General features: G+C 40.2%; 18 protein-coding genes across 26 annotated transcripts in view; 9 read left to right on the top strand and 9 right to left on the bottom strand.

Moving 5' to 3' along the window:
* Positions 1 to 1,522: 1,522 nt before the first annotated feature.
* RB195_017910 (uncharacterized protein) lies at positions 1,523 to 2,901 on the top strand (the record flags this gene model as incomplete). Its single annotated transcript, XM_013448389.2, has 2 exons — positions 1,523 to 1,605; positions 2,748 to 2,901. 2 exons carry the CDS (start codon positions 1,523 to 1,525, stop codon positions 2,899 to 2,901), a joined length of 237 nt encoding a protein of 78 aa, XP_013303843.1.
* A 1,020-nt stretch (positions 2,902 to 3,921) lies between these two features.
* Positions 3,922 to 4,164, bottom strand: RB195_017909 (uncharacterized protein; the record flags this gene model as incomplete). The annotated part of the gene is made up of 1 exon (XM_064185104.1): positions 3,922 to 4,164. One exon carries the CDS (start codon positions 4,162 to 4,164, stop codon positions 3,922 to 3,924), a length of 243 nt encoding a protein of 80 aa, XP_064040985.1.
* A 2,735-nt stretch (positions 4,165 to 6,899) lies between these two features.
* Positions 6,900 to 10,005, bottom strand: RB195_017908 (uncharacterized protein; the record flags this gene model as incomplete). Its single annotated transcript, XM_064185103.1, has 3 exons — positions 6,900 to 7,026; positions 7,645 to 7,830; positions 9,974 to 10,005. The coding sequence occupies 3 exons, from the start codon at positions 10,003 to 10,005 to the stop codon at positions 6,900 to 6,902; spliced, it is 345 nt and encodes a 114-aa protein (XP_064040984.1).
* A 1,372-nt stretch (positions 10,006 to 11,377) lies between these two features.
* On the bottom strand, positions 11,378 to 13,378 carry RB195_017907 (uncharacterized protein; the record flags this gene model as incomplete). 2 transcript variants are annotated; one of them, XM_013445092.2, is made up of 5 exons in its annotated part: positions 11,378 to 11,413; positions 11,516 to 11,701; positions 11,768 to 11,884; positions 12,751 to 12,801; positions 13,322 to 13,378. In XM_013445092.2, the coding sequence occupies 5 exons, from the start codon at positions 13,376 to 13,378 to the stop codon at positions 11,378 to 11,380; spliced, it is 447 nt and encodes a 148-aa protein (XP_013300546.2). The 2 variants fall into 2 exon arrangements, with proteins under 2 accessions (XP_013300546.2, XP_064040983.1); XM_064185102.1 differs by lacking the exons at positions 11,378 to 11,413; positions 11,516 to 11,701; positions 11,768 to 11,884 and adding an exon at positions 12,290 to 12,385.
* A 1,232-nt stretch (positions 13,379 to 14,610) lies between these two features.
* RB195_017906 (uncharacterized protein) lies at positions 14,611 to 22,791 on the bottom strand (the record flags this gene model as incomplete). The annotated part of the gene is made up of 19 exons (XM_064185101.1): positions 14,611 to 14,727; positions 14,790 to 14,988; positions 15,222 to 15,307; positions 15,380 to 15,499; positions 15,564 to 15,725; positions 15,827 to 15,946; positions 16,041 to 16,198; positions 16,259 to 16,379; positions 16,437 to 16,561; positions 16,620 to 16,773; positions 16,841 to 16,949; positions 19,140 to 19,285; positions 19,580 to 19,724; positions 19,815 to 20,003; positions 20,116 to 20,261; positions 20,726 to 20,803; positions 22,212 to 22,319; positions 22,477 to 22,596; positions 22,696 to 22,791. The coding sequence occupies 19 exons, from the start codon at positions 22,789 to 22,791 to the stop codon at positions 14,611 to 14,613; spliced, it is 2,499 nt and encodes an 832-aa protein (XP_064040982.1).
* Positions 22,792 to 23,674: 883 nt separating this feature from the next.
* Positions 23,675 to 30,515, top strand: RB195_017905 (uncharacterized protein; the record flags this gene model as incomplete). Of its 2 annotated transcripts, XM_064185100.1 has the most annotated exons (13): positions 23,675 to 23,806; positions 23,879 to 23,893; positions 23,949 to 24,085; positions 24,201 to 24,320; positions 25,583 to 25,678; positions 25,749 to 25,853; positions 25,914 to 26,006; positions 26,065 to 26,172; positions 26,298 to 26,464; positions 27,012 to 27,145; positions 27,217 to 27,309; positions 27,426 to 27,521; positions 30,441 to 30,515. In XM_064185100.1, 13 exons carry the CDS (start codon positions 23,675 to 23,677, stop codon positions 30,513 to 30,515), a joined length of 1,371 nt encoding a protein of 456 aa, XP_064040980.1. The 2 variants fall into 2 exon arrangements, with proteins under 2 accessions (XP_064040980.1, XP_064040981.1); XM_064185099.1 differs by lacking the exons at positions 23,879 to 23,893; positions 30,441 to 30,515 and having other exon boundaries at positions 27,426 to 27,545.
* A 5,271-nt stretch (positions 30,516 to 35,786) lies between these two features.
* On the top strand, positions 35,787 to 42,294 carry RB195_017904 (uncharacterized protein; the record flags this gene model as incomplete). The annotated part of the gene is made up of 11 exons (XM_013445095.2): positions 35,787 to 35,880; positions 36,032 to 36,185; positions 36,285 to 36,378; positions 36,429 to 36,535; positions 36,630 to 36,788; positions 36,889 to 37,026; positions 37,356 to 37,507; positions 37,615 to 37,767; positions 39,687 to 39,790; positions 39,843 to 39,932; positions 42,217 to 42,294. The coding sequence occupies 11 exons, from the start codon at positions 35,787 to 35,789 to the stop codon at positions 42,292 to 42,294; spliced, it is 1,323 nt and encodes a 440-aa protein (XP_013300549.1).
* Positions 42,295 to 44,735: 2,441 nt separating this feature from the next.
* RB195_017903 (uncharacterized protein) lies at positions 44,736 to 46,817 on the bottom strand (the record flags this gene model as incomplete). 2 transcript variants are annotated; one of them, XM_064185098.1, is made up of 6 exons in its annotated part: positions 44,736 to 44,822; positions 44,882 to 44,953; positions 45,990 to 46,055; positions 46,199 to 46,293; positions 46,362 to 46,403; positions 46,769 to 46,817. In XM_064185098.1, 6 exons carry the CDS (start codon positions 46,815 to 46,817, stop codon positions 44,736 to 44,738), a joined length of 411 nt encoding a protein of 136 aa, XP_064040979.1. The 2 variants fall into 2 exon arrangements, with proteins under 2 accessions (XP_064040979.1, XP_013300550.2); XM_013445096.2 differs by lacking the exon at positions 46,769 to 46,817 and having other exon boundaries at positions 46,362 to 46,455.
* A 2,936-nt stretch (positions 46,818 to 49,753) lies between these two features.
* RB195_017902 (uncharacterized protein) lies at positions 49,754 to 65,623 on the bottom strand (the record flags this gene model as incomplete). Of its 5 annotated transcripts, XM_064185097.1 has the most annotated exons (19): positions 49,754 to 49,834; positions 49,926 to 50,030; positions 51,117 to 51,281; positions 51,343 to 51,519; positions 51,576 to 51,680; positions 51,760 to 51,856; positions 52,949 to 53,100; positions 53,215 to 53,270; positions 53,611 to 53,645; positions 56,064 to 56,199; positions 59,670 to 59,916; positions 59,969 to 60,116; positions 60,185 to 60,247; positions 60,532 to 60,627; positions 60,993 to 61,082; positions 61,183 to 61,265; positions 61,542 to 61,748; positions 64,775 to 64,908; positions 65,440 to 65,623. In XM_064185097.1, the coding sequence occupies 19 exons, from the start codon at positions 65,621 to 65,623 to the stop codon at positions 49,754 to 49,756; spliced, it is 2,361 nt and encodes a 786-aa protein (XP_064040974.1). The 5 variants fall into 5 exon arrangements, with proteins under 5 accessions (XP_064040974.1, XP_064040978.1, XP_064040977.1 ...); XM_064185096.1 differs by lacking the exons at positions 53,611 to 53,645; positions 56,064 to 56,199; positions 59,670 to 59,916; ... (6 more) ...; positions 64,775 to 64,908; positions 65,440 to 65,623 and having other exon boundaries at positions 53,215 to 53,259; XM_064185093.1 differs by lacking the exons at positions 49,754 to 49,834; positions 49,926 to 50,030; positions 51,117 to 51,281; ... (9 more) ...; positions 60,185 to 60,247; positions 60,532 to 60,627 and having other exon boundaries at positions 60,974 to 61,082.
* A 1,436-nt stretch (positions 65,624 to 67,059) lies between these two features.
* Positions 67,060 to 67,290, top strand: RB195_017901 (uncharacterized protein; the record flags this gene model as incomplete). Its single annotated transcript, XM_064185092.1, has 1 exon — positions 67,060 to 67,290. The coding sequence occupies one exon, from the start codon at positions 67,060 to 67,062 to the stop codon at positions 67,288 to 67,290; it is 231 nt and encodes a 76-aa protein (XP_064040973.1).
* A 738-nt stretch (positions 67,291 to 68,028) lies between these two features.
* Positions 68,029 to 74,233, top strand: RB195_017900 (uncharacterized protein; the record flags this gene model as incomplete). Its single annotated transcript, XM_064185091.1, has 18 exons — positions 68,029 to 68,114; positions 68,320 to 68,395; positions 69,353 to 69,437; positions 69,515 to 69,546; positions 69,650 to 69,742; positions 69,981 to 70,134; positions 70,389 to 70,576; positions 70,636 to 70,803; positions 70,887 to 70,979; positions 71,575 to 71,698; positions 71,976 to 72,061; positions 72,117 to 72,384; positions 72,436 to 72,497; positions 72,672 to 72,993; positions 73,074 to 73,347; positions 73,417 to 73,541; positions 73,607 to 73,761; positions 74,186 to 74,233. The coding sequence occupies 18 exons, from the start codon at positions 68,029 to 68,031 to the stop codon at positions 74,231 to 74,233; spliced, it is 2,439 nt and encodes an 812-aa protein (XP_064040972.1).
* A 3,439-nt stretch (positions 74,234 to 77,672) lies between these two features.
* Positions 77,673 to 84,085, bottom strand: RB195_017899 (uncharacterized protein; the record flags this gene model as incomplete). The annotated part of the gene is made up of 3 exons (XM_013445100.1): positions 77,673 to 77,819; positions 83,637 to 83,776; positions 84,073 to 84,085. 3 exons carry the CDS (start codon positions 84,083 to 84,085, stop codon positions 77,673 to 77,675), a joined length of 300 nt encoding a protein of 99 aa, XP_013300554.1.
* A 706-nt stretch (positions 84,086 to 84,791) lies between these two features.
* On the top strand, positions 84,792 to 89,374 carry RB195_017898 (uncharacterized protein; the record flags this gene model as incomplete). The annotated part of the gene is made up of 18 exons (XM_013445101.2): positions 84,792 to 84,849; positions 84,922 to 84,977; positions 85,034 to 85,191; positions 85,408 to 85,477; positions 85,641 to 85,730; positions 86,217 to 86,292; positions 86,383 to 86,483; positions 86,566 to 86,674; positions 86,768 to 86,838; positions 86,915 to 86,976; positions 87,042 to 87,096; positions 87,151 to 87,291; positions 87,360 to 87,464; positions 87,525 to 87,719; positions 87,786 to 87,903; positions 88,812 to 88,967; positions 89,118 to 89,186; positions 89,289 to 89,374. 18 exons carry the CDS (start codon positions 84,792 to 84,794, stop codon positions 89,372 to 89,374), a joined length of 1,776 nt encoding a protein of 591 aa, XP_013300555.2.
* A 276-nt stretch (positions 89,375 to 89,650) lies between these two features.
* On the top strand, positions 89,651 to 90,537 carry RB195_017897 (uncharacterized protein; the record flags this gene model as incomplete). The annotated part of the gene is made up of 4 exons (XM_064185090.1): positions 89,651 to 89,761; positions 89,821 to 89,931; positions 89,999 to 90,166; positions 90,364 to 90,537. 4 exons carry the CDS (start codon positions 89,651 to 89,653, stop codon positions 90,535 to 90,537), a joined length of 564 nt encoding a protein of 187 aa, XP_064040971.1.
* A 409-nt stretch (positions 90,538 to 90,946) lies between these two features.
* On the bottom strand, positions 90,947 to 95,440 carry RB195_017896 (uncharacterized protein; the record flags this gene model as incomplete). Its single annotated transcript, XM_064185089.1, has 6 exons — positions 90,947 to 91,013; positions 91,497 to 91,654; positions 91,731 to 91,851; positions 92,246 to 92,345; positions 92,765 to 92,867; positions 95,366 to 95,440. 6 exons carry the CDS (start codon positions 95,438 to 95,440, stop codon positions 90,947 to 90,949), a joined length of 624 nt encoding a protein of 207 aa, XP_064040970.1.
* Positions 95,441 to 97,880: 2,440 nt separating this feature from the next.
* Positions 97,881 to 101,936, top strand: RB195_017895 (uncharacterized protein; the record flags this gene model as incomplete). Its single annotated transcript, XM_013445103.2, has 14 exons — positions 97,881 to 98,024; positions 98,371 to 98,529; positions 98,626 to 98,735; positions 98,855 to 98,909; positions 99,014 to 99,121; positions 99,445 to 99,510; positions 99,805 to 99,882; positions 99,958 to 100,061; positions 100,116 to 100,265; positions 100,516 to 100,621; positions 100,678 to 100,739; positions 100,858 to 100,981; positions 101,094 to 101,210; positions 101,829 to 101,936. The coding sequence occupies 14 exons, from the start codon at positions 97,881 to 97,883 to the stop codon at positions 101,934 to 101,936; spliced, it is 1,491 nt and encodes a 496-aa protein (XP_013300557.2).
* Positions 101,937 to 102,036: 100 nt separating this feature from the next.
* Positions 102,037 to 111,251, bottom strand: RB195_017894 (uncharacterized protein; the record flags this gene model as incomplete). The annotated part of the gene is made up of 20 exons (XM_064185088.1): positions 102,037 to 102,129; positions 102,202 to 102,367; positions 102,422 to 102,558; positions 102,618 to 102,825; positions 103,445 to 103,594; positions 103,701 to 103,797; positions 103,880 to 103,967; positions 104,265 to 104,343; positions 104,457 to 104,563; positions 106,036 to 106,098; positions 106,160 to 106,347; positions 106,549 to 106,734; positions 106,921 to 107,068; positions 107,350 to 107,438; positions 107,506 to 107,599; positions 108,720 to 108,819; positions 109,520 to 109,629; positions 110,468 to 110,670; positions 111,029 to 111,137; positions 111,201 to 111,251. 20 exons carry the CDS (start codon positions 111,249 to 111,251, stop codon positions 102,037 to 102,039), a joined length of 2,466 nt encoding a protein of 821 aa, XP_064040969.1.
* Positions 111,252 to 117,144: 5,893 nt separating this feature from the next.
* RB195_017893 (uncharacterized protein) overlaps positions 117,145 to 122,919 on the top strand; it is a gene marked incomplete at both ends in the record, with an annotated part of 10,052 nt that continues 4,277 nt past the window's right edge. The window contains 3 exons of one of the 2 annotated variants that reach the window (XM_064185087.1): positions 117,145 to 117,164; positions 118,041 to 118,047; positions 122,125 to 122,266. In XM_064185087.1, the coding sequence (XP_064040968.1) occupies positions 117,145 to 117,164; positions 118,041 to 118,047; positions 122,125 to 122,266 (169 nt within the window). Of the gene's footprint in view, positions 117,165 to 118,040; positions 118,048 to 119,789; positions 119,925 to 122,124; positions 122,267 to 122,919 lie in introns of those variants that run through there. The other variant, XM_013445105.2, reaches the window with a different exon arrangement.

The following is a 122,919-nucleotide window of genomic DNA, read 5'->3' as shown; positions in this document are numbered from 1 at the left end:
TTGCTTGGAAATTTCTTAGACATGAATATTTCTCTTTTCTTTGCAGCTCTGCACACAAACCACACATCTGCATGAAATCCAATTCTTTCACTGCTAATGGGGTCAGAATGGATATTTTCTTTTTGTCTATAATTTTCTTTAGTCACGATTTTTCAGTAATCCTTTTCTTTTTTGGTTTAGATATTCTTAACGACATCTCTGAACTGAAACCAAATGCGCGAGCCAAAAAGTATAACAGGAAAATAATTCCAAAAGTGTAGAGTCCTATTATGGTTGATTTCGCTATCAGTGTTGGAAAAAAGTGACTTAAATTGATGCTGCTTTGTGAACTCCTCAGCTGACTAATGCTCATGAATTCCAGGTGCATTTTTCCTATATTTCTGATCTCATAAAATTTTACGAGTGAATCTCATTCATGTGAACGCTGGAGGAGATTTATGTCATTTCATCACTCATTTCAGTCATTTCATAGCCGTCACCAATTTCCTTCGTACAATTCGTTTTTTTCCTCATATCTACACAGAAGTTTTGTTTTTCTGTTGTAAACAAATAATTTACAAATGAATTCCGAATACTGAGACGTCTAAATTGTATAGACGAAGAGCTGCGAAAAGCTTCTTCTTGCACTATAACACTAACATTTCTGGGCATCTGTCTTCATTTAAACAATACTGGTATCTTCACTTTATTTTAGCTCGCTTTTTCTCATCGTGTGACTTCCTTCTTGAATCTAACCGAAAGTTTTTTTGCTCTTTCTCACTTACTTACTTACTTACTTGCATTCAGTCTTGCCGAGAAGTTCCTATCACCCCATGAAAGATCAAATTTTTAGGTAGATCCGCAGAAATTTCAACTGAAGTAATAATCAATATACTTAAAAATGGATAAAAAGGAAAAAACCAGTGTAAATAATAAAAAAAAATGAAAAATAAGCATAAGCAAAAGAGAATAAAAGGTTAGAATATCACCCAAGTATAGTAAACAAAAAATAAAAGATGAAATATAATCATAAGCAAAAGAAAATAAAGGATTCAAATATCTCCTAACCATAACATATAAGCTGAAGATAATGGAAATTGCGTTGATCGCCACAGCATCTACCCTTATTTTCATCTATTTGTTTATTTTGCTTGAACTTTTGAACTTTGAACTTATTAAATTTAGTGAACTTTTTCTGCTAGGTTATATCCCACTACCCTCTCAATCTCGCACAAGGATAAGAAAATGTCGAGGGTTTTCTCCTGTTTGTTGTTTCTTAACGAAAATCTCAGCATCTCCAGACGACTTCAAACAATTGTGCGTCAGTCATTGTTTCACATTACATTCACGTTTCTCAAAAGACGTCATCACTTCGATTTTGTTCCGCAAAAAATCCTCATGTCTTTGCATTACAGCGACGTGTTTTGAGTAGAGCTCTCCGTTGTTGGACGTCGTTCGTCTCTCTGTCGTACACGAAAATCGATGGGACCTTAAGTGATGGAATGAAGCGTTGAGTGACTATTAATTCCTGGAATTTCAGAACATGAGTGGCGTCAGGACCGCAACTCCGAGTCGCCGTTGTCGACGCGAGGAGGTCGAAGTGGAGGAGCCGCTTTATGCGATGGGGTGAGCTTTCGTATTTTCCTTCCATTTTTATTCTGTGACACTTCTGCAATTCTACTGTTACTTCTATTATTGTTATTATCACATCTTATATTCTATTTTATTTTTTTTACTTTGTTTTGTTCTGAATTTTGACAGTTTCTCGACTTGGAAACGACACTGAAGGGAATTTTTAAGCGAGCATGAACCGTTTATACTTTTTTGAAGTATGTACTTAAAAACCATCCATAAATAGACAAAATGTATGGCTCATCTTCGCAATGACTTGTTACTTAATCCCAGTAATTTATAACCGTCTTCCACTATTTCACTATTTCACCCATCTTTTTTTATTTTATTCAATTTTAAACCATCTTTTAATCCTACCATCCTTTTTTCATCCAATACATTTTCGCAGCGACTTTTCCTGGGGAAAGATCACATTCACAAGTTTTTTGGTTTCTCCAGCATTCGTGGTGACGCTCTCACGCTCGCATGCAATCACAAAGAGCGAACCAACCTCGCCACTTTTCCAGAAAGCGGTGCCAATTTTGACCATTTTTTTTGGCTCGTTATGTCTATAAGTTCACACTTGAATAGCCTATGTCGTTGAAATTCTGGATAGTCTTACTAGATTATGATTATGATTCCATGCAGTTCCTAGCTAAAGGTGGATCATCGTTCTGATGTGTTTCGAGCAATTTCTATCAATTTTCTCCTTCACTATTCTTCTTTTGTCTTTTTAGTTTGTTTTTCTTTAATCTTTCACTTTTTCCTCAGCTATTTTCACTTGAATCAGCAAATTTCAGGGAATTTCCATAGAGATTCGTAGAAACATAGCAGGTAATTCCAGTAGTTGCACTGTTCAAATCGGTGGATTTCTCAAAACAATCAAAAACTACGCAAAAATATCAAAAGCATCATTTCAAAGCATCTGCTTGACGAAGAATTTGGCTCGGGAGCCTTATCGGCAGCGGTTCTGAGAAAAAAGGAAAACAAGAAATACTCAGAATCATAATCTAATTTCGCAGAGCGTTGCGAAATTCTAAACAGGACCTCACACTTTTTCTCAATTTTTTTTGGCACAACCTTTTTTCTCTGGAACTTGATTGAAGCTAATCTTTACAGGGTTTTCGTCCGTTCGCTTATTTATCTATCCCATTTAGGAGAACACAGGCGTACCTACTTTCGCTAGTAGCGCCCAGACGTGAGATCATTCTCATCAAACCATATAACCAAATGGTTGAAGAAAAACTTCTTGCGGATATTCGAAGATCCTCGAAACGAGAGCAAAAAATTGGACCACACCAAAAAATATAATTCTACTGGAGGGAAGCAACGTATCCTCCAAGATGGAGGAGCAAAACGTCCGCACTTAGCCTTCCAGAAACACTTCCAACACTTTTTGAAAACTGTCGTTTGACATCTCGCAGTGTTTATTTCCTGTTTTTTTTTTCGTATATATTTCGATTGTTTCTCCACTGATTTGCCGTAAAATCAATCGATCAGTTATAAACAGAGGCAACGCAATCTCTTCCGCGATCTCGCCATTGTTTTCAACATACGTGTTCTTTTTTTCCTTATTCTCGAACAGTGCTTAATTATTTGTTGTATTAACAACCAGAACATCCGAAAAATGATGTGAACTAGACTATTGTTGCTTCTTCTCTTATATTGTTTCCTGACGAATAAAACAACCGTAGATTTCCGGAATAAGAAACCTTGTGACTTTCAATCGCGAGGTAAACGCTGCACTTTGCACTTTAAAATGCTCGTTGCATGCGACAAGACATCTTCAGATCATCGGATTACTTCCAATAAACAAATTGGTTCTGCTGGTTCCCTTTTCTGCCTCATACTGTTCGACAGTGGGAAAATGCAGTTGATCAATCGAATATCGACAATTTGGTCTAATGGGCAAGCTCGCTATCGAGGGTAGCTTTTAAACGCAGCTTATAGATAAAGGATAAAGTTTTTGGCGTTAATGAATCCGCTTGGGATGCGCCCCCACGTTCACTTCAATTAAAAATCGTTTGAGGTTCACGAACGTGTAACTGGCCTATACAATGACTTGCGGGGGGCTAGCCGATGTGTCAAGTCAGTGTTTTTATCCACCCAAGGTTTGATATTAATTTACTGATCCCAAAGGTACAATGACTATTGGTTGGCATTGGAACGAACTCAAAACTCCGATCGATCGCGCATCCGCAGCGGAACCTCTTACCGACTGCACTACACCCGCTCAAAGTCAGTTTATCACGAAGATGTTAGCGATGTTAAGATCTGTCTACGTATAGATTATGGTAGAGGCGTAGTTTACAACAACGAACGTAAATGCATTCAATTCTTCTTAGAAATACAGAAAAAAGGTCGTCTGACGTCCGCAATCGAACTAATGTGTCTCATATAAGCAGCAGAAGCCACCCCACCCGTACAATCGTAGAGGCACTGCTGATTCTCCTCCTCATCCAACATTGTCCCTGCCCGCAACAAACTGCCGAGAGCTGGGTAGACGAGGTAAGACAGGGCCACCACGCACGTCTTCACATCACCGGGGATGATCAGAAGTGGTAATAACGCCATACTGGTAAATCATTACTCCTATCCATGGGTGGGGAAATCCTTCGTCAAATCCGTGCTTCGTTCCATTTGGGCTTGTTACGATAGAAGTTATTGGTGGAATCCTTACAGAAATCCAGACTCTCCACCCCACTGGAAGCACACCGTAGAGTACGTCATAAAAAGTCAATGAAAATAGAGATAGAAGTTACGATACTATTCTTCGAATCCGAGATCATTGCGCGCAGAACGCTAGAGGCATCTTGGATGACTGCCAAAAGTCTTAAAATAAACAAAAAGAACGAGTCCATCGCAGTCACAAACGAACTGGCCCCATATCAGTCTCTGTGAGGGTTTTGATCTACGGGGTAGGGTCATCAGGTCCCTATCAGAACACTCGTGATTCATAGTTGTGCTACGTAGCGTTCTGTTACGTTACCAGGTTCAGTAAATGAGATAAACGCTAGCGATGTATTGTGCCTTGAGTTTACATATGGTTTGAATGCATTCTGCAGGGTGATGAGAGGATAAATTGTCGATGGCTTCCGGCCAATTGTTAATGAAGAAAGTAGTGCCATTCTCGACTACGGCTCAAGGTAATCAATGAGGAAAACCTTATGTTTCCGCTGTTAACCCGTAAAGTCTTCTTAGTTTCTATTTCTCGCCTCAGCCGAGAATAGGTTAGATAGTCATTCAGGTGTTGAGCACCCATCGTATCCTTGACTCGGCAAGGAAACTAAATTTCGTTCTGTGCTACTGGGTTGTAAAATGAGTCGCAGACTCTTTCAAATTTGAACTTAAAAGTGCGCATGGATGAAAAAATGACGCAGTGGTAAAATGTTATGTACCATTGCATGGAGAATTTCACCCTCTTCGAGGCACTTGCGTTTCGCTCCTTTAACTCCACCGATTCTTGTTTTTTCGGGTCATCGAAGTGGAATGTTAAGTGAATAACATGGAGCCTTTCCTGCACTCCTCCTTTGTTCATTTAATCAGAATGACAAACGTATGTATGTGCATGGAGAATATAGAATGAAGTAAAAAAAAGCATGAGAGAAGATCAAGAACATGAACTGAAAAAAGGAAGGAAAAGCATGGCGAAAAACAATTTGCGCTATCGAAAAACCTAATGAGCGGTGGATGGAAGTCGTTGGAAACGATAGGAGGGATTACAACGCAGGACACACCATTGAATAGTTCGCACTTGTTCTTTTCTTTAAAAAAAATTGTGAGAGAACCTCTTCCTCAACCCGCGAGAATTGGTCAGAGGATGGATGTGTGGTCATTGGTTTAGATTAAAGTTCCTATTCTTAAAACAACAAAGCTTTTTTTGAAAAACAAAGAACGGGAATACCTCCAAGCTCCAGCTCTTTCTCCATACACGGCACCTAACTCAGCTTTAGTGGTCCTGATTAAATAAAAAATCAATGAATGGTGTTCAAAATGTAGAAACTTTCAATCATCTGAAAAAAAACGAGTAGGCAATTTTTCCTAAACAAAAACGACTTCTGGAGCGAGAAATCCTCTCTCAAGCGGTATACAAAATTTTGCAAATACTTTTTATTTCTAGCGGTCAGGAATTATTTCTCAGTTCGATAGGAAAGGTGTATCAATCAAATCTCCCGAAATTTATTACTTGAAATTCTCTCCTTCCTTTTGAAAATTTGAGGACCTTCATTGCTGAAAAATGGTTCATTTTTAGCTATTAAAGAAAGAGTCTGCTTGATGACGCACACGTATGTACGCGCGGTCACCGTCGAAGATAATAGGTGAGATACGAGTGGGGCAGCGGAAAGAGTGTGTCAGGCAAGGAAAGTGGTCATGCGTTGCGGCAGCTTCCGCGCTCGTCCGGTTGAACCCCTTAGGTAGCGACTATGCTCAAACTTGTCGTCGAACGGAGAGCGCAGCGTTAGGTCCTCGACGTAGGCGGGCACAGGTACGCGCTTTCGCCAGTCGATGAGACGACAATCGATAAAGCGATGGCGACGATAAGCTCTCATTCTTCCTTTTTTCGCGCTTTCTCGGTCTTTTTTGTGTGATTGCGAATGAATAAGATTAGTTCATAGTAGAGTCCTACTTTTTTCATCGATATGATCGATTCCCGTCCCATAGATCGATGAAAGTGGCTGTCCCTTCCGGCATAAACGTATGTAGCACGCGTGAAGCCGACAATATGCGTTCAGCGCTGACCATACGGATAATGGTTGAAAAAAATGTAGAAAGGTGCCGTATTAATTAGTAATCTCATTCCGTTTCTAAACGTTTTTTTAGGGAAATTTTATCCCCATCTTATTCATATGTTCGCTTGATGTGATATAATTTGCAAAGAGAATGGAACGAGTATTTTCTGAATATATAGTCAGCATTACTGTCACAGATACGTCATAACTAAACATCGCAGTTAATCATTTGCGATGTTGCTTCCGCGACCAACACAGAAGTATGGCAAAACAGGTTTCTGAACGGGTGGATCCCTCGACTCTTCGGCACGCTGTGACCGTTTAACCGATAGTGAAATCTTCCGATTAACTTGCACGACAAAGGAATCCAACCCCGTCAGAACTCTTTTTCATAGACATTATTCGACACCTCCTAGATTTCTTACTCTTATAAAAAAAAGCAAATATACAATCACTTATTAATATTCATTCATCGACGTCAAACGATTGATCCTGAATCTCCTCCTCTTTCGAGGAGTATACAATGTACATATTAACGACGTTACATACAGACAGATTCCTACAAAACATCAACTTTTCCTAAGCGCTAGCTTCTTTTGCCACAAATTTTTCCTTCAGTTGTCGTACTCCTGGAAGCTTGCTCACACAGGATTTGTCAGAGAGTATGCAACATTTCTGTGGTCGAAGGCAGCACGCTTCCTTTTTCCTGAAGTGTAGATACTCAATGGACAGAGATAGACACACCTTTTTGGCCAACATATTTTTCATTGCTCAAAGTAAGAAAGGACTTCAAAAGGAAAAAAGACATTTCCTCTACATTAAAAGTGCTTAGAAATAGAACTGAAAAGTACAAGTTCAATGAGTAGATTTCCTCTCCGTGAACCTCTGAATGTAAGACTGAAATTCTCGATAATTTGAAGCGCGACATGTTCATTGATGCGACAGTTCCGGCTTCACGAGGTCATGATCCGAGAAATCTGAGCGAAACCTGTCCTCAATTCATCATTCACCTAGCTTGCCGCAAAGAAAACCGTAAGGAAAGAGTTTTCGGTTGATTAATCAGCTAAATACTGAAATCGTCGTGTATTTTATGTCATCGACTGAAAGATGGTGAAATTATAAGAACTTTAGTAGTAACCATTCTGGTATTCTGGTTCTATCGGTTCATCTTGAAACCATAGAAACTTCCCGAGAACTCAGAATTTCGCATAAAGTATAGTTGCATGATATAGTAGAAGTGAATCAATAAAAATAAATAAATAATGAGAATTGGGATGATTGGAGATTGTATATTTTTTAAATTCATATTTCTTCAAGAACATACTTATCTAGAAGGGTATGTACTGTATTTTTGGCGACGTCCGCAATCCTCGAAGAACTCGACTTTGGTTTCTCGTCCGGAATTACAGAGGAGACCAGTGAAACCTCGTCGTCCTTCTTTTGGTTTTCGCTCTCTTTCTCCTTGTGGTGCGTCCATTCCTGCTTGATGCCTTCAGGTAGCAGTTTCATTCTAAATTTCGACTCAGATTATCTGATTAAGGTCACAATAGCATTGGGGAGGTGGTGAGGACAGAAAAAGGATAGATCTGACTGGAAGAACACGACTTGCATTTACGGTGAACGCAACTCGGGCCATTTATATGTGGGACAACGGGCGGAACCAGATCTGAGGCCGATGACTCATCCGTACACATAACAGATGTTTGTGATGCATAATTTCATTACATCTGTCAACTGAACCAGATCTCTATGTTTTATGTTTTTGCCGAAACAAGCACAGGAACGGAACGCGAACCTTCGCTGATATCATCTGAAATGCTAGTTCCAACCGCTTTTCATGTTTCATGATGGCATGGAACAAGGCTAGATTAGAAAAAATGTAGCATTTCTAACAAGAACAGCTTTCATTTTCCACCTTCCTAAAGTTGTTTTAAATAGTAATTTTCCAAAAAGCACGAAATGGGAACCAGAGAGGTTCGAAATCGACACAGCTTGCTAACTTTGTTCTCGCTCATTCTTCTTTCTTTATAAAACAGCGTTTCTTTTGAAACTTTCGAAAAGTAAAATCATACATTAGGCCGGTGTTAAAGGCATCACCCCACGAATCTGAGGAGGTACGGATTTCAGGTGGAGTATTCGTATACGGGATCGTAGATTAAGGAGAGGGAAGTGACTCCGTCCACTTCTTCCTAATTGCCGTAAAAAAAGCCCGGAAGACACGGCCTCGGGCGTTCCGGCTCGCTACTTCCTACAAGGAGTTCGATTGGAGCGTGCCAGCCTTGTGCACGCGCCGCATCTTCCGGTCCGTTTTTTACGGCAATTAGGAAGAAATGACGGAATCACCCCCCTCTCCATAATCTACTATCCGTATACGAATACACCATCTGAAATCCAAATCACCTCAGATTCGTGGAGTGATGCCTTTAAATGTATTCAACCCGGCAAGCACGACGCGTCTACCGCAATGCATGCTGGATAACCAAAGGTGGTAGGTTGCTTCAACGAAACTTTCAGTGACGACTACACATACAGCGATGTTATCACGCGGAGGTCCACTAATATCACGGCTACGCGGGTACCTAGGTAAGCACAACGATTTGGACTGTGTTGGTTTCGATTTTGGATGTGGCATCTTCTTAGGGAATGATGACTTCTTCTGGATGAGGCATTTGAGAGGACATATCACAAATGATCAGACTTTCCAGGCTCTGACGAAGGCGACGACGCCGAAACGTTAGCCCTAATAAGGTTTGTCTTGGCTCTTGCTACAATTTGACTGTCGACATATAGCGAATTGTTGCAAAACAAAATCCCTGGAAGTGATAGTTTTGGACTTCGCAACCGTTATTCAAGAGTATCGTTTTCCTTCTACGATAATGCTCTTGATGAGGCTTCGCTTGGTTGCAGCAGTGACCTATCAAAAATTAAAATAGTTTGGGATGAAAATCACCAATGCGGATTAAAATAGATGACGCCGAACCTGCTTTTCAGGGACTGTCACTTAACCAATGTACCAGGTCAAATGTGATCTCGTTGCTCAAATGAATGATTCTGCGATTAAAAATAGAGAACCCCCAGGAACCCTTCGAAGTCTCTAAACAGAAATATGGAGAAAGACGTAGCTCAAGAGTATTAGAGTGATCACACCCAATTCCAATTAATAATCCAGAAAATGGTGTATGGAGCAGACTTGTGTGATCGTCTTCTCAACAATGCAACCTATTATGGGCGACCGAACGAGGGCGATCCACCGTTGTACGAGTGGAGAAGTTTCATATGTTTACATTTATTTATACTTGACTATTTAACTTATATTTATTATTATTATCACTTATTTGAGTCATACTTGCTCGACTGCGGACGTTAGAGGACGAGAGAGTTGCCCGCATTTTCTCGCGTAATAAGTTGCATCGTTGGGGAGACGGGTTTACAAAGGCTGTTTCACACTCCTTTTCTGGATTACTAGGAGAAATTAACTGTGATCACGGTAACACCCGTAAACCGCTACTCCTACTTATGCGTGCGAAGTTGCCGCTTCAACTTAGCGGCACGTTGCCTTGACTTCCCCAACGATGCAAATCTTTACATTTATAAAACTTGCGAAATAAAACCGCATAAAAAGGACCGCTAAAGAAACAATGCATTTCACTCACACGAGCAACGAACTCTTCTTCACAGGTCTCATTTCAGTTCAACAGCTGTAAAGTTGCCTGGATTGATAAACTGACGGATCTGGTTCTGGATTTGTAGATGTTTAGTGTTTTTTTTTTGTTACACGGAAAGAACGTTCCGGACCATACCCGCAAGTATGGAGGACATCAAGAATTTTCCCGAACGTTACATTTAAAGGCATTACCCCATGAATCTGGGGTGGTATGGATTTCCGATGACCAATGACTTATACGGGGTCGTAGATTGCAGAAACGAGTGGGATAACTCTCAGCACTAGCACAAGGATCTCCAATAGAACTTCGAGCGTCCCGGGACGCTGTTTTACGAGTTCCATTGAAGCGCAACACCTTCTGCACGCGCCGGATCCTCCTGGCCGTTTTTTTTACGGCGATTGGGAAGGAGTGAGTGTTATCCCACTCGTTTCTGCAATCTACGACCCCGTTAGCCATCGGAAATCCATATAAACCCAGATTCTTAGGGCGATGCCTTTGAACCGCAGTCACCATGCAAATGTACGCAAATCAAAGCAATGCAAACCATGTACGTTGCGTCAACTGGGTAAAATGTAGATAAAGTAAATGCAGCAATCGAAGCCCTAAGGCCTAAACATTAGTCTTAGAGGATCCATGACATGTAAACTAAAGTTAACAAGAGAGAAAGTTATGTTAGAGCGTCGAGAAAAACGGGCGCAACTGACTGTCCCCCCTCCCTACTACATTTTACCAGCGTCAACTAAATGTTTTACTCTCAACCTGTAACATTTTTGCTTCTGTGCTCCTAAATCCTACGTACCAACTTGAACTAGGATCTAGAAGCGAGATGAAATTGAAATCACTAGAAACCAACAGAAAAGAACTATGATACGTTCATTATCTTTCTCCCATGGTTTTTCATAGCACCCATTTGATCCGTCTGTTATCTCAGTCATAACAAATATTTGGAAGCGCAGCGGAGTTCTTTGCTTTCTTGAACACTGCTTCATCATCACTAATTCTGGAATTTCAGGGGACAAAATCCTCTCCCTTAATCCCAATTCATTTCTTTTGCGTTTTCCTACAACTTTCTACTCTAATTAGGACAAGCTCTTCTGATACTCGTTTTACCTCTTGCCATTTTAGCATGAATTGAAGAGTTCTAAGCCATTACTCAAATTGGGTGACCCAAATCTTTTTTATTTACAGGTACGGTCAATATTTCAGGTCAATATGTTCCACTTTTCCGTAGAACAATAACAGCAATAGAGATTACGCTTTTTTCTATACAATTTCCGCATTCCTTCTGCACATTTCTTTGTGCAGAAGGAATGCGGAACCTCAACATGTACCGTTCTACAAAGAGATCATAACTACAAGGCAAAAAGAAGTGAACGAATTGGCATCCTAATGCTAGCAAATGTCCTTCCATGCTCCGACTGGACGTCCCTGAAAATAAAGGAACTCCATCAACATTTCCATTTAAAAAAAAAACAATCAACGAATAAACAACGTAATTCTAAATCACAGAAAGCAGGACAGGGAACTAACATCACCATTCACAATGTTTCGCATGATGCACTGAATGTTCTCTGATAAATTCTCCAAGTCATCAACATTCTCCGCAAACGTATCGATGTCCGCGGAAAACGAGGCGATCAAATCGCAAAAGGAAGGCTCTTCTGGATCTCCTGTTTCTTCCTTCACTTCTTTGTCATCTTCCTCTTCGAGTTCTTCCTAAATATTTGAAGATTACACTTCTTTGCATGAAGAAAAACTATGTAAATTAAGAATTCGCGCTACCTGCTTCCATTCCAAATGGTCAGAGCAGCGGACATCTGTCATGTTTGATGAACTGTTTTCTGTATTATGGCTCTGCACCATGTCATCTGCTCCATCGCAAAGCATGTTGCAGGTAGGCTTAAGAGTGTCACTTCCAACACACTGATATAAAGATGTCAAACAGCATTTGATTCCTCGGACAATCAAGCAACGATTAATATAAGAGAGAATCTCTTTAGAATGCGCCCGATTCAAACAGGGGGAAGAGGCAATTTGAGCAACTTGAAGGGTTTTTATAAAGTGATATGCTCAGACAATTAAACTGACGCAGTAAGAACAGCAATTTTTAGTAGCTATTGCAAACAAGGAACCTTTACACAGAACTCAATCACAAACCTGACAGACATAAATATCAAAGAAGGAATATAACTGCTCATCGAAGACCCAAAACAGTAACGGAAGAGTAGTTATCTGTCTTCATACATTTACAACAATTTGTTCTAATTTTTCCAACTTGAATTAATTTTTATTTTCATTTATTGTTTATTCGGAGGGCTTCCTTTCTTCATCATGTCTACTCCATTTTTTGTCTTGAGCTTTTCGTTTGGTCCACGAAAGGTCCGCTATTTCGACTGTGAACTACAATAACGGAAACTATATCAAATAGGTATAACGTGAACAAGGAGCAATCATAACATAAAAAAAGGACAGTTGGTCACCTCGAGGAATAAAAACTGACAAAGGGTAATGAAATGCTAAGGCGCGGTTTCATGCGAAGACACAACCGTGTGGCAATATTTAGAGCAAATATAATCCTTTACAAACAAGGAAAAGAAGAGCTTCATAGAGTTTATCGGAGCCATCGCGACACGACACGTTCGATGACAACTGCGCTCCGTATTCTTCCAATGCCCAATAAGAATTTTGGAAACGAGAATATGAAGAGAAAGCACTTAATGATTTAATAGCGGCGATTAAAATGCATATCTTGATTAAATGCACACCTTCAACTCCTCTTGGCAGTCATAGTCACTAGTCGGAGAATCCAGGGGCATCTGGAGAATAAACTCATAATTTTTCCAATAAGGATTCCAATTTTTTAAATTAAATTAATTAATGACCGTATGAAACTCGTATTTTACTAAGATGCTAGTACGCCAGATGTTGCATAGCCGTCTTCGTATCTACATGTTTAGGGGGGCTGTTTTTCTTCTTTTTATGTATCGCACTATGCTCGACCCACAATTTCCGAATGTCTCAGGAAAATGTTAAGGGTCTCTTAACAAAAATACTCCAAAGCCGAATAATTTAGCTGTTGCTGTTGAAGTTAACAGGTGAATACCTCCTCTTCTCACTACTAGATGCATGCAGATGCAGCACGGGCCCACATCGTGTGGCCGCCTACGTTAAATTCATTTCTAGACATCTTCTTCCAGGGAAGAAGCCTTTCCTAAGACAACATACGCTTCGGAACTATTTTTAAAGACAGCATACCATGAATCTGAGGTGGTGCGGATTTCAGGAGTATACGTATACGGGGTCGTAGATTATGGAGACGGGAGTAGTTCCACTCACCTCTCCCTGCATCACTGCAAACAGCCGCCCCCAGAATGCTGTTTCGTACGACGCCATCTACTGCAACGCTCCACCCTTTGCGCCGCCTCCGCCCTGCGATTCGTCGAACATCAATTCGGAGTGCACCGATAGGCAGTAAGGGACGCTACGCGTGCAAGGGTGACGCGCTGCAATAGAAGGCATCGTACAAAACAGCATTCAGGGCGCGGCTTTGTAATTCAGGGAGAGATGAGCGGAACCACCCCGGTCTCCATAATCTACGACCCTGTATACGGATACTCCGCCTGAAATCCGTACCACCGCAGATTCGTGGTATGCTGCCTCTAACCGGTTCGAATTCCATGTGTCATCCCGTTAGCATCCCCGAATGCTCTAACCAAACATCAGGTGTCGCAAATTCTAAGTACGATTGCATACGGAACGAAACTTGTGCGGACATTACACATACTACATCTTCGAAGGTGCACCTAGTAGTCATTTTTCATGCGAAAACCCCTCCAAATGTCCTATCATTAGTGCGAATAATACCGTTGTTATAGGAATATCTATAGATCATCTGTTAACGCAGTCGATTTATGATTGATGAAAATAGAATGCACGTGTCTGTAGAAAAACGTAGGGATCCCCAAGTTGGTGACAGAAATAATGTTGGTCTTGAACCAGGATTCCAAACACTACAGCTCAAGGCAAAAATAACTTTATTAAACGGCTAAAGCTGATACATTTTTATCAACAAGAAACAGGCTTGTTCACTTTTATATTTAGTTGCGGCAGCCACTTCACGAGCGTCTTCACATCACTAACTCCTTTGAAAATGTACTAGAACGATAAATGCTGAGTATTTCATCACGTGAAATATTTACCAAATTCCTATCGACTAGAGCTCTTAAATGGTCTTCAACCTCAAGAGGGTTCCATAATCAAGGATTTATTGACTACGCCAATATTTTTGGAAACAACCTTGTAATGTTCATTCGTTGTCACTTTCTCGGCCCCAAACGTGGATCATTCAACCATTTTGTGCGAAATGTAGGCGATAAATGTTGTTAAATGTTAAATGAATAACTGTTAAAAAAAAACGAGAACGAAGCTCACGAGAATCTGGTCCCGATACCTTATTTTAGAACCTAAAATATGTTAAAAGAAAATCTTGTGTGTAAAACGTACGATGCATGAATAAACAACAAGCAGTAAAGACACGATATCCTACACATACACCTAACGAACGAATACGATTCAATTTAGGTTACTATTTATTTTTCTTCAATTATCTGCTGCAATGGTACTGCCTAATCTTCCGCCACTAATAGCGTGTCATTTTTAAGTTTCCGCTTTTTCTTAATTAATTTGAGTAGTTTTCGAGCACGAACGTTGTACTGGTATGGCATACGAGTCCATTGAATCTCCTGAAAGAAACGTCATGAAAAGGTTTCTTTCGTGACAGTAATGACTGAACAAACACAGTTACCTCTTTATGTATGTCACTGTTCTCCATTCCATTTGGCAGATCTCTTAGAGACTCAAGGCGTACTAGAACCTGTTTACCGTAACTCCAACATTGCCTCGCTTTTTCTCCGGTGAGGGCCAGAATCCTCCGAACCCCTCTTGCAGACGATCGATCGCTAATTACAGCGAAGTCAATAAGTGAGGATGTGTTGAGAACATGGCTGAAAAGAAAAAACAGAAAATGAATTGCAAGTCCAAAATATTCTTAGAAAAACCAGGAGAAAATGTGCTTGAATATCGACAACGATATCACAATGGTGCAAATGTCGAGCTTATGAACTAGTTCAAATAGCTCGAAATTTATTTTAAAAGTTAATGTATTTCGGTATTTTGAAAGATACCGAACGAATGATATCCAAAACAGAAAATTCGGAAGAGAAAGCTGCTTACTCACGTTCCAGAGCAACACTCCACAGCAACTGCATCATCTAAACTATCACCAACACATACAACCCGAACTACCTCTGGATACTCCTTTCCCTAGAATGACAGTTTATCGGATACTACTGTAAGAACACATGAAATATTTTTAAAAAAATACTTTGCCAATACCTGCTTGAATTCAGACTGTAGCTGAGGAATCTCAAGCGCTCTTTTAAGAGGTAGTTCCTCCATGACCACATGTTTTTCTTGCGATATCACAGAATGTATGAGAGAATCAACATTTTCCACCTGAACTGTTTTTTTAAGCACCTAACATTTGGTAGATAAGTCTATCGACGGATGCAGATCTCACTATGTCATCTTCGCCAGCACAGTCGTCAGTAGCATAATCAAATCTTAGCGAATCCTCCTCAATTGAAGATCCGCGTTGTCCTCTTCCTGCCCCCAAACGTTTTAGAGCCCAGTTGACCAAATGAGTCGCCGTATGTGCGCGCATTAAAGCTAGACGACGATCCTAAGTAGAGCGCAGAAATATTACTTAGAACAACGAGCTGCCTAATCAGTCTCCATCAAGCGAGCCCGATGCAATGAAAAATACGACGTTATAGGACAAACCACGTGAATCCTCTGCCTGACTCGTGAACCTTCAGCCAGGTTGTTGTTGCCAATGACTTCGCCATGTAAAACACTCAAATCACCAATCTTTTCAACAGCTGATACTTCAAACACGGGAACCTGTAAAACCTTTTTATTATTGTTATAATCTGATAGCATTCATCAACTGAAAAAAAAAATTCGTAGCAAAATAAAGACCGAATGTGGGAATTACCTCGTTTACTTCCAAAACACCTTTGTCACACTTCTGTCCGCCTTCCTCAGCAAAGAATTGACATTCTTCAAGAACTAAGGAACCAGAAGAACTTATCGAATTAACACGTTCGCTATCACCAAAAACTGCTAGTATTTTTGTATTGATGGTGGGGAAAACTGGAACTCAACATTAGACAACTCGCTTGAAAGCATTGTTTTTGAACTGAAAACTCTCACTATACGATCCATTTTTGTCAAGCTGGTAGCTGTATTTAGCTTTATCTGAGTGATCCTTTAAACCAGTAGTATCTAGAGAAGAAGACGATAATGAAAACTCGCTCTTGCTCTTTGACAGGATCTAAACCCTTTCTGGTAATGAATATAGACTCGATTAGCTGTGTGAGTAAACACAAACCTTGGCTTCCTCTTTGAGTTCCAAAAACTTCTCTTTGTCAACTGTTAAACCATGCTTCTTGCTTAGATCTTCAGTTATTTCAACAGGAATACCATGTGTATCGTGGAGGATAAATGCATTTTCGCCTTGTAATTAACGCTTAGTGACTTAAAAAACAATCGAAGGGGATTATATGCGACTTACCTGGAAAAACTGTAGCTCCTTCAGGCATCTTCAACCGCATTTGCTGAAATAGGGTTTGTCCCATGTCAACAACTTTCCAGTAATGATTTTCTTCGTCTGCTACGCATTTCTGTATTCGTTCTGCTGCGGTATCGAGATCTGGATACGCTTGTCTCTAGATAATTTCATCGTGGTAATAGTTTTTATCAGTCTGTACTTGTGCATATAAGCAAATGACTTACAAGTGTTTCTATAACAACAGGAACCAACTCAGAGCAGGCGAAACGTTCAATTCCTAAGTGCGCCGATGCATGCCAAAATGATCTTCGTAACATCTTCCGTATAATAAACCTGGAGATTCAAGATTATTCTAGGTATATCTATGCTCTACATTATCCTAGGATTTTAAAGCTGTTTTCATAGTTTATCGCGTTACCTTACGATGAAAGATAAGGGGGTGCAACAGTTTTCCGCGGCAAACGGTGGGCGAAGGGTGCTGCCAACTTCTTATTCCGTGCCGGCATCAGATGCTAGTCACTACTTGCTGTCGCCCAGTAAATATACGCACTTAATTGCCACACTCTGCGCAATTTCTTCTGCTAAGCAGCGTCGGCAGAGAAACTGTAGAGATGGTTCAATGTTTAACTCAAACTGTGGATGAAACATACGAATAGTGAGCTTAACGTCAAAATGACTGCATTAGTTCTAAATTCGAATCAGAGTATATGGACAAATAGAAGGAATATTTGTTCCCACTCAGGTAGAAAGATAGCTTATCCCAAATAGAAATGTATTGAAAAAATCATGATAACTAAGAAACTAATGTCGGTGGTGGTGACCAAGTTGTATCGATACTAAACCATTTAAAAAAGTAAGCAATCATACACGTGAACTTGATTGTGTAGAAGCAGCACAGTGCTAGATTTTTGACAGAACTTAAACAAAATTTAGGGAGAATCCGACATTCAGAGAGACGGAGAGAGAGAGGGAGAGAGCAACAAAAACGGCAGGTAAAACGAGCTTCTGAGAAGAGGAAGAAACAGAAACGTCAATTATAAAATCTACAGAAATTATCCTTCTGCAAATCCAAGACTCTGAAGAGAAACGACACGGATTTGAGAGTCTTTGTATGCATGTATGGAAATGATAATATTATATATTATTATATAAAAATATTGTATATTATTATACAAAAGTAAAGGATAAAGTTCCTGTCGTAAATCAATCCGCTTGGGAAGCGCCCCCCACGTTCACTTTAATTCAAAATCGTTTGAGATTTACGAACGTGTAACTGGCCTATACAATGGCTTGCGGTGGCTAGCCGATGGGTCAAATCAGTGTTTTTGTTCTCCCAGACAAAACTGGTACCAATTTATCGACCCCGAAGAGATGAAAGGCTTGGTGAGCACTAGGGCGGATCCGAACCTCCGATCGATCGTGCAGAAAGCGGAAACTACACCCGCCGTATTATTATTATATATTATTTACTTAGATACTTAGATGGCCCGTCTTCACTCGACGTGCGCCCCCCACCCCCCCCCCCCCCCCCCCCCCCCCCCCCCCTCCTTCATCAACAAATTTTTCTTATTTTTTATTAACGATGACTAAGAACCTCCATCCCCCCCACCCCCCCCCCCCCCCTCCCCCCCCCCCACCCAACACACACCCCCCCCCCCCCCCTCCCCCCCCCCCCTCGTGTTTTTTTTCTTTTCTTTTAATTTTTTTTTTTTTTTTTTTTTTTTTTTTTTTTTTTTTTTATATTTTTTTTACATCCTCTAGTCGGAGCTACGAAGACCGGCAAGGTGTTGTGTGCGCCGGTTAACTTCGGAGACATCTCTCAGGGCTCTGTGGGTAGTAGTAGCTTCGGCGTGGCCGCGGTGTCTGCCCGTCTCCGCTGCGTAACAGAGCGCTGGAGGACTGTCGGTCGACAGATGAGCGAAGATCATGGTCCGTGTTGGTCCGTGCTTCCGACGGCTGCGAATGCTGCCCATGTGTTTTCTTCGTTTCCTTGTGTTTTTGTTCATACGTGGTTCGTTGCGTTTCTGGCCTGTTGTTCCTCCGTGGTTTGATGTGTTTGTTTTTTGTTTTCCTGCTTGTTTGTGTGTTGGTCTGTCTTGTGCGTTTCTCCCTTTTGTTTTTGTGGCCGGTTTGTTTTGCCCTTTTGGGTTGGGGGCGGTGCTGTCTGGTGGGTGTTTTGCCTCGTGTGTGTTTGGCTTGTTAGGGGTTGCCGTTTGTCCCTCGCTTTGCTTGCTTTGGGTGTTGTTTTAGCGTCGTGCGCCTTTTGGGTCTGTGTTTTTGTTTGGCGCTTGTGCCCGCCGTCTCTTTAATGGGGGCTGGGTTGCTTTTGTCCAGTGGGCGCCGTGGTGTTGGTGTTGTACGTGCCTCCTTTTCCGGGTTGTGTGGATTGCCTTGCTTTTTGTGTGTACTTTTATTCCTGTTTTGCTGTTTGCCTGTGTGGCTTTATTTGTTATTGTCGTGCGTTTTCCTGCTCTGTTTTTGTTTATTATATATTACTATCAAATAAATGGAAAGAAACTCAACCCTGCATCCAATGCGCTCGGCTCAACACCGTCCGCAAGTGCAACAACAACAGCCCGCATGTGATCCGCAAGGATACGATACGATGCATCACGACCATCTACGTCTTCTTTACCAACACGTCCTTGATATGGTCCCAGTTTAGAAATCTTAAAATAAGCGAATATTGGCAAGATCGGATAAAATTCATTGAAATATGGCAAATAGCAAAAGAAGAAGTTCCGTCTTTTCTCATTTTCGTAATTTCCTCCTCGAATTCACCAATAATTATGTTTTTCCTGTGCATATGGTAAAGACAGCAGTACAGTAGGAACCTTACTGTATTCTAAAATACACTAACTACCATCATGCAGAGATGTGGAGGAAAATGAAACGCAGTTTTTTTCCTGTAATAGAAAAAAAAAACAAGAATCAGGAGCGAATCGAAAAGTGTGTGGACGAACCATCGATATATGTTTCATAATGGGTGTAAATGCGTCTATATCGAAATTTGATGGAACACCTTGCACAACTGCTGCTAAACGCTCAAGACCCATTCCAGTGTCTATATGGTGGCTCGGCAGAGAGTGCAAATCGCCATTTGGTGTTCTGAAAGTCCGTTGCTCACAAAGTTCAAGCGGCTGGAATGGGGAAAACACCAAAGCTATGAGATAGTGACCGTTAGCTTTGAAAAATCACCTCACTAAGGAAATAAATACAATATTCCAAAGCTCCACAACGGAATCGTCAATATTCACTAAATGTGCGGCATCTTTGCGGCCATTTATGCGATCAAAATGGATCTCCGTAGATGGCCCACAAGGGCCAGTAGAACCCATCTCCCAGAAGTTTTCATTGACAAAGGGACGGATGTGAGACTGAGGAACCCTGGAGCAAGTGGTTACGAATAAGCATAAAACGAATCAGAATTTAAAAATGTATGAACCAGTATCACAATTCCGAAAATTAACAATCGTTAAAAGCTAGATGATAAACACACCCAATTTTCAGCCATATATGTTTGCAGTTTTCATCCGCAGGTATGCCCAACTTCGTCGATCCTCCAAAATAAGAAACGTAGATACGATCTGGTTCAATTGAAAGTACTTCGGTGAGAAAGAACCACGCCAGCTTGCAGGCGTCTTCCTACACATATCGTAAATATTCATAATCGAATAACAAACAAATAATAATCGTATAACTCGAACCTAACTTATTCATATTTTCTTAATTGTTAGCCTCTATATTTGCTTTTATCATATTACTTATAACATGCGCCTATTGTGTTGAACCAGGTGAGTGCAATGTGTCCGCCGTAAAGGGCACGCTTTCTCTGATTCACACAGAGTTCCTCTTCTCTGAACTGCGAAATCAAAGGTTCATCGCACACATTTGGATAAACTAGTAGAATATGTTATTAACAGAACAGCATTCGAACTAACTGGTCGAGAAGTTAAATATTTTAAAATGTATATCTGCGGGAACATTCGAAAAGTCGGGCATTGGGAGACTGTATTCAGAAAAAGAAACCGTTTAAGCTTAATATAAGACATACTATATGAGAAGAAGTGAACAGTAATACCGAGTCACAAAATGAAAATGGATAATACCTCCGTATACGAACTATTGAAAGACCAATTTCCAAGCATTTCGAAAAACGTTTGGTGGTGTAGATCTCTACCAACATCCTGAAAAAGGCAGAATCGCTCACTGCAATTGCCTCTGTCGTACATAAGCCGCCTTTCGAGTACTAGTCACATTCACCTTACCGTTGATAAAGCCATTTGTTTTTTTCTATGTATAAAAAGATAAAGGATAAAGTCAATCGTATCAGGTTTTGGAACGCGTGTTGGCTTATACATATCTAGTCAATGTTTTTGTCCTCCCAGACAAGTCCGGTTATATATATATATATATATATATATATATATATATATATATAACCGAACTTGTCCGGGTGTATGTGTATATATACTATATACATATGTATATATATATATACATATATACATATATATATATATATATATATATATATATATATATATATATATATATATATATATATGTATATATATATAGGTCAAAACAACACTAAGCATGTGCGCTTACGTAAAATGCTGCACTCGCAACAGCGCGGTGGAGAAAGCGATTGGAATCGAGATGGATCTATCGCAAACTGCAACGAAGAATGGTGCTAGCAAGGGTCCTCCTTCGACCGCAACCGCTACGCTTTACTGCACCGGTTCGAGCGTAGCCGCTTTCGCAACTGCACCGTGCTTCAAGTTGTTTTGACCCGACTATACATCCACAACACATCATATGAATAGTGAATGGGTAGAAACTAGATGTCACCATTTCCAAAAAGGCCTTCCCAGTAAGATTGATCAAACATATCTTCACATCCCAATCTCTAAATAGGAATCAGAAGACGGCATCTCACGTGTTTTTGCACTGCTTACTTCACTTATTTCCAAATGTTTATCAATACAGAAAAATACACTAGCCTGACTTAGTATGCTTCAAGTGTTTTAGGCAGGCTGCTGGGAGGCACTCAATGCTGCTCTAATTGAACCATACCTTTGAGGTGAAAAAACGTGCATAGACCACAAATACGGTTCTTAATTGACAAGATGATAGCCCTTCAATCGACTGCTCATCACTGGAAGCAAATAGTCAATTCAGTTGGGGCCCTAAAACAAAAGTATTAATTTTAGAAGATCTATGACATGTAGGCTAAAGCTACTAAGAGTTAAAAAATTAGTAGTTTCAACTCTATCTTCATTCTTTTTTCTTAGTAGCTTTAGCTTACATGCCTTGGGTACACGAAAACTAACGCTTAGGTTTTAGGGCATTGACTGACTCTACTATTCTTTCCCGAAATGACTTCTCGATTGATGAACTGTCGCCTTCTCAATTTTTTCTTTTGAATGGAAAAACCACTTGTCCTTTAAGAATGGTTTTTGAATAACTGTCCCTCTCACCTACCTCTGCAAACACAAAGACCTATTTGGAGGCAAACGCCAGGCGAAAGAGGATCAGTACCAGTGATCTCGATAGAAAAGTTTAAAGATTTTTTTTTTAAAAAGCCAAGACCTCCAAGTCATTATGCTTCCCGCCTGCTCGAATGCATTTCTGATAGCTGACAGCACGTCGCAAAGATGCCCATCTGTTGTCCGTCCCTCCCAGTAGTAATGATTTAAACTAAAACAGTAGTTTAACAGAACCTATGCGAAAACGCAAAGGAACAAACGAGTTGTACGCTTTTAGGTACAAACAATGAAGTTTTCATAAATGTCGCTAACTTGAAAAGCATCAAACATGAAATTCTGAAACAACGTTATAGTGAACTTCCCTACACCTGATTCATGCCAGCATTCGTAAATAACAAGGATCGATCCTCAAAAGGAGGTATAACGGAAGATGACGGTACGTGGATATGATCATTGTTTTCAAAGAAATTAATGAAGTTTCTCCGCACCTAGAACAACAAAACCCACACAAATCTTCACAATGCAAGAAATTGGTTTTAAAAAACTATTCGGCTGGAAATCAGGAACCATAAATAAATGTAACCCACGTCATTTGTTGACATAAAGCTTCGGACCGGTCTAAGCCGATATGCAATCTGTTTCTTCAACCGTTCTATATTATAGCTTTGCCTAGGGGCAAACATCTGAAGAAAAACAATTGTGGAGAACACTGAAGTTTGTAATTGAAACACACATTATTCGAACAAATTTTTACTCGAAATGCTCGAAAACTTGTAACATTGGAATACTATAATATTTGTCAAGTGTGATGTATTCCTTCGTTCAAGCGCACGAATATCCACACATTGATAAAACAACAAAACACAAATGCCCAAAAGAGCAAAGTATCCCAAAATTGCCTATGCCTTCGTTTGCAATAATACTTTAAAATAATTCACATCAGTGGGGTTTTGACTAAGTAATTCTTGATTGCTGAAGCTTAAAGGCATCACCCCACGAATCTGGGGTGCTACGGGTCTCAGGTGGGTTATGCCTACACGTGGATTGTGGGGACGAGGGTGATTCCGTTCATCTCTTCCTAATCGCCGTAAAAAAAAATAACGGCCTGGAAGATGCGGCGCGTGCACAAGGCTGGCGCGCTCAAATAGAGCTCATCGTAGACAAAAACGCCCCGGAACGCTCGAAGCCTCATCTTCCGGGCCGTTTTTCTTACAGCAATCAGGAAGAAATGGGCGGAATCACCTTCCTCGCCATAATCTTTGACCCCGTATAGGCATAACACCCTCCTGAAACCCGTACCACCCCAGATTCGTGGGGTGATGCCTCTAAGAAACCAAAGGGAATTTGAAATGCAGTAGTCCTGGTAGAAATACGAGTATTTAACTGTTCCACTGGCATTTTTTTCCTGAACATGGTGCATGGTGAAAAAACAAAGGCGCCGTGGTAAAGTGCTGCCAAATAATACAAGAGTCAGGATAGATCAAGAAAAGTGGAGACTTCTGAAAGAGATCAAACTACAAGACCCCCAACTCCTCCACACCAAAACCCTCCCAAAAACAATGAAAGATGGGAACAACGACAAAACAGAAGAAAAGAAAAGAAAAGGTAGAGATCCAAAAGACACTGGTTGAGACGGAGAATAGCAATTTCCTACGTCTACCGTTTGTGATGTCTGTGGTTACACCACATCGCGGGAAGGTTCAGTTTTCAATTGCTTGACGCGTCCTTCAATTATTGATCGTGCCGCGGAGATCTTCAAATCCTCTCAAGTTCACTTTTTCAAAGGTTCTGCGTTCTAAGTAAGATATTCTCATTTGTTAATTGCTATCTAGTGTTTCAGAAAGACCTGTTCAGTCCTTTTGTGCACGTCATGGTGCACATTAAGCCGGTGCCGGAGCGGTCATTTTCCAATCAGAAAAATGGACGAATAACGATGCGAGAAACAACAACTCAGTATGTTCGAGAAGTGCGTTACGAGTGGGTTTTCTTGTCTTTGATTGTATTTTATGAATGAGTTGTTTTCTCTTAGATATAACCTATATACTCTTAGATATTACTCCTAATTTATTGTTATTATTATGCCAAATTTCAGAAATAATAATCCTATGAGGCAGCGACAATATCTTGTAGAAGAGCCTCCAACGAACGCGTATAACAACAATTATACGTCTGAGTATAGTTCAGTTCCATTGACTGACCTCAGAGATGCCTAGCAAGTTTCATTTCTTTTTTTTTCTCACCCATTTTCTTTTTTGTTATTTACACCCACTCTCCTTGAAGTATCCAAACCCGCTACTCATGATACTTGCTGGTGCGGCGCGATCATGTTCCAGAATAACTTCTTTAACTTTTCTACAATTCAATCACTGTAAGCTTATAATGAATTCTTTTTATATCTAACACCTCAAAACATTTGAGTTAAAAACTGCAGTTTGTGCTACTTAGATGTTCTTGCTTCTTGTCATGTTTGTTGTTTCTTCTTTTGATAATAATATTAATGTGTGCCATCACTCGCATCGATGAAATAATTGCCTCCGACCTCTAAAAAATGACAACAATCCACAGAAATAGACCCTCCTTGAGCGATAATTCTACTTTCTACCTAATTATGATGCATTAGCAGCTACAAATTGCGTTGGTACCGAGCTCTCGTAAAAGGAGTTACACAACATATACATATACAGTAATAATAGTATGGAATAATGTTAAAATAACGAATATTTAACATTCGTTTTGTTTGTGTACTCCAATTTTCGTCATTGCCAGGTTCCTATTTGGATTATTCCGCTTGGTATTGTGACGTCATAGCAGATCATTGTAGTAGGACACCAGCTCCGTACTTTTCTAACATGGCCTTTTTCTGCTTCGTATATTACCTCTGAGTATTTAGATTTCCTTTTATTCTTTTTTTTTCTTTTTGCTTTGACATTTGACATTAAGGTGGTGCAACATACTGCACAAAATGCAAAAGAAAAGCTGGGGAAAAGCATCATTTCAAATTTTTGAACTCCACTTAGATCCTATATTTTCTCAGAAAATTTGGATGAGTCGTATTTTAAATATTTTGATGCTGCTAGATGCTAGATATAGAAGTATGCAACTCCTTGATTTTGTCTCTTTTTGAAATATCTGATCTAGCATCAATAACGGTCATAGTTCACATCCTTCTACAAGAAGATGGTATTATTTGACTCATGTTCGTACTCTGTGAAGATGAGCAGTTGCGATTTTAGGGTGACGAAAGGTATTCTTACAGAATATACCTTGTTAAATGTTCATATAAACTCTAGGTTTTAGAAGGAAATCTTTGTTGTTAGTAATTGAGATTTGGCGATTCCAGATAACAATGCACTAAAAAATCGGACCCAACATCTAGCTCAAAGATATCCGTGTTGATAACATGTACTCCACATTCTTGCTAATAACGTTTTGTTAAGTAAACTTGCTCTTTAGTCATCCCGTTTGTTTTTTTAGTACGCGTTATAATGAAAGTCAGTTGAATTCGTCTATTGCGGAAAACGAGTATATGCCTACGAACGAGTATATGACCGATGAACGAGATGAACGAAGGTATGTGAATGCTTTGATTTATTATTGATCTAACGTCGATTTATCAAAAGTGCGAATGACAGTTCTTTAGGAGCCAGTATTATTCTCCGAATCCTGATTATTCACGACCGTATGAAAGCCTTAGCGAAAATATGGTTAGCAGTCGTTATCAGAGGGGACACAGTCGTAAACAAAGGCGAGTGATTTTGATATCCTCTTTGGCTTAAGCAACCTTATATTTGAAATTCGCCTACAGGAGTCCAGAAAGACGTGTCCATGAACGGAGGCCGATGCAGAGAATCCAACCCAATGAATATATGACAGAATCACGGACTAGCCGTCTTGAAACGTATATAAATTCTTTTGGAACTCTTATATGCTTATCTGCTGTAACATTATGTTTTTAGTCCGCGTGATTCTTCACACCCAAGCGATCTGATGTTATCAGGATTCCGTCACAGAAGCAGCGCTGAACTCCAGTCCGAATTACCAAGACGTGAATTATCAGAACTTAAGTAAGAAACATTCCTGATACGCGCAAATATTTTCTAGTTTGTCGCATTTTGCTTTTTTTATGTCACATTTGTCCTGTTTTTCTTTATGTTATCGTTTATAATATCATAGGAAATCGTGATTGTAGAAACAGAAGTCGAGTGGATCATTATATGAACCGTGGTGCTCAAAAATCACCTATAGGAAATCGTCATAGTCGTCACGCTTCGGAGAGAGATGAAAATACTAGACACCGTTTAGAGCGTAACACAGTGGACGAAAGCTATGCGATTAGTAACTCTATGAGAAGATCAGGTACGTGCATTAACTCTTTACTACGTAAGTACTCTATTTTGGCTCCCCTAGTAGACGTGTGGGTGAAAGCAACGTATGGCTAATTTTTGAAATCAGCGACAAGTTGTACATTGAAGAAGTGTCGATCTTACTTGGGAAGGTCGAAGGAGTATTATTTTGTTAATATCTCTCTGTTTACCAAAATCCACCCGATGAGATAATAAACTAAACAATTGTATGTTTCTCACCTTTATGCAAAAAGTTCTTTTCTAGTCAATTTTGTTTGAAAGAAAGAGTACTTTCTTTTCTTTGAAAAAGTGTCGCAATCTTTGGCAAAATTATCGCAGTTCGTTCGATTTTGGGATTAGTGATACCTTTTTAATACTTAGAATGAGATGTGAATAGTTTTTTTAAAATAACTTTAGCGTTGACGATACGTGGCAGCGCTCCAGTTTTTTTTTTGTCGTAGCTCGTTTTTTTGGAGGGGGGGGGGGGGTTGAAAGATGATGATCCAGGGCCGGTTGTGGACACTTTCGATGCACTTATTGTCGCTTATTTTTGTTTCTAGGTGGCATACCAAGGTATCGTAACGAATCCAAAGTGTCACAAAACGGTCAGACGAAAAGACGCTATCGACCTGGCGCCCGTGCTCTGTTGAACATTCGAAAACTTCAAAAAAGCACCTGCCATTTAATCCCTAAGGTGACTCTAGATCTTTTTCTTTCATGGAAATTGTTTCTTTCATAGTGACCTTTTACATTCGATTCTTTTAGAGCTCATTTCAACGGGTTGTTCGAGAAGTCGCAGCGGATTTGTATGGACCAACTTATCGTTTCACTGTAGGAGCTTTGTCTGCATTGCAGGAGGTAACTTCAAGCGTCCGTTGTTTTCTCTGTTTCTTCCTCTTTTTTGTTGTTGTAAGGATATCACCTGGAATATCGTTCTTTCAGCTCGATATTCACAGTCACAGGTCTCATTTCAGATAAGTGAAGCATTCTTAGTTCGCCTGTTCGATGACGCCAACACATGTGCTGTTCATAGGAAGCGCGTTACACTTTTGCCTAGTGACATGCAGTTAGTAAGAAGGTTGCAACGTTGGTAAACAGAGTACATTTCTCTCATAGTACGATTCCCATACTCATAAAATAAGGACCCATTTGTAATTCTGCCTAGATTTGTTTTCAGTGCTTATCGCGAAGAAATTTAAGCCGTATTTTATTATCTTGCTTTCAGAAATTTTCATTTCAGTGAAGTTCAGCTAAGCCTATTTACATATTCGATTTGATCCAAGCTTTTGACTCATCACTTGACTAATTTTCCGAATGCTAACAATTAACTTTCCGAATACTAATTTTGTACCGTGTAAATTATTTAAAATCCCTATTCGTTCTGAATAATGTACATTGAATTGATAAATTTGTTCTAATCACATTTTATATAAGCCAATTATGTTGGTGATATTCTGTAAATGAAACTTAATTAAGCATAAATCATTTGACAACCATGAAGCATTATGGATAAGCAAGTCCCAGCTTGTAAACACAATGTGTTTCATGAAAATTGCATTTTAGCATTACCGTGCTACAGTTTCGGTAAAGTCACTAGAGACGAAAAAACGAAATGTGTCACTCTGTTTTTGCAGAAATCAATTTGTCGCTTGGAAGTATGTTTTCTAGTGTGAAAAGGCTCTTGGTTTTAGACAATCGCTTTGCTCTTAAGGTGAATACTTCCTGAGGAAGTTAGGCAATCATCACCCTTAGCGTTGTCGATTAGCCACTCCTAGGGAGAATTCAGCCTTCAACAAATCTTTCTTAGAAGATAGAAATCTCTGTGATTCGGCATATTCTATGAATCCTTAAGGCAGGAACAACATCTCTTTATAATCGAGTGTTTGATACTCAAAGGTTCTTCTCAAATCTATCTATTCTCAAATCTCAAATCATCAATCTCTATTTGTATTTATCTATCCAATGCAGAGTGCCTATTCAACTTCAAATGTCTGACTGCAAATCGTCCTCGTTTTTATACTGATCTGTCAAATAGAATTCAAAATGAAACAGTTTTCAAAAAGAAGGTTTCGAGATGCAAAACTTAGTCTGAGTCAGTAGAACTGCCAGTTACTGCAATAGCAATATACGAATTAAGGAATGTATGGAAGTGGGTCCGACAGTAATTTGAAAGTTATATATACAAATTGGTGGTCTTAGTCTGTAACATATATGTCTGTACCGGCGCATCTTCCATTGGTTATATGACCATCACTCTGGCTTTTCCTGACGTTATGTGTTCTTTAGAACTCGGGGTTCCGTTAATAACCACACTAATCCCTTGCAAGAATGCACAAACACTGACTGTCTGTGTATACTGAGGTCAGAGAGTGGTATCGAGAGGGGATCCCCTCTAGCACCACTAACCGCTACACCAGATGAAACTAAAGATGGTGCCGTTACGATCCAACCGCTACCTCCACCGCGCCGAACTTCAGTTCCTTTTGACTCGAGTATGGCTCCGATCAGGTAGCGAAGTCTATCGTGTCACCGCGTCACTTCGAGCAACCGCAATAACACCACCACATTCATTTTGATCATACTTATTACACTGTATTGTTAGAGTGGTTGCAAAGTTCTTCAAATGGTCTTAGAAGCATTTGTTTGATCCAAAGGGATTTTTGTGCAAAAAGGCGAAATTGCCTCTATTGTGTGAGCCCTTCCCTGTTTCATGTTCACTGTCTACTGATTGGAAAATGCAGCAACTAGGCAGTGCAGAAACGTACATGTGTTCTTGTTGTAAGATTCAGGTTCATTAAAATGAACAACGAAATAGGGGTAAAATGTAGTTGGGGGTGGAGAGAACACGCAGTGGTGCCCTTATTTCTTAAGTAAATAACCAAATCAGTCAGGGTCCTAAGGTCTTAGCATTAGTTTCAGGGGATCTACGACATGTAACCTAAAGTTACTAGGAGAAAAAAGGAAGAAAGAGCGTCCAGAAATAAAGATGCACTGAGTGCTCTCCCTCCACTCCTACCCCCTCCCTCCCCTCAACTACCTCCGAAACTGTAGATATACAGTATTGTCAAAACGAGATCAAACACGGTGTAGTTGCATAAGCGGCGGCGCGGTGGTGGAGAAAGCAGCTGGAATCGAAGTGGGACCATCGGGAACTGCGGTGACGAATAGTGCTAGCGAGGGTCCTGCCTTGATTCTAATCGCTACGCTCCACCGCACCTCTTTAAGTGCAGCTGCTTACGTAAGTCGCCGTCCTTCTCGTTGTTTTGACTACATACATGTATATCCATACATGAGTGTTGATATCGAATCGGAGACTTTGATCCGACGGATTTTCAGCATACATTCGCTGATATATGTGGTATTCAGTCAAAAAAAAAAGAAGGGAACAAAAAGAGCCCTTCCTTGATTGAAAACCTGCAACTTGATTTCGTTACCATTGAGAGTCGAATTTAATCACTTCATCACGAAGCTGCCTCTGCGGCCTCAACGCATCTTTGCTGAAGAGCTGCATCATAGTTTTTTTTTTTTTCTGTAGCATACAAGTTTGACTAGAGAACTCACTACGAGTTCAATCTATGGCTCTAAAACCCTGCAATCCTGTGAAGGTCTCATTCGAGGCCCACATTCACTTGCATTCAATCGGGAGAGAACTCTTGTTCACAAGCCTCAGTTAATTTAAGCACAAAATTGAAGACATGTTTCCTTCTGCTTGAAACGAACATTGCTAGATCAGTGGCGCAATTGAGATCCAGCAAGAGATCACTCCATGTTGCTGAGACGATGCTAAACTTTTCCTTGCATGATGTAAACGTTTGAAAAGTTGTTACGAGTGGCCTCACCACAGGTCCCTTCTCTCCAGCTTCCACCTGAACGGTGAATTACTTCAGGGTAGGTTGCGAACTGCGTTCATTTCGTCAATACGACGAACGAACGCTCCTTGAATCCCGTGAAATGTGCTGAGAAGACTGCGTTGAGAATGAGAATTTTAGCAGCTTAAGGAGGCAGAAAGGCTAGCAGCATGGGCTCTGAATGCAGCTGTCATGCTTCGAACACTCGCTGTATAGCAAACATGTGTTCGGTCGTAGGTCGGACAGGACCGGCTTGTTTGCTGCTGATGGTTTTACCTCGTTGTTTGATGGGACCTCAAGAGACAATCCGCTTCAAAACCCGGGTTATTAACGCAACAATGAGATTTTTCGGTTGTTCTTGGGTTCCGTGACAGACAGGTTTTTGTGGAGATGAATACCATTTCCGCCCAGTCAGATATTCTTTCTCTGTTCCATATTGTAAGAACAGTCTTCCTCATACCTTCGAGGCACCCGAAGAATGAGAATTCAGCATTCCCAAGTTAACACCGACATCTCCACCAGATTTTTCATTTCTTAATTTCCGTCCACAAACGGAACCGAGGACTCGATGAGTGGTTGAATGCATAAGTAGGTCATTGCTCCATTTTCAGTTGAGAACCGATTAGCAACTCTTGATCTTGCCATTACACTGTCGTCATAAGGCAATCTTGTCCGACGCCTACCCATATTGAAATCGCCACCAGCGCGCTTAAAGGCAGCATACCACGAATCTGAGGCGGTGTGGATTTCAGGTGGAGTATTTTTACACGGGATAGTAGACTACGGAGAGGGGTGTGATTCCGTCCATTTCTTCCTAATTGCCATAAAAAAACGGCCCGGAAGATGCGCGAATTCACAATGCTGGCGCGCTCCAATCGAACTCCTTGTGGAAAATAGTGCGCTGGAACGCTTCAAGCAGTATCTTCCGGGCCGTTTTCTACAGCAGCTAGGAAGAAAAGGACGGAATCACCCTTATCTCAATAATCTACGATCCCGTGTACGAATACTCCACCGGAAATCCGTACTACTCCAGATTCGTGGGATGATGCTTTTAAGTTATACGGAATTGCAAACAGATCTTGTCTTTTCAGAAGCAGATGCGTATTTATTCTTCAACACCGGAACATACAGCATTTCTTTGTGGCCTCCCGTATAAAACTGGTGAAGGATACAACACCGTAGAGGTTTTTCTTGACCCGCACTCCAGTACTAATTGACAGCCATATGCGTAATTTTTTCTCTTCGTTTCCCAAAGTCCAGATCTGCCATGTCGACCTCCGGTTGAAAGGGAGCTCTTCGACTTTTTTCTGGAACCGGCAGCATACGACGAAGTCGAATCGGTGTTGGTATCTCTCCACTAACAGATAGCTTCAAAGGTGTAGTTTGCGATCACGCTGAAATCCATCTAACTATCCAGGAAAAAAAACAGGAACGATTTTTCGAACAGAGCCCCCCAACGAGGCACTTAACAACGCGGAAAGTCCACGAGAGCAGCTACTTCCGCTACGACAGGCAAATGCGCATATGTATTAGTTTTTTACTTCTAGAAAAAAGGGCGCCACTGAGTTCCCCTACCCCCACCCCCACAACTACATTTTACCCGGACTACAACCATAACTCTATCCTTTTCTGGAAAGATCCCAACACCCTCAGTTTCTCCTACGGAGGAAGGAGTCGAAGATGGCATCTAACGCAAATCCTGATTTCCAAACATTCAGCAATGTGCTGTTCTTTGTCAGCACATAGTCCAACTAATGCCTGAGGAGTTCTTATCATCTGCTTGCGTTGTTTCTTGGGAGTTGACGCTTACTCTGTAAGCTAACAGCGTCGATAATTTCTCTTAAACGTGAAAGGATTATGTGGATTTCCTGATCACAAAGGAACCAGACGAATATCATTGTCCAACAATCTGCGTGGGATTAAGGAGCACCTCGGAAGATTAGCGGATGAAATTTTATGTTCTTCTGCAGGAGTGTTTTGTTACCCACATTCGCAAACTCGTATTTTTGTACCTATTTAAAGAAGAGAACTGCAATAGCTCACTTTTGTTGCATTGTCAACCAAGTTTGCTAGTTTGCCTTTCATCTGTCGTTCTGATTATACATATTTTTAGAATTATAGTAGGGTCAAAACGACATGAAGCACGGTGCAATTGCGTACGCGATTTCTCTCGAGGCGGTACGGTGGAGCATAGCGATTAGGAACGCACCGGAACCCTTGCTGGCACCACCCATCGCTGCAGTTTGCGATGGTCCACCCTCGCTTCCAACTGCTGCCTCCACAGTGGCGTTTCAAGTGCGTACGCAAAGTTCACCATGCTTCATGTCGTTTTGACCCGAGTATAAGTTTCAAAGAGGAACTGTAAAGGATAAGGATGGTTACATTCGAGGGTGCTATGAAATTTTTGAGTTCTTAATTACAGTGACTGCTCGGAGGCTAGAAGTTCTAAACATTTCTCTGAACAGATCAAACCAGTAATTCAACGAAATATTTATCTTTAAAAGCAGCACATCACAAAATTGACATAGTACGGAAACCCTAAGGAACCGACAGAGTTCAGGTCGTAGATTACGGAACCCAGCATGACTCCGCCCAACTACCCCTAGTCGTCATAGAAAACCGCGCTGGAACGGCTTTCTGCCTACGGGATATGTTAGAGCACCTCCCCTTGAACATACTCCGGTAGCAGCCTATTTGTTGGTCTTACTTAAATTGACTCGCGGACTCGGCGCGTACGCATGGGTGGTGCTTTCCAACCTAACCTTGTAACCTCGTAGGAAAGAACGCCGCCTTCCAGGCCATTTTTTACGACGATCGGTTGGAATTGAGCGGAGGAGCGCTGGGTTCCGCAGTCTACGATCCGAACTCTACGTGTTCCCTTGGGTTTCCGTACTACGTCAATTTCATCATACGACGACTGAGCCGAGTTACCACACCTACGAAGACATCTGTTTACGAGACTAAGCGCTTTAGGATGATGGGGATTGATGTTACAAACGGAGATACACCTGTAATCGAAGGAGGAATCCTACAAAAAAGTTGAAATTTTGCGTCGAAGTTGCGTCAGAAACTATGAATGAATCAGGAATGATCATCGATCAATTATCCATGGAAACGATATCGACCGATTACCGATTTCTCGTTACGCAACAATCTCCTGTTCGCCGGCAAGTTCGCGGTCGCGTCGGCTTTCACAGACAGGCGGGGCCGTGACGCGATCAATGTTTGGACCGGTCTGCTCCTGAAATGATGTCCACTGCATTCGGATGCCATTCAGACAGGCGACCAGTTTCTTGTTCCGTCTGGTCTCACAATACCTGGACGTGCGCAACGACCGCGTAAAACCCACGATAAGTAGTACGCACGAGCTCCTTTCGTTGAAATGCGTTCTGGATTGCGTTATTGCGAAAAATTCATGGTTTCTCAAGTTCTCATTTGTTATCCAAGCCAAAATTACGAGTCCTTACTCCTTTTTGTCCAATATGCATACAACGCGAATCGATAAATTGCTCGACATTATGGAAATGAGTCATACCTCATAATTTCGTGCCCTGCCATCATTTACTGCCCTATTATGAATAACGTTGTTATTTTGTTCCCTTTCTAATTACTCCCCGTTTGATTTGTCTATTTCGTGTTGCTGTGATATTGAGAAGTCAGGTCTTATTAGTTCATGAAGAAACAATCATTATTACATAGAACAGGTAAAGTATTGTTCTACTAAAGTAACTCTTTGTTCAGCAACCTAAGATTCTGCCTAGATTTTTCTTCGGGTTTCAATTTTTCTTTACTCGCTCGAAATTGCTTCAGTTTTATAATGGAGCGATTCACTTGTTGATTTGTTGCAGATTTCGCTTCGATACTCTTCCTTTTTACCTTTTTCTTTTAAAGTCTTCTGAGGTACTGTGTATTCTGATGTGACTGCTGAAGAAAACCACTCGTGTTTCTCGTGTTTTTGCTCAGTTTTTCTTCTCCTTTTGTCGATGCAGCTTTATTAGAAACAGTTTTGAAAAGTGATCAAAATCCAACACGCAAGCGGAGCTACATTATTGTAATAAGGTCAAGACGACGTAGAGCTGAGCTCATTTGCTTAACGGCATCACCCCACAAATCTGAGGTGGTGTAGATTTCAGGTGGAGTATTCGTATACGGGATGGGAGACTACGGAGAGGGAGGTGATTCCGTCCATTTCTTGCTAATTGCCGTAAAAAACGGCCCGGAAGATGCGGCGCCGCACAAGACTGGCGCGCTCCAATCGAACCTCTTGTACAAAATGGTGCGCCAAAAACGAATGAAGCCGTATCTTCCGGGCCGTTCTTTTACGGCAATTAGGAAGAAATGGACGGATTCACTTCCCTCTCCGTAGTCTCCCATCCTGTATACGAATACTCCACCTGAAATCTGCACCACCTCAGATTCGCGGGGTGATGCCTTTAAGCGAGTGTGCTCGAAGCGGCGTGGTAGCGGTTAGGACCGAGAATGAATCTTATCAACACTCACCGCTGCAGTTTTGGTCGATCCCAGCTCGATCCCAACGGCTAGCTCCAACGCGCTGCTTCGAGTATTGTCGTTTACGCAGATGCACCGAGCTTCATGTCGTTTTGACCCGACCCTATGTTATTCTGAGCAACCCTAACCCGTATTGCTAGGGAGTAGTTGGAACGTCATCCTTGAGATGTGGAGGAGATAAGAATGAAAAAGACATCAGCCAGACTGGAGACAGCATAATTAAGCAAAGAAAGGGTCAGTCTTGTACTGCTGCTGTTTGGAGCAACATATTTCCAAAAGTGCGGAATGTGGCGGAGTGAGAGCAACATGTCTGCTGCAACGTTTTTTTCTCTGCCTTCCCTCAACCGAAGTTGCACCGCGCGTAGACGGATGAACACATTTGACACGGACCGAATGTGTACACAACATGCACTTCATATGCTATCCAGGCAACGGAAATTATTTGCTCAAGAAATAACATCAATTTGTAGTATTGAAGATTCATTTTGTTGACTTGCTGCAAGTAACCTTCCCCTGGAACTCTTCTACTCACCTTTTTTCGTGTATATTATTGGAAAAAATATTACTAAAAATGAACATGTGAGTGTTCTTTAACCGGGTGATATTAAAGTTTTTCCTGTTTTGTTTATATGTTTCATCTACCTTCAGCTATAACAACAGTTTAAACTGGCCTTTGTGGTGTTTCAGGCTTTGAGATTGTAAAAATCAAGATGATGATCTTGTTCTCTAATACTTTGGGACCTCACATTTTGATCGGAATGAAGAGGGCGATGTTTGCTCAAAGATCTTGTTGAGATTGATGTCTATGGGTTTTCTCATACTTCATTTTATGTTTTCATATCTGTTTCCCCTCAGTTTCCATTTTTCCTATTTCCCACGAATGTTGAACTGCACACATATCATCAGTGTCGATGGGTACTTTTGCTATGCTGTAAGTAGTTGTTATCGCAAAATTGATAGTCTGCAGGCGTTCGTTGCATGTCGACGCTCGATAGCCAAGCGAGCGGCGCATTCACTGAGCCAGAGGATGGCTTTGCTGACGATGATCTTCTCTCCCCAGACGACATCAGCGGTGCGTTGAATGTTAGTCTGAAGGGAAATGTTAGCGATAATTCGTTCACTTGGTTTCGTTTAACCCAATTTCGTCTTTATTTTTAGTTTTTGATCTGTGTTCTTCTTAATTAAATCTATTATATTTCTCTCTACTTTTACTTCCTTTTTAGTTGATCTAACGGGGATTCCACCATCACGTTCGTTTTTGGAAAGGTCGGACTACGAGTCAGAACTTGGCGTAGTCGACCCATTCGAAGAGGATTTCACTAGCATTGCAACCCATGAAATCGTCGAAGTTATCGCCGATGGCGATCGCGTTGGGAGGTGATTTTTATCTCCCCCTGTTTTGTTGCTTACATTTCTTCCCGTTTTGAAGCGACTTATGCCTCACTAATTCGTAGAAGCAATATTTCTTCTTTTCAGGCCGATAATTGTTATTTATGCATACCGCCTTCCACCGAGCAAATCCATAGATCATGCGCAGCTGCTTCGATATTTGCAATCGGTGCTTGATAAGGTTGTAATTTACATTCCGTTTTCAACTCTCTCCTCCATGGAATTTTTTAGGTGGTCGATTTAGATTACACGATCGTTTACTTTCACTATGGCCTTAGAAGTCACAATAAACCACCTATCAAATGGTTATTTCAAGCTTATAAAGTACTGGACCGAAGGTACTTGCCATTTAATGCTCTCAGTCTCTCGTCTTGTTTCTCTTTTTTGCTAAGGCTCGAAACAATTAGTGTAACTTGGATATCTCTTTTTCAGGTACAAAAAGAATCTAAAGGCTTTATACGTTGTTCACCCCACACGGTTTATTCGCATCATTTGGGGATTATTCAAGCCTTTCATTTCTTCTAAGTTCGAAGACAAGTTCCACTATGTGAACTGTATCAAAGATTTGGAGGACGCTCTTTCTGTATCCCGGTTAGAATTTTCTGTGATTTCCATTTTTTTTCCTCTTTTGTACTGTTCATGGTGTCTCCTAAGGAGGATTGCATTTAATCAGAACTGGTTAGTGGTTCAGACTGAATTTGCCTCATCCGATTCGTACTCATGACGAGCAGGTGTGTGTCGCTGTTGGAGCATCCGCAGGTGATTACCGATCTCAAACTCCGCCTACACCTCCGAGACCAACTCAACAGTTCGACGTTAGCCTAGATTTGTGGGTTCCACTTCCTAAGGTGCTCTTTTTCGTTTATTCTTGTTTGGAGTGTCTGATTCCAACATCTTTGAAAAATATTGCAAGAAATCAGTTGTTTCTTTTCTTCTTCACGCTAACTGCAATAAAGTATTTGCCGGCAACAGAAGATCATAACGGAAGAAATCGCGTACTGGCAAGTCTTTTATTCGCGTTCGCTCACATCCTTAGCACATTCTCTCAAAAGTTCATGAAATGGGTTTGAGTTTAGGAACTACTCTAGCAGTTCTGCCTCATTTCTCTTGACTATATCTAACTCAACTTCTTCGTTTATTTCTACACACTTGTTCCAGTATTCTTGCGCATAATCCCGATCACGATGTACCACCTATTGTGACAGAATTGATTGACTTCCTCACCAAGTACGCATTGGACGTGGAGGGTATCTTCAGAAAAAGTGCCAACGTTGGTAGCATCCGCAGATTGCAACAACGTATAAATAAAGGTGGTTGCGCTGTCTACGTTCAGCTTACTTAGTTTTTTCGTACAACATGACTTTATTTCCTTCGCCTTTCTTCTCTTTGTTTCATTATGGTCAAGAAAAACATTTAGGAGAGCGTGTCGACTTCGAAAATGACCCTGAATACCACGACAATCTGTCCATCGCGTGTATTCACGCTTCGGTGTTACTAAAGACGTTTCTGCGTTCATTAGGAGAGCCAGTTACGACGAACGCCCTCTACCCTCGTCTCGCTACACTGGCTGGTAAGAAAATTTTCATTTAGTAGTTGTGTGGGTGAGCGTTATGGAGAGCTGTAGTTATGTGACAGCTGGAACCAACATGACCAGATTTGTATAATGGAAGTGTAGCTCAAATCGCAGGAGCCATGAAATGGACTTCTTTGCAATAACTGAGCAATTTTGACTTGCCTTTTTGTTGGTCAGAAATCTGAATCATTTTATCTTTGGAAAAAGCTATATTGTTTGCGTGTTCTGCATACTATTATTGGCAAGCAATGTTAGGCTGCAAACTGTAAGTGGCATACACTCTTATGAATATACTACTGAAATAGGTACAAGTAAAGGCGATGAGTTGTGTATTTTAGAGTCACTTTTATGTTGTATGAATTTCCACGTATGTATTCTTTCTGATCGTCGTTTTCACAGACCTAAGAAACTTGAGACTTTTTATTTATGTTCTAAACCGGCAAATGTTATGACGATCTTAGCAGTCTTCAACTTCATTTCAACCTCACTATCTTGAAGTGATCGGAACGGGATTAAACAACATTAACAAAACTACTGTCAGGCTTCATTGTGGAAGACTACGGGTGATTGTGAGAGAATGTGAAGATTATTCGTTGATCTACTACCTATGTATATGACCTACATCACTCGCCTAACCATATGACATTGTTGTCTGTTAGAAATTACTCTTTGATTACTATCCTTTGATTATTATCTTTGGTTAATTGTTGTCTTCTAAACCAGAATCCAAAATGGCTAGAGCCTGCTTTGAAACAGCTGCATTTTGCATTTTGGTGCTGTCATTTCGAATGCATAGCATGATCCTTCAGTTAAACTTAAAAAAACATTATTGTGCAGCAGCCGCGTTTTTCTCGGAGATGAAAGCTGGACATGGGGGAGTTTCTTTTCTCAAGCAAAATGTTTCTGAATTCTTTGTTTATGCTTGTTCCTGGCGAAACTCAGAAATCATTGTTGTTTGCAATCTGAGGTGCAATCTGAAGTGCAGTCTGTTGCGGCTCCACGCGTTTATCACCATTTTGATAGCCGTTTTGAACGTTATTCGAATTATGGCGCGTTTCAGTGACATAGGATGTTTGGAAGGAACTATTCTTGTAACGATCATTGCAATATTACGTGGTCTCCACAGTCCCATGGGATTGAACCCGGCTTGCTAAGATAGGGTTCATCATTTACTTGGAGTTTCACACTCATCGATTTTGAAGTGTGTTGATGTACTATTTAGCCTTCATTAATAGATCGACAGTGCATTTGCGGCGTGCGGACTGGTACTTGCTGTTGCAAAAACTGGTATTGTTCTTTGACGCCTCTTTTATTTGGAAATAGTAAATGTAGGCCATAGAGTGGTCGTAGTGATCATTAGATAATGTTCACTAGTGAAATTAAACGTGTGTATCCTGTTCCTTAAGGATGTCATGAGTCAGTCCTGGCTCAGCAGAAACAGGGAGTCCATCCCCTGAATCCACCTGCGTCTCTGGGCAAGCACAAGGTCGCTGTTGGTCCGCGATTAGCCCCCTATCCGCCACCCGGGGACGCGCCACGTAGCCTCGCGACTAACCGGCTGTGATCCCTCTAGTGAGGGAGATCCGTGGGCGATTTAGCACAAAGAAAAAGAATCAAGCCGCTTAGTGCTCTGATGAAGACGTTCTAGGTGCGACGTTGTTATGAAATTGATCAGTTGGTGATCTGATAAGCCTTAGCAACACAAGAGATCTCTCATTATCTTAAAATAGACATTTAAGTAGTGTAGTCTTATCTGTATAGCCAGTTTGGAAATTTTTCAAATATGACCGAGGCTCGTTCGATAATCTTTTCATTCCTTGTGAACATGTTTAATCATGAAGGCCTTACCGAAGTGGCAGTAAATTAAATCATTTAGCGCAGATCCTCACAAATTTGTCAATATTGCCATGTTTTAGAAGTACCCAAAACAGAGAAAACGCCGGCTGTCAAGGAATTCGTCGCACTACTTCCTCAACCCAATTATTTGCTGCTTAAGACAGTCGTGAAGTTTTTGACATTGGTAAGTTGCTCATTCACATTTCAAAAAAATTTAAAATATCAAATCAATATAGGTTGCTGCGAACCATAAAGTCAATTTGATGACTGCGAATAATCTCAGTGTTGTGTTCGGACCAAATCTCACGTGGCCCACTGATCAACAGGTAATGTTTTATTGATCTTTCAACGTTATTTTCCCTATAAGACCAAAATGTGCATATGTGTGCAGTCTCAGCCTCCACCTATCCACGTGGCCCACTGATCCCTATCCATCTATGTTCTTAGGAGTTTGAAATGAATTATAGGATATGAGATATGTTCAAAAACAAGAAGGAAACACAATTCTAGCTCTATTTTTCCACCTCAAACCCAGTTGTTCGACTAAGTACCTTGAAACTAATTCCGAAGCTACCACAGCTAAGCTAAATGATTTGGGACACTGTTTCGGTTGTGGAAATTTCGTAAAGTGTGTTTGTGTGTATGCACTTGCGACAGCGTCTAGGCGACATCAATTGTTGTTATTTGTACCTCACTTGGAGCTAACTTGTGCATCTAAACATTCCTGGTCATCGATCAATTTAAAATTTCTAAAACCTTCCAAGTTAGAAGATAATTTGGTCGAAATTGACAGTTTTGAAGAGTGTTCCAGTTCACATAGATACACACCAGGTAGATTCAGCGCAGTCTGCCAAGTACAGAGTTCCACTAGCGCCGATAAAACGAGCGCGGGCGTTTTGCAGTTTAGATGGGAACCGGCGAGCATTGCAACCTTCACTAACATCGTCAGTTGTTAGAAACGTCGCTCTTTTCTTAACATCCTTTCCTATCGTTCACCGTTACTGTATTCATAGGGATCTGTAAGTCCTTTTTACAAAACACTGTTCTCGGGTGAGAAAAAAAAAACTTTTCTTCACTTTACATTAATTGATTGACTGGTGTGTGATCTGTCTTTGCGACAAAAAAATAGTCAAGAACTGCTCCTTTCCCATACACATCACTAAGCGTCAGCCTTACCGTCTCGAAAATGTAATTAAGTGAAAAAAATACCGTCGAAAATGTTCCGTTTTGTGCACTTGACATTTCGTATTGATGATCTGAATAATCAGTAATAATAAGTAGTAATGAATCAGAATCAGTAAAATTAAGAAAAAAAAACTGATATGTTATTGTCCTCTGAAGCGAGAAATTCTGTATCAAACGACAGATAATTTGACACAGTTTTTCTTGTGCATCTTAACTTTGGAAAAAGTGTTTCACATTGATTGATTTATCCCTTAAATGGAACTGTTTTTCTCCTTATAAAAGAAATTTGCAAAACGTTCCGTGGCAAGAGGAGAATTATTTGGGGTAACAGAAGGAGCAAGTGTCCAAACAAACCGTTTTAGTTGCTTTCTCATTCCAAATACGGTTAAATTAGTGAGAGCGCGTTAAATTCACGTAGGAATCACTAACTTGATATTCCTTGAGTACAATCCGAAGGAAGAACTGTTGCTGACTGGCGATGAAAATGCAGCTCATACAAAGTTGGTGCACATATGATCGCTCAAATCCGGAATTAACAAAATCTGCTCAAAAATATCTGGTCTTCTTTTCATCTTTAGTAATCATGCGCTTTTCGCCATTGCTTCGACTTTGTGACCCTTATAGGGTTGCTATGATATATTATACTATATGCCGTGATATGCTCTACCGCAGTCAGTTAAATCGCTTCTGTAACGACATTATAGTGATACCAAAGCTGTATTTGGTCGAAGAGCAAAGTTTGTGGTCGAAATCGATTCCTGGTTTTGATCATTTTCCAAAGAGTTCAGTATAGGAACTCCATACTCTAATGAACTTGCCAAAAAAAATCAGAGCAATAAAATGAATTGATAACCTCGGTTCATCAAAGATGAGACTGCGTTTTGTGATTACACTGTGGTTCGTTTGAACTCAGAAGTCCGTAAATTTAGAACAGTTTGATGCAACGGTAGCACCTATGTAAAATCGGAGCAAAAAGCCAAGGGTTGCGATTGGAATCGAGGTGGAACCATTGCGAACTACATCAATGAATGGTGGTAGCAAATGTCCTCAATTGATTCCAACAGCTACGCTCCACCACACAGCTCCGAGCGCTACCGCTTGCGCAACTGCACCGTGCTGCACGTAGTTTTGCTCTACTCTAGTGTAACTGTTTTACTTCTGCCCTGCTAAAGCAATGTAATAATTTTTCTTAAAGGATCATCTGACAAAAGTCTCAGTCCTTGAAAATCAAGATTCAGGTGTCGGGAAATTTGTTGTGAGATTTTGTGCTAGCATTTCAGTGACTTTGCATTTGAAAGAGAAGCAAAAGTAGCTTTTATTTATACCTGAATCAATTGATGGTCGTTTGGTATCCTTCACTTCCAGATTCTCCATATTCATTTTCAGTAATTTTTCATGTTTTCCTTCTTACTGTTGTGTTTTCAGGTGCCCATAACTCAGCTGAATAACTTGAATAACTTCTGCTACCGGCTTATAGTGGACTACGAAAAAATTTTCAAATAAAACTCTTTGTGCCTAACTAAAAAGCTTGTACTCAGCTTTCTAATACCCCTTTCATGTTCAAATGGTGAACTTCTTCGCTTATATTTTTACACCATCGCATTCGTTACTTACACAATTGCATTTGAATGCCTTAGTGGAGTTAGCGGCGTGACAGATGTCTTTGCTTTGTCCTTTTTACTGTTTTCACCTACTTCGGTGTATTTGGACTCGCCTTAGCGCGGTGGGTTTTCTTCTCGTTATGACGGTTGTGATAATTGTGTTCGTTGATAATTCGTGCGAAAGTCTGTTTATCTTTGTCGTTTCAACGAATATGCAATGAAAGAGTAACCTATATTCAAAATGAGTTCCTCAGATCCGAAACTAATTGAGTTTGTGATATAGGATACGATAAGTTTGCCTTTTTTGTGATAGGATGAAAACAACTCTGAAACAAGTCACGAATAGTACTTGGAGTCTGCCACCTAATTGTCGGTTGTGCAGTTGGTGTTTGATTGGCAGGAAAATCTGCTCAAAATATTATTTTGAGCATGCGTACCGGCAACATCTAACAGGAGAATCCATGGATAGGAACCCATGTGTGCATCTAGATGTAGTCGAAATTGGCATATGATCACACTAACAGCACTACCGCAATTGGACTATGTGTAGAAGCTGTATGTCTAGTTTCATTGTCATCTCTGTCTGTAATAACGCCTATGGATCTGTACTTAGATTAGATTAGATTGATCTATGACAGTTATTTCAGAGGTAAATACAAATGCAGATTGCATAACTCGTTTTGCTTCCAATTTCTTTCACCACTGATTCGATATATTACTGATCAGTTCAACTTATCTTCGTTCCATAATTCGTTCCGTTTATGAATTCTCGCCGAATGAGTGCAGAATCCATGCTTAGCTTGACAGAGATTACCTTGAAACTTAAAGGTCTCCAAATAAGTACAAAATGCATCACTACCAGTAGCATCTACCACCTTATTATTACTTCGTTGCAGCTCATCGCAAATCCGTCCAAGTTCTTTTAATCCTCCCGGTCGCAGCATCTTAAACGCACGTTAGGGAGATTTCCGACGTTGATATCTCCTCACCAGTAAATAGGGAACCGAAGCCCTCTAGTTCAAAAGTATCAGCCCGAGATCATGCAGCTCCTCTCACGAGGTATCCAAACATTAGGAGCGCCCTTGAGCATTTGTCCACACGTCTTCTGAAAAAAGTCCGGGAATGAATTCAGTGCCTTAAAAAAACAAAAAAAGAACAGATTATTTATCTGAATGAAGAATCTAAGTGGGTTGCCAATAGGTTGGCAAAAGGTTCCATTGGCATACTTTTCTTCTTTTCATGATAACGCGCAAGTCATTTTGTTGTATTTCTGCGGTAGCGATTGCAGCCACAGTCGATAAGAGGTTTGGCTGTGGCTGATCGTTTATTTGAAACTGCTCCAGTCAGCCTTTCATACATGCGAGGTCGATAAATTATTACAAGACTTGTCTGTGAAGATAAAAACAATGAATTTACACATAGGCTAGTTGTAGACCAACAGTCTTGTTCACAAAACTCAAACGATTCTAAATTGAAGTCGAGTCGAATGCGAATTGCATACCCATAACGCCGTGCACTTCATCTTCTTTTGTTATTTTTTTTTTTTGGGAGAGAGATAAAGAAAGAGGTGCATAGTTCGAATGTTCTTTTGTCTTGAAACCTCGGCATATTCTGTCTGTGTTTTGTTGTAGTGTGCCTGCGAGGTTTTTAGATGGAACCTTTATTTGTGCCTGAAGTTTCGGCTTTTTCGCCTTCTTCAGAGGCCTAAATAGAGGATGACTGGAGCAATGCTAGCAATAAGGTAGATTACTTGTGTTAGATAGACTCAGCCTCGTAAATTTCCTCTTACGCTGCCTTCAGACACAGAAATATATCGCGAAATTGACGCTATTTGAGATCTCTTTATGGATAGCGGCAGGGATGTAGTTCACGAGTCCGAGTTTGATCACTAGCGTAATTACTCCCAATGATCCATGATTGTGCAGGTGAGGGAATTTCTGCTACTTATTTGAGTTGTATCAGACAACAACGGAATTGCCCACGTTCTGTCTCGTAACAAGTTGGAGCGTAAGAGACACGGGTACATCCAAGGCTGTTTCTCACTTTTTTCTGAACAACTACGACAACACAACTAAACCCATATATCCACGGAAGATTCCACCAACATCGTCAATTTCGTGATACGTTGAGTGTACTATGTTCTCCATAGGAACAAACAGACTAACAATAAATGAATGAAATGAAGCAGAGACAGAGGGTGCAAAGTATGGACTTTGTTCTTCCTAGAGCTTCACAGTTGTTGCAGTATATCAACGAAATAAAAATTTATCGCGCAACATTATTACAACCGGTAAAGGTGAGCACGCTAAAGATACACTACAATGCCACAGTTGAACACAGATCTCAATGTTTGCCTTTGACGATTAGAGGGCCAACATTGTCGCCGGTCTCATTGTTGTGTCTCGTATGTGCCCCGTCACAGTATGGGAACTAAATGAGACATTCATCAAACACGTGCAGCAATAGTTTTAAAATGGACCAAATATCACCTTCTCGCTCTTCCAGCAACGACAGAAGGCCTTCTTCTCGCCGATGTCCTCCATATCTACAGTATCGACAACCTGAATGAACCGACAATCAGGATATCATCAACACCAATTTAACAATACATAAGAAACTCGCAGAATTCAGAATTCGCGTGTGACTTATTATTCGTTACAATGGAAGAAACAAAAACGCACGGTGAAATTGTGAGAACTTAAAATTGTCTCACGATTTTCGTCCACCTTTGTAAAGTTTTATACTCATAAGAGAACAAAAGTGTAATCATAACGTAAGAGATAACGGTCCTTTCAAAGAGGTTCTGAATGTCAGTTCAAGAAAGCACATTCATAGTAACATGAACGGGTACTACGCATACCAATGCACAACTTCCAGCACCTGCCTATTAACAATATCCGTATAAATGCAAGAAAGTAGTACGACACAATCAGAAATACAGCCGACATTTTCGGAATTTCACATGATTTTGGTCGTGAAAGAGCCTGCAGAGGGAACTAGACTAAGCCGACTAGTTCACAGCAAGTTTGCACAAGTTCAATGCATTGTTTAAGAGCAACTGAAGATATGAACTCGTGGTAAGCGAAAAACTAAATCGCACAGCAATCACAGATAATCGGCCTTAGGCATTGTTTTCCCTGTTGGGCACCGGAAATCCCGGCTCCTTGGAAACCCAGCGGTCGATACGAATATAATCAATAGGGCGATGGCGCCGATGCTGTCAAGGATCGAATCTGCCGCTACTACCACCACAATACTCCCAACCACCTACAATTACACGGAAAATCATGAAAAATTTTAAAAAAAGCTTCCAGCTGCCTATCGGCGCCAACATATTATCGATTGTCGCTCTTCTGTGCGAGGGTAAAGAAATGTACAAGCCAGACAATCAATAGATGGCTACAAACGATACTTGAGCATTTGTACATGTACACGAAAGGGGTCGAGTAGTTATTACATCTTTCCAATTTTCTCCAATTTTCTGTCTGTAGATGATTTTCTTATTGAATATCAAGTCAATACAACCCCCTAACGGCTCTAGCACCGACAAAGACTGCATTTTCACAGAACACATACACATTAACTGTTATAACTGACCTTATCATTAGCCAACTGAACCTTACTGTTGACACGAGCCTTACGCAACGCAAGTTTGTACCCGATCTGAAATGATCAACATCAGCAACCTGTTCGCTCAATTGCTGCATTGGCCGCAGCGTAAATAAAAGATAGCTTAGTACCCGTATCACTTATTGCATACTCGAACCTTGATACTGGAGCGTTTCTATGAAACACAAATTACTCACAAAATAACCAAGAGCAACACCTCCTAGAACAAATCCAGCTGTATACAAAATACATTTTCCAGTGTGGCAGCTTGGCGCTTGTTGTGCAGTGCAAGCTGTAATAAATGAGTGAATGAGTGGGATAGATCCAAAATAAGAATGTAAATAGAAGTACAAAACATACCCATGTCTGGAGACGAATCCGAAGAAGAGAAGAATGTGGCCTGTGAATGAGGGGGATTAGCGGTGGTTTGAGATAGGAAAGAAAAACCACCCATAGTCATTTTACAGTCACGTAAAGCATTCAATGAACCCAGCAATCAATGCGAAACGAGTAAGTGGCTATAGGTATGTCAGTCGTCGTGTTCTTTTTGTGTGAGAATAGTTTTACACACAACGATGCGCAAAGAACAGCGCTGAGTACCGCGTAAAAACGTGCTAGAGCCACCCATCAAATGCGATAACAAAGTTTCACTGGTTAACGAACAGATTCTAGGTATTCTCTGCAAGATCGATAAAATTATCTAGATCGAATATTTGACTCGGTCTATCTAATAAGATATGGAAGGAAAGCGAGAAAAAAAAACTTATCAATAGCACAAATTGTCCACTGTAGCAAAACGGTAAAAGTGGCGATCATTGCGAAGACAGCAGTGAAGATAGAGACTAACTCCCACCGCAATAGTTGGAATGAAGAACAAAACTGAGGTAACAACCAACTTCTCCAAGACAGTAGATGATAAATCATGTTTTAATGTGATTTCGCCTTTTGATAAATCTGTAGCAGCCACTAAAGCCCGTTAATATGACATTATGCCGTATCAATACTGCAATCTATCCAAGAGAAACGGAAATCTTTCGTTGAATGAATGACGAATCTGCGAAAAGTGCTTTTCGTTGGGTTCTGATAATCACTGATATCTTCTTAGTGCGTCTCTCCATCTCGAAACACACAAGGATGTAAAATTATGATGACCGAATGTTCTCTTTTGCGGCGAGTTCTCTTTCACTAAAAACCTTTCACTTATCGATTTAAAGTCGAACAACGACGAAGTATACGATGTTGAGGTTTTCCCAAAAAAGTTTGAGGTGTAGATGGCGAGTGTGAGCGCATCGTCAATTTCGAGATTTACTCGAATCAAAAAGAACTGAAGATCGTTGCAACTGCGCGAGTGGCTGCGTAGTGTAGCGAGGGGGGAGCGGGGAGAGGGGGAGAGGGTGGAATATCGAGGTGGACTCTCACTAGTTCCACTCATTTTTGCAGTCCAATTGAAGTTAGCGATGGTCCCATCTTTAACTGCTCGCTTCGCGCACTTTACGCAACCGTGTCGGTGCACTTTACGCAACCGCAATGGGCCCATGTCATTCTGAACCGACTATATGCTGCCTTTAGAGAGTGATTATAAGAATTGTTTCCAATCACTGCCACAAGCGTGAGGGCTTTCCGTCATCACATTGGGATGAGCTATTAGTTCCACTATGCAGCACTTACAAAAGATCGAATGATTACTAGTGTAACAGCAGATCTGCTAAACCCTCATCTCAAACCTAGAAGCTCTCTGAAAATAAGCCTAGAATGCTGACAAATCTTTCCCCTGGATTTCTGAACGACAAAAGTACATTTGTGATGAAAAATGCTAGCCATCGGGCTCAAGAGGGAACCACAACGAATAGATTAATAAAAGTAGTAGAGGGATTATTCAAGCATATTAAGTTGCGAGGGTGCGAAGAACTAAATAGCATTTCAAAATACACTCATTATTTGAAGTATTTCACAAGTAGTGAGAGATCCACAGACCCCAAAAGTCACTTTTCGATGCGCGAAATTAGTGGCACTTACTTATCAATCTATGCAAAGCGAATACCATTCGATATTCATTTATTTGAAGGGAAAAGTGCGCCGAACAATGAGTTTTCGTAGAAATACACCGTTCATGAATTGTCGATTAAAAAACTCAGACTCAAAAACTCATTAAGAGAACAATCTTTTAAACTCGATATCGCAATCGTTATACATATTATATCCATATTCTCCTTTGGAGTGAATGCACTGCGAATAGGTTCAACGACACTTTTTCTACCGTTGCTTAATTTCACTTATTCTCGTAGCATCTTCGAAAGACAAGAGTGAATTTAAAATGTGATAATAGTCTCATACATCCGCAATGGATCTAACTATTCCAAACGTCAATGGTATGTTTGCTTTGAAAGCACCACCCCACAAATCTGAGGTGATACGGATTTCAGGTATAGTATTCTTATACGGGATAGTAGATTATGAAGAGGGGGTGATTCTGTCCATTTCTTCCTAATTGCCGTAAAAAACGGTCCGGAAGATGCGGCGCGTGCACAAGGCTGGCGCGCTCCAATCGAAGTCCTTGCAGGAAATAGCGCAGCGGAACGCTCGAAACCGTATCTCCTGGGTTGTTTTTACGCCAATTAGGAAGAATGGGACGGAATCACCCTTCCCTCCATAATCTACGATCCCGTATACGAATACTCCACCTGAAATCCGTACCACCTCAGATTCGGGTGTGATGCCTTTAAGCGAGAGGCAGACAACGAGACTTCACTTGGCTATATCCAGGAAAACAAACACGTGAACACCCCTATAAATGACATTGTGTGTGCTGTTGCACGGGTCGTGCACAAGTATACAGTTGCATGGAAGGAAAATGAGAAAATTGAATAAATGAAGGTATGAGCATATTTACTTTATTGCGCTGCTCGCGCGCAAACTGGAATGGCAGGGGAATCTTACTCAGGCCGCGTATTTCAGCAATGGAGCTGGTAATTTCACGTCAACCTCGTAAGAACGGCACGTTCGCAACCCGCGGCCGCTGTTATTTTTGAAGTAACATATGTGCAGACAGGACTTAAGCAACATGCTAACTTTGTACTGAAACTACCAACCATTTTTGAAACAAAGTTCAACAAGAAATTATCAAACAATCTCCGAAAGTGCAACGAGAACATCCATGACCAAGCTTAGGTGTCATATACCACTTAATTTACTTAATTGAAAGAAAAGCGCCATATAATGCTTTCTTCGTGGTAGAAAACTACTCAGAAAATCAAAGAAATATAGTGATGTCGTCAAGTGCAAGTCGAACGAAACCACCAGATGCAACATTTGATATAAAGCTGATCGTACAGCTAAATAGCACAAAAATAAAGAAGCAAATAAGTCTTCATCAGAGCAGAATCTTCCTGTGGAACGACACCTCTGGCGGTCTACCTTTCTCAACATTCTTAGAATAATACAATAATAACTACGAAATCTTCCTACTCAATATGCCCGTTATTACTATATATAGACTTATATATGTCAAACACCACTAGAAGTGAAACTAGGCACAGTCTATATCAGCAGCAAGAGTACCATGGTTTAATTTATACACACAACGAAACAGTGAACTCTTGGGAGATGGTTAAGGGTAGGTCGAGAATCATGGTCGGTTAATAGAAACACCGAGAGGTACAATATCACTTAAGGTATGTATATACGAATATCAATACTCAAATGGAAACAAAAACAATTTGACGAGAGAACACAGCATAAAAGCGTTGATGTGATTATACCGATGCCGTCGAATAAAACCCTAGAACATACTTGAAAAGTTCGTATACGGACCACGATAAGGCAGTAGCAGGAACCTAGGTAAGCAAACATTTAGAAAGCAACTGCATGAACATTCCACTTTCCTGATCACGTCAAGAACAACTGACAAATGAAATATTTCTCTACCTGGAAGATCACTCGTGCCTGCATGCCGCATGTGAAACCACCAAAACCTCTCTGTTGGTAAATTATTCGTACCGCATCCATGATACCCCGATAGCCACCAGTAGACTGCAAATAGTGTGTTCAGATACTCCTCGATTTCTTCTTGAAAAGGCACTACATCTTTTAAAACATGATTTAAGATTGAATTGAAAAGAAAGAGAGCAGAAAATACAGGATATGGGTAACGAGAACCTTATTTAGACGAATGCTCTGTAAAACAAATACTTTTCGTATTTAAGTGCCTCCGACCTTATAGATTTTCTTTTACAGAAGAGATCAGAGAGGAATAACATTCTAATACTCTGAATGTCGAGAGTAAAGTGCTCAGATTTCAGATTTTGACGAACACTCTTCAACATTCAACTTCCGATAGCGCTCAAGATATACGATCTTTCTTTAAAGGCAGCGTTCGCAGAAATTTTGGAGGTTGTGATCTTTTTCTAGGGACCAATAGATAGCGAAAAGGACGTCGATTCACGAATGGGACGGTGAAAATGTGCGGTTTTCCTAACTAAAAAAAAGTGCGCGTAAGCCATTTTGGCTAATACGTTTTCGGGGATTGACCATTTTTCGTTTCTGAATGTGCCAGAGTGAAGAATCACGCATTTTTACAGCAAAATCAGTGAACTACGTACCGACCTCTTTCTACTGCTAGATAGCTCACAGCCTCGATAATATCGGCGAACTCTTCCTTCAAGCATCATATGAACATGATTCAATGAGCTATAGTCTTTATTATGTTGGTTTTTGCAAGAGGAATGAGGAAAAATGCAACGGAAGAGTAACATTTTTAAAGAAAATTATTTAATCTGGGAAATAGGAAGCAGTGGTGAAACAGATATCTATGTCTTCTGCTTCTAAGTGTCAAATCCCAATGAGTAGAGGGAATTACATGGTGCAAAAGAGAGAAAGCGGTAAGTAGATTAGAAGCGAAAAGTGAATGTGGAACGAATAAAATTTAAAAAATCTCTTTCTGCTCCTATATCTGCTTTCAATTCTATTTTGCCCTGAGTCCGAACAATGTTTTCAAATAGTATGTAGAATGCAAAGTTGAGATAGCAATAATAAGGGGCTGTCATAGTCACTGAGAAAAAAAAACCACACAAAAATCTCAAAAAAATCAACCATTATAGATTGCATGGATAAAGATACCTTAAATAGGATGCTGCCTTTCTGACAAACATCAGGAGTTTGTTGTGTATTCAGTACAGTTTTTACGCAGTCCAGTGGTGTAGTGACGGCAGCCGCAAGTCCGCCTGCCATTCCTCCTGCTATCAAATGTGACTGGGGATCGTATTTGTGTCCAGGATTAAGGACCTATATCGAAAGTGTATGCAGGAGCACTTGGTGAGCAACTACTAATAAGATAATGTCATACATGTTGCCAAAACTCGTAGGTCATAAAATGGATCGACTGGAACGGGATACCCATAGCGATCTGCGTGGTGTAAGACCGATAAAATGCTGCCATTCCTTCACGTTGATATATACATCGCACACATTCCAGTGATGAACCATAAGGTGAAAACTGCATTTGCATGCGTTGTTTGACCACCTAAAAAAAGCAAAAATTTATTGAAGCAACACTTTGGAAAAGATGGAAAAAAGTACCTCTGCTGGGTTCATCACCGCGTCGTGAACAAGTGTCGCCAGGACTCCAGAAGCGCCGTAAGCTGCCGTATTCGCGTGACCAGCAGTATTCCCAGTAAGAAATCCCTAATATGTTATAATTTAAACATTAATAAATAGTAAAACGTTATTATCTTAAGATGTGGTGAAGGGAGTTATAATAAACCTTGCTCTTTTCGTACACAGTGAAATATAAGGCGTGCGCAGGCATGGAACCGGCGGCGACTGCATTCACACCACGCAATGGTCGCAGCCAGCCTTCTCTAGAAGTGTTATGGATAAAAAGAGATTTTTATTCTCACCAAAACCCAGAAGAGTTTTGAAATATGAATGTAGTTACAACTGATCCAATGCCTAATATTCAAAACTATTCCTTAAAAACAAGTAACTTTATCAACATTTGTATTGTTTATTGAAGTGGCTCATCTCGCCGGTGGTAAACGTAATCCCACCATTTCACGTCTTCTGCACATCCCCTTAAGGCCGAACACAACGAGGTCTAGGCTTATTTTAAAAACAGTGTCGTTCTCACCGTGGAGAATGTGATAGCTCCATTTGAGATTGGTCACGCATAAGTTATCAGCTACAGAAGCAACACTGTCGGATGCACCGTCGAGGATGTTACAGAGGAGTGTGGCACGAACTGGCCAACGTATAATCTAATCTTCACCTGACTTTGAGTTACAGTTACAAATGAAACGGAGTTACATCTCTTTTTTCACAGAGCAGTACTCGGTCCGGTAAAGCGCACAGCAACCGAGCATTTTTCTCACAAAGCATGCTGGGCGTCGATTGCTACCTCAATCGAGCAGCGTTGCTCGACGCGGACATTTGAATCAATTGAACAAGTCATTTCTGATAGTCTCGGTCATGTTTAAAACTCTGTCGTATATTCAGCTGGAAGTTCATCATTGTATGGTTGAGGAAAAAACAACCCTGCCAATTGCACAATTATAACAGTCGTCTACAAAGTCGTTAATTATGTTTGAAGGATTTAGTATTGATCCAACTTAGCTCACGCCATCAAAATCCGTTCAACGTTGGACTGCCTCATTTCCATGCAGTTACTTTGGAGGGGAGAAGAGAGACTATTCCCCGCAAGTGCAAATCAAACCTTGTTTGCAACTACACCAAACAACTATGTTGTCAGGCTAAAATATTTTCTATAGTCTGGTACCCATTCATAAGTGGAAAAATTAGAGGCGCACAAAATCATGGTAGTACTAGAACTTCTAAAATTGAAGCGTTCTTGGTATAATGTATAAAACTAGTTTCTCATCCACAAAATGGAAATTCTCTGGAACCAAGAATTTTTTTTTGAGTGAACAGCCAGAAATCAGAAATGAAAACCATGCCTTCGGACAATGCTCCATAACGAATGCATAGGAGTGGGACACTTAGTTTCAGGACAAGGACACAGGCTTTGCATTCTCGTCTTCACACTGTCGAATGGAAACATAACGCAGTGTTCTATGGCACCAGCCAATGCACCGGCGGCCAGATGAACCTGAAAACTTCGTATTCAAAAGAAGAAACCGCTTGATCAAGGAAGAACCAATCGACGACAAGTTCTAACCTGGAGAAAAGAAAAAATGCTGTCAAAACAATGTTTCTTACATACCTTAACATTATGAGTAGGCAAGCTCTCATATTCCTCTTCTCCCATGCTCTCCTGTGCTAAAGCAAGGATATAAGGCGCCTGATAAGCGCTGATTTCCAAAAAAAAAAAATCATTGAAAACATTGATATTCAGGTAGCAGACCATATATGTACAGTCAAGAGAAGTGATTTAAAAGAATTTATGAGTTCAATAATATCAAGCAACAATTGAGGCAAATGAAAACAATCTAACAACATAGTAACAAACTGAAAAATAAATTTACATAATAATATAACTATCTGTAGACTTTCTTCAAGAAAGAAAGGCGGTTCTTAAAGAAAAAAACCAATGTAGCAAATTTGCGTTATCACCAGTCTGGATCAGGTTTTCTTCGAAAAACGGCACAAAACTTATCACCTTCATTTCGTGTTACCTTCTGCCCTTCTTCAGTGCTGAAAGCATGCAAGATAACAAAACAAGTACGTGTAAACGTAGTTATATGAGTTGATAGTTGCAAGAAATGTGCTTTGGGGTTATCAATTGAGAAACTAAGTTTTAATGCACAGGATAATCTAATCAGGAGATTTAAATAGATTGATCAGGTACAGTTTACTCTAAGGTTTTGAATTGTTGAAGATTTGAGTCGAAAGAAGCTCTTAATGTAGAGAATTTTGGACCGGAAAGCACAACATAAACCCATAAATCCTAATGGTGGGGGAAGGTGGGGTGCAATGAGTATTTCCCTTTCTTTTGGTATATTTTATCAGTTTTAGATTTCCGCTAGCACCTAAGTTCTAGAAGTATTTCTTCTAGATGACACGCACACTAAAGGCATCTCTTTACAAATTTAACCAGCGAATTCTCTGCTTCACTGGTAACACCGCTTTTCAAACACAGATACTGACATGAGAAGGCAGGTGTGTTTAAAAACGCTTAGGCATCAAATGAAACGACTATCTAAGATAGCAAATAAAAAGGCCCTTCTTCACTTGATACAAAGACTCTTTCTTGACTTGATACGTAATAATATTCTAGTACAGTAGAATAATAGAAATTAGACTATAGAAGCCTAAGGACGTAAGCCTGTCGATTACCTTAGGAAGTACCTTAGGAAAGATTCTTGGGATAAGTAAAATTCTGATTAGTGTACATCAAAAACATTAACTGTTACTTTTCCACCGTCTATTTGGAAAAAATAGGCCAATATCAATAATGTCGATAATTGCCTGAAGTTACTTTCTACGACATAGCGGTCCGCATTCAAATATCCCTGCAGTTTTCGTCACAAACCGTAAGTGGTACGCTTGGAGCAAAATGACAAAAAAAAATGAAATTGATCATTGGTGTAAAATATTTCTGCGAATATACGTATCTGTGATCAGTTCAACAGGCTCCTAGGATTAAAGTTCTGTATACGGTATACAGTAAAGTTCCGCATAGTTCCGTAAATATAAGATACAAAAGACATACAATCATTGCCTAGGGTCATGTTTCACGTCTTCGCCTTGTTTCGCTCCACACCACCACTCATTACAGCACTGTTCAATACGTTGTTCCGTCCTCTTGTTCAACTGTTGCGTCTGTGAAATTTCATCACCCGCTCTTACTCTAACTTCCCCAAGTGCGATGTACTGTGTAATCTTGTGGCCGTCAACAGACCGGTCTTCTTGATCTCTGAGAATCCGTGGAGGTCCGCGTCAAACGGGCGGACGAACAATTTTGTGCCTCATATAATAGTAGGTTATCGTAAAGACCTCGTAGTGTTGATGATCATAATTAATCGTGAAGTTTTGTTATTAGACGGGAAAGCAAGCTGTTGCGTTTTTTTACCACTCATAGCATGCAAAAATCGGACGATTTTTGAGCGGTTAAAACGCAGATCAGTGGTAAGTCCACATTTATTTCGTAGGAATCTGTAGTATTCTCTAGAAAGTGCTCACCATGCTAACAGCAGAATGCACTGCTGCCCAGTCGACTAGTATAGAATAGTAAAAAAAGAATTCACAGCACTTTTTGATGCTGTGAATTCTTTTTTTTTACTATGTTATACTACGTAATTCATTTTACATACCTTCACATCACTACTTTTCAAGGCTTAAGGAAATGCTCTCGCTCCGGTTTTGGTAAAGGACCCGTTTTGAGTTAATAATTAATAATTCGAAAAGAGAGACATTTCAAAGGCTCATAATTTGTTTAGTTTTCGATATAGTGAAGGTTTAGAGGGCTTCTAGTACTGTCAAAGTTGGAGCAGAAACAATGGCGAAAACCATGGTAAATCCCTAAGATAAAAAACAATCTGCGATTATATCGCAAATATGAAAAAGTGGTGGAAGAGCAGAGATAGTAAAGGAATTTTTAAAGCTTGCAACATCTCGAAATGGAAATGAATTTGAAGCAGATGATTCCTCAGAAAAGCGTTCTAAATGACCACGGTTGCGAAGATAATGACAGAAGGAAGATTTAATCGAAGGTATCGTGAAAGCTACGAAAATCTCTTGGACAAGTATCTAACGAAATCAAAGTCTCAGAATTAAATGTCCGTCATATTCCGAACGGTGTCATTGACATGTCGAGGGATGAAAAAAAAATTACGTAGTTTGCTGCATACAGCTGACTGTACTGTAACAAGTGCCAATTTTACAACTGTTCAAAACGTGTATTCATTTCCTGGACGTCTTATTTCTATAGGGCGGATTTTACACCATCTTTTAAACTGCTCGGAAACATGAAACTGCAGCCATTTGCACATCCTCACGATAGGAAAAGTTTCCTATTCACTTGGCCGACCTGCACTATTTCGTTACAGTTTCGTGCTCTCCACGAAACTGTAATGAAATAGTGCAGGTTATGTGAGGAAAAAAAATCCAAACCTCTCAAACAGCAATGGAACAACGGGATCAGCCGCCTCCTCCTCCTTTGTTAGGCGCACGAAAAGTGGATGTCGAGAAAGATGACATGCCATCCATTCGTGTAACTCTTCAACGTCAGTGATTGTGTACACTAATCCTGCAGTAAAAAAAGAACGAAAAATGGTTATTTACGGGAATGAGACCACAAGAATTTTATATGTCAAAGTAATCACGAGCAACAGGATGATGTCATGATTTCAAGGTCCTTTACATGAGTACTAACCTTCGGAGATGATTTTTAAAAAGGATCCAAGTGATGTCACTGACTGAACTTTAAAAGGTCACCAGAACATGTGACACATTGTTAAGAAAAGTACATTACAATCGTCATTGCATATTTATGGTATAAGAATTCTTTTTCAGGGATGACGAATGTCAAAACAAACATATGCAACAACTGCAACGTCAAATCTCCAACACAACATTATTCATGTTGCAGTTGTAACAAACACAAAATGAACGGCTGTGCTCGAAGTGGCGCAATGGGACCTTCGGTCAGTAGGTCTCCGAAGTGCGATCGGAGTTGGGTGAGGGTGTTGAAAAGTTTGAAAAAAAGCAGCTAAGCTGGTGAAATGTTTGAACAGCCTAAAGTAACCTCGTAAAAGAATAATAAATTATAATGGAAGTGTTCTATGAGGCAGATCTTAACTGACTTTTAAAAAAAATGTAATGAAATAGATAACACCCCTGAAAACGAATAGAAACAACTTGTTCTGTAGCAGCAACACAGAAATAAAAGTTTTTAGTATTACATGAACAGAGAAAAATCTGATGCTTTGGAGAATGGCAAAATATCAATTACGACCAAAAAAGAACTAAAACTTCATAATTTTGTCAAAATTTGCAAGAAAAAAAAACACAACGGTGGAATCATTGAAGTAAAAGGATGTCAAAATAAAACCAGAAGGAAATAAAAAAGTGCAGTGAAAGCAAAACACTACCTGAGACTGCAGATACAAATAAGAAATACTAGCCAGCAAAGAGAGCAGATGCAAAAACTCGATGAAAAAAGCAAGTCTGTGTCACTGGGTGATAAGATGAGACGAAGAAAGATAAGGGAGCCTGCATGTTGCTCAAACAATCGCCGTTGCGGTATAAAATATTGGGAATAAAAGAAAGAAGAAAATCCGTTACTGAATTCCTCATCATTTAAAAAAGCGAAGTTTCTTTCGCGAAACCAAGAAAAAGACACGGGAAGGAGTGGGACAAAGGATAAAGTGTCTGGCGTTAGTCAATTCGCTCAGAATGCGCCACTACGTTCACTTCAATTCAGAATCATCTGGGGTTCACAAACGCGTGCCTAGTCTATGCAATGACTTGCGGAGGCTAGCCGATGTATCATGTCAGTGTTTTTATCCTCCCAGACAAATCTGGTTCCAATTTGTCGACCCTGGATGGATGAAAGACTTGGTGAGCACTAGGGCGGATTGGAACCTCCGATCGATCGTGAAGACAGAGGAACCTCTTGCCGACTGCGCTACATCAGCCACTGGTGAAAAGAAACAAAACGGTCTATCAAAATAGACTTTTGATTTCAACACTGTTTCTTTAAAAAAGACGTAATATTAAAATAAAAAGGCGACCAAAGAGCGAAAGACGTGCCCAGATAAATATATAAAAACTGTCCAATGGACCTTAACTTTGTGAAGCTCGGACGTGGTTGAGAGTGAACAATGAGACAGCACTAATGCTCATGTAAAGCTAGTTTTCTTGAACATGAACTCATACCCACGGTGCAGTTCTTATACGTTTTTTTCACATCAACCTCGTTGGAAACGTGCGCGCTAATCCTCTCCACTTTTTGTACGCACCAAATCTCAATTCACTTTAATGCTACTCAACAAAGATTTAGTTGATGATTTAAAACTTGTGTGGGAATGGAACTTTACATAGACTTCAGCAAGATGTATATTGTTTAAACTTCTTCACGCAGTATGATTATCAAATCATAGTAGTGTTTTGCAAGTTTCTTTTCGAAAACGACAAACTGGAACTGAAAGTAACGGTGATAGTGTGAATGTAGTAGTAAATGCAACTCATTTTAACCACACATTTAACGTAATTCTTCCCTCACTTGTGGACTTGTACCCTTCCTTTAAAGACAGCACATCAAGAAAAAGACGCTGTTGGTATCTCCCACGAACAACATAGAGTTCGGGGTGTTAGTTACTATTAGGAACGTGTTCTCGCTCAATTCCCCCCAAATGTCCTGAAAAAACGGCGTGTGAAACTTCTGTGACACAAGCGCAACCCTTGTACACGCTCCAAGCCGTTTTTCAAAACGATTAGGGGGAATTGAGCGTGAACACGCTCAGACTCGCAACCCACACCTTCAACACTACATTGTCCATGAGAGTTCATAACGTCATCATTCCGTGATATGCTGCTTTTAAATTCCGAATAGCATCTGACACAGAGTGTGGAGAGAGAGTTTTTTTTTAACTCTCTTCTACACGATCAGCGAACAATGTCTTTCAAAAAATATAAAAGTCTTGCAGCCAAAATGGTCAGAACCTTACCTTACAACTCTCTAAAAATTCGACATGGATATAGTGGCATCTCAATGAACTTAGGACATTAGGATAGATTAAAAGCAAGGAGAGAAGTCCGACGGATGAACGAGAAGAAATGAAAAAAGAAGGACGCATGCGGAAGAGTACAACTTCCTTGTTTTTGCAATCACTTCAGCATGAAGATAGGAATCGCAACGCAGAAAATCATTTTGCAACGCAAAATTGATGCAACGTTCAACATTTCTAAAATATAAAGTACCGAATGAAGTCAGATTCGCTCAAAAACTGAACAAGGCCGGTAAAATCGAGAAAACTGCGTACGACGTGCTCCACATCCCAACTATAGAAATTTCGGAAAAGAGAAACACGTTTCTTCGGCTTAAAGGGGAGAAAAGACATAACGCAGATTAGCCTAATCAAAATTTACTCTCGTCAAAAAATATACAACAGTGACAGAGCCTATTAGTTGAGAAAGATCACAAAGTCAGAAGTCACTCATTCCGTTCTACTTTTTGAGAAATTTGTAGGTTAAGGATCTAGAGAAGATGCGATTAATATGGTCAAAAGAGAGAAAATATAAGATGTAGGGAACCCCATTGTAGGATTTAGAGGCCAAAATATGGAAGCAAACGAGGTTTTCCGCACAAGACCACCTCGGTCACGGTGCTCCACTTCCCCAGGTATTTCATCCTGAAGAATTTACACCATGACACCACATGACACAAAGCTCCCAATGCAAATTTTGCAGGAGAAATTCGTAGGGATTCACAGAAAGGATTCTGAGAGATTTTTACAGTATCCTACGCAAATCCTCAAAATATACTTGTAGCAGAAGTTTAGAATACCCCTGAACTTCAGAAATGAAGAAGGGACGGAGCTTCCTTTCCAACAGTTTTTTTAAACTTTAAAGAGTGTTCCCTACAGTATAAACTTTGACTGGAAAAGAAAATATCATTATTCTGTCACGATAGTTCAAAATTATTTGTTTCCCTGCTCCAATTTTTCGATGCTACTGATTTCAAACGAAGCAAAAAGAGGAAGAAAAATGACCAACCACCGGGCCTAAGAACGTAGGCATATTCAGCTAGCAGTCCTGGTGTAATTATTCGCCACTTGTGTTTTTTGTTCTTGAAATGTGGATCAGGAAAAAGGAAGAACATCTTTGACAGTTGATGCTTGTGGAAGTAATTTGGCAAGTATTTCATCGCATTCGATCTTAGACATGCCACATTGCGGAAACCTCTTGGATCCGAAGACCGCAAACGAAGAGCCTTAATCTTCTCTTGGACGAAATCTGAAACCTGTAAAGCATTCAGTTGGGCTAAGTGCTCCACACCAGCGACATATACTAACCTTCACACGTATTTCGAGCCCAACCATCAAGACTTCTGGAAACATGGGAGAGAGCTTCATTAAAAGGCCTCCATAACCGCATCCTACATCAGCAAACTCGACTTGCCTGCCTCCGGCGAAGTCTCCATACAACTTCTTCCAGTCCATACTATAAAGCAGTTCAAATAGATAGACTTATTACATAGACATTCTACAAGAAAACTAATCAAAATGTACTCTTCAGGCGTTCGTGGGTACTCAATATCGTGATCAGAGTGGGGATTTGAGTGGGCTCGCTGCCTAAATTTCCTATATTTTAATTTCACAACAGACAATCGTCTTGGAAGGTCGTTATTGCCGTGTTTATCAATGTCCTAGTCAATAAAAAAACAATACTCTTTGAATGTTAGATACACCAACCGCGCCAAGCGCACCACTTTCCAATTTTCAAAAAGTGTTCGCGCCCGCAAAGGAGCTCAAAAGGGTATTGTCGCGTGTTGCTAAGACCGCAAAGTAGGGCTACGGCAACAGCGAATTTACATATTTACTTGATTTGTATGCTTTTAGAACTTTCAACACCTTACCTGTAGAATTTCTTTTGAGGCATGTCTGGAAAAGCTCCATTTGAAATGCTAGCTTCTGGGATTCCTTGTTGCACGTCCATTTGTTGAACCGCAAAACTACACTTGGTTTACATCCGTGCACCTTCCAACTTATTAACATGTGAGGAACACAAATGGCGAAAATCGCAGCGAAAGTTCCATAAACTTCAACAAGGATCACATATTTATCTTTTTACACAAAAAGAAATCTAAAGAATTAGGACATAAAAAAGAGAAGAAAGAAAAACCATGTTAAGAAGACCCGCACAATAAACCAGACTCGTCCCTACACATTAATTGTAAACATAATTATTTTAACATTAGGAGTACAATGAAAATATAAACAATGATGAAATGCGATACACTAACTATCTGCATTACAGTTGCAATTAGAAATAGTACACTTCACACATATCAGAAAAAATTACTTCATTTTTACCCACTCTTTTTGCCCAGGACAACGTATCACAATGCTGCCGTGTTCGCCGTACCGAACTTGTGGAACAAACGGTTTCTTGATGTCAGATTTGAGGCTAAGAACATTTTGAAATAACAAAATGTCTTCTTGGAAGGACAAGGTATGACTGACAAGCGAACGAAAAATAGCTTACAAATACATATAGAAGTACAAACCTTTCTTCCAAACGTTTTAATGTGGAAGCTGAGGGGTAGAAAATCTCTTCAGGATCCAAATCATACCAACTGAACTCCTCCGTCTGAAAAATAGAGAGGAGAACATACAAATTGAAGATTGAAAAGATCCTCCCCATTAGAGGCCCTTTATGCTCAATGACACGAAATGTTTTCCTATCGGAGTGCATCCAGTCATAAAACGCATAAATACTACTTTCTTAAAAAATTATAGCTTCCTATACTTCTCAAATTATATATGTGGAAAGTGCTAGTGGTTTCTTCAAGATAAAAATCCACTCGCTGAAACAATATACTTTGTTTTTTTTTGCATTCCAAGGAGACTGGGTAAAATAACGTACTCTTCCGCCCGGATTGATCAAAGTTCCTTCCGGAAGATTCGCAAACTTGATGGTGGCAAGGCAATCTTTGTTTGTACACTCCATTATCTTTCGACCGTCCAAGCGTCCAGGATTCACGACACGCACACGTCTGCATCCGCAATGTTGACAAGACTTTGCAAGATGTGCGTAGGCATATCCAGGTGAAAGAGTAGATGAGTGAGTATCCTAAACAATCGTTACTATTATTGATCTTTGTAATATTGAAAACTGTAGCGTACTTCGCTTCTCGGGCTTGAAAACGTTGAGCCTATCTAGGCAGCTACTACTCAAACACTAGAGCTATGTATGTACAGAAACAGATGAGAACTGAGCAATTTACTTTTCTTCGATTTATTCTCCGATTTTGCATTTTCTTTTGGTTAAGTCTACTGTATATAATCCAAAATAATGTAGGAAATGTGATTATGTTTAAGAACCAGGGAAAATGCAGAAAGAAAGTCTGCAGTTTTAGATTTATCAAAGAAGTAGACAAGAATTTGGCAAGAAACAAGAACTATTTGAATCGAATTAGCTCGATTACAACGTTTTCTGGTTAAATCTCTTCAAGTTTTCAAGAAAAGAAAACTACTCTGAATATAGCAAGTTTCCTCGCAGCTGCTCACACAACTGCCTCGAGCTTCATGTTGTTTTGACCCGACTGTACAACCATTTGTAATTTCATCACATGCTTATTATTTCGACAATATAGATCAACCATAACTGGGAATAGACTCACAACTTGTGTTCCGAAGGGTGATTAAAATTCGTTACAGCTACGACAAAAAAATGCGTCATAGTAGTTATGTCGTATAAAACTAAGATTAGGTGTAGATGCTAACGAACCCCCCGTCTGCTCCAGTGCAGTCCGAACGCACCTTAGTGCGGGATCTCCGATTAATATGACGTCATTAAAATTATTCTTGTTTAATATGTATTGAGCTCAATAGTAATGCTTGCTTAATTCACGTATACAGTGGCGGACAAAAGTTTAGCAGTTTTTTCTTCGCGTTTTTGCTCTGGTTTTTCATTTTCTTCCGGTTAGATCTAGTAAATACATTTGAAAATAATGCCTGAAATGCGATTCCGTCCAAAAATGGCAAACAATGCAGAAAGAAAGTCTGCAATTTTAAATTAATTGGAAATTGGACGGGCAAAAAGTTCAACAATTTCTCAGTTCTTGTATTGTTTGCGTTAATTTTGCCTTTTTTTTTTTGGTGCTCTTTTTTCTTAACAAATTCCTTTGTTTCACATATATGTGAAAAGCCATTGCTCTTAACGTGCGAAATTCATAATAATCATCAGAGCTTCGGGCACAGAAAAGAAAAATTACTTCTTCCTTATAATGTTTACCCAAGCATTGTTATTGAAGTTCGTCAATGTTATAAGATTTAGAAAGTTCCGGAGAATATTTCTAGAAGTGGGCGACCAAAGAAAACAACCGAACCGATTGATATCAACAGTCTTAGAGAAATTTGTAATAATCCGTATCCAACCAATCGATGTTCAAAAAAAAAGATCTGACTAAATTTTGAAAGATTTCCTTATTTCTCCCAGGACTGTCCAGTGTTGTTCATATGCTGGCGAGTTTGGTAATAAACTCTATAAGAAACGGTTGGTGTCCATGAAGAATAGGATAGCCTTTGCAAAGCCGCACTTGCACTGAAAGGGACAGGGATGTGGAAATATGCTATTCAGTGATTGGTCAAAGTTTGTGATAAACGGACTTATTCTCGTTGTCCAATCGACACTAAATTCAGTCCTAAATATCAAATTCCTGCTACGAATTAATCTTTTTGGGTTCAGGACGATTTTGCGAATGCTACTCAGGTACTGATTTCTATTCTTCTATAGTGTAGAAGATGACAGAAGAGCAATAAAATAAGGCAAAAGCAACGCAAACAATACAAGAACTGAGAAATTGTTGAACTTTTTGCCCGTCCAATTTCCAATTAATTTAAAATTGCAGACTTTCTTTCTGCATTGTTTGCCATTTTTGGACGGAATCGCATTTCAGGCATTATTTTCAAATGTATTTACTAGATCTAACCGGAAGAAAATGAAAAACCAGAGCAAAAACGCGAAGAAAAAACTGCTAAACTTTTGTCCGCCACTGTATACGTGAATTAAGCAAGCATTACTATTGAGCTCAATACATATTAAACAAGAATAATTTTAATGACGTCATATTAATCGGAGATCCCGCACTAAGGTGCGTTCGGACTGCACTGGAGCAGACGGGGGGTTCGTTAGCATCTACACCTAATCTTAGTTTTATACGACATAACTACTATGACGCATTTTTTGTCGTAGCTGTAACGAATTTTAATCACCCTTCGGAACACAAGTTTTGAGCCTATTCCCAGTTATGGTTGATCTATATTGTCGAAATAATAAGCATGTGATGAAATTACAAATGGTTGTACAGTCGGGTCAAAACAACATGAAGCTCGAGGCAGTTGTGTGAGCAGCTGCGAGGAAACTTGCTATATTCAGAGTAGTTTTCTTTTCTTGAAAACTTGAAGAGATTTAACCAGGAAACGTTGTAATCGAGCTAATTCGATTCAAATAGTTATGGTAGACCAAATTGGGTCGCATTAGTTTTCGAATGATGATCATGTCTTCTCAGTGGAATGAACCGTGCAAATCGCCGCTCATCCTATTTGCACAAAGAAAGATCAGATATCAGCGGTTTCAAAAATGTCAATGTCGTTAGCAGATCCTTCACGTTCAATCACGCTCACGTTTACCTTCGAACAAAATGTAGATTTGAACGGTGAATGAATTCAAATGTTTCTTTCACCCTAAAGTAGCATTCTTGAGGAGCAAACTCATGAAAAAAGTTAATCAGCTCCCGAATTCTACATCATGCAAAAAGTAAACATACGAAAATGGCTATAGATGAGATCGAGATCGAATGAGGCAACATGGGATGAGACCACCGCTTTCCTCCATGCAAAGGGCGATCTTGGGAGCTGCCATTTTCAATGGTAGTTCTCTCTATTTCAAACGTATTACCGATTATATTATTACTTCAACCGCATTCGTTGTATATTACCCTCTCAGCTTGTTCGCAACCAGATAAAAAAAGAAGACAAGAGTTCTACCATATATTTTTGAACATAATGCACTCAGGTACTTTATGTACAACATTTTTCCAACTTCTTCATGCTGCCAATGCAAAAGTAAATAAGTGTTGGGAGAAAGAAACTTACGGAGTGAGAATTTTTCGTCTTGGATTTCTTATTCTTCGAATTCGAGGATTCATTCGCATGTGTTTTGTTCCCTGCTGCTGTCGAAGGTGGAAACTGAGGTTGTGACTTTGTCAGAAGTTCGAGGCGAAGCTCCTCTAAAATACCATGTATTCGCGCTTTGACAACGTGTGACCTCTAACAACTGAAAAATAAAGTAGCTGATTTGTGCAATCTAACCCACATCCTTTATTTACACATTGTTTCAACAATTTTGAGAAAAAAAAGAGTAACATGAAGTAGTAATCGTGACAGATTTCAGAGCTGAAAGCTTCAAGTATGGCTGACTGAGGATATCATCCCTTTCTGAGTCAGCAACAAGAGTAGAAAGCTCTATTGTTAGGAGCAAAACATTTTAATGTCGACCGTCTTATCTACAGTAACGGATGATACTGCAACAAGCAGATGAAAATATAGATATACCAGGCAAGCAATGACGATCGCCTAGATTTAATTAACCATATTACCTTCATGGAAAAGCAAAGTGAAGATCGAAGCAGTGTGCAACATTGGGAATTGAGCACATTACGTAAAGAGTATCATTAGAACATTTGTATAGCACAAAGTAGGAGTCGCATGTACATTGGAACGTCAAATAATACTGCAAATATCAACTCTCAAGAACAAACCTACGCTCTTTCGTCCAGGCTTACCAACACCGATCACCTCCGGTCGGCTGAGTTTACGATTAAGTCGAAACGAATTCAATTTAGCCTTCTCAAAACTTGTGAGCAGCTCCACTTGGGAACAACTAATGCTTATTTGCTCTCCGGGCTCATCTGATCCTACTCGGAACAACAGAGACTCAGACATGGTTCTGAAACTCAAACAGGTCTAAATTGCTCATAAAGTGGAACTGGAAACGGTATATTTTCAATCAAGCAAAGCGCAAAGGTGTCTCGAAAAGCCGATAACAACACGAAATCCAGGTGCACTCTTCAAAATAGTCGATTGTGAAACGAGTATGAAGCATATATGAGACCATCCCTCAAAATGATAAATCATTCATATGAGAAGCATTACTTGAAGAATTCCGCACTATGCTCCCCCCGCTTCCTTTACTTCGTTCTCTATAATCTTGTGCATTCGATTATACATAAATAGGGTGGAACGCAATCTTCGTAAGTACTAATCACTCGTACAAACTACTTCGTCCCTTCTCAAGACCTGTCGCCTATATCTGGTACAGGTCATAGGTGCGATAGGGAGAAGCCGGACCCTCTCCGGTGAAGGAGGTTTAGCTCATGGGGTGCAGCTCAAGTGAAAGGGGTTTCGCCAACCGCCCAAAAGTGAAGGGGGTAACTTCGCCATCCGTTCAAATGTGAAGGGGTCAGAGCACCGGCCCCGACTATAGCATCTATGGCACAGATGTAGAGTCGTTTTCTATTCACACATGCAACGGTTCTGCTTGTTGTTGTTTGTTTTTTTTTGTGTCCTTGCTAAAACGCTAACATAAAGGAGAATAAAAGTAATGTGAAATAAATGAAGAAACAACGCGCCGTTAGCCTGAAAAACGTGGTTGATAAGGTCTACATGAATGATTTATAGCCGTTGAATCCCTTCTTTGTTCCCTAGAGCCCATAATAATCTCATAAAGCACATGCAGTGAGCTATAACATTTCCACAAGGCAGCAAGATCAAAATGAGACTCTATTACTGGGCAATGTCACTGAGTAGATAACTCAACAAAAGAAAGAAAAAGATGGATGACTACACATAACAGCAATGTTTTCGACTCTACTGTAAGAAAGTAAAAAGAAATTAAGAAAGAACGAAGTAGAACCAAACGGCTATTGGTCAGCGAAAATCACCAAAGTTAAAAACCCACTCCTCATCTCACGTTATAACCAGAAATCCCAGGATTTTCGCACGAATTAATCCCAACGAAACTACGAATCGCACCTTTACTTTAGCGGGTACAGCGAACTCGTACCTGCGTTTTTCGCATTTCTGTTTTCAGCGCATTTGATCTTCCTTTTGAAGAGAAATGATGTATGTTTTTCCATCGCCATATATGACATGGAATTCAAGAAGAGTTTAAAACAAGAGACAAGTTGAGCATTATTTGGACGGGTTGTCATTCTGCATTGAATAGTAGGGTTGAAATCCTAAACTAGAAACAATAGGACTCAAAAGGTCCCAAATGCGTGGGATACTTTGCACGGGGCTCTCAGCGGAACAGAATGAAAACGATGTGAACTACGATCTCTCGCTGATTTGCATGCGTTGAAAATGTTTTTGTTGCACTTATGCAGCTACGTGTTCACAACTTAATTGGATCACGGAGCGTTTGCCGTAAGCAACTTCTGGATGAAGACATGGATCAGTTGAGTGATCGAGGAAATCCCGATGATCTATTCAGTACCGTCGCCGCATCGATGGACGACAAAAGCGGCCGCCGCCCCGTTTTCCATGCGATCAATGCGTGCATTTCGCGCCCGAAACTACCTCCTGAATTGCTCGTGATGTCAACCGATTAGGTCATTGGTCACAAAGTTCAGGTCATTTTAGGACATTTTTCTCCCCTTATTTTCATCTGAAATGAATTCCGCATACTTTCATTTCCATGTATTATGGATAATTCCTTGAATATTCTTGCGACTATCCGAATGTGTTGGCTGCAGTCGTTAGGGAGAGATTTCAAATGCTCTCTGCAGGTTTTCTCTTTCATTCGGCTTTATTTCTTTCTAGTTCCTGATGCTCAATGCATATGATTCTTCACAAGTGGTTCCAACTACGAATTATTACAAGCAGGAAATTGAAGATGATGCTTTTATCTTTTCTTCTCTGGTGATAATAAAAAAGGAGTTGTCTTCGATGTTCCGATATAATTTGGCAAAGAAATGCGCAGAGAACTTACGAAATACTAAAGAAAAAATATAAGATTCTAGGAGTGGCACTGAAATTAGTGTTTGACTTTCCTATACTCTCACCACACTGTCCTAATAATTTTTAGAATTTGTCCGCGGAGGAATAGTCAAAAATAAAATGTACTGCTCAATTAAAATCGCTACTACTGCTGCCGATGCGGGTTGTTATGGCTTCAGTTTCTTCTTTATGTGCAGTTTTTGCATTCACGTGACTTGCAGTCCCTTTCTTGTCTTTGATTTGTTCTGTAGTTTTGTTACTCCTCTTCTGTTTCTTCTTTTCGTTATATTAAATTGAAAGAAATAGACATTAACGTCCATTAACATAGTTTCTCATTACTGCTTCAGGCGATGTCCGGGACGCCTTTGATTCGTCCGGGCGCTCAACCTCAACTCGATTATGGAGCAGTACTTCCTTCACAGCCAACAACCACTCGGTAGCTTCGTGTTTGCATCTACTTCCAACTATTCTTGTATATCTTTCAAACTCTGCCGATGTTCTGTTGATTCATTCAGCCAGCAGATTTTTGTAGAGATTTTGTTGATTATTGACAATGCTTTATTCTACTCTCTTATGTTTACCTAAGATCGTGCAATGCGCGCTATAATACTACTAACATTATTTATCTCAAACCTATTTAGAACCACCCCGGATTCTGGACTGGGCGCTGATGATCAAATGAGACATCAAGAACGTCGTGTCCCTCCTCCAGGATTTGTAAGTCGCTTGAGCTTTAGCTTGGGAATTTCTTGCATTGATCAAAGACCATTATTTATCTGCACCATCTTAATTTTGTCGACATCACGACAAAAATGGATGATAACACGGCAAATTTCCAAACTCTGCCTTTCTCAGCATTATACAACAGAATGTCTAGGTCTCATGAATGTTTCACATAAAGAAGAGTGTGAATGTGAATGAAATGAAATAGAAATGGTACCGTAGTGACCATTCGATACGTTTTTTAAAATGCTTTAAAAATATGTATAACTGTATATTTGCTAGCTAATTTTCATTGTTCATTCATTATTCAGCATGAAGAAATTATTTAGCCTAGAGCATTCGAAAAGTATCGGTCTGGTAAGAATGACCTGAAGCTGGATACAATAGCCGTGGAGAGGTGCGGTGGAGCTTGTTGGGATCGGGGTGGGACCACCGCTAGTTTCACTCCGACTGCAGCGGTGAATGGTGTTAGGGAGGATCCTCATTCGACCCCAACCGCTACGTTCTACCACGCCGCTTTGTAGGCAGCCACTGACACAACATCACCGAGCTTCAGGTCGTTTTGACCCAGCTGCATATAATACTTGATATATATATATATATATATATATATATATATATATCAAATCAAAGAAAATTCGTATTGTTCCTTCCAAATTTGATATTAAAGCTCAAAAAAAATCAAAGTAAAGATATAACAACGTAGCTTAATGCTGTGTGTCACTTGCTGAGAATTTCCAAACTTAGATCGAATTATTTCGAAGAAATTTCAGAAATATCATGCAGTATATTGCGAACCATCACATTTCTTATTTGCACAAACTTAACAAAATTCTGTACAAGCATTCAATAACCAACCGTTCGTCGTTTCGGAAATATTTTTTGTATGCATTTTTTTTTTCTGTATGCATATGTGTAACAACTGTTTGCATATCTCATTGTGATTTTTAGGCACATCCTCCTCCACATCCGCACTTTATCCCTCAAGATAGCGCTGTTGGTGGTGTTCATCATCAGTCTGGGCCTGGAGCTTACGGTAAGCAAAACCCTACATTACTGACGGTTCGGGATGGTTTTGATGTTTTTGTTTCTTCTTATCGATGTTATTTTCAGGGCCGTGCGATGGTAACTTCGATAAAGAAAAGGTCCTTTTTACCATTGCGTCTGAATCATTTGTCTTCATTTACATTCTTTACTTTGTTTGATTCTCATTTTAAACCACAGATATATGGTCTACACAGTTTTTAGGTGCCATATGATGGTCCTTCACCCTTTCATCGAAGCAGTCGATATGAAACTGAATCATCTGTAATGGGTGGTGATCCAATGGCGTACAACCGCGTGAGTAATATGTACCAATCTTTCCTTTTGGTGTCATTTGTATAATTTATCCAATGAAAACGTTCAAAAGATGAAGGGATTTTGGGTCTAAAGATGATGTCGTCTTAGTGACGAAGTTTTTCTTCCCAACTAGCTGAAACGAGGAGGGTTATTGTAGACCATGATACGTATTGTCATTGTGCTGCAAGATGTGATGGAGAGGTGGGATCAGCTTTCAAATACAACAAGAAATATTTAGAGTCAGCCTATGATAATCAATCAAAATCACCACCCTTCCGGCCCTCGCTACGACGAATGCAGCGGTCCCAGAATGGTGCATCCACAAAATTCTGCACCAAATCCTGGTAACCCTCCTGCGGGAGTCAACTACTCACAGATACCCGGATATTACAGTGAGTATACGGCATTGTAAACCCAAAAATTGGTTGTTCACTCTTTTGTTTTCTAATTTAAAAAAAATCACCCTTACGTAAAAGCTAATGTGCAACATAGTATCAGATTACATTATCGCGGATGTAAGCCATAATTTGCGTCGAACAATTTCCAGCAAACTGTGACACACATCTCATTCTGGCACTTCTGCTATCTCAGTTTATTACAAATGTAATTGTTGTCTTTTGATCATCTAATCTAAGTTCATCCACAGGCATGGGAGGAGCTGGTGGAGTTGGTGCAGTAGCACTCCAACGATCTACTATCCCATCTATTCCACTGGGCTACGAAAGCGATGTCACTCACTCGCAAACTCAGCAGTCGCCACACCAGATGCAGCAAGCAATGCCACAGTACTATCCGCCCAATCAGCCACCACCTAGTTCCATGCCTTATCAGCAGGTGCACAATTGATTATTTTTTAAACTTGGTTCTACTTCATACCTTGAAAATCCTAACAGGTTCAACCTCCGAGTGGTCATCCCATTTACGGTGGACAGTCCATGCAGCAGCAAGATCCCCAGCAGCAACACCAGCCACCCCCTCCAATGGGCCCTCCCCCACAAGCTGTCATGGCAGTACAACAACGCAATGGTGGCCAATTCATTGTGCCAATGCCACATCCAGGGGTACTAAGATGTTTTTTTTTTATCTGTGATTTGCAAGAAAAATTAAGGTGATCAATAAAATGAATAATATCTTGAAATTTTAGATGATGACGCCGCAGTATATTGGTCAGCAAGTTGTACCCACTGGAGCCCATTATCCACCAGCTGGGGTTTACATGCAACATGCTGTTCGACCGGTGCGTGTTTGTAATGGGACTAGGAATTGTTTTTCGCGCATACCAGGAATCCAGAAATGGTTTGACTGGGAGTAGTAGACACAGCCTCTGCCAAAAAATAACGTTTGGATGGAAATAAAATAGATTTGTTTAACCTATCTATCCATCTGAAATATTCTTGTCATGTATACCGCATTATCCCCTGTGTGCAAACTCCTCTAATTCCATTTCATAGGTATCAGCCGTGTTTTGGTCCTGTTTCTTGGCTAATAGAAAAGGTGGAAGCATGGAATGCGTTTATTTTGTATTTATGTAAAAAGTAAGGTCTTATTTAAGGTCCTTATGTAGCTGCTTGTAAAGTAAGATGTAAGTAAAAGTTAGTAAAGTAGGTAAAGACGTGATCTTGCCAATTATTTAATTATATTATATTTTCATCCTGTTATTGGAAGGTTACGCGCATTCTAAATTATTGGTTACGTTATCATCTGTGTGTAGTAGTAATATACTTAAAACAAATCCTTCGGACCATTGGTACCCATTTCAAGGTCGGAGCATAGTCACAACATAATTCACCGCAGATCTAATTATTAATGAAACTACTTGTTTGCTAATTTAGGCCGTGTTTGTTCCTCGAGGCGACATGGGGTATGCTCCGGTAGAACCGACCCCACCTGTGATGGTGCCAATGCCGTTCGTTGTCCATCAAGTTCCTCCAAATCAAGCGCCTGACCCGGCACCATGTATGTTTTGAAGATCTTGAATATTACAGATTATTTATAGCGGCGGTACAAATAAGGACACCTCAACCTTCCGATTTTCTTGTACCGAGAGAAATGAGTTGATGGAAATAAGTGTAATTAGAAGTGAAGTTTGCTAGGAGTTGTAGAAACACTCTGCCACTTTTCTTCTTCAAATCTACTATTTTTTATTGAGGGGTAATTTATCCAGGTTAAACATGTGTGCAATTCAACCTCTTCTTGAAATCATTTGAACTTTAATTTTGGGCAAGAACTTTAGATCAACAGGCCATGGAACAACAGCCTCCATTGACCATGGACCAGTATGGAGAACAAGAGTTTGGGCCAAATTCTGCTCCGACACAGGTACTAATCGATACTCCTGTATATTACATTCACACCAAACAAATCAATTTGTTAGCCTGTTCGTCCCATGAGCATGCCACCGGGAATTCCCAATGGTATTCAACCTATGATGGGAGTCATGCACCAGCCTCCCCAACATTCTCTGCATGACTCACGTAGTGCAACGGCGTCGATCCCACCTCTTGCGACACAGCCATCGGGTTATGGTCCTTCTCCACATGCCAGGATGTACGGGTTTCATCCGGGGACATTAGCACCACCCTTCATGATGGCTCCCCACTTTGGCGTCCCACAACATATAATGCATTCGTCACCAAGTCGAGGTGAGACGTTGGAAAAAGTACGATTGACCTTTATGGAACCCAAGATTTCAGGCCGAAATTCTCGCATGAATTCGAGTTTTCGAGGGACGTCATCGTACCATAATAGGAACAAGGTATTTTTTGTCCGAGAAGATTATCTCTCCGTTTTTTCATGAAAGCTTGGATTAATATTGTTCTCGAATCCTATAGTCTCCATTTAAGTGCTTCCTTAGTGACCCTAACTAAGGAAGCACTTGAGCGTATGCTGATTGTTGTCAGTTATGTTTTTCCATGTTTTTGCCCTTCAGCAGAACCACTCCCCACAGACGTATTCAAGACAAAGCTCTGTTATGGATGCAAACAAGGATGACGCGAAAGCAACGGAAATGGCTTCCATGGTTAGCACTGAGGTGCAGAAATTAGCAATAAAACCTACAGAAGAAAGTGGTGTAAGGCAAGAAGCTGAGCAAGAAGAACGTTTAGAAGAGGAGGAGGAAGTTGAGAAGAAAGAGAAGGAAGAGGAACACATCTCTGAGGAGGTACAGCAGGAATCAGAACCGCCTGCTATTGTGAAACCTGAGAAAAAATCTGACGACGGGAAAACTACGAAAGAGCTTCTTTCGTTAGCAGGTAAATACGGAACTAAGTTGCCTCCGTGTCTAGCGTACCGTATTTTTCGAATACGTAATGAATGTTTCTGTGTAATTTAGCTCCAAAAACTGACATCGAAAAGCGTGCAACGGTTCCTATTGTAGCTGTTGCTCCTACAGTATCAGTTAAAGCTGAAGTTGTGCAGGCAAAGGAGAAAGAATTGAACGAAGACGAGATTTCTGAGAAAGCAAGCATCGAGTTGCGCAATAAGGATTCAACTCAACAGGCTTCTGTACAGCCTTTGCCGTTATCTGACTCATCAACCTCTATAAAACTCGACTGCACGTTCTGTCGCAGTCTTGGGAAGACAGAGGAGATCTGCACTTCGCATGTGTAAGTGATTAGTGTTCATTTCGGCTTATTCATAAGGTCCTCTACTTAGCTGAGTTTTTTGCCTTCCAGCATTCGCGCTGCAGATGGAAAAGTCACTTGTCCAGAATTGCGCAAGCGCACATGCAATCTGTGCGGAGCGACTGGCGACAATTCCCATTCTGCTGTCTTCTGTCCGTTGAAATCGCAACCATCACGTAGGCTACTATCCATTGATCCACGAGTACTTATCTTTACACTTTTTAATAACTAAAAAAATTAGTGGGAGAGCCTGTGAGCGATGCTCCGAGGATAGCGCACACTGCTCCGCAAAGATCTCCATCGAGCTACAACAAACCTATGGTTTTTGAAAGGAGAGATGGTGGCGGTTATCGTGGCGGATACAGGAATCCAAGCCACCGGGGAGGGTACCATCAGGTGCTTCATTCTGGTTGCAACTCTTTTTGTTGTTCTTTGCGTATTCTAATTACCGAAAATAAGGATTCAATCTTTCAACAGTAGTAAGTGTAAACTTTGAATGAGATTGTCAATTGTGCGTATTTCCTGAGTACAGATTTAAGCTGTTGGTTTTGTGAAGGTTTTGTTGTTCAGGAGTAAGAATCTGAAAGTTTAACTTGTCTTCCCCGTTGATTTTTTTGGTGTTGAAATAAGCAGTAGGCAGTACGCATCCGCTTTTACTGTTAGCTCGCTTGTTAAGTTATCTAAATTTATGATACTGCCAAGATAATCCGGACTGAGACGACCGTTTCCCTAACCGATTGCGGAACCTGCAGTTCTTTTCTGTAGATCACTTTTTTACAGTTCTAGAATACATAGTGAAATTTGGACACTCTTATTTCAGGCTCGAGGCGGTGGACGCTATCAAGCAGGAACTCGTCGCTACAAGTGAAGCGCTGCATCCGGTGCCATCCTGCTTCAGAAGCGGACGGGAACAACAAATGTGCATGTTGATGCAATTCGTAGTCGGGTTTCGTGTTACTAGTGATTCCAGTGCAGTCCATGCCTCAGCATTGCTTTATACGCCCTTAGGTTAGAGTCGTAATACCTCTTCATTTTTCTGAAGCTGTTTTCTTATGCGAGTTTTATCTTTGGGTTTCTTCATCTTTATCCCTAACACACCTTCTTCGTCACTTCATGCAACACTGACATTCCGCCTTACTTTTTATCCAAGAACTTCCAGAAAATATACTCTTGGTTATTCTCGAGACGTGTGTGTAGTTCTGCATAATATTCGTTTTGTCACCAATCGTTGGATGTGGTTAGGCTCACATGTTGAGGGGTGCATCAACCGTGCCGCGACTTTTTCTGCCATCGCCTAACTGTGGCTCATGCTCACTGTTGCCAGGGGAGCATATGCAGCAGTGAGCGGTTTTCGTTGTATCGATACCGTGTGGTTGTCGTCTTTCGCGCAAACACTGCGGTGTTGTCGATCTCTGGTTGAGGGTTAAAGAAACGGTTTTGTTCATTCGTTCGACTTCGTTGTAGATAACCCATGCTGTGAGGGGAAGAATTGCTCACATAGCGGGGTCCTGTTTTGCGTTTTATTAAACAGATACCCCACCAGGAAATATTGTCGTTATAATTTTCCATTTCACAATGGTTCATTTGACTTATCGCTCCAGTTACCGCTGATACCTGAACTTGGCGAAAGGAAGTTTTATGGAGCGATTATTTGTTACTGAACTGTTGTCTAAACAAAGTTGTTTTATTTGTCTATACATAGCAATATGTTTTTCTTGGCTGGGTCTAAGATCATTTCGTTTACGTGCTCCAGCAATCTGTTCACTAGTTTCGAAGCATCCGGTAACTTCAGTTTTTGGCTACTTGACCCCGGTATGTGGCTCTTCTAACGTTCCATGTTTTGTATTTTTGTAAGTGAATAAATAAAAGAGTTCTGGATTTGGAATTTCTCTTAGACTGAATTGACTTGGATTGGTTCGGTAAATCAAACGATGCATTGCTTTCTTTGTTGGGATACCATTAGGTTCCTACGCGCCTAACTAATTGTGATCAGCGGATCCTAGTCTTACTTTCAGTGCTGAATTGGCGGTTCGTGTATATATACATTGCCTATACGTGTTGCCCTAGTCTTATAACTGCCAGCGTTTGCGGTTCGAATTTGCCTTCATTTCTTGCTTTGGAAATGAAATTATAGCATAAGATCGGGTCCTCGGGAACTAGTATGTACAGTTATGGTTAGAGTGGTCGTTCTTGTATTCTGGTAGCGTATTATGGCATGTATAGTCGGGTCAAAACGACATGAAGCACGGTGCAACTCTGTAGGCAGTTGCGCTCGAAGCGACGCGGTGGAGATAGCGGTTGGAATCGAGGTGGGACCATCGCTAAGTGCAGCAATGAGTAGTGGTTGAAGAAGTTCTCACTCGATTCTAGCGTGAGCGCTTACGCAACTGCACCGTGCTTCATGGCGTTGCGACTCTAGTATGTGCGCGACGTGATGTGTATTACGGCAGGTGTATCACTTTGGAGGTGTGTAGAGTGACTGAAGCACGATCGAATCCACTGGTCCCGGACCATAGATTACATTTTTTTGGGTCTTTGCTGGAGTCTTTGACGTAGTTTCAAGATATTTCCATGTCTTGTTAATTCTGCGCTCAGTGCAATCGCTTGCATGTGTTAATTGCGGTTCGGACAGTTACGTACAGTGTTTGGATTTCGAAGAAACTTTAAGATATGGGCATCCCCCAGAAATACTTCTTCTTTAGAAATTAAGCTGGAGAACGCAGAGTGGATGGTGAAGGCCAAGCGCGATCGCAAACTCTCTGATGAGTCGTAGCTTGTCGGTGTCTACCTATCGGTAGCTGACCCAAGCCAGAATTATCCAGCGAATACCACATTCTCGAACTTGGCTAACCACATCGTAGAAATATTGTAAAAGCCCACACCCTCTCATAATTGGACCAGGTTGGCAAGTGTCTGGGTTGCTTTTGGACCGCAATTGTGGTGGAGAAGCAGTGCGTGGCGAAAGTGTGTCCGAAAATGTGTGACACGTGCACACGTGTGAGAAGCAAACTGATGTATGGCAGTGAGTGCTGTGAAGTTCCAAAGTGTGTAATCCCTACACTCGGAAAACCAGTAGACGTAAGCATATGCGGAAAACGCGGGGTTATCAGAAACACTGGAAAAGACTCATGCGAGAACTTATTGTAATCCTAACGTTGATGAACGCTACTAGCAAGTTCTGGAGTTCGTAGGGGTTTCCGACGGAAGTTGTGGTGGCCATTGTCGTTAACCACCCCGGTTAGAAACCAAAGTAAAGAAATCCTTGGCGATGAACACACCATGTGGGATGTGTCAACGACGAATTCGTCTTCAATTAAAAACGTGGAAGTTAAAGAATAAAGATGAAGGTTTGGCCTCGCAGCCCCTGCCCAACCACCGGGTGTGCTTAGATAGACGGTAAACCCACTTAAAGCGGGTCCCACTCCGTTTTTCTTTGGGCTGAGGCGTTGAGCCCGTAATCTACAACGTGAACTCTACGTTTTCCCTGGGGTTTCGTCACCCTCATCGTCACGTCGATTTTCGAGAGTTCGCGTTGTAGATTACGGAAACGAATGTGCCCCTCAGTGCTCAAAGAAAAACGACGTGGAAACCGCTTTAATTCCTACGGTACGTTATAACGCACACCATTGTACACGCTCCGGCCCACTCAACAGCCATTCAATGGTTTTATTTGAGTGGATTGGTGAATTTTAACTTAATTTTAATTTTAAGAGGCTTCATTAATTTTCAACCGCTCGCTCGTGGACGCGGCACGTGCTTAAGGTTGGCGCGTTGCAGATGGTTCCATAGGAAAAACGCAGAGGATAGAATAAACTGCTGAGGGGACCGGAGCGTGTACAAGGATATGCGTTCTAACGTACTTCGTAGGAATTAAAGCGGTTTCACACCGTTTTTAAGGACGATTAGGGAAATTGAGCGGAGCCGTGCTCGTTTCCGTAATCTACAACCCAATCTCTGTATTTCCTTGGCATTTCTGTACCACGTCAACCTAGTGATACGTTGCCTTTAATCACTTCGTCACGTTATCATAAAGGGTCTCATCATAGAATGGAAATTAAGACAATCAAATGCTATCGCCATCTTCATTTACCAGCAACGTGGAGATCAATTTGTTACAATTATTTCCAACGGCAGAGAATTCCTATCTTATCATCGGAAACAATAATAATATTACGATGAGGAAAAAAAACAGAGAACAATAACAATAATAATAATAACATACTGTCCTGAATGCAACTACTACTTATGCTCCGCAACACACCATGCTGTTGTAGAAGTTTGGAATGGTTAGTCTACCCATTCCGACCTTAACCATATCTGTTAGGTGGTGAATGAATTCTACGACTATCATCGTTGTAGGGTAGGACTGAGAGGGCTTCTCCATTGCTGTCAATGTAGACGCTCTTTTGGCGTGACATGATTGGAAGGCCGCGAAAACTGCCAACGTTGGAAATCTGCAAACTATATTGTATTAAATACACTAGAATACTTTTTTTGTACAGTTATGTCTGATCCTATGCAGGTTTCTTTTTTTTTATCGCAGGCCACACTGGTCATAGTCGGGTCAAGACGAGATGAATCACGGCGCATTTGCGTAAGCGGCTGCGCTGAAAGCAGCGGTTATGGCCGATGTGGGATTAGCGCGGATTTCAGCGATGAGTAGTGCCAGCAAGGATCTCCTCTCGATCCTAATAGCTACGCTCCACCACACCGCTTCAAACGCAGCTGCTTACGCTACTGCACCGCTCTTCAGGTCTTATATCGATTTTGACCCGACTATACCGATCGATACAGGGAAAGGGAGCGGTGCAGGAGAACGTCATTTTTAAAGGCATCACCCCTCGAATCTGGGGTGGTACGGGTTTCAGGTGGATTATGCCTATATGGGGTCGTAGATTGTGGGGAACAGGGTGATTCCGTTCATCTCTTCCTAATTGCCGTAAAAACGGCCCGGAATATGAGGCCTCGAGCGTTCCGGAGCGCTGTTCTCTGCGAAGAGTTGTATTGGAGCGCGCCACACTTGTGCACGAACCGCATCTTCCAAACTGTTTTTTACGGCAGTTAGGTAGAGAAGGAGAGAATCACCCTTCTCCCCATAATCTACGACCCCGTATAGGCATAACCCACCTGAAACCCGTACCATCCTAGATTAGAGGCGTGATGCCTTTAAATTAATTACAATTGGAGTCACTGTTAACTGATTCTCGGCTTTATTCTAAGCAGAGATTAAATCTCACAAAATCCAAGAAGATTCATTCCGTTTACAAAGAACACGAAATCGCTTACGTAAAAAAAAAGTTCTGAAGTCATGTGGACCAGCTTGATTCGTTTGCTCAACAAAGCTAGTATTTATATCCTTAGCGAGTGATCAATTGAACTTAATTTTAATGGCTTAATTAATGCTTTAATTAATTGCTCTTAGAGAGCATTTCATCACTTCTGGGGACGTGTAGTAGGGTCATAACGAAATGAAACACGGTGCAGTCACATATGCGGCTGCTCTCGAAGCGACGCGGAGGAGAAAGCATAGCACCGCTTCGAACGCAGCCACTTACGCACCTGCACCTTCTTTCATTTCGTTTGTTGCTTCATTTTCATAAACCTACTATAAAAAGCTGATTCGTCACGTAAGCTTGTCTCTCTGGGTGCTTCTGAGCCATCTAATTTTCGTATATTAGATATTATTAGATTAGATTAGATTTTTGTATATTACTGTACTATTTTTGTATATTACGTTTTCACCACCTTATTCGGTATACTTGGAAAGTATTGGGTTGAAGAATATGTTGTGAGCGTTTTTTTTTACACTTAAAAATGGACATAGAAACAAGAATATTTTCAAAATGTCACATATCATTCGATAGAGAATTCTCGAGTCTACAAAAGAGTCGTATTTTAATTCTTTAAAGTCTTTGAACTTAATTCTGTTAAATCTCTCTTTCAAATGATTAAAGTGGGCTGTCGAGTTGATAAAAGGGAGAACTTTTGACGCCTTCAATTTTTTTTTATAATTAATGATTTGATGACAAGACGACTGAAGCTATAGTCGGCTCAAAACGACATGAAGTACGCAGTTGCGTAAGTGGAGCGGTTGAGATGGCGAATGGAATCGACGTGGGACCATCCCGATCTACAGAGATGGATGGTGGTAGCAAGGGTCCCCTCTCCGCTTCCAGCGCAGCCGCTCATACGCGTACTACACCATGCTTCATGTCATTATGATCCGATTATAGCGGTGGAAATTGTGTTTTCTTTGAAGTGCTTAATGAGGCGGAGAAAGTTGAAGAAAAACGCGAGAAAAGGAACAGATAGACAACCCAGAAAAGAAAAAAAAATTTAGGAATCATTGAAAAACTATTGAGAAATGAGAGGAAGTTGTTGGAAGCAATGCAAGGAATAGCAATGGATAATATCGTGTTAATTCACAGATTCCCAGTTGCTTCTTCTTGTTTTCGAGAAAAGAAGTAGAATAAAAATGAATTCCTCCTCAACCTGCGACAACTGGATCGACTTGGGTGTGATCCGTTTTCAAAGTCAAAAACCCTAGTTTAGAAGCGCGGAGAGAAACGGCAAGCGCTATTTTCAAACATTGTTTCCTCTCTATCTATAATACCAACCTCATTGATAGATTTAATTCGAACAATAGATGGTTTCGAAAATGCTCCATTTTGCCACTTTGACATTATACTTTAATTTTATGAAAAAACAGGAGTCAGCTAAAATAAGAAATTGGAATAGAATGGAATGAAATCTTGTAGAGTGAAAAATCTTCTCTTGATTGATATGTGACATTTCAGAAAATTATGCTGCTTCTACCTGTATTTTTCACTTAGAAAAAAGGGTCATGACTTATAGTAAGATCAAAACGACATGAACTACGTAGGCAATTGCGTACGCAGCTTCTCTCGAGGCGCTTCGATGGAGCGTAGCGGGCAGGAGCGCAGCGAAACCCTTGCTGGCACCATGCATCACTGGAGCAGTCCCGTCTCGGTTCCAACTGCTGCCTCCACCGCGCCGTTTCGAGCACGTACGCAAATGCACCGCAATTACACTAGTGATTCATGTCATTTTGAGCCCAGTATATACCTCAACCCAATATTTCATGAACCTTGTTTTCCAATGGAGAGCAAACAACATCGGAAACATTCCCTCTTTTGGTATTGATCCGCTTTGCTATCTTTTTGATATTGTTAGTTTTCACTGGACTCTAGTATTGATCCGCTTCTCTGCGTAGTACTAGTTTCCCTTGAAAGGATCTTAGCGCTCTGACTTTCGATAAACATAAGCAGCGTAGTGCTACGTATTGAATACTCGACCCCACCATCGGTATTCCAGAATGTCATTTTCCAAGAACGTTTTTTTAATTTGCTATTGAAAGAACAAAACCATTTTAAAAGCTGATTTCCATCTCAGAATATGATAGATGTATGATATTGGGTTGAGGGATAATTCGTGACAGTTTTTTACTTCAAACTTGAAAATTCACCGAGAGTAAAAAATGACGGCGAAGTAATATGAACTGTTTGATTAGAATTTCTCGTTCTAAAAGAAAGTGGTGCAGTCGCATCAAAATGACAGTGAGGAGTTGAGTGTGATGCGGTTGCGTATGCGGCTGCGTTCGAAGCAGCGCGATGGAGGATTGAGGTTGGACCATCGCGAACTGCAACGATGAGTTCTGTTCAGGGTAAAGTGTACTTTTAGATATTCCCGATAGGAGTGTCGCAAGAAAAGAGGAAACAGGTGGGAATGGTAAGAGGGAGGGCAGGGGAGAGAAGAGAAGGGAAATTGGGAGGGAAAGGGGGAGAGAGGAAACTCATATAAGAGCGTACAGAATTTGGTTTACGGTAGATAAGGCGCAGCAAAATAAGCAGAATTGAAGAAATGCTTATTCGAGACAGCGCAGTGTAGCGCTACTTTTGTTAGAAAGGGTCGGGGGCCAACAGAAGTGAGATTTCTGCTCTCAGCATAGAACAGTTGAAGGATTTTCATCCAGCAATGATGGTTTCTCATATTATCACACAAAAAAAGTATTGGGATGTTATTACTGTGCGGAAAAAAGGCATCAGCAACTGGAAACAAGGGTAAAACTAGTGCAGAGAAAGCTGTCCGCGCTGCAAAATAACGACACTCGCAGTAATTCTCCTGCAGTACAATTCTGCAAAGTTATAAAGATTGACTTTGTCCTCGTGGGCGCAAAATTTGGTTTTCTCTATATTTTTAAAGCTTTTTTGGAACCTAGTTGGGAAAAATCGCAACTTTTCCTCCTAATTTTTTATTTTCCCAACTAGCTTTAGAATAACCAGAATAACTGCAAATATTTTAAAATTTTGAACTTAGAGGTTCTCCTTGATCCTTGCTCTATCAAAGGATATCGGCGGATCTTCTCCTCTACGACTACGGTGGCGCAATGAAGTAAACGACAGAAATTTGGCCGTGATTCAGAATGCATTTGACTTCAGAGAAAGCCCGAAAACTCAGCTTACCTTCGAAAACTTATTCGGTCAGAAATATGTTACAAGTAGAGTAAGTCAAGTAGAACTTTTCAACTTTTCAACTAGAATCTCTTTTGTTTTTCATATTCTTTTTCATTCCTTTAAACGTTAGTAGAAAAAAGCTTGGGAATTTGCTAAAATTCCCAACGTCTTTTCTACCAACTCAAAAAAATCCAGGTTTTCTCAAAACGGTAATTTAGTTATCTTGTAGCGCAAACTTTTCTCTACAAAACGCGGCAAAATGAAACATTTTCTACACTATGTTTTTTGGGAGCGGGGATAGTGTAGCGGTTAGAGGTTCCGCTGCTTGCACGATCGATCGGAGGTTTCGAATCCGCCTCAGTGCTCACCAAGCTCTTCATCCCTCCGTCGTCGATAAATTGGTACCAGACTTGTCTGGGAGGATAAAAACACTGACTTGACACATCGGGTAGCCACCGCAAGTCATTGTATAGGCCAGTTACACGTTCGTAAACCTCAAACGATTGTGAAGTGAACGTGGGAGCGCATCCCAAGCGGATTTACTAACGCCAGACACTTCATCCTTTTATCCTTTATTTGTTCGTTTTTTTTGAATTTTATGGGGGTGGTTAAATCGCGGTCGACCAACTGTCTTGGGTTGAGGAAAATTCTTCTTTTTCAGTTTTTTGAAAAGAAAACTACTGCAGATTACTTAATACTCTTCGTTGTTGTTCTTTCTACAGTTCCTAAGGTTTCGTAATGTTTTTCAGCGTGTTTCTGTCGTTTTTTCTTTTTCAGTTCCCTTTACTTCTATGTTTGCTTGCTTAATCTCTTGAGTTTTTTCATGACTCACTCGATACTGTCCACACACATCTGCTAGTTTTTGCAGGTTTAACAACTCAATGAAGGTAAAAAGAGAAAAGAGCAGAAGCTATTGAAGCTGCTCTGTTCTGTCTCCTTGATACTCTATTTCTATGACTTCGGAGAAACAAGAATCAATAATTTAAAGATCGAAATACTACTATATTATAGTGCGAGAAGCCCTCTACCAGGTATGTAATATTTGCCAATAGTTTTTATTTTTATGAGCATTCTTACGTAATACATTGGTCCCTACTCCAGCATTAGTTTTACTGAAACATTCGATTTACTGAAACATTCGATCTGCGATATTTTTGCAGATCTGTGGTGTGTTAAAGGAACAGCTCCGTAAGAAGATTTTATTTCTTAGTCTGCTACTCCACTGTATTTTTCGAACATCTCCATGTTCATGACAGTAGGAAAATTGACTTAAAGGCAGCGTATCACGAAATAGATGCGGTACGGAAATCCCAAGAAAAACGTAGAGTTCGGTTTGTGAATTAAGGAAATGAGCGTATCCCGGTCATTTTCCCCTAATGGTCGTAAAAAACGGCGTGGAAGACGCCGTTTTTTCCTACAAAATCAGCTGCAACCCACCACCTTAGTGCACGTACCGCATCCATGAGCGAACGATCGAATATAAGTGAGGTTTTCTCACCATCCTTTTCAAGTGAAACCAAAGAAAAGGAGAAACTGAGAGGAGCGCGTTATAACGTACCTCCTAGGAACCAAAGCGGTTCACAGGCCGTTTTTTTACGACGACTAGGGGAATTGAGCGAGCATAAGCTCGTTTTCGTAATCTACAACCCGAATCATACGCCTTCCCTGGTGTTTCTGTGCACCGTCATCCTACTGGTACGCTGCTTTTTATACTCAATAGGAAAACCATCTTCGAAAAGAAGAGTTCTCTCGGAGAACTCTGAAAATTTTGTGGAAGAGCAAAAGTACGAAACATACCGACTTATGCACGGAAATGTGGTCCAGTTCGTTGTCGACAATAAAATTATGAAGGAGTACCGGAGCTCTCAGTTCGAGTTGGTGCTTCTTTGGATGCTGTTCTTTTGCTATATGTCGTTCCATGAGCGAAAGTGGCAAGGCTAAAGAGATGAGATTTAAGTGACGGAAATTCTAAGCTGTCTCAGTGGTTTGTGGTACACCTACGGATATGTACAATGGTCAAATTTCCGTCAAAATCTGGATGTTTTGGTCATAACTGAGAATCACAAACCTAATTGGGTAGCCGCTACGAAGGCTACCAAAATCACAACGGACGAAAACATGCTTGTACTGGTACTAATGTGCTAATAATACGCTTCACCAGAAAAAGTTACGCTTCTTAAGTAGCATGGTCAAACGGGGCGGTTACCTTGCATGCTCGTTCTTTATCACGCACCTGTTATGTTCATCACAACGTCGACTCACACGCCTGGGAATTCGCTACATGATTAATAGCTTGATTTTCTGACCTTTGACTTGACTGTAGGGAGCGAGAGAGAATCGTAGTCCTAAACACACGCAGTGTTAAATGATACAAAGACGAAGAAAATGGGAAAGCCATCCAACAGTTACAGCAGTCCATCCAACAGGAGCGGCTTTTTAACTCTAGGAACGATTTTTTGCGCTCTAAGCGCACTTCGAATGCAGATCGATTAGAGCATTGTTGAGTACCTTCAGCTATCTTTGCACCCTGCACTCCTAGTCGCCTGTGCTATGTGTTCGCAACATGTCATAGTCTCATGCGAATTTGTACGTGCTATTGTTCCGCTGAGTTGAGGGGAGAGGAGGAACTAGAATGGGACAAAAACGGATAGGTAGAAGTACGTGCACACAGTCACTGAACTAAACTACATGCCAAGAAGTCGCTCTGTTGCCACTGCACTTCCTCTCCAGCTATGAGATGAGTAACGAAGGATCTCCAATACAACCCGAGGACATTATGGTACGAATCGCTGGCGGTCCAGCTGTCTCCTTCTGCATTTTGGTGTGTTGCCCAACGAAACGGTTTTACGACGCTTAACGGCGCAACGCCTGCAACCGCACCAAACCCGTTTGTGAGTTTACGTCATCTTCTGAATCGCCATAGTTTCTACCTCACCTTACCCAGGGAAGGCCATGCCAACTGTAGGTATTAAGAAAACCATTCTCGATAAGCATCTAGGCAAATGTTATAGTGAGTCTTTTGGTTCTTGGCTTACTTTTTTCTTCGTGCCACAATTTGTATTGTAGAACTTATTCATTTTAGCTGAGAGAGAATTCGATGAGCTCTGTTTCGAATATGGCCTGGAGCTGGATGAAATTGTATATCATTCCACTACTTAGCTTCTGAAATGAAGACAAAGCGTTGACGCTTTCAGACTTCTGAGAAGGCCGCCGTTGAAAAAGAACGAGGGCAGGGAGCGGCCGGAGATGAACTCTCGGAATCCGAAGTCTATAAAATCGATATCCCAGCTAACAGATATGATCTTCTCTGCGTAGAAGGACTAGCAAGAGCTCTACGGATATTTAAGAATGAGTAAGTCGTCATTACTTCCAGCATTTTTTTAAGCGTGCTTTGCCTGATTCTCTATTCTTGTATTCCTGTATTCTTGTATTTTTTGCTCGTTCATTTCCCATTTTCGGTATTGTTGTACCAACACTGTCGCTACAAAATTGTTTACGTGTAATTTCTATTGTATCTTGTTATAATAAAAGCTGCTTATTTCACTTAAGATTGAGCAATTCACTTAAGATTGAAGCGACCGAATTATATCCTGAAACGACCAGAAGGACTTCTTCAGCAAATAATTGTCTCTAAAGAGGTGAGATCTTTAAACAGTTGTGACGTTTCCTCAGGCTCACTTGAATAAAGGACATTTTGAGCCGTCAAAATCTTATTTTTATCCTTTCGTGATTAAAACTGTCTAAGAATGAAAGTTTACTCTAAACCATCAAAAACTGTAGTTTTATCCTTCCATGTTTAAGACTGCTGCAGTTCGTCCTTTTGTCGTTGGTGCTATTCTTCGAGATATTGCGTTCGATGCTGACAGTTATACATCTTTCATCGATCTACAGGTAGCTGTTCCAAATATTTAAAGGTAGCATATCACGAAATTGACAATCTTGTGGTCTCTATGGGACGATATAGAGTTTGTTTTCTAGAGTTTAAGCGAATTGCGAGTTTAAGCGGTGCAACGATTTCTAATCTTCAAGAAAAAAAAACGGTGTGAGAAATGGCCTTCTTTCCTACCAGGTACTTCAGAAGGCCCCAACTCCAGGAGCGAGCGCTAACAATTATTGAGGTTCTCTCGCCATCTAGTCAAGTGAAACCAATGAATAGGCTGCCTGGGGGACCGGCACACATGCAAGGCTGGGCGTTCGGTGTATCTCGTAGGAACTAAAGCCGCTCCCACACCGGTTTTTTTGGACGACCTGGGGTAATTGAGTGCAGCTGCCTTCATTTTCCTAATCTATATCCCGAACTCTATGTTCTCTCTGGAGTTCCTGTACTGGTAAGCTGCCTTCAACACTCAATAAATTCCTCATTTATTTCTATTTTAGGATAAGTTGCATCAAAATATTTGCCGAAAGCGAACGCTCGTTGCCATCGGCACTCATGATTTGGATACCGTATCGGGTGAGATGTTGGGCACACTGTTAAAAAAAAAAGAAAAAAACTCAAGTGTCTTGTGTGATGTGTTTTGATTTAGTCTAAGTGCTCATTTAGGTCCTTTCAAGTATACCGCTGATTTGCCCGAGGAAATTAGATTTGCTCCTCTTAACCAGACAAAACAGTTCAGTGCTAAGGAGTTGATGGATTTTTATTCGGTGAACTAACACATTTTTTTTCGAACAAAAACTTGCTACACTTCATCGCGAAGATGTACATGAATTCGCTTTTTATTTGTAGGCGGACAGTCATCTGAAAGCTTATCTACCTATTATTCGTGACAAAGAACGCTATCCAGTTATTTACGATTCGAACGGTGTTGTGTGCTCCATGCCTCCTATAATTAACGGTGTGTTGGTATTTCCATAATACATAGAGTATAACTGCTTTTTGGTTTCTAAAGAATTTCCTATAGTGTTTGCACTTAACGATTTGTTTATAGGCGAACATTCTAAAATTACTTTGAACACTAAGAATGTATTTATCGAAGCAACTGCAACAGACTTGCAAAAGGTATCCTTACTTGTCCGATAGCCTTTTTGTTTTTCTTTTGTTTTTAGCTCTTTCTTGTTAACATGACTATTTTGAGGCAATTGTGGTTTTGGACACAGTTGTAACTATGTTCAGTCAGTACTGCCAGAAGCCCTTTACGTGAGTTTCATTTTGCCAATGTTCTGCTTCGCTCATAAGTAGAATGTTTCATTATGAAATTTCAGCATTGAGCCTGTTGAAGTGGTGTATGAGCAGGATGCTCGGAAAGAAGTGTATCCGGTATGTCTTCTCTTCAACACTATGCAACTTCTTTCATCATCTTTTTTTCTTCAGATACTGTCATCTCGGGAAATTGTGGTTCGAGTCTCTGAAATCAATACTAAAATCGGCTTTCAACTCGATGCACAGACAATGGCTGTATTACTCACCCGAATGTCTCTAAAAGCAGACGTTATCAATGAAAATACACTTAAGGTTGGCCTGTTACTTAATCTTGAAGTAGTTTTTTCTGCTTTCTGCATTCTGCATTTCGGTATTTCAAGGTAACAATCCCTCCTACTCGGCACGACATACTCCATGAATGTGATGTGGCTGAGGACGTTGGAGTTGCTTATGGTTTTAACAAATTAGTGCACCGGCTTCCTGAGGTTTGCATCTATTTTTAGAATGGTGACATTGGCAAAGGTAATACAATTCTGCAATTTCAGTCAAATACGGTGGCCGAAGCATTCCCCTTGAACAAACTGTCGGATTTGCTCAGAGGTGAAGTGGCTGCTGCTGGATGGACCGAGGCTTTAAATTTTGCTCTCTGTTCACGAGAAGACATTTCTACGCGTTTAAGAGACGACACTGCTCTTAATCACGCGGTGCATATTTCGAATCCGAAGACTCAAGAATTTCAGGTTTAGTAATGTTTCGCTAATATTTGCAGCACCTGCTCGCGAAGATTCTCATGACCATCCTTCCAGGTGGCACGATCATCACTTCTGCCAGGGCTATTGAAGACGCTTTCTTCAAACCGAGATATGCCGCTTCCTCTCAAACTTTTCGAATTACAAGATATTGTACTAAAGGATCCTACGTCTGGTAAGAAGCTTTCTAATGTCCCTTGTACTTTTATCTGAGCTACCCCGATGAGGAGATTAACTTCAGGAATAGGAAGCATTAAACAATTCTGAGCAAAAAAATGTGTTGCTGCGGTAAAGAGCTGAAAAAGTTGAAGGGAGAAATGATAAATTGAGTTAGGTGCACCATTGATATCATCAAATAATGCCACTAAAACTAATATACACATTTAGTTGGCCTTAGTTTGTTAGTGTTGTATGATATTCAGCTATAGGTTTTCTCCAGTATCAGACCAGATGCTTGAATGAGGAATTTCGCTGTCAGATCAATTTTCGAATATGGCACTTAATTTTTTCCCGCATTAAACTGAAGTGTATTAACGTGTAAACGGAAAAAAATGTGAAACACTTCTACAAAAAACTGCACATGCAGTAGTTCCATTACCTTAAAGTTGTCCTATACTTGTAAATTTTCACAGAATAAAGTGCTTTTTTTTCTACATTTCTCTTTCTCGATAACACCTAAAGTGAGCGACTTGATCGTTTATAAAGATCTGATTGGATTATCAACATTTCCAGTTGTTTTTATTATATTCATTCCCATCCAAGTGCAGAAGGTAAAGAGTGACAATTTTTTGTTAAAGGAAGAAAATCTGTTAGTGAAGGTTGTTGATCCCCAATATCTCTAACTCAGTACGGCTCAGGTTATAGTGCGCAAGCTCAATTCATTTTTCTCAACAAATTGATTCCGTTAATGGATTTATGGATTTTCACCTACATCTTCTAGAATACATCTGTCCGTATGTATTCGAAGTGATATTTCTTTCACTTTTGTCTGTATTTGATTTCAGCGTTGGTTGTATTACTATAATCAATTCCACATTAGATGATATGTCAACGAATAAATACTTCTCAAAAGATCAGTTTCAGAGGTTGGAGCTCGCAATGAACGCCGACTCGGTGCCGTTTACTACAACAAAACCGGAGGTTTTGAAATTATTCATGGATTCCTAGACAGAGTAATGCGGTTGCTGGACGTTAGTCCTGCGAAAGATGGATCCGGTTACTACATCCAAGCAAGCGATAGTACGTTTTTTTTATTAGGTACTACATCAGTTGCATAATACCTGAATATGTTGGGAGCGCAGTACTAGTGCCGAGGATCTCCATGAAGCGACATACTAGCCTTTTTATTACACTGTATGGGAGACTGAAACTTTGAAACTTTTTCTTTAGATCCCACATTCTTCCCAGGACGATGCGCTTCCATCATCGGTCCTAACGATGTGACTCTGGGTGTCTTAGGTATTTTTTCCTGCCTTCTATTACAATACTGCTTCTTTTGGAATTAGGTCCTGCCTACTTGAATATTAACTTTGATTTTTCGAATGTTAACTTTGATTTTAGGTGTCCTTCACCCTGAAGTGATCACAGCCTTTGGCTTAACTTTACCATGTTGCGCTATCGAGCTGAACATCGAGCACTTCCTGTAGCTTCCTCAAAATAAAGTCGTATTCATTGCCTCTCCAGAGCTTCGTTTTGTTCTTGTTTTCCTGTTGTTTTCGAGGTCAAAAGTTGTTAATTTATTACTGGGATTTCCGGTTAAAATCTGTTAATTTGTGATTAAAATCTATTCGCGTTTTTCCTTAATAAAGGTGTTCTATCTTCCGTGATACGCTCGCATTAGGTAGTTCCAACGCATATCTTTTTTTTATTCCAACATTATGCTTCTTTTGATTTTCATATGATAGTTCATTTTGCTATTTTCGATGTTATCCGACTGTTTGCTCATTATTGCGATCGCTTTATGTACGGCCTTAGCGGGAGAAGGTTTGACCTATCTACTAGTTTACCGGTCTGAACAATACAAACGTCTGAAAGTGAGTTACACTATCGCAGCTCTGGTTACTACTTTTCTAATTAATTGGCTGTTGTTTAGTCTGAAATGGAGCGCAAAACGAAAAGGCTAGAGAAAAAGAAGCAAGAGGTAGGCGAGGCTGTGGATAAAAACGCAAAGAAACGACTGGAGCGTGACGAAGAACGACTGAAGGTTACGTACTGGGATGCTGTCACTTCATAATCTAGTTTTGGATACATTTGAAAAAAACTGCATCTAGGCGACGAACCGAGACATGTCGATGTTCAAAATGAAGTCAATGTTCGCTATCGGCTTGGCGTTCACAGCTTTGTTGTCAACGTTTAACTCAATATTCGATGGCCGTGTTGTCGCACGCTTACCTTTTGTACCAATAGGATTTCTTCAAGGTCTTTCACATCGAAATCTCGTGAGTTCAAGTTGTTTACCTCAGATATGTGCAGCATTCGTTTGAATACATATTTCTTTGAAAATAGTGCGCTTTAGTAGTGCATATCATACATAATAAGCTAGGAGAAGATTTACGAAACGAAAAAATAACGGCTGTAACAGTTCGCCCTAATCTCTTGGATTAATTCCAGCAGAAGAATAGGTTATCAATTCCAGGTTGGTGATGATATGCGGGACTGTTCCTTCATCTTTCTTTACATTCTCTGCACAATGACGATTCGACAAAACTTGCAAAAAGCGCTCGGTTTTGCCCCATCCCGTGCAATGAACCGCCAGCAAGGAAGTGCATGGGCGCCTGCTCAACAACAGCAGTTCAACTATTTCCGTTAGACCGTTAACTTAGGATGACCTCACAATTACAGTTCCAACGTTGCTTTCTTTTGTCATGCGTGCTTGTGTTGTTGTTGATAGACATCTCATGATACGAATGAAAACCTATCATATCAGCCAGTGCTCATGATCTGTTATCGGACTAACGTTTATTGCTACTGCTAAGAAGTAGGACGATTCTTACCACATTTAAATTACTAGTAACAATAGCTTCTATTAAATATGAGCTAGATACAACACATTCATATTGTACAATAAATATATGTACAAAGTGCAATCATCACAGTCTAATCACAACTAGTGTCTTTGGGATGCCACACAATTTGGCACTGAATGGCAAATTCCGGGAAATACCTGTGACTGGAGAGTGAGCACAGAAAAGGAACAAGCAAACAAAAATGACGGTGAGTCAGTCATCAAGCTGTTCATCAGCAGGACAGTCGAGGGGCGGCTGACGAATTTTGAATCCAAACAGTCTAGAAAGTATGAATAAGAAATCATTAGAAAGTCAATTAAAATCAATTGCTATGAGCTCTTTCGTCATTTATTTGAATTCAGTCCCAAGTAATTTGTAGTCTCTTATTCTCCATGTTCTCCTTTCTACGCTGTCGTTGCCTCAATCTTGTTGGGTTTTTACTAACAGTCAGAAATACGGGTCGACACGATCGCACCAGTCCCTTAAACTCAACAAACAAAATATCATTTCAAGTACTTTTCAAAAATATGTATAGTTTCTGTTCTATGTAGATTCTTCTTATTTTTTATATCACTTAGAAATATGGGAGATCATTATGCCCCATTCTGTATAACACATCAGAAGTCAGGGGAAGAAAAACGGAAGAAGAAATGTTTCAAAAGGAAATTACAACGCTTCTATAGCATTTATTTGGTGAGTGAAGAAGATTACCAAGTCATAAGTTCGCCTAGTTTTTCGCTGACCAACAACAAATAAGACGAACCTTGGGACGAACTGCTGAGGTTTCGGTCGTCGAAACTCTGGATACATCATCAAAAACATTTCTGGAAAGGATGTGCCAAAGTAGGCTCCATCCAGTGCTTGGTGGCGAGCATGCTTTGGATGATAAATGTCACTACAAGAGGAACAAAACATTTTTACCTAAAAAGAAAAACTCTAGTAAGATAGACACAAATATCTTCTTTGTAACGAGGAAATTTCCATAGTAACTCCGTACCGTATCTCGGCCAGGCACATCAACAGTTCCCATCGGTAGGAGAGGGTGCTCGTAACAGTACACGCGAGGGCAGGTACCAAAATCACCGTCTTGCCACTTTCGTAGCATCATAGAGAGGCCCCTTGGGAAATTAAATCGATAAAAAGTGTAGATTCCAAGAAGTTTGACTATGATGATATTTGGCTGCTTTAGGTCATTGCTTAAAGTAGAGAAGTTTCCTCCTAAATGCTGTTTACTTCCTAGTCCTAGGAGCTTCAAATAGTTTTTACAGCAACATCTAGCGGCTGTTTACTATGGAATACTGATGTTGAGTTGCTGTATCCTCTAATTCCGCATCATTACAGTCGAGATATAGTGCATGTGCTCTGCATTTTTGTTCCCGTTACAAGTCACTTGGAAGAAAGATGGGAACTGAACTTATTCCTTTTTGCTTTTTTTTTTCATCACGGTCACCTTACTGGACAGAATTTCAGAGGGGAGTTGTGTTCATCTTACTTGAGTCTCAAATCAATCACCTGTTCGTTAAGATAAACCTAGCGTGTATGAGTCCATAAAGCTTCTCAGCAAGTCTCTCGATCTCTTCTAGCTCTGCATCGCTATCGTCTACTGATTCATCTGAACGTAATAAGCACAGTGAAAGAAATAAATGGAAAAGGAGATCCTTAAAGGTAGAACCCTGAACCGCAACGTACATAGCCATACGTTTCGTAAATTTCACCGCATAGTTAATAACTAGTTAACAAAAATTTAGTATTGCAAACCATTTCAAATGATGTTTGCTAGGTGGAACCTCCTAGGAAGAGAAACATCACAGCGACAAATTACGGTTGTTTCGGAGCATAAAAATCATTTTGAAAAAGCGAAGAGGTTTTGAGCGACTTCTTACAGAACAAGCTTTTTAGCCACTGGTGAATAAATGATCATTAAATAGTCTATATGCGAAAAAAGATGGATTCAAAGACGTTTTACAGCATAAGGGTTCTACATTTAAGGAACAAAATAGAGGCTGACATAATGACAAATCAAAAACTTGCCAGGTTCGAGATCAAGAATTTTATCGAGCGCTTCACGGAATTTCGGAACGAAATCGCTCAAACCGGTAAGGTTAAAATTGTCACTAATGTAGTCTTCATCGACCTACAATGATATGAGAGTAGAAAAAGACCCACCTACTCTGGCCAAGGACTTTGCCCTAACTACTAGCTCAGCGGCTAAGCTAGAATCAATACAAAAAAGCCGTTGAAAGACCAATTAAATAAACTTTTTTTCAAGAATCGTCCGCATAATAGAAGCGATAGAAAGGAAACTGAGAAATGAAAAAAACACGATGGTAGTCGTATTGTCTTTGTAATGTCTGTAATTCAATATTCCCATCGGTTTACAGTCACACATCTGAGCTCACGAATACTATTAAATGTAGAACTTCTAGCATTTGTCACCCAAAAAGGCTCAAGGAGTCGGCGTCAGTGAACGCCTAATGGGCTTCCTCATCCTTTACCTTGCTATGTCAAAGCGCTCTGCAGACTGTTGATAAATGGATTAACACTTCTAACTGAAAGGAATCATTTTTGACACCATACTTAATGAAAGGAATCATCACCGGTTGGTGTCTCAGAATCTGGCACGATGAAATCAGCTACGAGGGATTTCTATTATTAAGAAACAGTGAAATATTCCACTGTGTTCCCATTGTTCAAAGAGATCTGTTTTTCGCGTAGTGCTACTATTCGGAACTATGAAGGTATGAGCAAAGGAAGATCAAAAAAGTTCGTAGAAAGGTTGGATAAAGTGACTGAATTTTTTTTTATTTTTGAACTCATGAAGCATGCCATAAAAACATACGTCATCATACGGTGCAGTAGTTTCAATTTATGATCAGAACTGCCGTATTGAAAACAGAAAAAAGAGCCTCTACATGAAAGCGCTTGAGCTAGTCCCATTGCGGAAAATGGAAATGAAATGAGACACACTCATCGCGATTCTCAGTCACCAGCCTTGGAAACCGTATGGAATGAGCTTGCGCACTAACACAGTCAGAAGGATATTGGATCTTCCAAAGTTCTCCAGCAACATATCGTGCAGTTCCCATAAAACTAATTCAAAATGGGCACCGGTTGCGGTCTTTCTCCTCTGAGAAAATCCATCAACATCACATGCCTTCTGATCACCACCTAGAAGGAGCGTTACACACTGCTTTGCTGTGATGCGAAATCCTATCCATATTCCAGTTACTAATTTTTTAAAATCCTCTTGAATGGCATCAGGCCGGCTGGGGAATACAATCGCATAGTCGCTCTTCCGAGAACCTGATCCTAGTTGGCCCATCGACGAGCTGAGAGTTTCCTCAATCTTGAATGGTCGGATAGGCTGAAATCTGCACAAAATGTCCAAGTTATTGGTTATCATCTTCAGCGATATTCGTCCATTCTTTTCATTAGCGATTCGACAGCGATCACGCATTCTTCGTTAATTGAAGTCGATGGTCTTCCATTACATAAGATCACTGGTATTGTACTCTTATCCTTTCTTCAATCACTAGACGAATTCATAAACTGTGACATTTGGCAGCTGCATCCACTGTTGTTGCAATACGACGATGACAGCAGCCATCATCAACAGAGTTTCTACAAAAACTTGACATTCAATAACACCGATGTCGAAATTAACATTCTCTGCCAATGTGTGAAATGATTGAAATGGCTGGAGCTAATCAGTCTTCCTAGGATGGGCCAACATGTTCGATTTCAAATCAGAATAGTTTGAGAATTTATGGAAGCGTGTCTGGCCTTAGAACAATGACTTGCGGGGGTTAAGCGTCAAGTCATTGTTCTAACCTTCTCGGACAAGAATAGCATCAATTTGTCGATTCTAGAAAGACGGTTGGCACCGGTGGGAGGGTTCGAACCATCGACGGTTTGGCCACAGCGGATCTCTAACCAATTGCACAACGCTCGCCCCGATCAAAACGATAGCACAAATGACAAACGAATTTCTGCAAGAATACTCTTTCCGACATGACAAATGAATCCCTAGAAGAAAAGAAAAGTCATGTTTCACCGCTTCATGAACGACATATTGGCAAAATCCCGACGGCGCTAACAAGGGCTGGGTTCGTTAAGAGAATCATTCCTAATAAAAATTGCGGCGTCCTTCGCTATGCGTCCAGTTACTAGATGTCTACAAACCCGACTGTCTAACGGGGGCAGTGAAGTGTGATACAATTCTCAAGAAGTACAGCGGTTGCAGTAGAATTCAGTGAATCACTGCGTAGTAAGTAAGCTCTAGTCGGCACAGCCCAGAATGGGTGTCTTTCTCAGATGAGTGTCGGAAAACGGAGCAAATCTTCTCAAGGCAACCAATCCTTTTTAGTGGCGCTCTGGAAAGTTGCAATATGTGTGAGTGTTATTGTTATAGTATTGACACACTATATTTTACACTGAATATGGACTTCCGGTAGATCACTATGAGAAATGTCCCAATTTTTAAGATGTTGGAAGCTAGTACTCTTGTAGTAACAGAAAAGCAACAAAATGAAGCAGAGATCACGTATACTTTTGTTTATGGACTGAATTGTTGGCCGGACTAAGTGGAAAGTAATGCGTGAAGTTAAGCCCAGAAAAAAAAAACCGACTTACTTCGCAGAAGAACTCGTTCCCTTTGCTGCTACAAAACCAGCCCACCCAAGATGCTGCCGTCCCAGAAGAGGACATACGTACAGAACCGGCAGACAAAATCGAGTTCTTCTGAAAAAGAAAGAACTACCGACCAGTTACGATGGATTTGTAATCATAAGGAGAGTGAGATGAATCGAACTCCTCCGTACATTAGAGATGATCGCCTCTTGATGGTCGGTCATGTTCCCTAGTAATGAGCTACAACTCAGTCGGAGGAGCATGACCTCACATGGGCCGTTTTTGGTTTTAGGTTATTTAGTTATTTATTCTTTTTTTAAACCGACCAGGGTGAATTTCCACGGTTTCTTTATCGATCTTTAAGAAAAACTGCCCAGAAACCAATCCCAGGTATAGTCTGGAAAAAACGATCCGAAGCTTGGTGCAGTCAGTTGCGCAAAGCGGCTGCGCTTGGTGGAATATAGCCGTTAGGATTTAGCCGAAACCCTTACTAGCACCATCCAACGCTGCAATTCGCAATGGTCCTACGTTGATTTCAACTGCCATCTACACAACGCCTCCTTGAGCGGTGTTATTGAGCGCACGCTTGCGAACGCTCAATAATCATCAAGCCGAGACTCGTGAGGGCCGCGCCGCTGTGAACTCTGCGCCAGCTTTACGCAACTGCACCATGCCTCGGGGTATAGTTGTGTCGTTTGACCCGACTATACGTACATCAGAGTCATTCGACCGACTGAGTGAGAACGCATTTTCTCGCGGGCTTTTTCTCTGAAATGAGATAATTCCCGCAGTGGGTGTGTTTTCCAATTTCGCTGAATTCCTTTATTGATTCTTTTCCTTTATTGACTAAAATCATCAAGGGCACCCATCCGACTTTTCGGTCAATGTGATGGTGACAAACCAAGAAGCACGAGTAACTCAATTATACGCAGGCATATTGTGCTGCTGATTTATAAAACTTCTGATCATTTTAGTCAATAAAGGTGGGACTGTATATATGTGAGCAAATCATTCTCCAAAAATGAGGAAACTCAGATGGATGAGTCTGACAAGCCTGGATTTAGAAGACCGTGGTAGTCATCGGAAGCAATGTTTATCACGTCAGTGCTCGAGATGTGAATAAAATAAAAATGAGTATTTTAGATATGCTAATGACAAATAACGAATAACACTATAATGCACACAATGTAAATGAATAAGATAAAATAACACGTGTATGATTTCCATGGAACACATTCTACCGTACGTTAACAAAAATTAACGCAATACATCCTTACGATTGGAAAAGAATTCGCAATCCTTACTTTCTTCTCAACAGCTGAAAACTCGAAGAGGAACTAGTTTTCTGGCCATCCTATAAAGCATCACTGCAGCATTTTCCTTGGAGATTCCACTAGGCCTGATGGGTTTTCTAGAGGGAAACGGGCATTCATACTACACCTCATTTTGAATGCTGACCGATGGAGCGATGACAGGTGATAGTGAAATGGCTGCGAATTAGAAATACACAAGAAATAACCTAAGATCAACAAAGAAAATGAAAAAGAGGAAATCAGAGGGTTATGAGCTCAGCCGCCTCATCGGTCATCGTGTCAGGGAGCCACAACCACAGAGCCAGGGCACCAGTGCTCGCTTTGTCAACGTACGACGGAACAAATCAGGCGGACAAAATTCCTCCGACTTTCGGCCAGAGCTGTATTTCTTGGAGGTTTTTTTTTTAAAGAAACTCAGTACAAGAACTAGAAGGGGAATATAATAACGGGTTCAGGTAGTTGGAGGGGGACAGAACAAAGGGATATGACTTGAAGATTGCAAGGCCTCTTTTGAAGTAATTTGTAGAAAATGAATATAACATAGATTAGTCACGAGAAGCAGCTTTCGCTGACTTCGGTCCTTTTCGTGATTCGTTCACCGATTTAACGTCTTCGCCGAATGGACGCCATATAAGTTCCTCGTGCGTATGAAATAACCCCAGAAATAGTCCCTGATGGCTCAAAAATTGAAAGAAAAAGTTGTACTGGTCATTCCCTACTACCTTTGTATCCAGAATAATCGCAGGATGTCCTAATATACGCGACTCTCAGCGCTATTTGAGTACTCATTCTAAGGTAAATTGCACAGATTACTTCAAGAAAGAGGTTGGAAAAATGGAAACAAAGCGTTCGCTCCACTGATGACTTCCAACATTATAGCCCACTAAAATTAGTACCACATAGAAACAGGGAAGCATTCACTAGAAATATTCGGGATAAAACAATAACAAATAATGCACCTTCAGGCCTCGTCAGTACATTACACGAGTCCGGGAAGAAATTTTCAAAATGGACCGTGTGTTGTGCAATTACGACATATATTTTTCCGTTACACTATGACTTGCGTCCTTTAATTATTTGGAATCGGTCAGAAAATTCAAGCGTCATGTTTTTTTTCTGCCTATTGCGTTGTTTTTAGTGAATCTTTTTCTTACCATCGTGTCGTGTCTATTGTTTTTCCCATATTTGATTGTTTTATTATAGCGATGGATTCAATCTTGGAAAACCAAAGGAAGCTTCATGAAGAACGCGAGCGTACCATTGAAACAATTGTGAAAGAAATCATGAGTGATAAGAAGACGCACAAAGCTAATATCAATTCACAACAACGCGTGAAATTTCTTGTCGATGTTGGTTTTGTCTCAAGTTAACGTTATGTCACAGGAGATGGATTCTTTTCAGTTTAGAACTTGTGGGATTTCTTAATTCGTGAACTCTTAGAATGTTTAGTCAACTGTAACAGTATCAATTATTGAGGTCCGCAACATTTGTTTAATTAAATAAGTTATTCTGCAGCAGCAGCCAATTACTTAGAACTAGGATGAGTTCTTACAACAGTAGTTAATTCCAACAAAGCTAACAACTCAAAATTATTCAGTTTACTTGCGAGATATGCCAAGATCTTCCCAACGTTAGATGAAATCTTTTATATTGTCTTCTGCGCTGTTAAACAAAAACTGCTAAATTCTGCTACAGAGGTATCATGGTTGCACTGAGAATTTGGAACGCATCTATACCGATACCGAAGGGATTCGCAAACGTGAAATGGAAGCAATCGCTGGACCTAATGAATTTGCCGAGTTCTACGCTCGTTTAAAGATTCTCAAGGATGCACACCGGCGAAATCCTGATGAGGTTGTTATGACTGCTGCTGTGCATTATTATTCGCGTATCTCTGAAATTAAACTTTTTTTCATTAATTGCTTGTGTGTTGTATGTCAGAAATTTCAGCTTGCTGAACCACTTTCTATGGAATTCCAAAAAATGCACGAAGAAATTGCCGATCCAGAGCGAGAAGAAACTGATATGGTACAGTTTACGGATGAAGAAGGATACGGAAGGTGATAATTCATTGGTATTATTTATTTTCTATTTTCCATTTCTTTTCTATTATTTTCTGTCAGTTGTTATTTCCTCCATTTTATTTGTGATGATTATGGTGACCTATGCTTTGTTGCAGGTTTTTGGATATGCACTCTCTACATGCATTGTATCTCAATCTTAAAGCTGTTAAGGTCTGTCAAGTTTCCCATTTAATTAATTTTTCTAAGATTTAAATTTCTACTCAATTTAAAAATAGTTTTTCACATAGTTTTTCATGCGAGTGTTCTCTTTTTAGAAAATTGACTACATCACCTACCTCAGCCAGTTCGATAGATTTGTGGATATACCAAGAAACATTACCAAAAAGACGGGAGCTTACAAGGAATACTTGCATGCCTTAAAGGTTTGTGAAAGTCTCTAATTCATCGTAACCTAAATAACATGTAAACTGCCATTTAAAAATGACACTTCTTTTTCTTCTGTCATGACGTTTCAATGTTGTTGATGGAATACGTTTTCTCTCATGCATTACATCTTCGCATGCAGGAAGCAAAAACGAACGGAACATTTTTCAACGATGAAATATGTTTCGTTCGTTTTTGTCGCAGTATCCAATATTTCCTTTTTTTATTTTTATACTTTCTGGAAACTGCTTCAATGTTGCATAATTGTATTTTTATTTAACCGCAGGATTTTTTACCCTGCTGATCAATTATTGCTGTTCAGGACTACCTCGTCTATTTCATGGATCGCACTCGACCACTTCATAACCTTGCAGAGGACTTCAGAAAGGTGGTAATTTGCATGTGCGCTTGCTTTATTCGTTATCACTTAACACTATTCTTTCAACAAGGACGTTCCAACAAACATATTAGGTTTTCTAGATCTAGTTCGTGACACTACAATATTTCATGCACCTTAGTCTACGAGTGCTTTTGTCATTTTATTGTATAATTGGGGATTATAGGCGGGGTAATTCACGCTAACACTTTTTCTGAAACTTTTGTATCCATTGTGAAGAGAAAAATTTCAAACATTTTCGTACACATACATATGGAAATATTTAAACCATGAAACATACTTCAGAGTGATGCTGAAGTTGATCGGATGTTGGCAGATGGTACCTTGCCTGGCTGGCAATCACATCCCACTAACATGCAACATGTTTGTAATCTTCCTATCATTATTAGTTGATTTCTGGTTTTGGAAACTATGCTTTGTGACCTCATAGTTTTTCAGGCAACAATCGATGTATCTGCTTACACTAGCCCCACGGAATTGGAAAGTTTAGGCTTAGATAGGCTAAAAGCTGCACTTTCGGCTCTGGGATTGAAATGTGGAGGGTACTGTGGTTCTGCTGTAGTTTGTTTCTAGAGTCATTTCGTTTTCTTTTCCAGCACACTCAAAGAACGTGCTGAGCGCTTGTTTGCCTCGAAAGGAGTAAGAGCTGGCGAGCTTGGTAGAGATGCACTGGCGAAAAAAGCTGATGATGCAAAAGAGCAGACACGGGTCGCCGCACTGGCAAAGCTTGAAGGTCACATAAAGTGGTTAGTAGCATTTTCGTCTTCTTAGTGGGATGGTTCCATGGAGGCAACTCCGCAGATGCAACTTGGATTTCGAATCTTCATACTGCTCTGTGCGAGGCTTCGTATCATAAAGGGGCAGCCATAAATAGGAATCGATTAAATATATCCCGAAATTCATGAGATCTCATATAAATTAATATGTCTGGGAAAAAGTGACGAGAAATATTTTGTCTTGTCAGATGATAATTGATTACTAGAAGTTCTGTTGCAGTATTGGCAACGTTTTGTTGGAAGAACGAGATGCAACACGCGAAAACGTAGAAAGAAAGCAGGCAAGGGCTGCAGGAGAAATGGAGGATGATGAAGAAGAACCGCCGGTACTCGAAGTCCTCCCTTCATACTGCTCAAGTGTATCAATTACATATTATTCTAGGTTGAGAGCGATGAGGAGGAAGACGATGGAATACCGTACAATCCGAAGAATCTTCCTCTCGGGTATGTCATCAATTGCTTCTCACAGATCACAGTGAGAATGATTTTAAACGAGTTGCAGCAAGTGCTGCTCTCTCTCCGGCATTCGCTAGTAGTTGTCGATTATTGTTTAACATTTCAGGTGGGACGGCAAACCTATTCCATATTGGCTGTATAAGTTGCATGGACTTAATATATCTTATTCGTGTGAGATATGCGGTAATCAGGTTTACAAGGGACCGAAAGCATTCCAGAAACATTTCAATGTATGTCCTATTACTTGTTAAAACTTCTAGTTGTAATAATTCTGAAAACTCCAAGAACGTGGACTTAAATGCACTTTCCTAGTGCCAAATCCTAGTAAAGTGTATGGTTCAGGAATGGCGACATTCTCATGGAATGAGGTGCCTTGGGATTCCAAACACTGCCCACTTTGCGAATATTACGCAGATCAAGGATGCATTGGATTTGTGGAATAAAATAAAAGGAGAGAAGGTAGCCTCAATTTATTTCGTCAAGATCTTAAACTAACTACGAAAGTTGTTTCTGAGTCAGAATTTTTAAAATTTCAAGCGAATTCTTACCGACGCTTTCCAGAATGGATCTCTTATCTGATCGATAATCACGCACGGTAGCCATTATAAAAAACCTTAGCGTAGCTTTAGCGGTTACCTATTTCCCAACTTTACTTCCGTACATTTTTCTTCCGTGTAAAAGCAACTTATTGCTTAACATGTGGGACTTGTGAAAGATAACAAGAGGCGAGAATATTGTACTGTGTCATATTAGTATTGATCAAATACCACATTTACGAGATTTTCATTCGGTTCACTAATGAAGAAAAATTACCTTATGTTGATCTTCACACTATTGTTATCACCTGTGCTCCTCGATTTCTTCGAGTGGATACCAGTAATGCTATCGCTATATGTACTTTTTTTATTCGTATACATCAATGGTGCACGAAAAAAAAGAGAAGGTTAAATCCTGCCTGAGTCAAAATGATAACATTTTTATACTTAATGAATACTTGGTCCGCAAGACTAGAGGTATTGAGGAAGACTGAAGACTATTTTGGGAATTTCGTTACAAAGCATTAATGAGATGTTTCAGGAAAGACAAAAATGGAATCCAGATTTGGATGAAGAATTTGAAGACTCAGCAGGAAATGTAGTGAACCGGAAAATGTACGAAGATCTCAAAAGACAAGGACTTTTGTAGTGATGTTGTTTTGTTGTATGGCTTGTTAATTGTGGTTATTCTTGTCCTCGAAAGTATCATTGAGTTCATAACTAATTTATCAAACCTGTTATACATTAAATCACTTCTTTTCGGCTTTGCTGAAGATCCTTTGTTGAAGTAGCGAGTGAGCATCAATAACGAGCCACGTAAAATGTAAAATGTAATTATTCAGCTAAAGCGAATCTTTGATGTGGACACATAATGAGAAATATATACAGCTTGTCAGAAAGAGAACAACAATTACATGTAACAATTCACAAATCAATTTCGGAGCAACTACACTAAAAATGAATAGATGTCCAGAAAGAGTGATCATTCCCACAAGTGAAGAGAAGAGAATTAGAGAACGTAGGCGAAGTGTTGCGTTTAAAAGGGACACATAGTCGGATTTTGAGCACTGGGAGGAAGTCCTGAATGTGAATGTTAGCGTCGAGATTTACTCAGTTGTCTAGAAGTGGACTTACAGATAGCCGATGGTGAAGGCGAATGGAGCTGCGTAGAAGTTGACGAGTATTTGAAATCCCACCAAAGCTGCTATGTAGAATGAAAGACCTTTGTAGCCTATGGCGATGTCTATTGATGATATGTTGCTTGATTGACCCTATAGATGATTTATAGCTATGATGTCCTTAGCAACGAAATCAGTTCTAGTCAACACACCTGATAGAAGAAAACTGTCTGGCAAAAGAACGCATAGAGATAGGGCGAAGACGTGAATAGTTGTGTAGATGCACCCAACTCAAAAGAGATCACAACTAGAGGTAGAGTTTCTGCTCGGACCAGATAGCACAGATAAAGCAATGTCCCAAGTGAAAATGACGTCACCAGGGTGCCGAGAACACCGGCAAGAATCAAAAATATCATATACCTAAAAAAGTACCGAAATACAGGTGAAACAAAACTAGCTAGGAGAAAAAAGCAGATTTGTCTTGCAAAGAGCACAAAAATTCTCTCCTCTGTTCAGGTTAGAACCTTATTTCTGTAACCATGCTTAGCTTTTTTTGAAGATTCCTTTTGCTGAAACAAAAAATTTGCTCCTATATGAACGTATTAAGGATAGGATAGGTGTCTATTTGTTTACATGTGGTGAACGGTTTTCCCGATTTTTTTCAAGGGAAAAGTTTTCTTTTTTGGAGAAAAGTAATTCGATAACTCTACTATCCCCAAAAGCATCCAAATGCAAGCTTTGAATACAAAGAGGCCAGTCTTCTCAGACTCGCTGCATTCAGCCCTTCAGTTTTTCTTTTCTGAAGAATCGCTAAAAAAAAACAAACGTTGTCGTTATGTCTTCCAGCCATAGGAATTTTGGGATACAAAAAATTTTTCAGCTTTCTCAAAAAATTTTGATTTAGTATATGTTACGATCAGGTTTACTGAATCACCTATAAGTATGGTAAGCGTGAAAGAATTGCAGCAACAACTTTTAGAAGTTGACAGTACTAGAAGCGCTTCAATCGAGCAAAATCATGAGATTTCGGTGAACTGACCCTTGTCCGACATTAAATGCGACTCTCAAACATATGAGGACAGAGAGTGAGTACGGTATTAACGTCCGCCACATACTTGACATAGCTTTTCTTGGTTGAATTCGACACAGAATATAGCAAACACATATCGTTGTTGTAATGGAAGGGCTCCTAAAATGTTGTAAAAAAGCCCTAGCTGAAACATCAAATAATCAAACCGAGCTGTTAGCTCAAACGGAAGGAGGAAAAAGCAATTGATAAGAAAAGATGATCTTACCATTTACATATTATGACAGGATTGAGATCTGCAAACACATGCTCAATAAGCGATACATGCGATCGGAATTCAGGAACGACAGGCTGAGGCAGCAAATCTGAAAGGAAGTAGTGGAAGATTGTAGGAAGACACATTTTAAAATCAAACGCAAGCATAATTATCAGATCTCATAGACCAACGACGTCTGGTATGTGCTGTGAAAGCAACAGCCAGGCGATGCAAAGATAACAGCACGCATCCAGCTCGAAATTTCGTGTCACAGTAGATCTATCAGAAATGTTTGGGATGAAAAGTGAAAGGATATTTCAAAAACTAAAACAAACATTTCTGGTGCAATAATCAAAAACTTGAACTTCAAGGACGTGTGATAGGGAGAGGAAAAATCATGAGAAATTGAGTTGGATTTGAAAAAAAAAGAGCAAAAATCGTGTCGATGTCAAACGCTATTGTAGAAGATTTCGAATGTGATTTTTAACGCCATCGTTTCATGATGTGAAAGTAAAAAAAAACACTTTAAAATCAAAAAAAAAGAAAGATAAAATTGCGAATGAAAAGAAAACTCACTTGCTGCGCACGAATGAAACCATGACATTTTATGATGATGAAAATGCGGAACAAAATTATCGATGAAGAAATGTAATACCTGAAAGAGGTCAGCTTATACACGATAAATGAATATTTCTAGAAAAGTTGAAATTGGTTTTGAAGGAAATGTTCCATAGCTTGTTGGTGAAAGCAGAATTGCTTGAAACGAACCAGACATCGTGCTCTTCTTCTATAAAACTTGTAGAATATGAAGAGATATGGTAGAGTCCAAAAACAATGTAGTTCATGTAGTCGTTAGGATTCACTGTGATTTGTTTCTGGAAGAAAACCTCCCTTACGAAAAAAAAAATTACATCATTACATAGGCAGCATCACAAATATTTGCCTAGAAAACTGGAATGCGCGTTCGACGTACTGCACCTAAGGGTTGAGAAGGTGTCAAGTAAACAAAAGGTACGAATTGTGGCAGATGCGAAGCGGTCATCCAAGCAAACATAAATAGTCGCAAACTTGGATGAAATAAATTTCCCACGCACACTTTTTAGAGATTTTCCAATATTGTAGTATGGGCACCAAAAGGATACTTTAGGGCTAGTACTTCCTCAAACATGATGTGCAGCCCATTTCTTTGCATCAACTGCCCGAAAATGCCGTATGGTCTCAAGTGGCAAACAGAATGGAAAATATGACTACATGAATGTATATCTGTTAACTGTTATATCTGTTAACTGGCTGAGGGTGAATGAGTTTCCGTATGTTTTTCACCTACTACATGTTTCACTAAAGGTGTGGGAACATTTCGAATAACCATAAAATACAACGTCCATAAGGTTATTTCAGTTAAAGGCATCACCCCACGAATATAAGGTGGTACGGATTTCAGGTGGAGTATTCGTATACGGGATCGTAGATTATGGAGAGGTGGGTGATTCCGTCCATTTCCTGCTAATTGGCGTAAAAACGGCCCGGAAGATGCGGCCTGTGCACACGGCTCGCGCGCTACAATCCAACTCCTTGTAGAAGATAGCGCGCCGGAACGCTTGAAGCCGTATCTTCATATCTTCTGCGCCGTTTTTTTTAATTTTTTTAATTAATTTAATTTAATTTTTTTTGATTTTAGGTACATCATTAAAAGTTATGGTTTAGGAACGGCGGTGAAAAAGAACTACCTACATGTAACAACGCGGCTATCACTGCTTAAATACAAGCGCTCGCTAGTTAAGGTCCCAACTATGCTTTGAAACAAGACCGCAATGAATTTTGGACGTCCCTAGAATGAATAAAAATAGCCCGCCAGGTGGACTTCACAGACTTCACCTAGATATCTACGGAGAATCTTAACCCTAGTTTGATCTTTCTTAAATTTGAAACAACGAAAACAACAATATAATGCTAAAATGCTGTTCTTTTGGCTATTCAAAGTGGAATTAAATATTTTGAGAGACCCCGTATCAGATGGAAAAGAAATAAATATAGGCGCTTTGCATGACAGAAAGAATGACTCATTTTGTTTGAAAACCGTAGGGCTAGAAATCTGAAGTCAACGATACAAAATTCACAGCTAATTGGTAATTGTTTCAAAGAGAACTGCATAAAATTGACAGCCCATTACTGGTATTACTGGTAAGTGGGATCCGTAAAACTTCGAAACAATTCACAGTCCCAACACTTACAATAATTGACGCCTTACGCATAGCTGCAAAATATGTAAAACGCTTTTGAAAAAACAGTAACAGAATAACTTCTAGAAGAACATTTCCATAATATTCTTGAAAAAAAGACAACATACAGAGTGTGCATTGGAACAAACATGAGAGCGGAACCATGAAATAGGGAGCACAGCGATGAAAGCCTGGATAAAAACGTCAGCGTTGCGATTGAACAACAAAGGAAAAGTAAAAATGTTTACGCACCAGTACTACTAGTGCGACGCCGACGTACATAGGCCAACCAAGAACTTGCTCTTGCGACTTGATTAGACTCTCCTGAGCTCGTCCAGTAATTCCTCTAGCAGCACTGCTTTGGACATAATTCGAATATGCTTTCGCTTCCTGACATCGCTTTACTGCGTCGACATTGTGAAGGCGTCGGAGAGCAGGGTCTGGAATAGTGGATATCAATTTTCTGAAGGTTTATATTCGGAAAACCGGAGCAGGAGCAACAGAAATTGATAAATGTATGTTCTAAGAGAAACGTCACATTCTCTCTCTGCTTTAAAATCCAGAAAGTCCTCATATCCAGGATTGTTTCGAACATCAGCACTGCTTTCTGAAGATAAATATCTCCAGCTTGACAATCTCACCTTCTACAAACTTTGAGAAGTGCACAGCTGACTGTAGCGCAGCCTTGAAGATGGTGAGGTCAGAGAGTCTCCAGTGTTCTGCTAACCGCGGAACAAGCGACAGTCCAATACTGCTTGAAGGAATCTCACAGTTGAGAAAAAAGGGTATGGTGGATGCGAGATCGATCTGCTGAACTTCTGGGAGTTCTGAAGAAGAAAAATCGATAAGTAGGACAGCTTTCATTCTTTAAAAGCTTTCATGCACCATCACTGATAGAACAATACCATGCCAATTGCGGCATCACAATAGTGTCACTTTAAAATATGAATTATTTGGATATTTAGTGGATGAACAAGCAGTGAAATGGATTCACGCCTAAAAACTAAACGTACCATTGAGTATTCCTCCTCGTTTGACCTCTACTTTTGAGTGCAAAAATATGAGCGGAACTCTTGATTCAGCTTCACTGCCGCCTCCATGAGATCCTGCAGATGTCATGCCATGATCAGCCATTACTACTAATAGCACGGGAGAATGCACCTAACAAGAGAAAGAAAATTGTTTGTTGATTGAAATAATTTGTTAATTGAAAGAAATGGGCAAGCAAGTGGCAAGGATTAGTACTGCTGCAGAAGACGAACACTAAACTTTTACAAATTGAAAACAAGTGAATTTTAATTAATAACACACTTGGAACTTCTAAAAGATAACATCAATTAAGGCAAAAATCCAGAAAAAACAACAACAAGTAAACATAAGAGAATGCTCCTTAGAACGGAATGCCTTTTATTTGCAATTTTTAATTGGAAGTGTGCTCTTACCGAGACAGTTTCAAAAATCCGTTGAGCAATATTGTCCATTTCGCGAATTTTTTTGGCGAATTCCGGCGAAACTCCACCAAGCGAATGCCCTTAAAGGGATCCGTGTAGGTACAGTCTATTGGTTTGTAGTACTAAATTCCACAAGCATAAACATACCTATGTGATCTAGGCCAAGGTAGTGGAGAATAAGCATATCCCAGCTATCATTGTTCAACTTTGAGTCAAGATGACGAGTGACATTGTTATCGACCTTGCAAAAGTATAGGTTTGTATCTCCTATGTTGATTGAAACATGTTAATTAATGTTGAATTAAGTTCGCGAAGTTGATGCGGTGCGGACACCCTGGACAAAGCGTAGAGATCGGGTTATAGATTACGGAAATAAGCGTAGCCCCGCTCAATTTCCCTAATCGTCCTTAAAGGCATCACCCCACGAATCTGAGGTGGTGCAGATTTCAGGTGGAGCATTCGTATACGGGATGGGAGACTATGGAGAGGGGGGTGATTCCGTCTATTTCTTCCTAATTGCCGTAGAAAACGGGCCGGAAGATGCGGCGCCGCACAAGACTGGCGCGCTCCAATCGGACCTCTTGTACAAAATGGTGCGCCAAAACGAATGAAGCCATATCTTCCGGACCGTTTTTTACGGCAATTAGGAAGAAATGGACGGAATCACCCCGCTCTCCGTAGTCTCCCATCCTGTATACGAATGCTCCACCTGAAATCTGCACCACCTCAGATTCGTGGGGTGATGCCTTTAAAGGGTGCGAGAACCGCTTTAATTCCTACGAGGTATGTTAGAACGAGCATCCTTGCATGCGCTCCGTTCTCCTCGGCTGCCTACGCATTGGTTTCATTTGAGTAAACTGATGAGGTGTCGTCGTCAATCTGGACTGGTGGCCCATAGATGCGATAGTCGGAGTCGGTGCTCCAATATCCACTTTTGGACTGTTTTCGAAGGGATCCTCATCACTTAAGCTGCACCCATGAGCTACACCCTTTCACGACGGCCCGGCTCCTTCCTATCGCGCCTATGGTTGCAACCGATTATGTGGGAAAGAACGCCGTCTTCCATCCCGTTATATGCCGCTATTTGGTAAGGATGAGCGGAGCCACATTCGTTTCTGTAATCTACAACCGGAGCTCTACTCTTTTTCTGGGGTTTCCGTACCATGCTAATTTCGTGATACGCTTTGAGCAAAAAAATTAATCAACAGGAAAAGAAAATCAATAATATATGTAGTTGGAATTATTAAAATACAGCAGCAATTAAAAAAAACAACATAATAAGAAGTAAAAAGCAAAATTTGAAACCTATGACTAAACTCAAATTGTTCGGAAAAAGAAAGCTTAGCTGAATTATGAGATACCTCTGTGAAATCGTTGACAAAGAATGAACTGACACCTTCGCTGTTTACAAAAGCATCAGGAAAGAGTCGAAGCCAGGTATCGTCACCAAAGAAAGCAATTCTTAAAAATGAGAAGCTCATCAAGGTTGTTTTAGTTACAAATTCTATTTTACGAAAGTATTTTGGCATTCGTATTCGTAAGAAAATGAACTGATGCCACAAGGTAAAAAAATCTTTGTTGCTTGTGTCTTTGTTCTTCATTTCCATTCGCTGATCCCGAAAGGGAAATTAAAAACGAAATATCAAAACAAGGCAGTGAAAAATCCAGGATAACGAGTAAAAACTTGAAATTAGTCTCCATATTTTTAATAAGTTCACTCATTCGGAACGTGCTAATGCACCAAATATTTGAAAAGAACCTTTCATTTTATACTCACTAGTTTTTATAAAAACCTTGCGAATTCAGCTTTCTCTAAGGAACTGACGGCTTGTAACTTTTATTAATAAGTTTACAGCCTCAAAAGCTAATGAGTACATATTTGCAGAACGTTCCATTAACATTCGCAGAGAAATTTTCGGTAACGTTCTGAGAGCTCCGCAAAGTCACAATGAACTTCACATAAAACCAATCTCATAAGAATAAAATGCTAGATACTCATTACTATGGGAAGCATCTCATTGTAAGATGAGCATTCAAGCTTGGAGTACGTAGGAATTCACAAATCAAAGGACTCGTGACGCGAGAAGAACTATTTTGCATCCATATCACATTTTTGCGCCTCGTTTTCAACTTTTTGTCGTTCGTAAGACGAATCGCTAACCTTTTTCCCATCACAGATGCGGAATTCACCCAATTAATTTCTGTACTTGCGCTGGCAAAAAAGTTAGTGACGAGAGAGATGAAGGATGGAATCACTCCGCTGGTTAGAGCCTAAAATATAACATTTTAAGAGATAGTTGGTGGGATACAACTAGTAGCATCTTTACGCTGATTTCTTAATCTGAACACTTCTGTAGAATTCTGGATTAAAAAAAAAATTTAGCTACTATGTTCTACTACAATTTGAAATTAAAGAGTTTTAGTAGTCAATTTGACGCTTCACTGGATTTTCTGCAGATATTGGAGTTACAGCTTCGGAGAACTTTTGAAGTTCTCATTTCGCTCCAAGTCTAGGAGCCAGGACGTAGTTTGCAAATTTCATAAGGAAAACGAAAAATAATCCCTACAAATACGGGAATACGATGGATTAAGAGCCCAAGATTTGTGGTGGGTCCACGAAACATAGAAACTCCTTATAATAGACTCATATGTGTGATAAAGTCAATTTTACGCAGTTCCACTTCATAACTCGATTGGTGTAAAGAGTTGCTTCGTCGAGAAAACTGATAAGTTTGGTATTTTGATCAATCTTATTACTAGATTTGTTTAGTTGGGTCAAAACGACATGAAGCACGGAGAGTTGATAAGTAGATAAGCGACTGCGCTCAAAGCGATGCGTTGGAGCGTAGCGATTGGGATCGAGGTAGTACCCCTGGTACCACCGTTCATTACTGTGATGAGCCACCTCGATTCCAACCGCTGTCTCCAGCGCACCGCTTTGAGTGCCGCCGCTTACGCAACTGTCCGCGCTTCATGTCGTTTTGACCCGACTATAGGTGATGTTTCGCCTTCCTTTTTTGATACTTTCAAACCCAAAACTCTCTCTTTACTATCAAGGAGATCACAACATTGAAAATTTCCCCCCGAAGATTTAGAGAAGACAGCTTACCTTTATTCTAGGCATAGTGACCGTAGGAGTCTGAACAGTGGCAGCAAAAGCCACTCCTCGCCCAGATGTGACTGAATTGCGAAGGAATGTCATCGGAGAATCAGGATCAACGAAGAATGAAAGCCTCCAGGCGTCTACAACCATTAGAACGATCTTTGTATTGACATCCACGAGATGATCAATGAGATCCTCTTCAAAGCATTCTTAAAAAAGTGGGATAGAAATCGGATCTTACGAATGATTTATGATCCCTACTGTCAGATTGTTTTTTGTTGCAAACTTAGTAATAAAATCATGGGATCAATTCAAATGTGGAATTCCAGAGCATTAGGGAAACACGTCGTTACTGGCATGCGTCCAAGGTCATGGCCGCTAGCCGTTCCGTCACTCTTGAGATATCGCCCACAAAACTGCCAACAAAATTTGTTTTTGTTTTTAAATCATGGGAAAAAAAGTAAAATTTTGAATTTAGACATGTTTTAAAATTTTGAAGAATTAGTTACGGTTGATACCTCTAGGAACAGAACAGATGTTTAAACAGAGGATATTTCTAGAATTTACCTTGGAAATCGGATTCAAACGTAACCACTGGCTTCGTATAAACTTCTCCTCCAACAGCAAATCCATAGCAAATGAATAGCACCGCTAGGAGAAGACTACCAAAAGCTACCTTAAAAGCAAAAATACAATAGTATTGAAAGATTATATCATATCACTCTCAAATAAAGTTCACCAAGAATCTCAGGGAACCAGTGTCCTTAATCCCTGTACTCTCAACAAGCATATCACAGGTTGAGATGTATTGCTACGAGAATGAAATCGACATAACCCGGTCGTCGTAGACAGATTAGTTTTCTCTGCAAGTGTTATCTTGAGTAGATAGATAGGAAACGTTCATAGAAGAGACGTTTCTGATGCTAATTTACGGTTTTAGTAGTGAAAAAACTTCTGAATCAATTAATATGAATAATTCCAACGATGTAAGTTTAAAAAAAAAACTATCACAACCTCCTTTTAAGAAACATATTAGATAGTAGAATTAAAATAACTTTTCAAAATGAGAAATTTGAAATTGATGTCTTTAAGCTTCGTCTTAGCGCATCTTCGCAACGGTAAACGCACATTGGGAAAAAATCAGGTGAAAACTAAAAGTTGGTTTTTCTACCATATTCGTGCACCTGCAAGCCATTTTCATGCAGAATGAGTTTGGTATTCTTAATCCATTGTTACAATTTCACATGTCAAATAAAAGAAGCTAAAAATATATAGAAAAAATTCATGAACCTAACCAAATAATAGAAGATATTTCTTCACAGACTTATATCTCTCGAAGTTATCTCTAGAAATCGTGAATTTATATGATAGTTCCTTTTTTTAACATAAAACGACCACTCAACTTTGATACAGGTTCGCTTCGAACATAGATTTGCATGCGATCTTCCCCCCAATGCTTTGAAAGCTCTCGAACCACTAAAGACGAATCCCTATTATTCAGCCGTGCAAGATAACAACGTAACATCAGCAGCACATTTCGTTCCATGGCACCTCAACATTCTCGGGGATGTCGGTACAGTAGCACATGAGCTGGAGTTGCAGTGACATCCCTCACCTAAGAAACTTCAACATGTGAAGAAAACTGTGGATGTCACATATGCTTCCCCGAAGATGAACATCAGTGACATCTACGGTAGATCACTAGCACTGATCGCAGCCAATAAGGAGCCACTGGGAACGAATAAAAATTAGAAATAAACACGCACAATAACTAATACCATTCAAGAAATGGTGCACGCGCGAAGAAGTTCCTGAGGTGAGAAGGGTTGCGGTTGTAATGCTATCCCAGAACAATCACAGCCCTCAGGTAACCAAACGTTCTTCGTCGAATTCATAAGCGTTTCCGCTGCGTTTTTTGGCATAATGCGTTACTGCTTTTCAGAAATCGCAGAACGACAATTACAAATTAACGGTTTCATGCGTATGCGTATTTTCCAAAATGTAGTAAAAAAATTTCTCTTGTCACTTTGCTAGCTAGACGTATAAAACGAGCGCAAATTGGATCTTACTTGTATCACATAAACGTAGAAAATGAATAGTAGGCTAAGGCGAAGACTTCTCATTTCATCAAAGGACCATATTCGGCCTTCTTTTTTTTGCATTCCCAACAATGGCAACTCATCAAATCTGCTTCCTGCTAATGAAGACAAAAAATCCCCTTCCCATTAACCGAACGCGAAGAAAAATACTAGTGGACCATGACCCTTCTCCCAAGCCCGAAGCAGTCGTATCCCTTGGGATCTTGGTTGAGCAGGTTGTAGGGGACCCAAGAAAGGGGTTTCTGCCTCAATCTTTTGAATGATTACGTGACTCGCCTGAGACCACAGGGACCAGATGAATGTGAAGATATATTCGTAACTGGAGGGTCATTATTCATGTTTTTTTTCTGTAAAATCCAAAATCATTGCAACTCTGGATGCCAAAGTACAATCTGTTTCGAAAGAAACACTGCCAAGCGCGACATTGCGGAAATTTCAATCAGACAAGTTCAGCTCATAAAAGGAGGGAATAAAAAAGTAAAAACCAGCCAAAAAATTTCGCTATTTTGAGATGGATCTTTAGATACATTCACTTTGTTAAACAAAGAATAATTTGTGCATCCTACTTACAGCAGCTGAATTCATTCTCAGCAGCATTCTCTGCCCAGAGTTCGTCTTTTTTCATATACTGCTTATTCTAGAAGTAAAGTCTGCTGAACTTACAGGCAGATAAGTAGTTTCAATTTTAATTTTTTTTTAAATTTAGTTTTGGAAAATAAGGATTATAACAGCACTGACGTGTTTTTTTCCACCAAACTTCAAGACATATATTTTTGTAATATTACGATGTTAGGTCGTTTTTCTTACTATATTATCTTATTCCTGGAAAAGCATTGACGAATAAGTCAACAAGCTCCTCATATCACAATTTCAGTTCGAAAAAAAAATTAGTGCGGTAGAGTACGATAAAGTATAATTATTATAAAATGTATTATTATAAAATAGTCAAGCCTATTTTGATCTACTTTGTTTATCGCACACAATGACACACATTTTTGTTGTTTTCGAGAAAAAAAATGTCCTTGAGCTACTTCCTATCAGCCTTTTGGATCATGAACCTGGGATTTGTGAGTTTACCAAGCTATGCGATATGATATGATATGCGACAAAGACTGCTCAACGTGAAAATACGGATTGCAAAAAACCGTTTCTCAGGCTATTTTTTACCGTTGAAAATACTACGCAATACGGCCTAGCTATCCGCTTTCAGTAAGCCTGTTTGGAGAGGTTGGTGAAGTAATGTTAAATTTCAGTCAATGTCCTTTTTTTAGTAGCTTTAGCCTACATGTCATGGATCTTCGAAAATTAGTGCTTATGTTCTAGGGCCCCGACTGGCTCAGCTGTTCGCCTCCAAAGATGAACTGTCGACTGATGAACTATCGCCTTCTTAAATGGGAAAGTCATTTGACAGTTAAGAACGGTTTTTGTTCTCTAAAGTACAGTTCGATTGAAGCAGTGTTGAGTATTCGTATACGGGATCGTAGATTATTGAGAGAAGGGTGATTCCGTCCATTTCATCCTAATTGTCGTTGAAAACGGCCCAGAAGGTACGACTTCGAGCGTTCCGGCGCGCTCTTTTCTACAAGGAGTTCGATTGGAGCGCGCCAGCCTTGTGCGCGCGCCGCATCTTCCGGACCGTTTTTTACGGCAATTAGGAAGAAATCTACGGAATCACCCTTCTCTCAACAATCTACGATTCTGTTTACGAATACTCCAGTAATCCGTACCACCCCAGATTCGTGGGGTGATGCCTTTAAAGGGCTTTCTGTAGAGGGACAAAACGTGTAAGGGAAAAAATCCCTTATGTTGCTGGTTATTCAAGATCAGACGGGCGAAAACGTGCAGACTCTAGCCGAGTATAAAGATTGGTAGCAACCATGGTTTATGGCTCACGAACATCAAAACCCGTTTTCTGGGTTCAGTAACAGGGTTCAGGGTGAGTCGAAAATAAATAACATTGAAGGGTGAATCAACAGAATGCTTCCGATCCATAAAGAGTTTTTCTTGAGACAACGGATCGTTTCACGAAGGCAGAGTCCATTTACTCAGCAGCAGTCAACGGAATAATGGTTCAATGAGACAGAGGGTACTTCTAAAAAAAACTAAAAATAGATAAGATGAAGATTACCAGCTAATGCATCGAAGGAGAAACAAATCCATACATTTTATATGAATTAAATTCCCTTCCTTCCTTCCTTGGGCACAAATTCTTTATTGACTAAAACATTTGTGTCGTCCTAGCCATAGTTGGTAGTCCTTGTTCAATCTGTTATATTTTCAGTTTCCATTATCTCGTAGAATTCCTTTTTGTTGAGAAGTTTGGAATAGCAAAAAAAGGAATTAAGGTGAAGTTAATTAAAGAAATGTTTTTTTTTATTGGAATGATGCAGTTCAGGCAGAAACAAAGAATTATGGGTGAGATAAGGTCCGTTTGTGATCCTATGAGCTCCTGTACCACGTCTAGGCAGCAGAAATCTCTGGTAAATTATCGGCAGCACTTGAAAGTCCCCTACTGGTGCTACATGATCAGATGACAATGACACTAATGCTGTAGCAGGCAAGTTCAAGATATATTTTGAGTTGCTATGGTTGGTCACATGCTTATGCCAGTTGATGCGCTCTCCGTCTTCGATCTCGACCCCTTATTTCTCACTTTTTCGATCAAGATCATAGGAGGTCTCTAGTTGGTTCGCGATGGTTCAGGACTAAGGAGAAAACGAAGACGGTATTCAAAAATGTAGGGACATTGACAGCATCTTTGCCTTTCATACATTTCAACAAACATTCTTTGAACCGCAGTGCTTTAATCGCATTGTTGACAACAAGCTACGGGTGGTTGCAACGTTGGTTTATCCAGTTTTAAAACTCATCCCTAAGAAGCTCAGCAACGCCAAACCCTCTTCCAAGGCACACGTGAGATTCACATTTCCTTTGGTACAGTTGGAAAGATCAAACACTCGTTCAATGACAAAAGCACTTGATTTTGTTGACGCGGAAGTGTACATGAACACCATTTTGAAGACGATATCGCGCATTTTTTATACTCAGAAGATGAACCTAAAAGACAAAACTGCTATTTTGCCATCATAGGGTCAAAACAGTGAAAATCGCAAAGCTTATTGAGCATATTGTTAGGCACCTTAAGGGCAACACACCACGAAATTCACCGTGTTGTGATTTCTCTACAAAAAGATACAGCTAAAGACATCACCCCACGAATCTGGAGTGGGACGGACTTCCCGTGGAGTATTCGTATACGGAATCGTAGATTATTGAGAGAAAGGTGATTCCGTCCATTTCATCCTAATTGCCATTGAAAAGGTACGACTTCGAGCGTTCCAGCGCACTATTATCCACAAGGAGTCTCATCTTCCGGGCCGTTTTTTGCGGCAGTTAGGAAGAAATGGACGGAATCACACCACTCTCAACAGTCTTCCATCCTGTATACGAATACTCCACTTGAAATCCGCACCACCTCAGTTTCGTGGTATGCTGCCTTTAAGAGTGTACATCACGAGTATGAGTGCGCAGTGAGTATGCTCAGTTTTTTTTCTCTCCTAATTGTTCTGGAAAACAACCTCATCGATCAAATTTTCACACGGGGCGCTGAACAACGAGACACGTAAGCGAGCCAGCAGCGCTTGATTGCCCATTCTTGCTAAGTATTTCGATATCAGCCATGCGACTCTCAGGTAGGGCCACCACCAGTGTTATTAAGAGTTCATCAATAGGATTTCCTGAGTATTCAACACAATCCTATTCCAGCTACTCAAATAATATGCATCTGCATATCTGAATAATACGCACCGGCTCTTTATACAAGCTCCACAGCGCAGAATTCGAAAAATGTCATAGAATAGTTCAATGTATCTTCGCCGTCCATGAATGTTTCGTACAATGTTGTCCCAGAAGATTCATAGGATCTTCTCATGCGAAACCACACTTTTTCAAATATATACAATTTGAGTATCAGGCAGTGTTAAGAGAGCCCGACTTCCTGTATTTCGTGATATGCTGCCTTTAATCAATTCACTGTCGCTAACGTTCAACAATGCTTGGGGAGCTATTTAAAAGATAGCGGAAGAACCTAAAAATATAAAAGGCAGAGAGCAGACGATAGGAGGACAGGGATGAACATAAGAAGAGGCCGGGAGAATGCAGTCCTCTGGAAATATGCTTTGATTGCACATTCCAAATCGAAAAAATTTCTCCAAGATTCAGAAGCGAAACCAAAAAGCGAAGACATGTGACATGGCACAGAACGAAGGTTACACAGACAGCGACTCAACTTAGTGTCATATCCTTTAAATTTCAAGCAAAGGAAGCAACAACATTCTGAGGCATTCAGTTCTTTCTTTTCGATAAACCGTAATGTTAGCTCAGCTCGTAGTTCTCAACTGATGCGGCTTTAGAGAGCAGTATCATCTGAGCCGAAATTTTCCCTAATTTTAGTCTGAAACTTGAAATTGAGTAAAAGTCTCGCGGGGTGCGATGGCAGGCTGAAGTGAAGCTCAGACAAAGCTAAGGCTAGTCATACCTGTTTTAAAGATATCACTATGAAAATCCGATCGACATCCACGTGTAATGATAAAAGTTAAACTAAGGTAAGTTGCAAATAAAGAACGAACGAAAGAGAATTCGCATCAGACTTTTTTTTCTCTTTTTCGAACAACTACGTGGTCACTGTAGAAAATGCAGTTCATCACTATATTGAAAGTTCAAGCAAAGAGTACATTTGTCTCAACAAATTCGTACAATGTTTCATCAAGTCTCCAGAATAGAAAACAAGACAGGAACACAACGAAGAAACATCTGTTTGTAACAACACGCAAGATATGAGAGCATTCACGTGACTAAAAAATAACCGTCGCGATTCCTGCAGGTAAGTGGGGCGGGTTCATATTGCAAAACTCAGGGCGTCAGTTCTCCTAACCATCACCCAGCCGGGAGCAGTATCGTCAAAACATAAAAATTTTTTTTCCTCATCTCATTTCAAGTGCGGATCATCGCGCTCACCAGCTGAGCATTCTATTTTTATGATCATCACATGACTGCAACGATATGGCTGGCCACAGAAAACATGTTACAACGCAGAAACTTCCGTGGTTTTCTCGGAAACTTGAGTCAATTGAGGCGATACAGCAGCTATTGAGCGCGTGGCTGACTACACGGTGTTTATCACCGGAATCCGGGTCGAATTTCGCAAAGCATATATAAAACAACAGCAAGGTCGAACTATACAAGTGTTCATTCATCGCCGTCAAAGATCCAGTTTTCAATTTCTGCTGAAACGAAAGAGCAACAACGCTGTGTTTAGAAGAAGTTGTTGAATCATGTGCCTTACTGCACTTTCTTATTCTGTCTAAAGAGTACTCCCTCTCTCTGTTGTGTACTCCCACTCTGTTGTGTTGGACGAATCTCTACGCTGTTTATACTGAGTTTATCTGAACTCGTGGAACCCATCTATTTCAAAGCTACAGTCCACAGGTGAGAGCTCTACTACACTCAAATGCGTAGTAATTTAATACGAGGGAAGACGGGATGTGACGACATTTTTCGTGAAATCAAAAACAAAATTATTTTCCTGTAGGTTTTTGTTTTCAGTCAGTTACTCACTCTAATTATCATAGATTTTCTGTAATCTGATGGGCAGATTTCCAATCCCGAATCTGTAGATTCAAAATTGGTTTCTGCAGAAAAAAGTCATATTAGCAAAAAAAAAGCCATCAATTTTCAATTCTGCAAATAGAATGAGTTGTTAGACTAATTGCGGACAGGCACATAATAATACCATATTTCTATAAAATGCTCACGAGGTTTTTTTTCCGAATTGAACAAAAACCAAGAACTCGTAATTCATCAAAGTGACTAATTCTAGGCTATATTTAGAAAGAGATGAATATAATTTCCACGAATGAAGTGAAATTGTTACACAAGACCAACCAATTGGAAAATTTTTGCACATTACATAATATCATGCCGCCCTAATTTTTATGGCTTCAGACCGGTTTACAGAGCATTCCAATAGGGAGCTCGGACTCAAAGATAAGCAAAGTTGAAAGCCAAGCTTTCGCAGATATTCAGCTGCTTTCTATTACAACTGCTCGGCACTTGTTGACCAGTGAAATATAAAAATCCATAGAACACTCATAAAAAGAACACAACTTTGACACAAATAATAAATAATAATAAATAATATAGCAATAATAATAATATAATAATATTATATAAATAATATAAATAATAATAAATAAATGAACAACCACGATTCGATTTAAACATAGATTTAGATTCGAACGTAGATTTAGATCTTAATTTAGGTATTCAGGATGAAAGTCGAACATTTTCCTGCTTTTTTTAACGACCGAAAACCGCCTAATCCATGTATGGTTGCTAGGTAGAATAGAAAATAGCCACAACAAGAAACAGTGGGACCTTTTTAGAACTACAACCTACCAGAAAAGAAAGCAAAACATAATTAACCAGTCACCGCTTTTTTTCTTCTGACATCTCATGAACCGCATATTTGTTTTTATTGGATATTTCTGTACTTTGTCATATTTCTACCAACACGATGCTCGCCTCATTGTTGGCTACGCTGTGTTTCACTCTTACCAACGCATACTCGTCATGTACTAGAGCACTAAACGGGATGGAAAAGAGAACCAGGATGAAAGTCTAGAGTTCTCGCCGATTTCGCAAACTGCTTTCAATTACAATTGTCCGGCACTTGTTGACCAGTGAAAATATAAAAATCTATAGATTAGAATATCTACAGATTTTAGAAACTGATTTTTTCTGAACAAATTTCCATGGCCCTAAACTTCAACTTCGATATGTGATTTTTCGCGAATAAAACAATACTCATCAAAAATGAATAATCTGCTCTGATTTGAAAAAAAAAACCAGTCTTCAGAATCTGAGACAAAAGTATTTTCGGAAGTTGTGTTCATGTAGATTAAAACGATTGATTTCCTCAAAAGGACTGTTGCTTAAGTCAATTTCGAGGACTATCCGCCTCTTTAATTAAGTTCTTCATTACCTTCAGAGCAATGCACACCACATAACGGTAGCCCAAACCATACCGTTTCTACGCATGAGCAACGTGTTCAAGCTGCATATACGTGGGAACGATATGGGCAATCTCAAGTATCCACGGCCCAACCAAAAAGCTGTGATTGTCTCAAGCCATTAAGAGTGAGCAGTGATCATCCGTTCGTTTGACTAAGATGAGAATTCACTTCAAAGACAGCGTACCACAAGACTGGCGTGGTGACGGAATTCAGGGGAAAGCTAGTGATGGGATTGTAAATTGCGGGATTCGAACTGGTTCCGCTCATCTTTTCCCAATCGTCGTAAAAGAAGTGGGTAACAGTGCAGTGTCACTAAGAAGAGGTTGCTGAGTGAGTGAGTTGACCGGAACGTGTAAGTAGAGGCGCGTTCTAACGTACTTCGTACGAGCAGAATCGGTTCCAATATCGTTTTTTTTTTGACGATTAGGGAGAGATGAGGGGAACCTCCAAGGACCTCGCAATCTGCACACCTTCACCATCTCAGATTTGTAGAATGGTGCTTTTAATATAGCAGCAGTGGTTAGCTTATTCAGATTGGCGACTGCTGAGCCGAACAACGTTCAAATGAACGCAGGACCAACAAATTCGAAAAAATTCAAGGCCAAAACAATTACTCAAACTCGTAGTTAGTAGCTATAGGAATATATCGTTGTTTTATCAATGAACTCGTCACCTAAAAGGAGTTTTTTATACGCACCAAAGATGCAGCACTAAAAACAGTCGAGGTGCGGAGCCAGAAGTTTCATGCTTGGTGATCACGTCGGTTTAGAACACGATAGAAATTTTACCCTCGTCGAGATGATGAAGCGTGTCCAATGGAAATCCGAAAAAATAGTTTGTCACAAAAGCGTCGGTGATGCGTTTCTGATGTAAGCAACGTTCCATTGAATGCAAAAACCGTATCGATAACGCGTAAGTTCGGAAGTTGCTTGGGCAGCCTCATTTCGATGTGAAAAGAACTACAAAGAAACAACAAAAGTTTGCCTGAGGGATTACAAAAATCACCTACGATACAAACCTCCCTGCAGAGTTACGTTTAGAAAGAATTGAATAGGCAACGTTAAGAAAATGATGGCAAGATGTCACAAAAAGGTTAGAAAGATTGGATTGAAGATTAGATTGCTCTAGATGTTTTGAAAATGTGTATGACAAAGACTGAAGATGGTAAGTTTCAGTGATGTATGATGAAAAGAAGATGAGAAAACGCGAAGAAAAAAGGAGATGCGTCGGTCAGATTAAACACATGAAAACAGCTTTGAATGGCAAACAATCCGAAAAAGTTTCTAACTCTAGCAAGCTGAATTAATCCTTTTATCATACAGTTCTATAGAGAAGATCGTCTGGAAATGAGGAGAACGAACCCAGAGTTCTACTGTTATGATTGAAACCAACATAGAAAACTCTGAAAAAGTGAAATGTTTGGAAATTTAAAATTTTCAATTGAACACAGCGGTTGTACTTATGGGGAGGAGAAGAGATTATGCTTATCTTTCTGAGAATAGGTCAAAACTACTGGTTATTATTTCCTCATCATATTTTTTGAGAAGTAAGTCAAAATTCTATGACTTTACTTATTTCTAGTTGAGTTTAATTGTACGTGAGTACCTTTTGCATGCCTTCCTTTTACCATTCATTTTTGGAACTATTTTCCACAACATTTCAAAAAATGTGACTCACAATGATTGCCTCCAAGTATAATACTTTAGTGACTTATAAAAAGAATAAAGTCCCTGACGTACCAGTCCGCTTGAGGAGACGCGCTTCAGGAATCGTAAAGGTTTTATGAACGCGTGTTGGCCTATACAATGACTTGCGCGTCCTAACCAGGGCGTCAGGTCGGTGCTTCTATCCTCCCCAACAAGTCTGCCGCGAATTTCTCAATCCGAAGTGGTGAAAGGCTTGGTTGACGCAAGGGGGTTTCGAACCATCGACTATGTAGTCACAGATGATCCTCTTACCGCTACACCCGCCACTTGAATTCTTGTTTTTTTGAAAGAGCCATTGAAAAATTAAAAAAAAACAAAAAACAAAACAAAAAATAAAAGCATCTGTAGAATTCGTAATATTTTTCAGTTTGCTTCTCCTGCTAGTAACCACTTCTCGTTTAAGGATCCAACCTTTCTAAACTTCTAAAACTTTCTTTTAGGAAGGAATCGTATGCGAATGCAAATTGAAGCCGCTTTCGTTTCTTTCAAAATGCGTAGAATGGAAGCGCAACAAGCGGATCTGCAGTTAGTTAAGTTGGGCTTAAAACAGGGCATGAAGCACATCTGCGTCCAACGCTATCCCCGCTGCGTTCTCTCCCGGTGTAGAACCCGATTTCGTCTCCTCAAAACCCGAGTCGTCCACTCGATCTAGCCACTGAACGCTCGCTTGCTACATCTCATAACTGCCTGGCATAGTTTTCTTTTCTATTTCTTGTTCAATCTAGATATTATGAGTAAAATGATAGAAATGGAATAATACATGATTTCGATACTTGTAATTTCAGATGTGGTATATTCTTCTACAGTTGATAGCTCCTATTCTGGGAGCTCCATTGCAATCGCCTTTCCTGATAGGAAACGATGCATTTCTCTTCAAAGAATACATCAATGCAATAACGGCGTATGGACCTGGCTTGGGTGTTTTCAGTAAGTTTTATGAGCTTAAGTAACCTATTTGACCTATTTGCAGTAGTGGCAATGGTTTTTGACAGTTTCAAAATTAAATTTCTGGAACATAATGAATAGAATGCTCTTTTCAAAACACATGCTAAGTCAAGAGCTTTTCAAGATTCTCTGTTTTCACCCTTATCTTCTCTTAATTATTAACGCCTTTTACAAAAAGATCAGGAGAATAAGGAATTTCTACTAGAGTTTTTAGTTTTGTCTTCCAATTTCAGTATGAAAAGACTTAAGCGGTTCCAACTATTTCTCTAGCTCAGGCAATTTTTTTAAAAATGAAACAGTAATAAAGGAATCCTGAGACATGTCTTTTTACTGAAAGGCATCACCCCACGAATCTGAGGTGGTGCAGGTTTCAGGTGGGGAGTTCGTATACGGGGTCGTAGATTATGGAGAGGAGGGTGATTCCGTCCATTTCTCCCTAATTGCCGTAAAAAAACGGCCCGGAATATGCGTGTGCGCAAGGCTGGCGCGCTCCAATCGAACTCGTTGTAGAAAATAGCGCGCCGGAACGCTCGAAGTCGTACCTTCCGGGCCATTTTTTGCAGCAATTAGGAAGAAATGGACGGAATCACCCTCCTCTCCATGATCTACAACTCCGTATAGGCATAACCCACCTG

This window comes from Necator americanus, chromosome II, assembly GCF_031761385.1.
Source record: "Necator americanus strain Aroian chromosome II, whole genome shotgun sequence".
Taxonomy (NCBI): Eukaryota; Metazoa; Nematoda; class Chromadorea; order Rhabditida; family Ancylostomatidae; genus Necator; species Necator americanus.
This window is presented reverse-complemented; position numbering and strand designations above follow the sequence as displayed.